At 41.3% G+C, this 144,179-nt stretch overlaps 3 protein-coding genes across 6 annotated transcripts; 1 reads left to right on the forward strand and 2 right to left on the reverse strand.

Annotated features, from left to right (window-relative positions):
* Positions 1–5,726: 5,726 nt before the first annotated feature.
* NBN (nibrin) lies at positions 5,727–44,125 on the reverse strand. Of its 3 annotated transcripts, none has more exons than XM_061602777.1 (17): positions 44,095–44,125; positions 43,233–43,484; positions 39,617–39,750; positions 35,892–36,040; positions 35,500–35,659; positions 34,716–34,819; positions 28,573–28,690; positions 26,647–26,834; positions 24,935–25,032; positions 24,204–24,351; positions 17,640–17,924; positions 16,523–16,958; positions 13,847–13,933; positions 12,827–12,982; positions 11,377–11,490; positions 10,193–10,242; positions 5,727–8,925 (listed from the first exon to the last, which is right to left on the reverse strand). In XM_061602777.1, the coding sequence occupies exons 1-17, from the start codon at positions 44,108–44,110 to the stop codon at positions 8,898–8,900; spliced, it is 2,523 nt and encodes an 840-aa protein (XP_061458761.1). In that variant the 5' UTR covers positions 44,111–44,125; the 3' UTR covers positions 5,727–8,897. The 3 variants fall into 3 exon arrangements, with proteins under 3 accessions (XP_061458761.1, XP_061458753.1, XP_061458770.1); XM_061602769.1 differs by having other exon boundaries at positions 43,672–44,104; XM_061602786.1 differs by lacking the exon at positions 44,095–44,125 and adding an exon at positions 41,991–42,103 and having other exon boundaries at positions 43,233–43,320.
* Positions 44,126–44,207: 82 nt separating this feature from the next.
* DECR1 (2,4-dienoyl-CoA reductase 1) lies at positions 44,208–64,362 on the forward strand. The gene is made up of 10 exons (XM_061602797.1): positions 44,208–44,396; positions 51,727–51,926; positions 52,538–52,595; positions 52,772–52,858; positions 54,740–54,887; positions 58,291–58,390; positions 58,917–58,989; positions 62,688–62,834; positions 63,349–63,411; positions 64,193–64,362. The coding sequence occupies exons 1-10, from the start codon at positions 44,322–44,324 to the stop codon at positions 64,250–64,252; spliced, it is 1,011 nt and encodes a 336-aa protein (XP_061458781.1). The 5' UTR covers positions 44,208–44,321; the 3' UTR covers positions 64,253–64,362.
* Positions 64,363–70,163: 5,801 nt separating this feature from the next.
* On the reverse strand, positions 70,164–106,618 carry CALB1 (calbindin 1). 2 transcript variants are annotated; one of them, XM_061607123.1, is made up of 12 exons: positions 106,566–106,618; positions 104,972–105,089; positions 104,341–104,417; positions 97,179–97,253; positions 82,818–82,901; positions 82,658–82,714; positions 77,340–77,417; positions 76,075–76,130; positions 74,589–74,628; positions 74,429–74,482; positions 74,227–74,298; positions 70,164–72,711 (listed from the first exon to the last, which is right to left on the reverse strand). In XM_061607123.1, exons 1-12 carry the CDS (start codon positions 106,590–106,592, stop codon positions 72,598–72,600), a joined length of 852 nt encoding a protein of 283 aa, XP_061463107.1. In that variant the 5' UTR covers positions 106,593–106,618; the 3' UTR covers positions 70,164–72,597. The 2 variants fall into 2 exon arrangements, with proteins under 2 accessions (XP_061463107.1, XP_061463116.1); XM_061607132.1 differs by lacking the exon at positions 106,566–106,618 and having other exon boundaries at positions 104,972–105,157.
* Between the last annotated feature and the right edge of the window lie 37,561 nt (positions 106,619–144,179).

A 144,179-nucleotide genomic window follows, 5' to 3' on the forward strand; every position in this document is an offset into this window, starting at 1 on the left:
CCAATGATCTGTAGTAACAGTTCATAGTCCTCCCCCCAAAAAATATTTCTGCAGACACTCTGGCAAATTTGCCTTGCCTTCATTTGTTTCTTTAGTCAACTTCCTCATGCATACCTCTTGAATGTTGGGAATTGGTTCATTAAGGAGAACTTTCAAATTTATAAACGATTGCTAACAATTGAGCAAACATGAAAAAAAGTAACCAAAATATAATTCAATGGTAATGTGTTGAATTTATGGGACTAGGATTGTTGTACCATTACAAAGGATATAAATGACTTCTAGTAAGGAGGAAAGACATTTACTCTAATTCAGATTATTCTCTTATGTGCTCTACAGTATATCTAAGAAAGTAGCTCTGGGTTCAAGTTACATGTGAAGTTAGAAGGCTGTACAATACAAATACCTTTATTTAATTTTTCTTTTGAAAATCTGCCAGCTTTCCATTTCAAGGATTGGACAGTAAACTAAAATACAAGTTCATACAGAGACCCAACATGATTTGCCAAGTTTTTTTAAAAAACATAGCATTCCTAAGAACTGCCTTTCCTCTCTCAGACGCTGTGCCAAAGCCTTCTTTGTGCCTATCGCTTAGAGTTAGAGGTGTACACAAGTCAAATTCATTGTAAACCAAAGAGGCAACTCACTCTGCTTGACAGAGCTTGTGCTTATAGTGGGGTTAACTGGACCATTTTGTTTTCTGTAGACATCCCTTTCCAAGCAGCAAACCACTTTTTAAACCTGAGCAGTTTAAAAAGCAATTTGGAGGTTTGTGTATACGTTCAAGGAAAAAGAGAACAATAAGCCAAAACACATTTATGTGTCTGGATCATAGCTGCTGTATATTTTGTCATAAACGGCATTTGAAAAGAAGTGTGAAGTTAATTAATAAATGCAAAAGCATAAGGACTACCCAAAGCTAAATCATTGCAGCACTGCTATATGCTTGCTGTTCTACCAGAATACAGCACAGTAATTAATGCTCCCTCTTTCAAGCACTTTGATTGTGCAGAAAGTTTTGGGATCTAAGCAGATGTTTCTAAAATATAGCAGGCATGTATATTATTTAACTTGGCCAGAAGCACCAGCAGAATTTGAATGTAGTTGTGCTGCTGTTTCATTAGCCTTTAAAGTAAACAAACTATTTTTTGTATTTGGACAATGAAAGATCCCCCCAAGTTACTCACTTCGGTGGTTTTACTAAAATATAACAAGTGGTAAAACAAACATGGAACAGCCCCAAGACTGCCTTTTCACTTAAGGAGCATAGTGTATGTAACTTTCATGAGGTAGTTGTGAATGTTCATCCAAAGCACAACTAGGTTAGAGATGTTGGCAACAAACCAGAGTGCCACTAAATGCCCAAAGGTGCTTGTGTGCATGTGATGTTGAATATCAAAAGCAATTTGGCATTCAGAATAGAGGGCTTCTCTTTGAAAGGAATACAAGTCCAGTATTAATGAGGTATGTGAGTTACATTCATGGTTCCCTATATTCTGCTATTTGCATTCTGTTTTTATGTTCAGACTAATATTTGCAGGCATAGCCATATCATTGTTCCCAGGAGGTAGAGACATGAGCTATATAGAATTAGTGGGTAAGGACTTCAGAGCAGAGAAATTTATTTCTTGGTGTTTTTTAAGGGAAAGCTGAGATTCCTGGAATTCTGCACCAAATGTCAAATTCTGTACTTTCATGGTACAGTCACAGAAGCAAAAATACAAAGCAGAAGGCACTTGTGGCTACTTTTCCCATAGAGTTTAGCATCTTTAGAATAGAAGGGATGATTTAGAGGCTGAGTGTTAAAAAGCATGTATGTAACTTCTGACATATTACACTTCTCCCAGTGATTTAGAACATTTGCATAGTATTATCCACACAATGCCCCTGTAATGTTGGCATGTTGCCTATAGTGTTGCACTCACACACAAGCTGGTATGCCTAATTTATTGTCAGGCAGAACAGGGCTTTGTGACAAACTGCAGGTGGAATGAAAAGGCTCAGATTCACTAATGAAAATACTGGGAAGATCTAACCAAGAACTTCTTTTCACTCGCAGTGTTTTGCAATACATTAAGCAGCTGAAGGAGTTACATAAGCCTCATTAGCCTCTTATGGTGGTAGTTCTAAACCATGAACTTTGAACACTTGCCAGATACTAATACTAAGCTGCTTTGCTATAAATTTACTATAAAATTAAAATACTGATTGAAGGCTGTTAAGCTAGAGGTAATTTTCAAAATGAGCCTCTACTTATTATTTTATTATTTGATTTATATGCAAATCCCAGCAGGAGCCCAGGGCAGAAAACAAAAGGACTAAAAACATTCAAACATAAAAACAAACTTTAAAACACATTAAAACAAAACATCTTCAAAAATGTTACTTAAAAAAGCTTTCAAAACATCCAAGATTAAAAACATTTTTAAAAAGGTTTAAGAACATATTAAAAAGCAATTCCAACAGAGATGCAGACTGGGATAGGTCTCAACTTAAAAGGCTTGTTGAAAGTCTTCAATAGGCACCAAAAAGAACAGAGATGGCACCTGTCTAATATTTAAGGGGAGGGAATTCACAGGGTAGGTGCTGCCACAGTAAAGGTCTGTTTCCTATGTTGTGCGGAACAGACCTCCTGATAAGCTGGTATCTACAGGAGGCCTTCAGCTGCAGAGTGCAGTGATCAACTGAGTATGTAAGGGATAAGACTGTCTTTCAGGTATCCTGGTCCCAAGCTGTATAGGGCTTTGTACACCAAAACTAGAACCTTGAACTTGGCCCGGTAGCAAATGGGCAGCCAGTGCAATTCTTTCAGCAGCAGGGTGACATGTTGGCGATACCCTGCCCCAGTGAACAGTCTCACCACCACATTTTGCACCAGCTGCAACTTCCAGACCAACCTCAAGGGCAGTCCCACATAGAGCACATGACAGTAATCCAGCCTGGAGATTACCAGTGTGTGGACAACAGTGGTCAGGCTATCCCGGTCCAGAAACAGCCCCAGCTGTCTTACCAGCCAAAGCTGGTAAAAGGCACTCCTAGCCACTGAAGTCACCTGAGTCTCTAGTGACAGAGATGGATCCATGAGCACCCCCAGACTACAGACCTGCTCTTTCAGAGGGAGTACTACCCCATCCAAAGCAGACAACTGACCAGTTATCTGAACTTGGGAACCACCAACCCACAGTGCCGCCGTCTTGCTAGGATTCAGACTCAAGTTTATTGGCCGTCATCCAGCCCACCACCAAGTCCAGGTAGCAGTCAAGGGCTTGCACGGCCTCTCCTGATTCAGATGTTAAATAAATGTTAAGACTTTTTATTGACTGAAGGTGATATCAATAAATTATGGAAGTGGAAATTAACTTGGTAGGAAAAGCTGTCCATTGCAATTGTCCATTGATATTTTTAGAAGGATTTGGTATTATAAATTGACATTCCTTATTTTAATATGAGCTAAATCCTTGGCCAGATCCTCCGTGACGCAGAATGGTAAGCGGCGGTAACGCAGCTGAAGCTCTGCTCACGGCCGGAGCTTGATTCCAACGAAAGGAGGAAGTTGAATCTCCGGTAAAAGGGGTCGAGGTCCACTCAGCCTTCCATCCATCCGTGGTCGGTAAAATGAGTACCCAGTCTATGCTGGGGGGTAAAGAAAGGCCGGGGAAGGAACTGGCAAGCCCACCCCATATATATGGTCTGCCTAGTAAATGTCGCAAGACGTCACCCTAAGAGTCGGAAACGACTCGCACTACAAGTGCGGGGACACCTTTACCTTTAAATCCTTGGACTCTACTGTAGCATTAAGTTAAAGTTGTGTAATGATGAAAGTTACATGTGTGTCTTGAAATCCAATTAACCCTGAAGGACAAAGTGATGTCTTTAAATTTCCTAGGTCAGAGAATTGTGAGTGGCAGAACTTACCTCTAGCAATGACATTTATGTAACTTATTTCTTTTAAGATAACCTTTAAAGGTTAAGGTGTTCAACTCAAAATTGACTTGATTATGTTATTTGCTTGGTTTTTTTACAAGACTAAGCATTTCCCATACAGGAGTGGACTGGTTCCAGAATTCTCTCTCCCCTGTCCCCTCACCAAAAAAACCTGTATAATGAAGAAGCAGTTTATCAGATTGGGCACACAGGTCCCAGAACTGATTAAAGGATCAGCACTTTTACTTTTGCCCATAGTATTCCACCAAAAAGCCAATTTCAGCCCAGGAAAGAGAGATTTTTTGACACCTACTTACATATCATTTTTAATTCGTCTCAAAGCCAGGAACAACCACCAAATCCTTCTCTAGTTTTTTTTATAGTAGTTACAGGGTTTTTAAAGACAAGTGGGACAGAGCAGGAAAACACTGTGCCCCAGTTCCCAGATATTTGCGCAGAGGCAGCTAAAGCAGTTTCACTACACTGGATTGGGCTGATAATTACAATGGAATGCTCTTCTATTACTTGTGGTTCCAGTTCAATCAGATATGATAACTGAATCAACTTTAAATCAAAGAAAGACTTGTGGATAAAAGGCAGAAAACCACATTCAAGTGCAGTAAGTTACAGTGCCTTGCAAAAGTAATCAGGCCCTTGACCAATACTCTCATGTTACTGAATTACAAATGTGTTTCCTACGAACATTTCCCAATTAAAACCAATGTCACCTTACAGTAATTAATTTTGAATTTCAGTGTTTCAAAATAAAATATCATACAGAATGAAATTACAATGTACCATGTGTAATTCAGTAATATGAGAGCACTGGTCAGGGGTCTCATTACTTTTGGAAGGCACTGTATATTATTATTTATTACATTTGTATGTATATACAAGAGAAAATATTTGTTACTAATAGATTTAGATGTCTTATAAAACCAGTCATCTAGACATAATGCTGCCCTGGGCTCCTGCTGGAAGGGTGGGATATAAATCAAATAATAAAGAAAAATTCCAATGTGTCAAGTGGACACTAAATAGGACCTTGTTTCCACAAATCTATTGTAGGAACTCAAGTAATCTGAAGGGATTGTTAGGTTTAAGATTATCAGAAGTGTTCAAAGCATATAAAAATTAAAATTGAGGAGGTAAATGTGTTGGCATTGGAGTTAGCAAGGATCACTTCAAATGTACTGGAAGGATAGAGTTGCACAGAGGACTGTAACCACATATACTTCCTGATCAAACAGACTCTGACAAATCCCAGTAGGTGGCTAAGAGGTTTCTGTTGCTGACTACAATCTGCTTTTCATTTTTATTTTCCAAATATTTAAAATGTGATACTTGCCACAATACTCCTGAAATGGCCTAGTCATTTAAACTGCCAAATGTAGCCTTTCCACACTTGAATACCGAGACGAGTCTCTTACGGACTGTGTCAAGGCCACACATGCCGCACTGTGCTTGCCACAATTCAAGATGCTGACCAATTGGAAGTGGTTTAGCCATTTCTACAAGGAATGCTGTGCTAATAAATTATGTAACTCAATTAAGGTTATCTGACATGTTTCGTACAATGGAGGTGCTGAATGTATTTTTATTTTGAAATGGACATTGTTGGACAAGCAAGGCAATGACTGGCAAGGGGTGTGGGTAGAAATATGGGTGGTGTAACATTCCTAAAGGCAACAGAGTGAGGATAGCCAGCATCATGCTGCAGTGTTCAGCAACTGGAATTGTGATTGCCAGTGCCTAACACTGCTTGTGTATTTCAAGTTATCTCCAAAACAAGGGCTAGAAACTGAAGTTTATGTATTTATTTTGAATGGAAAAGTTATACCACAAATAAAAGAATTTACATGCATGGGGTTTGGGAAATTAGTCATTATCACTTTAAGTCTAGAGAAATAAAGATTAGATTACCCCTAGGGAGTTCTTTTCAAAAATGTGTGGACCTCATCAGCTTGTACAAAAACTGACAACCACTTTCTAGGGCGTTGCTAATAGCTACCCAAGAACAGGAAACAAAAGGAAAGAAAATAATTTTAGTAGTGACAGATAGTATTTACAGACAACATGCTTTACTGGAGGAAAAAGAGACACTCTCATTTCCTTCCTCACTATTTTTAAAGAGATGTTTCTAGATTGCTTAACAGCAAAAGATGGTTAGTATTACCTGCGACGTAAAATGTATAGCAAACCGAGCAGTTTGTAGGGAATTAACCAAAGTTTCTCAAGTTGAAACTAGTACGAAGAATCGTTTGACCTCAAAGGCTCTCATGCTTTACAAGACAGTCAGAAGAAACCTTGCTGCGAATATTGTGCTCCACAGGAGCCCATCACACACACACAAAAACCAGGATACACAATGCCCACTTTTAAACTAACACCTTAAAGGGATACAGCAGGGCTCCCTTTTAAATTCTAGGAAAATGAGTTTTGCCCTCTCTATATGGCATATGCCATAATATGGAAGAAATTGAGCCATGTCTCTGTCATTCATGGCTCCTGGGTTCATATTTTTAGCTATTCTAGCACTTCTTGCATTATGGTGGTCATGAGGCCTGGGAGAAATGCAGTGGATAAACATGAACTAGTATTTCCTCTAATGTGAAGTGATCCCAATGGGGAAAAAAGTTACATGGGAAATGAAGACTACAACTGTTATGTAAGTTCATGATTCTAACAGGAATGGACTGAGAAGTGTTTTACATCACTTGCAACTATTGTCCTCTTTCCCATGCTGGTGCATATTCTGCAAGCCAAGCATTTATGTGGGAGCAGTAATTTCTTAGCCTATTCTCTAGCATTCACTAGTCATCCTACCTGTGTCTGGGAGGATTTTAAGGGAGAAGTCAGCAAACAGCTGGAACCCAAATACATTTTTCCTTTTCTATCCAAGGAAAAGTGTCCTGCAAGGCCATTTTTGGAAAACAAAGCTTTTTTTTTTATTTCTCCCTAACCCCCAAAAAGGGTTATTTAAGACTACTTTCCACAGCATCGGGAGCCAGAACTGAATGGAAGAATGAAACAAATTCTGTTTATTTTGTATCATCTTGATTATTTAGGCCAGCCTCCTCCAACCTGGTGCCTGTGAGATATGTTGGACTACAACTCCAGTCATTCCTGACCATTGATCATGATTGCTGAGGATGACGGGAACAGAAGTCCAAAAACGTCTGGATGGAGGAGGCTGCTTTAGACTCTTAAAATGCACCATCAGTTGCAAGTAGTTTGGCTAAGCCATGTTCTCAGACAAACATGTAGTGGAGCAGACATGGAGTCTGCACCAAATTCTCACACTGACACTAAACATTCCTAAATCCAAAGTCTGTTTTACTTTCCTTGGGTTTAACAGAAGTATGATAGATTTCAGGCTGAAGCTTGCCACTTCATATGGAAATTTATTTATTTACTTATTTATCACGTTTATATACTGCTCTCTGGGCAGTTTACAGCAATTAATGGAAATGGACTGCCTTCAAGTCGATCCCGACTTATGCTACACTATGAATAGGGTTTTCATGGTAAGTGGTATTCAGAGGGAGTTTACCATTGCCTCCTTCTGAGGCTAGTCCTCCCCAGCTGGCTAGGGCCTGCTCAGCTTGCCATAGCTGCACAAGCCAGCCCCTTCCTTGTCCGCAACTGCCAGCTGGGGGGCAACTGGGCTCCTTCGGACTCTGCAGCTTGCCCACGGCTGCACAGGTGGAAGGGCACATAACCCCTGAGCCACTCCCTGTGATCTTTAGCTGGACCTTGACACCCAGGAGACACAAGCAGCGATTTGAACTCACAGACTCTGGACTCCCAGCCAGGCTCTTCTCCCCACTGTGCTATACCAGCTGCTTGCTGCCTCATATAAAAGACCCCAAATAGCTGTAAGGCTGCTTAGACAAAATAGGCAATTTTGAAGATATCCTGCCTCAATAGCTGCTCTACATTGTAAACATTGAAATTATGAGAACGAAATACTCCAAGAAAAGATTTCTTCATTAACACAGAGATGAATAGTTTAATGTACTAAAAGGATCAAAGCCAATTTGAGAAGTGCAAAATGGTACAGAAGTCACCAATACTTAAATCCATGCTACAAATTCCACACTGTCCTTTTGTAAAATTCTGATAAGATATAAAAAAAATATGCTAAAATGAGTTTTTTAAAAAAGAAATTGTGTCACCTTCCACTAATTTGCTCTAATAAAAACAAAGGGCTGGGTAAAGAATAATGCCCCAAAATGCATTTTGAAAATGAATTTTAAAGGCTTTATGTGCTGTAAGTAGTGATAGGCAAACTCTCTCTAGTAAGTTTGAGAACTGGACTCTGAACTTCTTCTTTTCAAACCCAATTTGCCCTTGATATCATTGGGTGTGCAACAGGGTCCAATTCCTCCTGCCTCCATGTCATGGACATCCAACACTCTCACCCATCTTCCTATGTCCTCCCAAGTCCCCTACATTTATCTTTGTTGAGGCTTCAACAGGGGCAGTGAAGGGAGGCTCCCCCCCATGGCTGCATGCCAGAAGTAATGCTAGATGTCGTTTCCAGAATGTTGCTGACATGGATCAGTAGCCATTGAAGCATGCATCTACAACAGAGTCACTAGAAAGGGGATGTCAGAGAGATTCTTTTTCTCTGCTGCCAGAGCAGCAAAAAGGTAGGAGGGTATGAACAGCATTAGATTTTACTCTAGTTTGGATTCTAATGCTAGCTTTGTATTGAGATAAGCATTACAAAATCTGCCTGGATTAGTCATTCGAGTTGTGGTCAGATAATGACTGGATCCATTATGAGCTGTAACGTGTTTGAAGTACTGTTAAGTATTGTAACCAGAAACATAATTTCTTCAATATGAAAAGCAGGTTTTCAGGAGGTATGATCAATGTGAAATTAACTCTATCATGCTGCAATTTACTGCCATCAAGCACACCAGGAAAGTTTTTCTTTCTGCTGTAGGTTTAATTCAAGGCACATCTTATCTTCTTTTCACATGGGGATCATACCTATAAAGCCAGAAATGAGGAAAATGTGCATTTTGAAATCCAAACTTAAGTGGGAAACACAGTCACATGGACTATAAACTGCCAAGCTTATTAAAAATTATCCTTATCTTTAAGTGGCTAAAAAGAAATAATGCAATGATAAAGCATCACATAAAATGTAGCAGTGAACATATCAGACTAGGATTAGGGAGATGCAGGTTCAAATCCCTATCCTGCCATGAATAGCTGACTGGGAAACCTTAGACCAGTCATTGTCTCTTGGCCCAACCTACCTCATAGGGTTGTTGTGAGGTCACAAGGGAGGAGGAAACTATGCATGCCTGAGCTTGGAAGGAAGATGGGCTATAAATGTTATTAATAAAACCATGAAGGAGCACTTGAATCTCAAACCAATTAGCACACAGTACAATTCACTGCTGAAACAGTCTTCATTGTTTGCTGAACAGAAAGCAGTGTTGAGGTTACATGGTGTCCTTGTGGGAGGACATTCTACAGTTTAAGCATCACAATGACCGAAAAGGCCTTGCCTCTAATGCCTACAAACCACAGAGGAACACAGAACAGGGCTTCTGATGCAGATCTGACCACATATGCAAACTGTATAGAAGGATGCAGTTTTCCATTGTTAAGTGCCAAATGCCCAAAAAGGTGCTGAAAGCAAAATAGCTGGTGAAGATTTGGGGCTGCCTGAACCACTGGTCTCTAAATTCTTATCTGGATATATCTTGTCCAAGTCTTTGCCGAGGAACACGTAAGGAGAACATGTGGAATAACAATTTATTTTATATGGTCACTACTTTAACATTCTCTGGGCAGGACGGAAGAACAAAGATAACTAGTCTACTGCCACACAGAGAGTCATGCATCACCACCACTAGTTCTTCAGACTTCTGAGTGGCTGAGTGTAGAAGTATCCACCAGGTGATCAGAAGCTGCTCTACAGCAAGAACAGTTTGCAATTGTTGGCAAAAATTTAAATAAGTAGCAGTCAATAGAAGGAACAGTCTAAGGACAGAAAATATTTTGCCCTACTGCTTAAAGCTGATATTGTTCTGCTCTGAATAACTTGGGTATTAATTTGGGGCATTTAGTTATACATTTAGAAGTTACCTATCTCCATCCCGTAATGTTTTTTGTTTGGAGGGAAGAAGAGGCAGTCACATGGAGTTAGACCAAAACGCTCAGAAGAGCAATACAGATGCATTATCTCACACACTATAAATAGTCCTTGAACCTGTTACAGGTGGGCCCGGAGGAGAACCCTTACCTAAAGAGGTCATCTGCAAGCGATTCTTCTTTTGCATGGCGGCTCTGTTCCTAGAAAAATAAACATTTATTTAAGAATCTCTATCAAGGATGAAATTCTCTAAACTACCATTAAATGGATGCGGTCAAGCATTTACTCATAACTACAACATGTGGTGTCCAATGCTCCATGAGCACTCTCCTTCTTCCCAATGCCAAAAAATCTTTTCTTCACCCAGAAGCCCTACACAAAGGCCTGGGATGGGGAGGGGGCTGCAGTGAAAGTGAGGAAATAGAGGTAGCTTGCAAGCGGTTTCTAGCCAATTTTCCACAAACCCCCACTCCCAATGCAGTCCCTCACCCATCCAGTGAATGAAATACTGACCTACAGTTCATGATTATGATTGTGATTTAGTCTCAGGTGCGCCAATGGTCTGCTATATACAGAAAACAACAATACATGCCAATTAAGGAGGCAGCATATATGCGCACCTGGAGGGCCACAGTCCAGTGGTTCCCAAACTTTTTTCCCCATGGACCTCTTGAAAATTGCTGGTGGTCTTGGCAGACTGCTTAATGATTTTGTCTGTCTGTTGCAGCAATTGTAATGCACTGTGTTAGGTGCTGTATGGTTTTTAATTGCCTCTTTTATTTATTCTACTGTATTTGATCGTATTACAACCTGCATTCCACAGAATGCAAACTTTAATACAATGAAATACAATGTAAGACACAGAAGAAGCAATAAAGACACAATTAAAAGATCAATATGCATATTTAATATGGATATGCCACAGACCACCTGAATGAAGCTTGCAGACCATGGGTGGTCCACAGACCACAGTATGGGAACCTCTGCCCTAGTCCATAGTAGATATCCACAGGAGAACCTTCAAATACGTGAAACTTGCTTTCCCATGAAATCATGACATCAAAAAAAATATTACAAGTGCTTTGAAACACTATGCTCCTCTGCTAGCTTAAGCTGGAGCAACAAGCCACGTTCTCTGGCTTAGTGTTATGTCTGAACTGAGGACCCTGATTTGTTTCACTCCAAACAAATGACAATGTGAAGACACGTTTCTTCTTGGCTTCCAGATCAGGCTTTGTTGCTGCACATCCACAGATTAACATTGCAAAAAACTATTCTATGTTTTCGAAAAGAAAATAAAGCAATATTTGTTTAACTGCTTATATGCTCCTTACCTCCATTTCTTGCTTCAACCATTCTTCCATCTCGGAATTCTTTCTAGTATGATGAGCTATCAGATCTGATCCCCCAATAATGTGTGGAAGTTGTCCTGCTCCGGGATAAGCTACCTGCCAAACAGAAATGTTTTTCTTTTTTTTGTACAAAAACTTAGCAGAAAGAAGTATGAATTTTCACATTCAACAAAAAACTTCAGAAGTTTCAGGTTGCGGCTTCAAAGAAGTTATAAGTCTAACTATGCAAAGACAGAATCTTAATTTTGTTACTTTCTCACTTCAGCTACAAATAAGCAGACGTGGGTACCCTTTGTCATCACTTTTATAGTCCATTTGAATAAAACTTTGCAATTCTTAAAATATAGTTGTTGAGCACTGTTTAATTCAAAACCAAAAAGATTTGGGCTGTACAGTAGGGGGCACTACAGGTTATGCAGGTTTTAGATACGTTATGATATTACAGATTTATAAATACAATTGTTCACTTAAAAATACTGATTACATTTAAATGTTTATTTTCATGCATATCATGAGTTAAAACCCCCATCAACATTAAAAATGAGATTTCAGTGATCTAGGCATGTCCTTTTGCAAGAACAACAGAGCTTCAATGGAAACAGTTGTTGCTATTTACCAAATAGTACAATATTGTTTAAATGTAGAAGGTATTAATACCTCATTTTAAAGCAAGCTTCTTTTGAAACAGAATGCAAAAGTGCATCAAAATGCTGTATCACATTGCCTATAGCAATTGTGTTTAAGTGAAATGGGCCCTTAGTCTGAGCAGGCAACAGTGTTGATGCTGTGGGAGAGGGAGGAGGGCATTACTTCAACTTTCTATTCCCAAATCAGGTGTTGATGCAGGTAAAGCTGATTGCCTTGGCCTTCTGTTCCTTGCTGGTTCCAAAGGGGATATGCCAAATCAGAGTGCTGGAGTATGCATCCAGTATAAGTGTGTCCAGCACACGTCTGCGCACACAGCACCAGATCCAGAACGGTATTTGCATATGGAAGTCAGTTTCAACATGCAAGCTGCCACTATTGGAGCCAGACACTGGAGCCTTTAGGAACAGATTAAGCATGTACAAATGATCCTATCTCTGAATTCCCCCCTCCCACATGGAAAGAATTAGCCCCACTGACATAAGTCGGTAACAGAAATTTAGTTAAGTGGCTGGCACACTGGTCTATCACTTGCATTGCCGAGGTTCTACTAAAGACTTATATTTATTGTGGCATTATAAATCCATTCATTACCTGCATGAAGTATTGTCCTCTGTTAGATTAGGGCACAATAAATATTATTTTTTAAAGTGCTAAAGTCTGTATTGTTTTTGTTGTGACAGATTATCATAATCCTCCTCTGGAATCTGAGGCTACACACCCACACACCCAACCAAACTTGGAGAAAACAGTGTCCTCTAGTGACAGTTTATAAGCATATACTAACCTTTTTAAACTGTTTAAAGTTGTTCAGATGTCCATAATCTGTTTTTGCAGTGCAATGACCGTCCTTCCTTGGCTGACTAACAACCAATGATCTAAATTCAGTCAGCAACAGCCTGCTGGGTAGATTGCTGGAATCACCTGCACATTTATCAGGATTCTTATTCGGGGAGAAAAGACATGAAAGAGCAATTGCTGAGGCCATTCTAATCAAACTTCCCTGTTGTAACTGAGTTACACTTAATCTTCAACAGTAAGGTGGTATAACTTCATTATCTATTTTCTGAGACTACAGTGCCTTGCAAAAGTAGACCCCTGACCAATGTTCTCATATTACTGAATTACAAATAACACATTGTAATTTTGTTCAGTATGATATTTTATTTTGAAAACTAAAACTCAAAATCAATTATTGTAAGGTGACATTGGTTTTATGTTGGGAAATGTTTGTAAGAAACATGAAATTACAACGTACCATTCAGTAATGAGAGCATTGGTCAGGGGTCTATTACTTTTGCAAGGCATTGTATATTCTAAGAAATTTCAAAAAATTTCTAACTAAATCCGTTTCATCAGGAAAAACTGAAATAATGTGTATCTCCCTATAGCCATTTAATGAACTACAAAATATTTGCAGTAATTTATTAACCCAGTATCTTCAGATCTTTCACTTTTTTCCTGTATGACAACATCATTTCCTGTTTCAATCTTCCTATAAAATGGAACAGGAACATCGGTCTATTTCCAGTGTTGGTTCTATAACAAAATAATTAAAGCTTTATGGTTTCCATGAATAATTGTGAGAGATATCAAAGAAACAAACAGAAAGCTAAGGGAGTAAGCATCTTAAAAGGAATATTGCAAGTTAACTGAAGCTATATTTTCAGATTTTTTTTTTAAAAAAACTGAAAGTTACTATCCTCGATATCTGAGTATCCCTTTAATCTAAAAGAGCAAGTTCCCACCCACATTACCTTTTGCAAAAGTTAAATATGCTAAATGTCAACATGAAGACATTCCTTACATTTGCGTCATTCTTTACAGAGCCTGGTGATTCTTCTTTTATCTCTTGTTTCTGGTTTAAATTTGGAAGTGACTGCTTATTTTCTTGCTGTTTGACCAAAAAGATGTGCATATGTGTAAGTATGTAACATATACTCTACACCACTACAGTAGGATTATATTTCTGAAAACTGAGTACATCAATTCTATGAAATGCTTGATTCTTTTTTTTTTTTTTTACATCAGATCTGTTCTGATTTCCTCTGTATTTAAGGAGTAATCAAAGTGTGTGGTAGTTCCCACACTAGAGAGCTGAAATAAATTACTCTGAATACAAGAGTTCTTCAGCTTATTTATTTATTTATTTATTTAATTACGCTTTTAAACCGCCCTATAGCAACGAGCTCTCAGGGCGGTGTACAGCAAAATAAAACCACATTTAAAAAACGAACAAGTGTGGATTAAAACATACAATATAAAACATATTTAAAAACAAAATTAAAATATGAATAAAATAAAAATACAATTACAGTTAAGTTTAAAATAAAATTAAATTTAAGTTTAAAAGTTTAAAATGCCTGGGCGAAGAGGTAGGTTTTTACCTGGCGCCGAAAAGATAACAAAGAAGGCGCCAGGCGTATCTCATCTGGGAGGGCATTCCATAATTCGGGGGCCACCACTGAAAAGGCCCTAGATCTAATTGTTGTTCTCCGGGCCTCCCTATGAGTTGGGACCCAGAGAAGGGCCTTAGATGTCGAGCGCAGTGAACGGGTAGGTACATAGCGAGAGGCGTTCCATCAGATATTGCGGTCCGATGCCGTTAAGGGCTTTATAGGTAAGAACCAACACTTTGAATCTGGCCCGGAAACATATAGGTAGCCAGTGCAGTTGGGCCAGGTGTTATATGGTCGAATTTCTTCGTCCCAGTAAGAACTCTGGCCACAGCATTCTGCACTAGCTGAAGTTTCCGAATTGTCTTCAAAGGTAACCCTACGTAGAGTGCATTACAGTAATCCAATCTAGAGGTTACCAGAGCGTGAATAACTGAGGCGAGGTTCTCCCTGTCCAGATAGGGTCGTAGTTGGGCTACCAGCCGAAGCTGGTAGAACGCATTCCGTGCCACCGAGGCTACCTGAGCCTCAAGTGACAGGAGCGGATCTAATAAGACTCCCAAACTACGGACCTGCTCCTTTAGGGGGAGTGTAACCCCATCCAGAGCAGGTCTGACATCAACCATCTGGGCAGAGTACCCCCCCACCAACAGCATCTCAGTCTTGTCAGGATTGAGTTTCAGTTTATTAGCTCTCATCCAGTCCATTATCGCGGCCAGGCAGCGGTTCAGTACATTGACAGCCTCACCTGAGGAAGATGAAAAGGAGAAGTAGAGTTGCGTATCATCAGCATATTGCTGAAAACGCACTCCAAAACTCCTGATGACCTCACCCAGCGGCTTCATATAGATATTAAAGAGCATGGGGGACAGCTTTGTTTCTCCCAAGCTAAAGAACTGTTGTAGTCAGTGAAATGTATTTATGGTCATAGCCTGCTAAAACAGAACTTGTCTTGTTACCTAGTTCTTAGCTTTCCAAGTGAAATACTTTCACAGATCTAAAATATAAGACGAAATAATAGCATTCATTAATGAGCAACTTTAAAATTGCTGCTGTGCATAGCAGTGTGGCTGACTGACCGTGGCAGCACAATAAAAGATGGATTTAAAAGAGTCAGTATGCACATAGACAAAAAGTCTGAGACAATAATGGGAAATTATTCAAGAAAATAATTGCCTATGGGAGGCCCACAAGCAGGACTTGACCGCAAGTACATTCTCCCCATTTGCAATTCCCAACATAATCCAACACAGGATTAGGTACATGTATAAAATCATGATTTCAATAAGACTTAAATGCTTTGAACTAGGCACTGGATTGTGACTAATTTTGTTTCGTTTTGGATCCTTAGGTGCACCAGACAACTACTGCACTTCCATATAATCAGTGGCCCCCGGCCCTGTTTAAAATGGCTTCTATACAACTCAATTAACTGTTTGGGCATAAGACACATTTGGAGAAAAACATTTATTTTTGTATCTAGATGACAAGGGCACATGTCATAACGAGGACCTTCTCAGGCTCCTCTCCATGAGAGAGAAGAAGGAATGCATCTTCTAAAACAGCATATGCCATGTTTGGATTTTACATTTTTATTATGTTTTAAGAATAAAATAATGTTCCACCTATTTTTCAGGAGAAATTCAAGGTGGCTAACAACCAAACAGTAATGCAATAGAAATCAATCCACAGCTCAACCAAGTTTTGGATTTAAAACTTTTAAAAAAGAAAAGCTACTGCCTGATTTATCAGGGGCACATTTTAAACAGTTCAAAATAATTCAAATTAATCTATTTGATTTAAATTGACAAAATGCTGCACCCCCTCCCTTTGGCAGATCAAAAGAATAGTACTATAAAGCCCACCCTCTAAAATGTCAGAAGTCTGAATATGATATAGCCACCATGTTATGTCCCCTCCTGTAAAAAGATAAGGTATTAAATGCTTCCTTTCGTTTTTGATATCAATTCAAATAATAATTTTATCTTTATGCTAATAGCCTAATATTGTGGTGTATGGCACACATATGTTACTGTTGCAACTGAAAGATCCCAGCATCTACATGAGATAGTAAAAAAATGTCTTACCAAAAGTCTCTGTGCCTCGTCTGTTGAATTCTCTTCTTTAGTTTCCAATTTCCTTTTCTTCTTTGCACCCTCAGCACTTCCTTCACCATCATGTCCTACATCCTCTTCCCAATCCAGCTCTTGGCTCGCAAAGACCACTTCTAATGATGCTTCGTCTTCTACTGAGTCATTCAATTCTTTTCTCTTTTTTGATGCATAAATATTTTCATTATTATTATTTTCTAATTGGCTCTTCTCTAAGATAGACTTCCTACTTCCACCTGTGTAGGACTCATTTGTTTTCTGGTCCAAGGTACGTGGCCCCTTTTGAGATCCTCCTGCACTGCTTTCCCTCAGCAAGGAAGTTACAGGCTGTGTATGACTAGAAGCCTGCGATGACTTCTCCTCTATCTTTGCATATTTAGTCACTGATGTTTCTCCAACCTCATCCCTTTCCCTTAAATAGAAAAAAGGCATTTCAAACATTTTTTCTTCAGATAGAGGGCAAGATCCAACATCACACCAGTAAATGTGATGGGTCTCCCAACCCCCTAGAGCAAGCATGCAGGAGGAGGGCAAGACCCATTTGCACAAACAGAATATCACAACTGGATATCATCCAGACAGATCACAAACACGCATATGTTTATTATGTTTACTACTAATGTTGATGATGATTAAATAGGAACCCAGACATCCAATCAATATAAGTTAGATGGTTCTAAAAATATCATAACAAGCATCGCGCTATGCACTTTAGTTTCACTAATTTCAGAGGGGCTTTGTTTTAATGTCTTCATTAGGTGCAATCAGCACAAGCTAATTTATTATTAAGCTAAATTGCAGGGAGCTGCATGTGATAAATATTTAATTAAAATGTAGCATTGATGAACATGCAGAGTTCATTATTCAGGCAAAGGTTTTGGAAACTAATGTGTTATCAATAGGGATTTTAGGTGATGATTTGTCATATTTTCAGTTATGATGGAGCTGAAACTTCTGAGGAACCTTTGACCTTTGAAGACTAAGTTTAACTTTAAATAAATACATAAAATAAAAGTGCCTACTGTTTCTGCTCCTAAGAATGAAAATTAGGGAACAAATATCAGAACTAGTTTGACTAATAACCAGATCATACCTTTTTTTAATAGCTGTCTGAAAGTAATTTTTGATTGAGTTCAACTGTTGGTGAAATTCTCCCCCTTTATTTCTGTTATTCCCTGACATTTTAGAGGGAGAGAATGACAGGCTACTCTCGCCGGTCCCAGGCCTTGTATTCAGCCTGGATAACGTAGTGCCCACATTTACAGTGCCAGTTCCTGCTGGTGTCTCCTTAACAGTAGTTATATTCTGTGGATGAGTTTTTCTTCTTGGGTCCCTTATAGGAGTTCCTTTATTTCTCTTCTCTCCTTCTATTTCCACACTGCATAAACAAGAAAAAAAAAGTACTAGTACAGCATGACCACAATCAGTAGCAACAGAAAGCATACCAATGACACAGTGGTCTATAATCTATATCTCAAATTTCTGGTTATCCTGGCATCTGAAAAAAAATGTTGCTGACACACAAAAATGTGACATATTTCTAAGGTCCATGAATGTTGCACCTAAATATGAGATTCTCTTGATTGATTTTAATCAAAAAAAGGTTTGCCAACACTCAAGAATTTGAAATTTCTCTATCATTATCTGCTACGGGACAGCGACAGGCCTGGTGGCAGTGGTCAGTCAGGCACTGACCAAGAGCCCAGGAACTCAGAGGGGGCCTTCACTGGCCTGATCCTGACCCTCACTCACCTGGCCACTTACTCACCTGGCCGCCTTCCTCCCTTGCTAGGCCCCTGGAATAGAAACATAATAGTAAACTGGGCTTTAGAATGGAAGCCGTTGAGCTCCCATACGTGGGCACATGTGTGTGCCTATTGTTGCCTCTTTATTCTTTCTTTGAAGGAATAGGTGCAAAGCAGCAGCGCATACACTTGCAAAAGTAATGCAAAGTCGCTGTTGCTGAACTTCTCAGTTTGCTCCACTGGTCCTAGGTGGGTCTCACACACACTCTGAAATAAAAGTGTGTGTGTGGGGGGGATGGACAACCTCTTTCCTTCCTGTCAATTGCTTGCTTTCCTCCACCTATCCATTTGCTCTAATCCTCACTTGCCGATTTGAACTGCAGTGGGAAGGCAAGATTGCAGGTAAAGAAAAAAAGAAAAGGGCAGGGGGAGGACAGGAAAGCTATCTCCTCTGTTGCAAAGTTGCGACACACCAGGATCAATTGGTGTTGTTGGAACAAACTCAGAAGTGCAACAGCAATTTGGCATTTTTTATTTTTATTTTTGCATGCACAGCTGTGGCAAAAAATAACCAAATAAAGGCAGCAAGAGGCATACATGAGCATGTGCGCACTCTCCAGTGATGTGCTGCTCGTTTCACCATCCATCTGGTGCATGATGACTAGCTCATTTTCCTTCCCGTCATTTGCCTGCTTTCTTCCTCTGCCCATCTAGCCATTTGAATTTTCTTCCTTTTCCCTGACCATCCATTTATCCCTCTTTCCTCCCCACTTGAGCCTCTTCTGGACCCCAAGCTGCAAATCCCTACTCTCCGGGAGCAGCTTCAAAAATGACTCTCTGGAAAACAGATGGCTGTGTCTATCAGAAGTTGCTAATAATAAGCACAGCTCTGTAAATCCAATGTGGTATAATGAAGTGCAAATATCACTGTGGCTAAGGCTGCAATCCTAAACCATGTCTATTCTGAAACATGCCTGACTGAATTCAATGGAGCTTACTCCCAGGTAAGTGGGGTTAGGACTGCAGCTTGAGTGACTGAGAACCTCAAAGGTAATGCTCTGTATAAAGCACTCAATTTTTTTTGGGGGGGGGCAAAGATATTAAGGAACAAGTGCAGCAGCAAATTTCATCTTCTGATCGACATTCAGTCTCCCAGTCCCTGAAAGGCGGGGAGGCAAAGCTTCCAGTACTTCAGTTGCCTCTGCAGAAAGATCAACATTGCCTCTGCATGACTGATTCCTCTCAAGATGCTTCCTGTAAGTTAGTTCCTACTTTGGCCAACTATGTTGTTTTTCTGAAGAGCAGAAATAACATCTAATATGCCACGCTTTGGTCATCAGAAATGTTCATTTCCTCATTGTTTCAAAGATGCAAACTATACTGCTCCTAAAGCAGCTTCCATATCACTTGCAAATCTTCCTGGCCTCAGAATTGATTTTAATGTAGTTTACTCCTAGGTAAAAGTGTGTGTTCATAGGGTTTTCATGGTAAGAGGTATTCAGAGGTGGTTTACCATTGCCTTCCTCTGCGCTTGGATGCATCTTAATCTGGTGTCTCAGCTTTGACCATTCCACCTTGAGTGACCCTGGTAGGAGTCTAGCCTCTTGGTCTAGATTCCTGACGGCATTGCTCTCAGCTTCTTTGATGCTCTCAAACCCCCTCACCACATTAAGGTGTGCATCCTAGAGGAGATTCTTACATATATGGAGTGAGAAATGCAGATGTCCAAGCTGGGTTTAGAAAAGGAAGAGGTACCAGAGATCATATGGCAAACATATGTTGGATAATGGAACAGACCAAGGAATCTCAGAAGAAAATCACCCTGTGCTTTATAGATTGCAGCAAAGTCTTTGATTGTGTAGATCATGGAAAACTATGGAATGCTTTAAAAGAAATGGGGGTGCCACAGCATCTGATTGTCCTGATGTGTAACGTATACTCTGGACAAGAGGCTACTGTAAGGACAGAATATAGAGAAACCAGCTGGTTTCCAATCGGAAAGGGTGTGAGACAGGGATGTATTTTATCACCCTGTTTATTTAATCTGTACACAGAACATATCATACAGAAAGCAGGATTGGACCAAGATGAAGGAGGTGTGAAAACTGGAGGGAGAAATATCAATAATTTAAGATATGCAGACGATACCATACTACTAGCAGAAACCAGTAATGATTTGAAAAGAATGCTGATGAAAGTTAAAGAGGAAAGCACAAAAGCAGGACTACAGCTGAACGTCAAAAGGACTAAGTAATGACAACAGAAGATTTATGCAACTTTACAGTTGACAATGAGGCCATTGAACTTGTCAAGGATTATCAATACCTTGGCACAATCATTAACCAAAATGGAGACAATAGTCAAGACATCAGAAGAAGGCTAGGATCGGGGAGGGCAGCTGTGAGAAAACTAGAAAAGGTCCTCAAATGCAAAGATGTATCACTGAACACTAAAGTCAGGATCATTCAGACCATGGTATTTCCAATCTCTATGTATGGATGTGAAAGTTGGACAGTGAAAAAAGCTGGTAAGAGAAAAATCAACTCATTTGAAATGTGGTGTTGGAGAACAGCTTTGCGTATAACATGGACTGCAAAAAAGACAAATAATTGGGTGTTAGAACAAATTAAACCAGAACTGTCACTAGAAGCTAAAATTATGAAACTGAGGTTATCATACTTTGGACACATAATGAGAAGACATGATTAATTAGAAAAGATAATAATGCTGGGAAAAACAGAAGGAAGTAGAAAAAGAGGAAGGCCAAACAAGAGATGGATTGATTCCATCAAGGAAGCCACAGACCTGAACTTACAAGATCTGAACAGGGTGGTTCATGACAGATGCTCTTGGAGGTCACTGATTCATAGGGCCGCCATAAGTCGTAGTCGACTTGGAGGCACATAACAACAACAACAACAACAACCTGGTTCCCCATTGGAAAGAGTGTGAGACAGGGGTGAATTTTATCACCCTATTTGTTTAATCTCTATGTAGAACACATCATACAGAAAGTGGGATTGGACCAAGATGAAGGAGGTGTGAAAACTGGAGGGGAAAATATCAATAATTTAAGATATGCAGACGATACCATACTACTAGCAGAAACCAGTAATGATCTGAAGCTAATGCTGTTGAAGGTTAAAGAGGAAAGCACAAAAGCAGGACTACAGTTGAATGTCAAGAAGACTAAAGTAATGACAACAGAAGATTTATGTAACTTTAAAGTTGACAGTGAGGACACTCAACTTGTCAAGGATTATCAATACCTCGGCACAGTCATTAACCAAAATGGAGACAATAAGAAATTAGAAGGCGAGGACTGGGGAGGGCAGCTATGAGAGAACTAGAAAAGGCCCTCAAATGCAAAGATGTGTCACTGAACATTAAAGTCAGGATCATTCAGACCATAGTGTTCCCAATCTCTATGTATGGATGTGAAAGTTGGACAGTGAAAAAAGTGGGTAAGAGAAAAATCAGCTCATTTGAAATGTGGTGTTGGAGGAGAGCTTTGCACATACCATGGACCGCGGAATAGACAAATAATTGGGTGTTAGAACAAATTAAACCAGAACTATCACTAGAAGCTAAAATTATGAAACTGTGGTTATCATACTTTGGACACAGAATGAGAAGACATGACTCACTAGAAAAGACAATAATACTGGGAAAAACAGAAGGCAGTAGAAAAAGAGGAAGGCCAAACAAGAGATGGATTGATTCCATAAAGGAAGCCACAGACTTGAACGTCCAAGATCTGAACAGGGTGGTTTATAAGAGATGCTATTGGAGGTCGCAGATTCATAGGGTTGCCATAACTTGTAATCGACTTGAAGGTCACACATAACAAAAGCGTGTGTAGGATTGCAGCCTAAATATTTCAAATTTAAGATGCAGTCCTAACTGTTTTACAGTGGTTCCGATCCTATCTCCAAGGTTAGTTTCAGAGAACAGCAGTGGGTGATTGTCTCTTGGCCCTCTGGCCGTTGCACTGTGGGGTGCCGCAGGGTACCATTCTGTCTCCAGTGTTGTTTAACATCTATATGAAAGCCACTGGGAGCGGTCATTAGGAGATTTGGGATGAAGTGTCAGCAGTAAAATGATGATACCCAGCTTTATTTCTCAGTAGCATCATGCAAGTCCTGGACCATGCTTGGACTCAGCAGTGGGCTGGATGAGGGCCAAAAAACTGACTCTAAATCCCAGCAAGATGGAGATGCTGTGGGCAGGTTCTTCTCAAGTCTGAATAATTGGTCAATTGCCTGCTCTGGATGGGGCTGTACACCCCCTAAAAGAGCAGGTTCATCAGTCAGTCAGTTTTATTGACCAATCAGACATATAGAAACATATTAATTTAAACATTGTGGGACATTAATAAAAACATCAAACAGAATACAAATACATTTTAATTGAAGGCATAATAGGATTCATTTTAAAAATAACTCTGAGACTTCACTTTGCAGCCTGCAAAAGACCAAAACCTTTCTAGTGAATTTTCTTTTGTGTGTTAAAATTCTGTATAGCCTGCCATATTTTTATACACTAGCTAGCCTTTATTCAATGGTAAACTGTAAACTTCCCAATTATTTGAATGTGTACTCAAAAGGAACTCCGGGTTTAGTTGACAGAGACTGACTCCCAAATTAGTGAACACAGGATTACAGCTTAAATTTTAAAATAGTTTGAAGGCATTGGGTGATTCCTCATAACACTGCAGTTATGGGTCACTTTAAATTATTGTTTTTATGTGGTTAGTAGGTATGTTTTATTTATATAGGCAGGATATAATGCTTTAAAATAAAAACTAGTTTACATGTTTATCAAAAGAAGCCTTAATTAACAGGTGCAAATCAAAGTATTATAAATGTATCAAATATATACAAGGCTGTGTATATTCTGTGATTCCACAAAACTGCAGATGGCAACCACTACAGCCTCCTGAGAATCTCAGTTGCTAGTTTAGAAGCAACAATTACATGGGTACAACCTGATAATAACTGTGCCAGGGTTCAACCCTGTCCAAGCAAAGAGCAAAGGGAGTAGGACTCTACCAGCAGATATCCACATTACCAGTGTATTGGATCCCTGCTCCAGGACTAGGGGACCTGCACCAGTTGCCTGGAGTTCGTCGCCAGCTCTCAACCCTCTCTCCCCTCATCTTTCTCAGGGCCACGGGAGCAGGAGAGACAGAGGAGGAAGGCAGAAACTTCAGGGCCGCCACCAAAGCACCTGGATAGCTGCACAGGAGGCTACTCAGGAAGCCCACTTAAGGACCTGCCTGGATCAGGGTCTGGCTAAGAATAGGAAGGGATAGTGCCTTCTGCTCCTATGTTAAGTTCCCAGCAGCTTTCTTACAGCTCAAACCTCTCTGATCCGGGGAAATAGATGATTTTTTTGCTGGTCTGAAGATGCATCTTCCGTATCCATTCCCAGGGCTAACAAAAGCAGAATAAATTATCCAAAGAAGAAAACACATATGCAAATGTATAGAGATCGTGAAATTCAGTTGTCTCAGTGTGCATAAAAAAGGGTTACTTTTGCCCCAAAAACTGTCCCCCCTGCCAAAAAATATAATAAAATACACAGAGCCCTACTTATACTAAAAAGCTACACTAGTACAGCCTATGCTGAATAGTGATACAGATCAGCCCAGATGTTGCAAATGTTTTACTACTCAAAAAATTCCAATAGATTTTACAAAAGACTTTCACAATAGTGGAAGTATAAACAAGGAGTCTCTGACTTTAGTAGCTTCAGAAGGTAGGAAACTCACTAATTTACCCATCCAGTTTCTGGTGCCTGATTAAAATTTCCATGTGAAAATAAAGGCATCATAGTCAGACTAAGCGTGGCTTGATCATGAAACCACATTTACAAATATCAAATGAAAAGAGATGTCTCCAGTACATTACCATGTGTCCATCGGTTGGTCCATCTCTGTGTCAGCTACGTATGCAGCGATGTCATCTGCAATGGTGGCCATTACAGTTTCATCTACAACTACGTTATGAGAAAGGCTTGGTCCTGGAACAACTCGTGCTGAAATAGCAGGTTTTACACCTGCAGTTAAAAGCACCAAGAATGAATGAATGTCAGCATTTCAAAACCATGGGAGATAGGTAATGCTGGGTCAGCGGACACAATAAGACTTCTTTTCCCTCTCCCTCCACCATGCAGCCAATTGTGCCCCCTTTCAATCTGCTCTAGCTAATCCCTCAACCTTAATTGTTACTAGATTTTACAAGCATATGGTCATTAACATCATGATAAACCCATTCTGGCTCCAGTTACATCAAGTCATTCAAATCCGATGCCGGAAATCCAATAAATTATATGTTCAAATTGAAGACATACAAACACAGAAAGGTACTGCAGAAAATGTTGGAAGGCAATGAAACTGAGATTCAGCATATCTATCAAAATTGGATACTAAAACCCAGATGGTTTTCATTTTTCTAGTGGAAAGTGAAGAATTTAAAATCTGTAAACTCTACAAGCTAAAAAGGCTCATAAGTAGTATCAGCCTGTATTACCCTAAAAGAAAGCGCTCTTAACATGTTCCCTCTTTAGAGATGTCTGCTGAATTCAGTTCATTAAAAACAAACAAACAAAGACTGAACAAATAAAAGGGTTAGAATATTACCTGTATCAAGTGGAGTTTGAGGATTACAATATCTTTCTGTGGATGCAAAGATAACTGCTAGACCAATTTCTGCCTCAGAAATTGTCCTGCATTTCTTCCTATTAGAAATAAAACACTGTCAGAAATAAACCCTGAAAGTCAGTCACTGAATAATATACTCAGAAAAAAATGCTAAAAAATATATTCCAGAAAAGAGCCAGACTTACATGCAGGATACAATTTTTTTTGGCCAGAATCCAAAGGGCTACACACAGCATTCAAGAAGCACATGCGAGGTGGTATCCAACTCAACAGTTCTGCCAGCTCAAGCACTCTTGGCTGTGTAATGTAACTTTCCCTCTCATTCCTCTCCCCGTGCACCCCCTAAATCTGCTCTGAAAAGTCAGAGGGAAAACCAGAACATATTTAGGGGGTGTGCCGGGAGAGGACAGGAAGAGGAATTTCCCCTGTGCAGCCAAAAGTACCTGCGCTAGCAGAACTATTTAGCTGGATACCGCCCAAGATCTTTTCAGATCACCTCTTCTTGCTTGTTCAAATCCTTTCTTAAAGCACTAAATCTTGGAATCAGGGCTGCAGCTTGAAGTGAAAATTTCACACTACATGCACAATCCCACCTAGCCTTTATAAATAAATAATAAATAAAATTTTATTTATTAGTCGCCCATCTGTCCAAGTAAACGGACACTCTGGGCGACGTACAACAATACAATACAACAATTCAGTACAGTATAAAATAATACAAAACACAACATGACAGCCAGCACAGACTAGTGTTCACTGTAGTGGCACCATGTTTATTGAATGCACTCCCCTTTGAGGGATGGAAGGTGCAGACTCTTATTTCGTATTGCCTCTATCTTAAAATGTATTTCTGCAGGCATTTGTAGGTATATAAATCCAGCCTTATGGGGAAGGAGGGAGCTGCTCTGCAGTTTAATAGAATGTTTTAATTATTGTGGTTTTATAATAGTAATATAATGTTTGCTTTATTCTAACATTATTATATTATTATTCCACACTATTTTTGGTTCTGTGAACAGTTGTGATGGATATCATTGTTTTGTTTTGTAAAATACATATGTTACCTTAACAGACCCTGGGGTAGATTACAACAAAGGGCCGGGTAAAAATATATTAAATAAATAAAATGGTCCAAGGGAAACTGCCAGTGGAACATTTAATTCTACTAACTTGTACCTGCTTTCTGCCTACATTCATTCAAAATCAAACTCCTCACGTAAAACATGTTCCACTTAATTTGATGAGAGGTGTCCATAACCCTCCAGATGGCTTACTTATGGAAAATATTGATATACTGACTTTTGTGAAAAGATCTCATGGTGGATGAACTCCATGACCCATCAACCCCAGCCACTAATGGTTAGGGATGATGGGAGCTGTAGTTCAGCAATATCTGGAGGACCACAGGATACCCTATTTACAGAAAAATACTATTCTACAGCTTTACCAATGCACATGATTTGATGCAATAAATAAACTTTATTCTAATTCAGCTACAATCAGTTCTTGCACATGACAGAAATCTGTGTACTTCTTTAATATTATATATGCCGCATATTTTGCAGCCCCATTGGTAAATATTTGCATTTATGATTTTACAGCTCCTTCTTCAACAACAAAAACAACAGTCTCAGTACTTGATTACTAAGATCTCAGCAATCCTACTTTAGTCATAGACCATACCACCTCACCTTTGCAAGACAGCTGTGATTGTATCCATCCATTTCTTCTCTAAGTCAGAAATTGATGCTTGAGAGTTTGTCAGTCCTACTTCAATGACACAAACATCAGATGCTGGAAAAAAAGTAACTTCCGCTTCCTCAGTCATCAGCTTTGCTTCTCCTCCTCCAAGTTTAATTGCTAGACTCAGTTTTGCAAACTAAAATTAAATACAAAACCCATTTTTTAAAAAACAGAGCTCACATTAATATGGAATCTTTCTATGACATTTCAGAAGTAAAACAAGCAATATGAGAACTCTTCAAGCATCAATAATGGTCCAATTCTGAAATAATATAAAGAGAATGTTAAAAGAGAGTTCATTTATTATTTCAAAGGTTTCTTCTTTACCACCATTTTATTGTATTGCCTTGTCTACAAAGAAATATTACCAGCAATATGGAAACTCCTAACATTGCTAGAGTACAAAACCCAGCATCCCTAACAACTGGCTATACTAGCTGGGTATGATGGGAACTATAGTTCAGCAACATCTGGAGGGCCACAGGTTCCACATATCTGATATAAACCCTGCAATTTGGATTTCTTTATCGAGACAGGTAAGAAAGTCAGGGAGCTTCTATAGTCTAATTAATGCCAGAGCACCCAGTGTGGACACTACATTGTATATGCCGCAATGTGAGTGTGTGTGCACAATGCAACCTACTGGCCTAACTTCAATGTGCTGGTTCTAGTGTACAAGGCCAAAATTCCTAAAAGATCATCTCACTCCTTTTATAGTCAGTCGATCACAGTGCTTTGCAGGCGATGACTTCATTCAGATACCATCTTATCCAGAGGCCCGTTCCGTCCAATATAGGAACCGTGCCTTTAGTCATAGCACCTACTCTTTGGAATTCCCTCCTGCTGGACACTTTCCAGCACCTACTGAACACCTTCCTTTTTCCAACAAGCCTTTTAAGTAGAAATCTTTCCTAGTCTGCATCTGTATGGTAATTGTTTTCAGATGTGTTTAGATTTTTTAATCGTTTTATCGCTTGTGTGTTTGTCGCCCTGGGCTCCTTTGGGAGGGAAGGGGGCCTATAAATTATGGGGAGACATGGGAGGAAGTGGGCAAGCCCAAGACCTACTTCAGTTCAGAAAACAAGCCTGTTGGGCCAGTGGTATTTCAGTCAGTTGTCTGTTCACTTCAAAGCTCTATGTCCGTTTGCCTTTGTTTATATGAGTGTAGCTCAATAGAGGACTCTAAATAAAATAAGAACAAGCAGAAAATTGACTGAAAAGTCAAATGTAGAGTTCTGATGAGTACAAAAACCCTTAACTTGGATTGTGGATGCCGTATATGTATGCAGTACTCTGCCAAGAAATTAAATTATCCATCTTCAGAAGGGGTGCAGATTGATACATGTTTTCTCATCCATTTTAATATATATCAATAAAGGCTACTGATGTAGAGCCCCTAACATGGGCATGTGTATACCTTATAAAGAAGGCTGTATGTTATACAACTGGAGGGGCTCTATTTTCATAACAGGAAACATGGCCACAACACTGCCCCTCGTATCATCCACACTGGCCCCAGCTCCTCAATTTCCACACACTGGGTCTTTTATTACGTATGTACCTGAATAAAGCTTTTCTGTTGCTTTTAGCAACCCCCGCTAACCTCAGCTCGTTCTCAGCTTTGGCTTTCCTGACACCATCCCTCTAATTCTGTGCTATCTGCCTGTACTCCTTTGTGGCCAGGCCTTCCTTCCACTTCCTGTATGTGTCCTGGACATCCATCGATATCGCATGGGCAGGGCAAGCAGTGATGCCCCACTTCTCATTACTACATGTGTACAACACCTTACGGAGAGCTCATAAATAAACATAACCTCATGTGAAAGTATCTTAAATTACTTTTGTCAAATTTCTTTTTGAACAATGCCAGTTACCTGCTTAGCAGTTAGAAACACAAAAGTTTTCCCTTTGAAGATAGTTTTTCTTACAGGACCAGTGGCCAGATCTAATTTTTCACATTTAATACTTGGCTCATCAATCGGAGGATAAAAACTGCAAATGGAGGAAACAATTGTAAAAATACAACTTACATTTTATAGTAGTATCAACTAGCATCTATTTCTATGTTGCTTAAAATAACAATCTTGGAAGACAAGACATTTAATGATTGCTTAAGTAGGCAAGATTAGAAGTTATATTTAAAACTGGAAGGCAAAGAGAAGGGATTTTTCCCCCCAGACTTCACTGCTTATCTAGTCTGAGTATCTTTTATTTTGTACCCAATAACTAGTTAAATATGTTACATATATATAGTGTTATACATAGTAATCTTGGAGCATGATCGCGCTGCACGTGGACTCAGTAATAAGGCCCCACTAATCCTCCCCTACAACCAATGTAGCATGGTCAGGCATTACTGACCATAAGGCCTACAAGTAATAATTTTTCCCCCATCCAGACCTCCCTTTTGCTCAGTGCAATACTAAACTCAGCTTTTGACAAATACAAAGACCACAACAATGCTTCCTAATATAATCTATTCCAAGGGTCACCAATCTTTTTAGACCAGAGGACACATTTAAATTTTGAGACTGCCATGGGGGAGTGACATAACACAAACTGGCTGCCATGGGTGGATTGGCATAATACAAAATTAGAGAGTAGTCATGGTGAAGCTTTTCATCAATGCCAACCCTAAACCAAAGCCCAGGCTGCCATCCAGCACCCACTTACCTGGAAGTAAGCCCCATTAAACATAAAGTGACTTACTTCTGAATAAACAGGTATACCATTGTACTGTAAGTTAACTATACTGTGAATTCTTAATAAGTCCCTGGTCCTTAGTTCCTACAAAGCAGGAAACACACCTAAATCTCTTTGCAAACTTTTCACATTAACCTTTTGTGGGCAGGGGGATTCTTTAACATTCACCCTCACTTATTCTATAGCAGTATTTGCAGAAAATAACTTCTAGACACTTCCTTATCTCAGGTGAACCCAACATAAAAAAGATGCATTCTAGTTGCTAAGGAAAAAGGGCAAACCATGGTGATTCCAAGGACCAGAAAAAAGACAGAAGCAGGAGAAGTGCACTAAAAGGGAGGGCAAAACAGCAGCTCTTTAGGACTCCAGGGATTCCTATTGACTGGTATCCAAACAACTCACTTATCCATCACAGCTCTGACTTCACTCATTGGCTAATAACACTGGCAAGGAGTCAGTGTGGTGGCACCTACCCTGTGGAATTCCCTCCCCTTAAATATTAGGCATCGCTGTTATCTTTTTGGCACCTACTGAAGACTTTCCTCTTTCAACAAGCCTTTTAAGTTGAGTCCTATCCCAGTCTGCATCTGTGTTGGAATTGCTTTTTAATATGTTTTTTTTAAAAAAAACCACCCATTTTTTTCTAAACAAAATGTTTTTTAACCCTTTTTAAAGATGTCTTTAAAGATTTTTTAAAATGTTTTTAAAGTTGTTTTGTTTTAATATATTTTAAGGTCTGTTTTTATGATGTTTTAAAGTGTTTTTAGTGCTTTTGTTTGCTGCCCTGGGCTCCTGCTGGGAGGAAGGGTGGGATATAAATCAAATAATAAATAAATAAAATAAGCAGGATCAGCCAGGATGGCTCATTTCACTGAAATTGCTTAGAAGGGTACCTTCACATTTTGCTTCACCACTTTCTTTCTAGGAGGGCTAGAGACTTACTTTAAAAAAAAATGAAATTCAGATTCTGGGCTACCTGCTGGGAGCACTGCTATGGCACCTTCAGGTGTGAGGATGGCAACCCCTGATCTATTCTACTAACAAAAATCTGAAAAGTCTAAAGGCACGCTTTCATATGACATGCCCACTGTGCATAACCTGTCTGCAGAAATCAGTTAACAGGTTTAAACAACCGTTGTGATATAAAAACTACATTGAAATTTAAAAGCTGTTCAGTACAGTTCATCTAACAGTTGGCAGGTCCTCTCTAGAGGCAGTATACATTTTAGTTTTAATTAAAGATCAAAATGTCACAAAACTGTGCTATGTTTTAGAAATTTTAACAGAGTTGAATGATTTCTGCTGATGAATAAATCTAACATGAACCTCATCTCAAAGTGGGAACTGAGATATATTACTGAAGCAATCATCAATTACAAAACATTTTTGTTAATGTTCATCTTCCCAAGAGTATTTCCACCAGTTCGAAAATAATTACCATAGAGATCTCTATAGCAACCTATGAAAATTAAGGAAGTACAGATCTCATAACAACTGAAAATATCTCATCGTTTCCCCAAGAGCTCAGAGCCAGAACTCAGCAGCACAATACTCTGCCTGATGAAACTTGATTAGTCTTCATTTTCTTCACTGTGGGAAGGCTTTGTTCCACCTAATCTAAAAGAGGCAACAGTTAAGAATGTTGTTCAGGAAGCCTTTCCTGGATCCCTATGAATTCGGAAATTAGAAATCAGTACAGAATCTTTCTTTTCTAGTCAAATAAACAGACTTTGACCAAGCAGCTCCAGATACTCCAGGTGGTATTTATTTCATTTATTTAAAATACTTGTATTCAGTGTGAGACTCCCGTACTCACACCTTTATAAAAGTGTTGTGAGTGCCAGCACAAAACAGTTACCACAGACAGTCAAAAGAGAAAAAAAGCTGTTGGTACTCTGTACCATTAAGTTCTACAAAAAAAGGCACTCCTTGTATTTGGCAAAAAGGCTCTTGAAGTAGCATACTAGAGATTTGCACAATACAATCACTTTCAAAAAGATTTGCACATATAATCAGAAATAAAGTGCCAGGTTTATTCAGTCAGCATTTTATGCCCTCATTGAGACCCAGAGAATCTCTAAGGGAAGGACAGCTGGGCCTTGTTCAGTCCATGAGAGAGACTTGCTGGTAGCTTGGAAATTTGAGAAAGTGCTGTGGGCCCCAATCACAAAATGGCTGCCACATCAAAAAGAGCACAGAACCACAAAAGGTGAGTGTAAGCAAGTCCTACCATTAGCTACCCCATCAATAGGAAAAGGTACCTACATCATCATCCAGCACACTAGTTACCCTTGATCAGGCCTATTTCAATTCGGGGGCAGGGGTGGGGAAGGAATATGAACATGTTCATTGTCTTGGACCCTTCAGAGGCTTTCAGTACCATCAATCACGGTATCCTTCCAAACCAGTTGAATGGGTTAAAAGGTTGCCCTGTTTTGCAGTGGTTGCATTTCTATCTCATTAGAAGATTGCAGAAAGTGGTGCTGGGAGACTGTTGTCTTCTTTATGGGGGTTTTCTTATGGAGTTCCACATGGATTTATCCTATCTATATGAAACTACTGGCAGAGTTGGCCTAGGGTTTTAGAGAGGATTGCCACCAATAAGTTGGTATCTATCTATTTCTCCCTTCCAGGCGAATCAGGCACAATGGATAAATGACTGCCTAAGGTCAGTAACAGGTTAGATAAGAGTGAATAAGTCAAAATCCAGACAACATGGAATTACTTGTGGTGGTTAACTCTAGAATTGAAAAAGTTGTGGAAATGCCTCTTCTGAATGGTTAAAGCAGCAACAAAGAATCCTGTGGCACAGTCCAAGGATGAATGACATAAGCTTTCATCGAGTAGAATCCCCACCAGCAGCATGAAATGCTTGTAACACAGCCCTGCCCCGCGCCAGCTTCTTTAAAATTAGTTCTCTAGTCCTCCATCATGTCAAAGCGGAGAGGTCACATCTGCCCTTCAATACACAAGGAAAGATTTACATCTAGGAGGAAATATCTCCAGCACTAGTTAACACTGCGATAACTCAGTTTCCAAACTTCCCAAAAGTGTCAAGCTCTTTTCCATGATGCATACAGCCATCTGGTGAGAGGCTACTTCAGAGCCACCTGGGTCATCCTTATAAGCTTTCCCTTGTTGGCCCTCACCATCTGAACATCCATGATGCTGTGTTACTCATGCAGAGACCAGAATCCTGCTTGTAAGTAGCTATGTAGATAGTAAGTAGCTAGAGAGAACTGAAATATTTATTTTCTTTCATGTAGCTTTGCTTTCTTGTCTGCTTAAACTTTCTTTAATAAACCTCTTAAAATTGGCTGTTAAGATTCTTGTGTGCATTTGTGCCAGACTCAAAGGGATATTTCCCTCTCGCATTTTGAGTCCAATTGGCTTAATACCATATGTGTGGGTGTCAACGGAATTTGATAGAGGAAAACTGAGGTCCCTCAGGGAGTGGCAGTTGCAGGCTTGCTGCTCCCTCATCCTCAGAATGAAAATTGAACACCTGGAGCCTTGGGAATGGTCCTCGTCCCAAGGTTAGAGGCAGAAGGAAAATTGGTGGCAGCAAACATCCAGGAAACCAGAGCTGCTCCTGGTCCCTGCACAGAGAGAAAAAGTGCTTGCAGCTCTCTGTTACAATGCTACTCCCAAAGGAGCAAGTAAATACACTTCTGGAAGTTCTTCTGCATAGTGTCACACTACCACATTTGCTACTGGACAGTTCTCATGAATTAGGGTCATCTTCTAGATCTTTTATCACTTTTGGCGGATAAGCCAGCTATCTCTCTTCTGGGAAAATAGCAACTTCACCACTGTTGTGCATGCCAATGTAAACTTTCAACTGGACTACTGCAATGTGCTTACATCGAGCTGATTGCAAAGACAGTTTGGAAACTTCAGAAGGGCCAGAATGTGGCAGTCAGGCTGACTTCAGACATTAGCTGCCAACAGCACATAGCTCTAGTTCTTCAAGAGCTCCACTGGGTACCACGTTGTTTCTGGCCCCAATTTAACAAGCTGCTGGTTCTTTATATCTTTAAAGCCAGTATGATTTACATTCATAATACCTGGGGGACAGCCTTTTCCCACAGATACCATCCTGCTCCCTGAAGTCCTGTGTAAGGGACTGGGAGTGGCACGCTGCAAAGTCAGCATGAGCAACACCCATGCATCCTCACTGCTGCTTACAGTCTGATAAAAGAGGGGAGGTGGGCATGGGAGTCTGATAGCAGCAGTAGCAGCAAAAAGAACACAAGAGGATGATGAGGAGAAAGGGTTGCTGTTGATAAGCACACAGTAACAAAGAGGAAATACGGAGCAAGGAGGGGGGAAATTTCTGCCCTACCAAAGCCACAAGAACAGGATATTAATTGAGAGTGGGTAAAGCAAGAAGAAAATTTTTGTAGTTATAGAGACAAAACCATAGACAGAGGGAGAAAGCTATAAGAGGAACAGCAGAGAAAGAGAAAGATAGCAGAGGAAGTCTGAGGCTATAAACTTCAGTGGTAAGCCAAGAAAAGCAGAGAGAAGTGATAAGGATTGCTGGTCACAAAAGGGATCCTGTGATGAGAACCTCCCAGGCAGAACCTGGAATAAGGATCTATTCTGGGTCTCTCAGGCCTCCCTGGATACAGAACAGGAATCCTGACATCCAGTAACAACAATCTGTTGCAGGTGCCATTTCCATTAGAGAAAACACTGCCTTTTTTAATAGCCTTGCGTTTGTGGAACTTCCTGCTGTCACAGATTTATCAAATCCAAAAAAAGATTTATCAAATCCAAACGCTTGATTCATTGAGGTATATAGTTAAATTTTTCTTTTTAGGCTTTCAGTCCTTAAACATACATTATTACAACTGTATCATTGTTTCAAACTGCATTTTATGTTTTGCGGTTCTCTATTCTGAATAGATAGCACAGGGCCAGAAATACCAGTATAAAGGTAACTCCTTATGGACTTTCCGAAGAAAAAAACAGCAACAGCATGGTACAATAATGCAGAATGTATTTCTACTACAATTCAAAAACATAAATGCTCCCTATATTTTTCAAATGTATATAAACATACATTAAAACTTGATTTAATCTGACATATAAAATTTCAGTGCAGCACAGATCTCTATAGCACATGTTTTATGCATCATATTCAAGCCGTGAGTATACATGAGTTGAATATGGTTGTATCTAAGCAGGGCATACTTCAGTTTTTAAAGCCTTATGTAGTTTCAACAATTGCTACATAGCAGAACATAACAGCCCAAATTATAATTATTAAATCCTTCGAAAATCTAGGGTGTATATTATAACTCATTACCTTTCAGGTGCTGGTAACTGTTCCTTTGCCTGAATTGCTTTGATTAACTCAGCAAAATATTCTGGCTTCACAATTGGTCGACCACAAATCAAGGCACATATTGTCTAAAAATAAAGCAGAAAATCACTACCATAATTTACACAGCACATAAACATTGTGCGCGCGCTCTCATCTTACTTCACTCACATCCTTCACCTCACATCTCCCCCCCCCCAACTGGTTGGTGGCAGCCTCCTAAACAGAGGCTACCCAGCTGCAGACACTGCGGCATAAGAACAGTGCAACCCTTTTACCACCACTGTCTGTGAACACTGTTTTCACAGCCTCCCATCAGCAGCACATCTTAACTCTCCCAACAGCAGCAAACTCTGCCAGGATGGATACTATCCCAAAATTTTCAAACACATCATTACTAATCTGATCCTCACAAATCCCTCTCAATGTCTTGCCAACTCTGAATCACTCATCTCCTTTACTCCTACACTATAGAGAAGCTTCTTTGCTGACTTGATACAATCTGACTTTTCTCTCACTCCTGCACTTGAAACTGCCCTTATTAAAATCATTAATGGAGTTCTTAAAATTCAAAGATTTCTCTCCTTAAAATCCAAAGATTTATGACAAATCTACATCTTCCCACATCCTAACCTTATCTCAAACATCTTTCTATCAAATTGTTCATTAAATACTCAAGCTGACCACATATCATTTTATTATAATACACAGTTCAGAAAGTTCTATATTATGCTTGCTTATCAGAAGCACTTGCAAACACACCACTTACCTTAACAGTAACTTTGACCAAGACCATGGCAAGATGACTACATTCTTCTTTCCACTCATTCACTACGTGGCCTCCCAGCTGAAGAATATTTTTGTTTAAAACACTTTTCCGTGAAACATCTAAGCATGAAGAGCACACAACCAAAGGCTCATATTCTACTCTGCAAAGTACAGTCCAAAACAACACAAACATTATTTATTTATTTATACAGCATCATCTGTGTACATAGTACTTCACAGAGAACAGGTCCCTTTCTCGAGGAGCTTACAAATCTAAACTGGACATAAGGAAAACAGTTGTTTCAGTTGCATGAACTTAGGTTTAGTTACAGTAAGGCGTGGAGGTATAACTATAACCCTAAATATTTTAAGATGAGCACAAACTGATCTTACCTATACTTGCTTTCAAAGACTCCAAACGTGACTCTGTCACCAGATTTCAATGTTCTAGTAATACCATTTGGTAGTTTTTCCTCATTAACAAAGGTACCATATTTAGAGGTGTCTTTTAATGTTAACACAGGAAATGCAGAAGACTGACTCTGAAAAAGATAATTAAAATATAATTATGTTATCTACTTTATTTTAAGCTGGCTATGCCACCTTCTTTTTACTGCAACGGTAATAAGAAAATTACCTTCCCAGTGACATACTGAATGTGATGCAGCTTTAATTGGTCGACATCTATCCCATCATTCAAAAGCCCATATTTGGTTTTCAGAATTCTCCCTATATCCACACACATCATCTCAACTGCTTTACCATTTCAAGAGGATGCAACAGACTGCTATTCGGCAGTATTCATCAAGATGAAACATTTTAATTTTACAACATTTACAATTAATAGTTTTTCTTGCAACTGGTCCAGAGGTTTAGATGCTTTAATGGGAACATACAGTTCCTCTAAAATCTTATATTGTATTTCTACCCTTCTCTTTTGTGATTTTTTTTACAACCAGATACAAGTAAAATGATTATACAGTGGTTGTGTTCACATGCCATGGTAAGCCATAAACCATGGCTTCTGGAACACAATCCCAATCACACCCATTTCACTCCTCCCTGCTAGCGTTGGGGCTCTGGGCTCCTGCTGGGAGGAAGGGCGGGATATAAATAAATTAAATTAATTAATTAACAAACCACAATCCCTGAGTTAACAGGGATATGTATCTAAACCAGGGATTGTTGATTATGGTTTGTTGAGAGTAAAACAATCTATATCCAAGGTTTTATTCTTGGCTTACTTATAAGTTTGCTGAAGCAAAACAAACCATGATCTTTAGATTATTATGCAAGGGATCATGGTTTGATTCCTCCATCTGCTAGTGGGAATCAATAAAACAACACAGATAGGTGAGTTCATAGGGGGCATTGACATTTGGTGGTCTGATGCGACAGTTGAAGCATTTAAGTTTAATTTTATTTAATACACAAATCATTAATTTTTAAACTGTTTTGTCCCCAGTTAGAATGTATTTAATAGTCTCAATTCATGGAAATAACACTATAAATAGTGTGTGCTCTTTAGTAAAGAAATTCTGAATAGCGGCCAGTGTCATATCAAGGAATGGGGATATTAGCCACGCCCCAGCACTAGGTAATGTTTCAATGCTGTCTTGAGGGATGTTGGAACCAATCACAAGTCTTTGATAAGCTGGGTGTATTGGTGGAGGGCAAATTCTTCCAATGGATGAGTGCCGTGTGCAAACGGGTGACACAGTCAGTTATTCGCTGGTTTTCTTCAGGAATGTGACACACTCGCTGCCCATTGTTTCTGAGATGTTTACTTTTCTATAACTATGTATGTATATTAATAAATCATACTAAGAATTCAATGTGTAATCTAAGTGCAATAAAAAGGCATGATAAAAACGATCAGTAATAATCATTGAAAATACCTTTTATGTGTTACTCATATTTTAAGGGAAGAACAGGAAGCATTGGCATATACTTAATCTGAGGGGGGCATTGGGCACAAAAAGATTTTGCAAAGGGGCGTTGGGTCGAAAAAGGTTGGGTAACGCTGGAATAGAGAATTTGGGGAGATGGAGTAGATCTAAACAAGGAGGAGACCACTGAAGCTCTTAACAACAGTAGCCTCTTCTGCAGGTGTAGTGATTTTTTTCTTCCCTGGACTAAATCATTCTAAATTGAGAAATAAGTTGGGAACTGAAAAAACAGGAAACCTTGCATTTCTTTTTCACACAATGGAAAAGGAGGAGGAAGAGGAGGAAGAAGATGGTGATTGAGTTAACTGTACCACCCAGCCTTTTAAGTTTCTCATGCTGACTTGGTTGAAATTGGCTAAATTTTTATTTTTTAAATAAGTTTACAGTGTGGTGTAGTGGTTAAGGTGTTGGACTATGACCTAGGAGACCAGGGTTTGAATCCCCACATAGCCATGAAGGTCACTGGGTGACCTTGGGCCAGTCACTGCCTCTCAGCCTCATGAAAACCCTATACATAGGGTCGCCATAAGTTGGAATCGACTTGAAGGCAGTACATTTACATTTTTTACATTTATCTAAAACCTAAAACCATTAACCATTCAAAATCCATGTGCATATTTTGTTATTGTTGTTGTTTGTTGAAGAAGAAAACAAACCAGAAGAATAAACAATCTGATTAGTACAATTTAAAAAGCCTGTTTGATGGTGGCGATTCTGGTACATCATGACAAAAATATCATGATTAATTGAAGAGTTGCAGTTGGCTCATCTCCTGAATGACTTCACAAGTTCATTCTGCTTTAATATAGTAATACCTCAGTTACTAAATTCTTCAAGAACAAAGCTTTTCACAAAAGCTTTTTTAAAAGGTGAAACTGACCAGCCTATATCTTTGCTTTGCTATGGATAAACTTTCAAGCCTGTGCCTTTGCTTTAAGTTGAAATTGACTAGCTTGTGCCTTTGCTTTGTTAGGATGACACCTATGTGTTGGCTTTGCATTAGAGATCTCTTGCTTTTCCCAAGGCTGAGGAGGGAAGGATCCAGTATGATTCGGGGGGGGAGGGGTGCCATGTAGGCACCTTTTAAAGCCTCTGTTGAAGCTGCCCCCGCCATCTACGAGTAGGTGTAGAAGCCTATCCCTGTTCTTTCCATGTTATTCCTACCTGTGGTATCAAAGATTCTGTTAAAGAAGTAATGTCCAGGAATGCATCTACTTGGTTAACTGAAGTATTACTGTACTAAAACGACCAAATTATCGTCCCATTTTTTATTAACTTTAATCTGAAAACAATTCAGAATAATTGCTTAATGTGTATCTATCATCTAATGAAACCTACATCTCTCAATATGTATAAAGGTCATATTGAACAATTATGTACCTTTTACTAAAAATGATGATTAAATAGAATCTTCCTCATTAGTGATTTAAACTGTGATTTAAATCATTACACTGAATCCTTTGGAGAAGTGATATAAATCATGATTTAAATCAATTTGATTTAAATCAAATCAACCTTGCTTGGTGCACAAATTATTTAGTGAAACACGTTTTAAACCTAATCTCGTTAAACTAGTTTTAATGCAACTCCAAACCATCTTTTAATTTAGTGTTGCGTGCACAACTCTGTTTCCCCCTCCCCTCTCCTCCTCTGGTACCACTGCAAGGAGGAGATCAGAAGCATTCGTTTCCATTTTCAACTAACAAACTGGTCTGCTGTCTTGTCACAACCAGAAACTATGGATCGTTTCAGTTATAGTTTACCTGAACATGCCAGAACTGTAAACCACAGCTTGGAATTAGCCTGCTTAGACAAACCACAGTAAACTAACCAGTTTCTCCCTGTTCAGACAAAATGACAATCTATAGCTAATTGCAAACAAAAACAGATACTTCTGATCTCACAGCTATGCTGGATGTTTAGCTATAAGAACAAACACTGCCATTGTGTTAGTCTGGTAAATTGCTATAAAGATTCATATAAAAATAGTCAAAAAATGGGAAGTAGTGGAAAAAATTGATTTCTGCACTTTACCAGGTATTGCAACTTGACTAAGGTAGCATTGTATGTTCTATAACTACATAAAGTACAGTTAAAATTGTATCATGGGTGTGGTTGACCCCAAATTATTCCCCTATTCATTCATAATGTTATACATTTGGTACTTACAAGGTTCATTTGAGGGTGACTAACTGAAAGAACTGCATGGCTTCGGCTGATTGACTGATCCTCTTGAATTAAAATTGCACAATTCTTACGCCCGACAACATACTCAACACCAACTAAAAGGTGATATGGCTGTCCTGAAATTTAAAAACAACTGAATTTTAATTAACTGCTGTTAATATAATACCTGAAACAACCAAAAGACAGAGATGGGCATCATCAGCACATTGATAGCAGTCTGCTCCAGACATCCCCTAACGGCTTCATACAGATGTTAAACACCATGGGTGACAAATCGAAACTCTGCAGGACCCCACAAGATAATTCCCATGGGGCCAAGCAGTAGTCACTCAAATGCTCTTCTCTGGAACCAGCCCTCAAGATAGAAGTGGAATGGCTCCCAACTCCCAGCTCTTTGAGGTAGTCCAGAAGGATACCACGGTCAATGGTATCAATAGCCGCTGAGACATCAAGGAGAGCCACAGAGTCGTACTCCCCCAGCCCTCTCCCAACACAGGGCAACCAAAGCAGTTTAGATCCCCAAACTAGGCCTGAAGCTGGATTGAAACGGGTCTAGAAAATCAGTTTCATCCAAGCATGCCTGAAGCTGCCCCACCACCACCTTCTCAAGCACCTTGCTCAAAAAAGAGACATGAGCAACTGGATGGCAGTTGTTTAATCCAATGTTGGCTGCATTCTCCCACATTCTGCCTTATACAGACTCATGGCATTGCCATCAGCCAAGTTTTTTCTCTGCCTGCTCCTGTCTTTGCTCTGTTTACCATTTAACAGGACAAAGAGTTCTGGACAATATTTTTTAATATGGTTAATCTAATGTAGTTATTGAGTGCTAGCCTCCAAAAGTGCTGGCCTCCACAGCTAGGGAATGTAGTGGGAAAACTGCTAGAGGGCCAGGGCTAAACAAATAAGCCTAAATATTTGCATTTCAGAGTACTGTTAAATAAGGGTATCCATGAACTATAGTTTTAACTAGAGTCATTTGGTATGTTTGATTGTTTAAAATCTACATTGTTTTTTGTATTTTAGGCAAAATGCCATAAATAAATTAGAACCTGAATTAGCCTGAAAATTGCTTCTAATCTTGTTTTTCCCTAACAGCATGCTTCTGAATATCAGTTGCTGGAATTCACAAGTGGGGAGAATACAGCTTTGCTCACGTCCTGCTTCCCATATTCATCTGACTGGCCACTGTGAGGACAGAATGCAGGCCTAGATATACATTTGGTCTGATTCCGCAGGGGTTTTCTTATAGAAAATTAAGAAAAACTAATGAACACATCTTAAGTCAGCTTTGCATGTTACAGATTTCTTATACAAAACCCACTTCCGTGTAGAAAATTGTGTGAAACTCACACAAAGGCTGCCATATCTGATGACTGCCCAACACTGCATGCATAATGTTGGAAAGCCACAACACTCTGCAGCTCCCGAGTTGTGCACACACGCCAGCTCTACATGCAGCAAACAGAAAAATGGAAATGGACTGCCTTCAAGTCGATCCCGACGTATGGCTACCCTATGAATAGGGTTTTCATGGTAAGCGGTATTCAGAGGGGGTTTACCATTGGCTCTATCTCATGCTAGTCTTCCCCAGCTGGCTAGGGCTGCTCAACTTGCCACAGCTGCACGAGCCAGCCCCTTCCTTGTCTGCAACTGCCAACTGGGGGGCAACTATGCAGCTTGCCCACGGCTGCACAGGTGGCAGGGCACATAACCCCTGAGCCACTCCCTGTGGGGGTGGTCTTTAGCTGGCCCTTTACACCCAGGAGACACAAGCGGGGATTTGAACTCACAGACTCTGAACTCCCAGCCAGGCTCTCCTCCCCACTGTGCTGTGACAATCAATGTATAGGGTCATGCAGCTTCCTACACAGCTAAGACTTAAAGGAAAAAGTCCTTATGAAGTCTACTACTTCATTATCACATCATTAGTCTTTAAAGTGCCACAAAACATTCTGATGGCTACCCTCTGTATAGAAGTATACTAGTTAAAAACAAGCAGCCTCAAAAACACTCATAAACCAAGCCACTTTTTGCAGGGAGAGGTCCAGAATGCTGGAATATTTAACACAAGAAGAGTGTGGTGTCAGACACTTCTCAAGCTACCTTTCCTCTTCTCACACCAATCCCTGACCTCTCCCATTAGGGATGTTTCCATTGCTTTACTGCAGACTAGTGGCAATTCTCATTCTTGCTGTACTGTTACATAGCCTATTACTTGGGTGTTAAGCCCCAGAGAATTCAGCAGCACCTCATTATTCCCAACAAGCATACACAGGATTGCAGATTTAAGGATTCCTTTAGGCTGGACCGCCAACAACTGCCTATGAAGATTTTCCCTCAGAATCAAACATACCTCCTCCCTCAAACTTCTTTTTGCCGTTCTAGGAGAAAGTTCACCGATATTGTTGGATTTACCCGAGTTGTACCACTTCAGATTACAGGTAGAGACTCACATGACTTGATGTTCTCCCATACAAATAAAAAACAAAAACCCACATCACTGCGCATCTGAGGGTGAAGATTAGACTAGATCTTTGCCTCTGACATGTAGCTTTCTACATACAGGAAAAGGTTCTCTATGGGGGAGCATTCAACTATATCAGGAAAAGGAAACCTCTGGCCCATGGGTCAAATTTGGTCCATCAGGCATTCCCATTTCGCGTGTGAGGCCATTTTGGGCAATCCATACCCACCTGCCCTACAGCCGACATCGTAAGAAGCCAGGTGTGGGGCAAGTAAGGGCAGGGCTTGGCTGAAAAGGGCTTTGCAAACACTGCTGATTCCCAAGCACCACACAGCCACCCAATTGTTGGGCACTTCAGGACTGTGGAAAGCGCTTCACAAGTCCTGTGCTTGGCCTGTGGGAATCACTGAGCACCAGGCTTGCAAAGTGCTTTGTGCATCATCTCCCAAATACCCAACAAGCAGCTGATCAAGTGCAGGGCCAAATCAAGTGCAGGACCAAGTACAGATGTTCTTAACAACCTTTTCAGCAACTTCCTTAATGGACCACAGTTGGAGAATCTCTGACTCTGAAAAACTGCTGCAAAGGTGGGGAAAAGGTGGCCTTCCAGATATGGTTGGACTTCAACTCCCATTAGGCCCCAGCCAGCACTCTACAATGGTCAGGGATGATGGAAATTGAGTCCAAGATCCACACCATACATTTAAAGCACTCTTTAACAATCAGGGCTTCCCCGAAAAACCCTGGGAACTGTAGTTTACCCCTCACAGAGCCACAATTCCAAGTACAGTACCCATAACAAACTACAGTTCCCTTTTGGGGGGCGGGGAGAAGCCGTAACTGTTGAAATAGTATTGTTGTTGTTATGTGCCTCCAAATCGACTACAGCGTTTTAAATAGATGATACAGTTGTGATCTAGAGCGTCAGAAGTCAGCCACTCGTACAGTGTGAATCCCACCTTTCCAATGTAATGTCAGTTAATTGGCTACTATCATTTCTTCAACCCGCCCAGCATGATGAGTGAGTCCAGGCTGAACCAACCCTAACCAACGCCAAAGCTAAAAGGCGGTAGACCAAACAGGCATCAACCCGGGGTAACACCGGACTCAAAAAAACGCGCCCCCGCTCACCTGGCGCGGTATCAGTTGCTGGGCTCAGTTTCCACATCCTGAGCTGGAAGAAAATGCCTGGAAGTGGACGTTCCTCCGCCTTCTTGTCCTCACGCGAGGCGGCTTCCCGAGGAGCTCTTTCCCCTTCAGATGGGTAACCAAAGCAGTCCACCCCTCCGCCATACACCACGCATGCGCTTTTCGAGAATATCAACACCAGGTTCAGAAACGCTGACGATGTTGCGGGAGCCCAAACAGAGAGAACAGCGACACCTATAGAAAGGGAAGGGGGATGGACTTAACGCCCCGAAAATTGAGCGCATGCGTAGCTTTAAAAAAGGTTTAGCTGTTTGTGAGCTCTCATTTAACAGAATAGGAAAACAGCACTTTTTCCGTTCTCTTTCCCTCCCCCAGCCCGACAGAGGGAGACAAATGTTGGGAAAAGTCCTAGATTACAAGCCTGTTCCTAGTTTCAAGTGGCCGAGTAACGACAGCACTCTGCACATGCTCAAAGACACGCCTGTTGTCCAGGTGTTCCACTATTTGCTCACTCTTGCTTGAAAAAAAGCCAGTTCCGTGACGAGTGGCAGTTTTGGCTCAATTTAATTAAGTTCATTTATAAATCTGCAATTAACAGCAGTGGGGGCTGGTGCCTGGGGCGGAAGGCGGGGAGCCAATGACAGGCAGGTGGAGCCGGAGCCAATGACAGGCAGGGCCGACCAGTTCTTGTTTTGCCCCCTCCTCCTCCTCCCTGAGGGCGCAACGCTGAGACTAAGCAGACAGGCAGGGCACCCTCTGGAATGGTTGTGAGTAAAAAGGCAGGCTGGCTGAGGGCAGAACGGAGGTTGGCGGGGCAGCGCCCTGACTGCCCTCATGGACCAACCTCCACTGATTAACATGGCTATCAGCGCTGCCTTTTACTGTCACAACTCAGCGCGGACTGCGCGACACCATTCGTTCGCGGTATGGGTGTGGCCGACACATCCCGCCCCTCAGCTGTTCCTTTCCTCCAACGGAACTCTGAAGAACTGAGCGGAAAAGGAGCGGGGCCTAGCTGAACGCCCGCTCTGGCCACGCCTTCTTTTGACTTCAGACCGTACAGAGGGAACGATGGCGGCGGTGCTGGGTGTTCGGTGCGGCGGACGAGCCAGACCTGTCTTGAGGGTGGTTTCTACGACTACGCGGGTAAGTTACTCCTACCCGCGCCTGGATGCTTTCGATATCCTGACACAGTATATGGAGGAACTTGCCCCACTTCCCACCGGGGATGTTGTATAAGTTCGGAAACATTCCCTCAAAGGCGAACGAGGCACCGTTATTAGCATTTTTCCTGCAAGGAGCGAAGGTGGTTCTTCACATCCGATTTTATCCCAATAAGCATTATGGCTAAATGGGGGTTTAAACCCAGGTCTCCCAGTCCAGGAGTTCCCAAACTGTGGTCGGTCCACTACCAGCTTCATTCGGATGGTCCGTCTTGAATTCTATGGAATGCAAATTGTAATACGGTATTGTAAAATGCAATATATAAGAAAAGCGGTAAAAATACAATTAAAAATCATACAGCATCTAGCGCAGCACGCTGCAATAGCTACAACAGGCAGAAAAAAATCATGAAGTCGCCCACCAAGACCCTGAGCAATGGTCCATAGGAAAAAAGAGTTTGGGAATTACTGCCCTAGTCCAGTACTCTAGCCACTGCACAACACTGGCTTTTGAGATGGGATCTGTGCATGCTACACAATCAAACTGGTAGAATGGATTGTACACTTAGGGCTACAGATGATTTTTTTGGGGGGAGGGTACAATATTTTCTCTGCTGGAGGAGTAAATCTTCCTTGCATGTAGAAAATCCACCCCTCTCTTCTACTTACAAGATTATGTATTTTTTAAACTAAAGGTAAACAGCCAAAACCTGATCCTGATTCTCCCACTGGCATTCCTGAAGCAGGACAATCAATCCCACCTCCTCAGCATGCCATCCTCTCGTTTGCTATGTGTGTAGATCCAGACTAGCTTACATTGAAAAGAGTTGTGCCTTGTTATATTGTGCCACAATATAAATCTAATAAATAATTCACCCCAGCTAATCACTTGCTGGTTAACACATCTGTACCATATTTGATGTTCTGTAGGGCTGTTTACACAGCAACAAATCCAGGTTTTGTCACTGAATGTAATCTAATAGAGCTGCATTCAATCGCAGCTCTGTGATAAGTGTTACCTGTCTTATCCATGTATTTCTGCATCTGGTCCAAACATGCTTTTGCTGTATTCACACATTTACATTGTTAGGTGTACATTTAAACAAGCTCAGTAGATGTAAAAACCCATTACATCTAAAAGCAAAGCTTCCTTATAGCTTCTCTTCACAATGCAACTCAACTGAATTTCTTTCAGGCAGAAAGACATGCTTCCTTTTAGCAATTGGTGGTTTCCAAAAACATGGGGTGCAATCTGATGCGGGGGGGCAGGGCAACACCAAACCAATGGGGGGTGGAGACAGAAGTGAACCTTTTAGGTGTTGAAAAATGTATTCATACACAGGATCATGCCAGGATCAATCTGTTTATCAGCAGATGTGTGGGATCAGTGGCAAACAGTAACCTCACTCCTGCCAAACTGCAAGGTACATTGAAGGGGCGTTCAGACACATTTTAGAATAAGCTGGGGGGGAGGGGATCAGCTGTTCAAATGTTCATTCCAAAATTCCACAGTAGCACAAGCTCCTTATATGGGCCTAAGCAGCTCTTTGGACCCCAGACATTGTAGATAAATAATATGCTACACATCTAGCATTTGCATTGTACTTCTCCAGAGTCCAGAGTTCATTGTAATGACCTTCATTAGTTTCAGTGAGAATTGTTGAAGTCCACAATATTTGAACAGTTTACTTAGCACCAGGCTGCTATGCTTAGTTAGAGACTCATTAACCCAGTGGGTCTCAAACTTTTTTGGTTCGCAGCGCACTGTAAAACATATAAAAATTTTCTGGCACATTTCGTGTACAAAATTAAAAATATATTAATATATTTTAAACTATGAATAAAAATAACAAACTATAGAAAACTATTACCCTATACAATTGGGTTTCTTCTCATTTTTAAAATATACTTTCATAGTATTTGAGGCACACCTAGCCACCTCTTAGGGCACACCAGTGTGCCTGGGCGCAATGTTTGAGAATCACTGCATTAACCAAACCAGAGCAATTTGTTTGAAGCCTGTGCCCTAAATGGAGATATGCTTAAGATCAAGCTGCATGAATGTGAACATTAAACCAAGTGGTTTTCCAAAGCTGCATTATGAAATATGAGTTGGCATGTCTGTCCTGCACTCACACAAAATGGTCTGGGTATGAATTTTGGTATTTGTTCAATACTTGGTGTAATGGTGAAGAGAGTGAACTACAATAAGAAAATCTGTTCAAATCTTGCCACTGCCTTGAACTCACTAGATGGCCTTAGGCAAGTAACTCTTTCTCAGGCAGTCCTCCATCTGCAGTATGGTGTTGTGCTCAGGTTCTGCTTGTAGGCTTCCCATAGGCATCTTATTGGCCATTGTGAGAACAGAATTCTGGACTAGGGCCACATTCACACCATACATTTATTCCACTATTATTGCACTCTCAACAATCATGGCTTCTCCCAAAGAATCCTGGGAAGTATAGTTTGTGAAGGGGTGCTGAGAGTTGTTAGGAGACCTCTGTTCCCCTCACACAGCTACAATTCCCAGAGTTCTCTGGGAAGAGGGACTGATTTGTTAAACACTCTGGCAATTGTAACTCTGAGATGAGAATAGGACTCTCCTAACTACTCCCAGCACACTTCACAAACTCCTTACCAAGATTCTTTGCAGGAAGCCACACAGGGCCGGTCCCAGGCATGCCGGGGCCCTTGGGCACTAGCCTGCACTGGGCCCTAGCACCCGCACGCATGCCCCACCTATCATTCCCTTGAAGTGAATGCTGGCTGCGCTGTGCATGCATGCCTACCATCAACCAAGTTGGCGACCAAGGCATCAGCCCCTTAGGGAAGCCTCAGCTGCCATCTTGGTTGATGGCAGGCATGTGCGCACAGCCTGGCCAGCATTCACTTCAAGGGAAAGGTAGATGGGGCATGCAGGCAGGTGTTGCGGTAGTAGAGGGGTGCCTGGGAGCTCCCTCTCTGCGATCCCCGGCAGGGTTGGGAGCCGACACTGCTGCAGATCATGGAAGGGAGTGCTATCCATCCACCCTAAGGAGGGGCCCTCAGCCAGGGCCACCCTCTGGCACCGGCCCTGAAGCCATGACTGTTTAAAATGGAATAATAGTGGAATGAATGTATGGTGTGAATGTGGCTTGAATGGGCCTTTGCCCTGATGCAGCAGGGCTGTGCCTATGAGTAAGACTGATTTACTTTCCAGGGTTGTTGTAAGGTAGCAATTGGGAATATTTGGGGTACTGGTCTAATTATGCCCACCAGGCCTCTTTATTTGGCCTGCCAGGACATTTTGACCAAACCATATCCACCTCTCCTACACTTGACATCATATATGATGTCAGGTGCAGGGCAGGGAAAGATGTGGGTGGGGCAGAAGGGGGTTTGCGGACACCTAGTCAGCTGATTGGGGGCAGAGGCACCTACAAAGCCCCGTGCATGGCACTTTACAAGCACCAATAATCAGCTGTTTCTTGGGGCTCACAAGGCACCATGCTCAATGCTTTGCCAGCACTGGGTTGTGGGAAAGAGTTTCAAACTGTGCAAGGACAAAAATGGGTCATTGTGACATCCAGTGGCTGATAGGTGGATGGCCCTGCCTGCCCGTCAAACCTTGCCCATGGGGGTGGATAGAAGAGATAAGGATCTGGCCTGCCAACATAAATCCAGTTCCCTATGCATGTTGAAAAGATTACAGTTAGATATTGTATGTGAAACACTTCGAATACTTGAAAATGCTATATAAATGTTAGCGTTACTGTTATTATTATTATTATTTATTAAATTTTTATACCGCCCCATAGCCGAAGCTCTCTGGGCGGTTCACAACATCAAAATATCAACATACAATTTAAAAACCACACATTAATCAATTTAATACATAACTCATTAAATTCCAAAAAACCTATACTAAACTAAAATACTAAAAATACAAAATGCTAAATACTACAATACTAAAATGCTAGAATGCCTGGGAGAAGAGGTAGGTCTTAACCTGGCGCCGAAAAGACAACAATATTGGCACCAGGCGTACCTCATCAGGGAGATTATTCCACAATTCGGGGGCCACCACTGAGAAGGCCCTTTTTCTTGTTACCATCCTCCGGGCTTCCCTCTGAGTGGGCACCCGGAGAAGGGCCTTCGATGTTGAGCGCAGTGTACGGGTAGGTTCATATCGGGAGAGGCGTTCCATCAAGTATCGTGGTCCCAGGCCGTGTAAGGCTTTATAGGTTAAATCCAGCACCTTGAATCGAGCCCGGAAACATATAGGCAGCCTATGCAAGCGGGCAAGAACCAGTGTTATATGTTCGGACCGCCTGGTCCGTGTTAACAATCTGGCCGCTGCATTTTGCACAAGCTGCAGTTTCTGAACCGTCTTCAAAGGCAGCCCCACGTAGAGCGCATTGCAGTAATCTAGTCTAGAGGTTACCAGAGCGTGGACAACTGAAGCAAGGTCGTCCCTGTCCAGATAGGGGCGTAGCTGGGCCACCAACCAAAGTTGGTAGAAAGCACTCTGTGCCACCGAGGCTACTTGAGCCTCAAGTGACAGGGATGGTTCTAAAAGTACTCCCAAGCTACGAACCTGTTCCTTCAGGGGGAATGCAACCCCATCCAGGACAGGTTGAGTGTCCACCATCTGGTCAGAAGAACCACCCACTAACAGCATCTCAGTCTTGTCTGGATTGAGCCTCAGTTTGTTAGCTCTCATCCAGTCCATTGTCGCAGCCAGGCATCGGTTCAGCACATTGACAGCCTCACCTGAAAAAGATGAAAAGGAGAAGTAGAGCTGCGTGTCATCAGCATACTGGTGGCAACGCACTCCAAAACTCCTGATGACCGCACCCAGCGGCTTCATGTAGATGTTAAAGAGCATGGGGGACAGAACTGACCCCTGCGGAACTCCATACTGGAGGGTCCAGGGTGTCGAGCAATGCTCTCCAAGCACTACCTTCTGGAGACGACCCGTCAAGTAGGAGGAAAACCGCTGCCACGCAGTACCTCCAACTCCCAGCTCAGCGAGCCTCCCCAGGAGGATACCATGGTCGATGGTATCAAGAGCCGCTGAGAGATCAAGGAGAATCAACAGAGTTACACTCCCCCTGTCTCTCTCCCGACAAAGGTCATCATACAGGGCGACCAAGGCTGTCTCCATGCCAAAACCAGGCCTGAAACCCGATTGAAATGGATCCAGATAATCAGTTTCATCGAAGAGTGTCTGGAGCTGGTCTGCAACCACTCGTTCTAGGACCTTGCCCAGAAATGGAACATTTGCTACCGGCCTATAGTTATTAACAATTTCTGGGTCCAGGGAAGATTTCTTCAGAAGCGGTCTCACTACCGCCTCTTTCAGGCAGTTAGGGACCACTCCCTCTCGCAATGAGGCGTTAATCACTTCCCTAGCCCAGCCGTCAGTTCCATCCCTGCTAGCTTTCATTAGCCAAGAGGGGCAAGGATCCAACACAGAAGTGGTTGCACGCACCTGTCCAAGCACCTTGTCAACGTCCTCGAGCTGCACCAACTGAAACTCATCCAAAAAATCAGGACAAGGCTGTGTTCTGGAGACCTCATATGATTCAACTGCTGTAACATTGGAGTCCAAGTCCTGGCAGATGCAAAAGATTTTATCTTGGAAGTGCCTAGCAAATTCATTACAGCGAGCCTTAGTTGGTTCTACCATGTCCCTAGGGCCAGAATGTAATAGCCCTTGGACAATTTTAAAGAGCTCCGCTGGGCGGCAGATAGATGCTTTAATAGAGGTAGCAAAGTAACACTTTTTTGCCGCCCTCACTGCCCCTATATACAACTTGGTATAGGCACTTACCAATGTATAATTGCATCCATCAGGAGTCCGTCTCCATCTGCACTCAAGCCGTCTCCTATATTGTTTCATCGCTCTCAGCTCTGGAGTGTACCATGGAGCCGTATGAGCTCTACACAGGAGAGGGCGCGCAGGAGCGATCATGTCAACTGCCCAGGTCGTTTCTGTATTCCACAGTTCAACCAGGGTTTCGACAGGAGCGCCAGCCCTATCAGCCGGAAAACTCCTCGGAGCCCTTTGAAAACCATCCGGATTCATTAGTATCCGAGGGCGGACCATCTTAATGGGTCCCCCACCCTTGCAGAGGGGAGAAGCCGTTGTAAGTCTAAACTTCAACAAGCGGTGATCCATGACAAAGGGACTGATGTAAGATTCCCCACATTCAGATCACCATCTCCATGTCCAGTTGTGAAAACCAAGTCTAGAGTATGCCCTGCTACATGTGTTGGGCCAATAGCATGTTGGGACAGCCCCATGGTTGTCATGGCGACCATGAAGTCCTGAGCCGCCCCAGACAAGGTGGCCTCAGCATGAACGTTGACATCCCCTAGCACCAACAGTCTAGGGGATCCCAACAATATATCCGAGACCACCTCCGTCAGCTCAGTTAGGGAGTCTGTTTGGCAGCGGGGTGGGCGGTACACCAACAGAATCCCCAATCTGTCCCCTTGACCCAACATGAGGTGCAAACACTCTAGACCAGTAGTCACATGGACAGGGTGCTTGGAGAGGGAGATAGAACTCCTATAGACTACAGCGACTCCCCCTCCCCGGCCCTCAGGTCTACCCTGATGCTGAACCAAGTATCCAGGCGGGCACAGTTGGGAGAGACTAATTCCTCCCTGCTCACCCACCCAGGTCTCAGTTATACATGCCAGATCGGCTGCCTCATCCACAATTAAATCGTGGATGAGGGAGATCTTATTATGTACCGATCTGGCATTTAAAAGCAGCATCCGGAGATCTGAGAGCTGGCTGATAGGACAACCAGCATACTTGTGGATTCGGGGAGAACCGGAACAAGACACAGTCGTTAGCTGCCTGGGTTGAGTTCCCCTCACCTGGAAAGTCCTCCGCACAACGTCGTATCTCCCTCTACCCATCACTACACCAATTGGGCCCCCCTCAGATCTTCCCACACAAACCTGAATCCTCTCTCCCAGGCACGTAATGCAAACCCACACCCACTGTTGTTAGCAGCAGTGTTTTTTAAATTATTGTATCCACAATACAATAGGGCCCCGCTTCCCGGCGCTTCGCTTCCCGGCGTTCCGCTAATGCAGTGGCTTTCATTCCCCGTTTTAAAGCTGCTTTTGCGGCATTTTCATGCGACGTGCCCCATTATATTCAATGGGGCTCTGCTTTACGGCGATTTCTGCTTTACGGTGGGGGTCCGTAACGGAACCTGCTGTATAAGTGGGCCCGCATGTAGTTTTATAGATAATATAAATTATCTTTAGGTCATAAAAATATAATAAATAATTTCCTTTTCCTTTTTCAGCTTTTAAGCCATGGAACAAAAGTAATGTATCAAGCTGACAATCCTCAAGCTGCTGCTTTTTCACCTCTTCAGAAAGTGATGTTGCGACCAGATGCTTTTCATGGGAAAGTGGCCTTTATCACGGGTGGTGGTACTGGCCTTGGAAAAGGAATGGCAGCTGCTCTTTCTGCTTTGGGAGCAGAGTGTGTTATAGCAAGCCGGTAAATTCATGTTTTACATTTTACAGAATGTCATATTTTCAAGCTAACAGTGCAACTCTCAGGGTGCAGTCCTTTGCACGCTTACTGGAAAGGAAGATCTGTTGAACTCACTTCTAAGCAAACATATCTAGGGTAACAATAATAATAATAAATTTATTTTTGTTGTCTGCCTCTCACCCAGAATGTGGGTCCTGATTTAAAAATACAAAGGATATATAAAACCATACAGAAGTTTAAAAATACAAAAATCTACAAAGAACCGTATATAGGGTAGACATACTTCCCCCATCCATTGAAATTAAGGGATCTATTCTGAGTGTAAGTTAGTTGACCCCAACCCTAGGATTGCGCTGTGGATCCTTCTGTTTTTGGCAATTAAACTACATTTGAGAAACTGAGTTCATGATCACTTTGCTGGTGAATTGACATTGAAATGACAATTCAAACTGAATTATACCAAGATTCGCATAACCATTTCGTAGCGATATTGTATGATGATGTATACTGGAACCTTTGTGCTTGCTTGCATACAAAAATCTTCTAATATTTTATATTGAAGTCTGATGTATATGCATGTAATGGAATTACTTAGCTGTAATGTGTAATTATAGGAAACTTGATGTGTTGAAACAAACTGCAGAAGAAATTTCTTCTAAAACTGGAAATAAGGTATCGTTTAAAACAATTTGTTATTAATGTTTATACGTGATCTTTGAATCTCAGGATTTTATGCATGCAAGAACATTTTGAGCTCCTGTTTAGAAGTTGTATTTAATTCCTTTTTTTTTCTTTTTTTTTGCTGCTGCTGCTGGTAGTGGAGATAATGATGATAGTTTATTACACAGGTTCATGCAGTTCAGTGTGATGTGAGAGATCCAGCATCGGTTAGCAATGCAATTTCTCAGTCAATTGATGCAGCTGGACATCCCAATGTAAGTAAAAAATTCTAAAGTTTGATTCATCATTGCTGGAAATATCCAACACATTGTGCAAAATAAAAAAGCTTCTAATGTAAGCAAACTAATGAATTGAAAAGAATGCTATAGTAGATTAACATTTTCAAAATTAATATTCTCTTTCCTACATGAGAGATTATCTCACTCCTTATGCACCAAGTCATTCCCTATGCTCTGCAGACGAGAGCCTCCTGCAGATACCATCTTATCAGTAGGTCCATTCTGCACAATATTGTAATCAAACCTTTAGTGTTGTGGCACCATCCCTTTTGAATTCGCTCCCCTTAAATGTAAGCCAGATGCTATCTCCTTGTCTTTTCAACACCTACTGAAGGCCTTCCTCTTCCATCAAGCCGTATAAGTAGTGATCTTTCCTAGTCTGCATCTGTTTTGGAATTGTAGATGTTTTAAAGATATTTTTATTGTTCTATCCGTTATTGTTTGCTGCTTTGGGCTCCTTGGAAGGGTGAGATGTAAATTTAATGAACAATAATGAGTGGTATTCAATGTAATTTCAGTGGGTCTGTTCTGAGTAGGAATTTGTTGAATACAACCCAATATTGTAGCAGGCAACCATATTATGGCACAGTATGTCATTTTCTAGTTGACACTGGGAAGTTATATTTAAACGTCCCTGCAGCGATGGAAGTGAAAGCAGCCCATAGAACTGAATGGAGTCCAAACCTTATATTTAAAGCACGTGGCTTCACCCAGAGAATCCTGGGAACTGTAGTTAAAGATGCTGGGAATTGTAGCTCTGTGAGGGGTAAACTACATTTCCCACGATTCCTTGGGGGAAGCTATGTGCTTTAAGTGTGCCTAAAATGTAATAGGGATGTGCATGAGTGTGTCCCCCATCCCAATGAGGACTTAGCATGCTCAGTGGGCACACAATACTAACTGACAGTTGGGAAGGGGAATAGAAAGGAGTATTCTGGAAGAGCGCATGGCTGGTTGGCTGGAGTTCTGCGCAGGAGCTTTCCGCACGGCAACATTTTATTTCAGGTCTGACTTGTAGCTTACAATTGTCTGAATTAGATTGTTAAACATTTGTAAGTAGTAGATAGGAGTTCTGTATTCTTCTTTCTTTAATGGAGGGCTTTACATGTCACCAGTTACTGGCAAAAGGGGGTAAAGTTAAAGTCAAAATCTATATGTTCATGCTTTGTAATTTCATGAGATAAACTTACAGGAGGATTGTGCAGAAGTATAGTGTGGTTGACTAGCAGTGCTTAGTTTGTTTAAACATGGTTTTACTTCCAATGTAGAAAATCACATATTGAAATCGGTGCATGTTATGCAACAGCTTTTAAAACCAAAATTGTTACTTGTTGTTTCTCTACACTGCTAATCCTGTGTTTTTGTAGAAGGTGCTAGTAGCTAATACTGTCCCGGATCACGCATACCATTAAGCCAAACCATGGCTTAGCGTCAGTGAGCAAACTTGTGGGTTTTCAGACTGAAGATCTGCCCCTAGTCCTGCTGCTGCTGCTGCCCTAACCAGAGTTAAGTCATGGTTTGGCTTAGTGCTACATATGAACCCAGGCTTGTAGTTTGTCTTGCACCAGACTATGATCCTGGGTTCAGACCTAACGCTAAGCCAAATTATGGCTTAACTCTGCTTAGAAGGTCAGCAGCAGGACCAAGGTACGACCACTTTGGCTGTGATTTCTGGTCCAGGAAACCACACTCTTGCTTGTTTGCACTATGCCTTGGCTTGGCTTAGTGTTATGTGTGAACTAGACCACTGTATTTTTATCTAAAATTCTGTTGGAATCTCTGAAACGACTAACAAGTATCTTAAATGTGCTGAGAACTAATTTCAATATGTATTTAAGTATTCTTTCTCTATTTCAGGTTATAATAAATAATGCAGCTGGAAATTTTGTATCTCCTTCTGAACGTCTTTCTGCAAATGCATGGAAGACGATCACTGATATTGTTCTTAATGGTACTGCTTATGTAACTCTGGGAATTGGGAAAGAACTGATTAAAGCGCAGAAAGGTGAGTTCAGATTGACAGAGCTTGACCCCCCTCTCTCTCTCTCTCTCTCTCTCTCTCTCTCTCTCTCTCTCTCTCTCTCTCTCTCTCTCTCTCTCTCTCTCTCACAGACAGACAGACAGACAGACAGACAGACAGACAGACAGACAGACAGACAGACAGACAGACAGACAGACAGACAGACAGACAGACAGACAGACAGACAGACAGACAGACAGACAGACAGACAGACAGACAGACAGACAGACAGACAGACAGACAGACAGACAGACAGACAGACAGACAGACAGACAGACAGACAGACAGACAGACAGACAGACAGACAGACAGACAGACAGACAGACAGACAGACAGACAGACAGACAGACAGACAGACAGACAGACAGACAGACAGACAGACAGACAGACAGACAGACAGACAGACAGACAGACAGACAGACAGACAGACAGACAGACAGACAGACAGACAGACAGACAGACAGACAGACAGACAGACAGACAGACAGACAGACAGACAGACAGACAGACAGACAGACAGACAGACAGACAGACAGACAGACAGACAGACAGACAGACAGACAGACAGACAGACAGACAGACAGACAGACAGACAGACAGACAGACAGACAGACAGACAGACAGACAGACAGACAGACAGACAGACAGACAGACAGACAGACAGACAGACAGACAGACAGACAGACAGACAGACAGACAGACAGACAGACAGACAGACAGACAGACAGACAGACAGACAGACAGACAGACAGACAGACAGACAGACAGACAGACAGACAGACAGACAGACAGACAGACAGACAGACAGACAGACAGACAGACAGACAGACAGACAGACAGACAGACAGACAGACAGACAGACAGACAGACAGACAGACAGACAGACAGACAGACAGACAGACAGACAGACAGACAGACAGACAGACAGACAGACAGACAGACAGACAGACAGACAGACAGACAGACAGACAGGGAGGGAGGGAGGGAGGGAGGGAGGGAGGGAGGGAGGGAGGGAGGGAGGGAGGGCCTTTGCAAAAGTCTTCAAACCCCTGACCAATGCTCTCATATTACTGAATTACAAATGGTACATTGTAATTTTGTTCTGTAAATTATTTTATTTTAGAACACTAAAACTCAAAATCAATTATTGTAAGGTGACATTGGTTTTATGTTGGAAAATGTAAGAAATATAAAAAACTGAAACATGTTGCTTGCGTAAGTATTCAACCCCCACACTTTAATATTTGGTAGAGCCACCTTTCGCTGCAATAACAGCTTTAAGTCTTTTGCGGTAGGTATGTACCAGTTTTACACAAAGTGTCGCAGGGATTTTGGCCCATTCTTCTTGGCAGATTTGCTCTGGGTCGTTCAAGTTGGTTGGACGTCACTTGTGGGCTGCAATTTGCAAAGAGCACCACAGATTCTAAGTGGGATTGAGATCAGGACTTTGACTGGGCCACTGTAGGACATTCACCTTTTTGTTCTTGAGCCACTCCAATGTTGCTTTGGCCTTGTGCATGGGATCATTGCCTTGCTGAAAAGTGAATTTCCTGCCAAGCTTCAGTTTTTTAGTGGACTGAAGCAAGTTCTCTTGCAGTATTTCCCTGTATTTTGCTCCATCCATTCTTCCATCAGTTTTAACAAGATGCCCAGTCGCTGCTGATGAGAAGCATCCCCACAGCATGATGCTGCCACCATCATACTTCAGTGTAGGCGTGGTATGTCTTGAGACATGGGCAGTGTTAGGTTTGTGCCACACATAGTGCTGTGTTTTGCCCCAAAAGCTCTATCTTGGTCTCATCTGAGTAGGCCTTAGCCAGCTGAGGAGGACTAGCCTCAGAGGAAGGCAATGGTAAACCTCCTCTGAATACCGCTTATCATGAAATCCTTATTCATAGGGTCGCCATAAGTCGGGATCGACTTGAAGGCATGACCACAAAACCTTTTCCCACATTGCAGCTGGGGCACTCTCATGCTTTCTGGCAAACTTCAGACATGCTTTCAGATGATTCTTTCTTGCCACCCTCCCATACAGGACAGTGTTATGTAGAGTTCTTTATATGGTTGACTGGCACACCATTACTCCACTCCCATCCACTGAACTCTGTAGCTCCTTCAAAGTGATTGTTGGCCTCTCTGTGGCTTCTCTCACAAGTTGTCTCCTTGTCTGAGCGCTGAGTTTTGAGGGACGGCCTTTTCTTGGCAGTGCTTGGGTGGTGTGATACAGCTTCCACTTCCTGGTTATTGATCCAACTGTGCTCACTTGGATATCCAAACACTTGGATATTATTTCCTAATCTATGCATTTGTATTACATTATCTCTCATTTCTGTAGAATGCTCTTTGGTCTTCATTTTCCTTCAGATCCACAGCCTGACCACTGATCCTTCAACAGTGGGGTTTTTATCCTGACAGTGTGACAGCAACTTGAATGGTTCACAGGTGGAGGCCATTGGCAAGGTAATTGTGTCCTTAATAGAGCAATTTCTTTCATCTGTGTAAACTGGGAGCTTCCACAGCACAAGGGTTGAATACTTATGCAAGCAACATGTTTCAGTTTTTTATGTTTCTTACAAATATTTCCCAACATAAAACCAATGTCACCTTACAATAATTGATTTTGAGTTTCAGTGTTTCAAAATAAAATATCACACAGAACGAAATTACAATGTATCATTTGTAATTCAGTAATATGAGAGCATTGGTCAGTCGTCTGAATACTTTCTCAAGGCACTGTGTGTGTGTGTAAATATCCCATACAATCCTATTGTATCTGATACAATCCTATTTAAATAAATTTTGAGATTTCCAGGGTTCTAAGAAGGCTCTCTCTCTCTCTCTCTCTCTCTCTCTCTCTCTCTCTCTCTCTCTCTCTCTCTCTGTCTCTGTCTCTGTCTCTGTCTCTGTCTCTGTCTCTGTCTCTGTCTCTGTCTCTGTCTCTGTCTCTGTCTCTCTCTCTGTCTCTCTCTCTCTCTGTCTCTCTCTCTCTCTCTCTCACTCACTCACTCACTCACTCTCTATATGGAGCCTTCCTAGAACCCTGGAAATCTCAAGATTTATTTAAATAGGATTGTTTCATCATTGCAAAAATGAGCATAATAACACACTGGCAAAAGGCAAAGGAAATTAGGAAGGCCTCGCCAAAGTCCTACCGCTTTGAGGGGGGGAATAGGGAAAAAAAAGATAACAGCCCCTTTCTACCAGATCCCAACTTACAAAGCAGCAGGGAAGTGATCTCCCTCCTCTACCTTCTCCTTCCATTTCTCTTCCCTTGTGTGTCTGTCCTCCATCCCCCCATTTTTAATCCTCATGGCAGTGCACCCTCCCTTTTGATTGAAGTGAGCTGTAAAAAAGATAATTTAAAACAAAATGTTCTTGCATCTTCCAGGAGCAGCGTTTCTGTCCATTACCACAATCTATGCAGAAAGTGGGTCTGGGTTTGTGTCACCAAGTGCTGCTGCCAAAGCCGGCGTCGAAGCCTTGTGCAAGTGAGTCATCAGTCAGGACTCTTTTTTTTTTTTAAGTGTGCCATTTAGGGATGAAATGTGCTTTACTGATGTTCTGATCCAACCCAGTAGAGACAGGTTTTTTGATAGGCCCAGAAGAATTTTTTGCTGCTGTTCTTTGTTTTCATGTGACAGCTTCAGAATTGGGGTGAAAGGGGAAGTTCAAGAAACTCAAATGAACAGGGGATGTAGCCCAGAAACACAGTAAGGTTATAGCATAGGAAGGCAACCTTTGCCCCGGGTGACCTCATTTTATGTTACTCCCAACACCTCCTGAAGCTTCCCTCTTCTTCCATCCCATCAGAGTTCCTTCCTTCCTGTTCACTTGCTCTTTATTTTTCCTTATTTTAAAAAAAGTGTTTTCCTTTTCTCTATATATAATTGCAGAACAATAAACAGCAAATAGAAAACCTAGTGTGCGTAAACCCAAATACATTTTTGTTTTATTTTTTACTTTTAATCCTCCTTATATGCCGAATACTTTTAAAGTCTCTTAATGAATTTCTAGGTCTCTTGCAGCAGAATGGGGTAGATACGGCATGAGATTCAATGTGATTCAACCTGGTCCAATCAAGACTAAGGTACTTTTTTTAATCCAGTAAGGAATTAGCTTTGAGATCAGATTGACTTTATTGACTGGGCCTCTGAGCCTAATTACAAACACACATGAGGCATATCTCATAGCTGCCTTGAACACCATTTTGTGGAAGGGAGGGATAGAAAAAGAAATACTGATTTAAACTGGACTCGGAAGCAAAATCCGTTTAGCTAAATTTATTATCTAACTTTGGTATGTAGCTTTTGTGGCCTGCACAAGTATAGCTACATTTGGATTACACTCCTATTAACAGAAATCAGAATTCTGAAGGCTACCTGGGTATACCTTCCAAGGTAGTTTTATGATGTTCCATGTACTGGTAAAATGGAAATGCAGTGTGTGGGTTTTCTTGTTCCCTATATTGGTGTGGGGAATAGAATAAGAGAGGGTCTCTACTGATGCTAGAGGCCCCTATCCTTACAAAAACACCAGAGAATTGGAATGATCCTCCCCCTGCCTAGCCCACCAAACTTCGAAACTGTCAGAGGTGTTGTTGCACACTGCCCGTATACTACCCATGGGTGTATCTGCAAAGAGAGCTGTACACAGATGCTCAGCCTGGGGATTTGGGTGGCCAAAATAAAGCTGCTACTGCTTGCTTTATTAATCTACCAGAGACCAGCACAGTGGCTTAGGGGCCAAAGTGGGACATGAACAAGATTGCCTCTCCTCTGAACAGAAACCACACGGGGCCACAAGCCCAATTCCTCTCCCCCAATCCTTGATTCATTTGGATCCTGTTGGGAACTCTTTACCACAGCTTATCCCTGCCCAAAGCAAGGCTTGCTGCAAGTGCAAATATTCCTTTGCATTGCATTCAAGCTGGCAGTGCAAAGCATGTTCCCCTTCATGCGCAGTTCAAGTCGCATCCATAAAGGTAATTTATTACTTTAGGTCAGGTGATTGACAGGTGGGTGACCCTGCTTTTAGTGGTAAGGGAAAAGTCACTTTCCTGCTCAAAAAATGGCAGGGGAGGCAACTTGAGCTCAGAGGAACATGCTTTTTAAGCCTAATTGTCCCCCTTTATTACCTGCGAATTTTCATGGATCTTAGTTCTACTTAGTTAAAGTTGTGATTCACATTGCATTTCTATCTCTACCTGCGCTACTGAATCTTCACCGTTTGATTTTGGCTCATTAATCCGTGTTCCTGAATAAGAACATAAGAACATAAGAAGAGCCTGCTGGATCAGGCCAGTGGCCCATCTAGTCCAGCATCCTGTTCTCACAGTGGCCAACCAGGTGCCTGGGGGAAGCCCGCAAGCAGGACCCAAGTGCAAGAACACTCTCCCCTCCTGAGGCTTCCGGCAACTGGTTTTCAGAAGCATGCTGCCTCTGACTAGGGTGGCAGAGCACAGCCATCATGGCTAGTAGCCACTGATAGCCCTGTCCTCCATGAATTTGTCTAATCTTCTTTTAAAGACGTCCAAGCTGGTGGCCATTACTGCATCTTGTGGGAGCAAATTCCATAGTTTAACTATGCGCTGAGTAAAGAAGTACTTCCTTTTGTCTGTCCTGAATCTTCCAACATTCAGCTTCTTTGAATGTCCACGAGTTCTAGTATTATGAGAGAGGGAGAAGAACTTTTCTCTATCCACTTTCTCAATGCCATGCATAATTTTATACACTTCTATCATGTCTCCTCTGACCCGCCTTTTCTCTAAACTAAAAAGCCCCAAATGCTGCAACCTTTCCTCGTAAGGGAGTCGCTCCATCCCCTTGATCATTCTGGTTGCCCTCTTCTGAACCTTTTCCAACTCTATAATATCCTTTTTGAGATGAGGCGACCAGAACTGTACACAGTATTCCAAATGCGGCCGCACCATAGATTTATACAATGGCATTATGATATCGGCTGTTTTATTTTCAATACCTTTCCTAATTATCGCTAGCATGGAATTTGCCTTTTTCACAGCTGCCGCACACTGGGTCGACATTTTCATCGTGCTGTCCACTACAACCCCGAGGTCTCTCTCCTGGTCGGTCACCGCCAGTTCAGACCCCATGAGCGTATATGTGAAATTCAGATTTTTTGCTCCAATATGCATAATTTTACACTTGTTTATATTGAATTGCATTTGCCATTTTTCAGCCCATTCACTCAGTTTGGAGAGGTCTTTTTGGAGCTCTTCGCAATCCCTTTTTGTTGTAACAACCCTGAACAATTAAGTGTCATCAGCAAACTTGGCCACTTCACTGCTCACTCCTAATTCTAGGTCATTAATGAACAAGTTGAAAAGTACAGGTCCCAATACCGATCCTTGAGGGACTCCACTTTCTACAGCCCTCCATTGGGAGAACTGTCCGTTTATTCCTACTCTCTGCTTTCTGCTTCTTAACCAATTCCTTATCCACAAGAGGACCTCTCCTCTTACTCCATGACTGCTAAGCTTCCTCAGAAGCCTTTGGTGAGGTACCTTGTCAAACGCTTTTTGAAAGTCTAAGTACACTATGTCCACTGGATCACCTCTATCTATATGCTTGTTGACACTCTCAAAGAATTCTAATAGGTTACTGAGACAGGACTTTCCCTTGCAGAAGGCATGCTGGCTCTGCTTCAGCAAGGCTTGTTCTTCTATGTGCTTAGTTAATCTAGCTTTAATCATACTTTCTACCAGTTTTCCAGGGACAGAAGTTAAGCTAACTGGCCTGTAATTTCCGGGATCCCCTCTGGATCCCTTTTTGAAGATTGGCGTTACATTTGCCACTTTCCAGTCCTCAGGCACGGAGGAGGACCCGAGGGACAAGTTACATATTTTAGTTAGCAGATCAGCAATTTCACCTTTGAGTTCTTTGAGAACTCTCGGGTGGATGCCATCCGGGCCCGGTGATTTGTCAGTTTTTATATTGTCCATTAAGCTTAGAACTTCCTCTCTCGTTACCACTATTTGTCTCAGTTCCTCAGAATCCCTTCCTGCAAATGTTAGTTCAGGTTCAGGGATCTGCCCTATGTCTTCCACTGTGAAGACAGATGCAAAGAATTCATTTAGCTTCTCTGCAATCTCCTTATCGTTCTTTAGTACACCTTTGACTCCCTTATCATCCAAGGGTCCAATTGTCTCCCTAGATGGTCTCCTGCTTTGAATGTATTTATAGAATTTTTTGTTGTTGGTTTTTATGTTCTTAGCAATGTGCTCCTCAAATTCTTTTTTAGCATCCCTTATTGTCTTCTTGCATTTCTTTTGCCAGAGTTTGTGTTCTTTTTTATTTTCTTCATTTGGACAAGACTTCCATTTTTTGAAGGAAGACTTTTTGCCTCTAAGAGCTTCCTTGACTTTGCTCGTTAACCATGCCGGCATCTTCTTGGTCCTGGCGGTACCTTTTCTGATCTGCGGTATGCACTCCAGTTGAGCTTCTAATATAGTGTTTTTAAACAACTTCCAAGCATTTTCGAGTGATGTGACCCTCTGGACTTGGTTTTTCAGCTTTCTTTTTACCAATCCCCTCATTTTTGTGAAGTTTCCTCTTTTGAAGTCAAATATACTGGGCTTGCTCAAGTTTTTGAATATACTGGGTTGCTCAAGTTCTCCCCCCACTTGAGATTCTCTGGCTCTGCAATACACAGTCCTTTTGTCTGTCTTTACCCTGCATCTTTAACCTTTGATTGTTAAGTTTAACATTTTTATGGGGGTCCTCTACTGGAGTTCTAAAAGCAACAATTTTTCTCAATAATTTTCTTTAGGGAGCTTTTAGCCGTCTTGACCCAACAGGTGCATTTGAGAAAAAAATGATCGACAGAATTCCTTGTGGACGCCTGGGGACAGTAGAAGAAATTGCAAATCTTGCTACCTACCTCTGTAGTGATTATGCAAATTGGATTAACGGAGCAGTAAGTTATTATTATTATTATTGTTTATTACATTTGTATACCGCCCCATAGCCGAAGCTCTCTGGGCTGTTTACAACAATTAAAAACATTAAAAACAAATATACAAATTTAAAAACACTTTTAAAAAAATTTGTTTAAAAAAATTATTGTAGTTGATAAAGGTGCATGAAGCTCGCTGCTACTGATGCTAGAATAACAAGATACACAGTATTCTAGCTTACACAGCCATTTCAAGCAGGTCCCCTTAAGGCAGCTTAGTGCTTTCTATGGGGCTATACAGGCTTAGTGCAATTTCATGGCTTTCTGTGGGACTAGTGCAGTTTCATTGGGCCTTTATTTGATGAGAAGTTTGGTTTTACTAAATAAAGAACTTTAGTGCCCTAAAGATACTCTTTGGTATTTGGCCATACTGCATTTCCTTTGCATATTGATTAAAGCTGATGTTGAACTAAACCAGTTCAGCTGATTGTCATCTGAGTAGCTTAATGGGGAAAAATGTGCATTAACTTTGCAGGTCATTAGAATGGATGGTGGTGAATACGTATCTATGGCTGGAGAGTTCAATGAACTACTCAAGGTAATAACTTACAAGTGAGACCTGCACCAAAATGTTGCAATGTGCAGTGCTCCTTTTTCATATTCCAGTCAATCAGCCGTGCCCTCCTTCAGGATACTCCATTCCATTACCCCTCCCACCTGGTTCTCAGCTCCTCTCCCCAACAGTCACTCAGACTTTCTTGGTCACTGAACGCACAAAGTTATCACTGGACAGTTTGTCTGTATTGTGGGGGGGGGGAGTCTCCACTTTAAGGTTTTTCTCCCCTAAAGTTTTTTTTTGTACTTCTGCAAACAGGGATTCTTGCAAGCCTTCTGATGCCTGCCTCTTGTATATTATTTTTTTTGGCTATGTTTTAAGTTGGATTCCTGCATTGAGCAGGGGGTTGGACTCGGTGGCCTTATAGGTCCCTTCCAACTCTACTATTCTATGATTCTGAGCATTGACAATCATGCCTGAACATCAGAAATAAAGAGAATGATATGCTTAGGATTTAATCCATCCAAAGCTAAGCCTTTAAGTCTCATTCACTTCAGAGGGGAATGATTTTAGATTGTGCCCATTATATCTGCATAAAACTCTTAAGGGTTGTATTCAACATAGCACTATGTCAGGATCTTGTCAGTGTAAGCATTACTGCTAGTGCAACAGGGCTTTCCTCTCTCCCCTAAATCTATTCTAGGGGTTTCCCCTTGTCTTTCGGTAATCCTTGTGTTGACAGGATAAGTTAGTTGAATGCTGCCCCAATACAGAAAAACTCGAAGTTAGTACCTCAACTAAAATGTTTTCTTTTCTATGCTAGGTTACTGAGGAACAATGGAATATGATGGAAGAAATGATAAGGAAAACAAAAGGCTCATAACTTTCTTTTAAACTATATTTTATATCAAAATTCTTTCAAAAAGCACTGATTTATAAATTACACTGATGCTGATAATGATCTTAATAAATAACTTTTAATATGCTTGTAAAGATGAATTATTTTAATGTCCATAAACTACAATGTTAAATACTTTGTAGCAGACATTCACCAATGACTGAATATTAATATATTTGTGGATTTATTTTTTGGGTTCGTCTGGTATGTAATTTTTTAAAAATGTGTTTAGCATTCCAATTTAGAGTGAGGCTTCCTATATTGCCTGAGATTTTGTTTTAGAATTTGAAGTAGCTCCAAAGAGAATTTTTATTGTGTCGGGCAATTCTATGTCTCAGCAGAAGCATCTGTTATTCTCAGGCGAGTATGTGTGTGAGAAGAGGAAAGAGCCACTGCATCCCTCAACCACCAGTAGGTGAAAATATGGCCGCCCTCCTTCATAGCTGAGTTCCTATAGTTACACCCCTCCCCACAACCTCCCCCCCCGCCAGCCATTTATTCTCTTAGCAGTTTATTTGCCCTCAGATCTAACATGTCTCCCTACTCCAGTGCTTTTGGAATCATTTTTTTAACAGACCTAAAGTCGTTCGAGTAGAGGACACATCACACAGTATTTAAAAAGTGCTATGCCATTGTGCACTAAAAGAGTATGCGTGGAATTATGAAATAAGCTAGTTTGTGGTGAAATTGTGTGTATCTCTTCAGATGATTTCAGTACCCTGACCTGTCATTTTTCACGAGGAAAAAGTCACGAACAGATGCACTGTATATAGTGTTCTATAACATACTGGCGGTGTATATATAAGGGCAGCTATTCACTTTGATATGCATTCTGACTTATTTTCTGAACTTAATGTATTCTCATATTGTGGGACAGGTGCCCCCATGGAGTGCGGGGGGGTTGGAGGGGGGGGTCATGAGATAAATTAAGCCTACCTCACAGCAGCTATAGCTTAGGGTTGCAGCCACCACCTTCCAGGAAGAGACAAGGCAAGTCTAGAGCAGGAGTGGGGAATCTTAGGCCTGGGGTCTGAATGCGGCTCTCCAGGCCTCTTTGTCTGGCCCTTGGGGTTCTCTCCAGGTCACACCCTTCACCAACTCTGCTTCACATACTCCTTGAGTGTTGCTGCCTGGCTGGAATGTGTCCCTGAACTGGGATAATGCCTCTTGCTTTCCTGGATGGAGGGCAGAAATGGATGTTTGAATGTGTGTAAGAACTAGTCTGTTGTCCGAAGGTAAATTTTGCATTCATTGCTGTATCAACGTTTTCCTCTGGCCCTGCCCTCCACTGGGCAGTTGCTCCCAGAAGGTGGTCCTGAAGGGAATGTGGCACTTGAGATGAAAAGGGTTCCCTGCCTCTGCCCTAGAGCGAGGTAAATGGTTGGTAGGGAAAAAACCTCCACAGAGGGAAAAGAGACCTGAGTAGATTGAACTACCCCTGCCACGGCCTCTCATTAAACAACATTTTTCTTACTTGGGGCTGATTGTAGGAATATGAAACTGGTTTTAATACAAAGTAGTCTGTCAACCCAGGATTGTCTGCCCTAACTCTCAGTAGCTTCCCAAGCTCTAAGACAGAAAGGGGCATTTCCCAGCTCCGCTCCCTAAGATAGTCTTTTAACTGGAGATGTCAAGAGCTGAAGCTGAGTCCTTCAAAGGTGTGCAAAGCCTGTGCTCTGCTAGTAAGCTAGGGTATTTGCACTAGCCTACTTGGTCCTGAGGATAAAGGATGCAAAGGATAGGTTTTAAGTGTTTCTTTGCTTCTGCTGTTAAGGAGGGTATCCTTTTTCTTTTTCAATCCTCTTCTGTTCCCATCACTGTAGTAATTTCCACAGATCCATGTGTGCAGCAGTGAACTAACAACTGTGTTCTTATGGTAGAAACTGAGTTAGGGAGTGGATCCCAGAAATGAAAATGAGTTTAGAAGTGTGGCTAAAGTTCAAAATGTGTTCTCTATAAAAAGAGGGTAGCAATACTTGTTTTTGTCAATCTTTGGTCCTATGCTTCTGATGGCCAGTAGATGGAACCATAACACAGAAAAAACTTCAGAAGCAACATTCTGGTTATAAAACCTCATAAAGGAGTTACACAGCTTGTGTGACTTCTTCAGTCTCCCTGACTTAAAAACAACTTGCAGACCTAATTGCTGGAGCAAAATGAGCACAGTTAAATATAGGTGGTATCCAGAGCTGGCACCAGCATAATTCCATGGTACTGAAAAATACCTGAAATACATCTTGGCATTGGAAGGAGGCTTTTGAATTCTGGCAGAAACAAAAAATACACTTTAATGGGTTGGTCAGCAACTAGACTTATGGGAGTCACACTGAGATGCTAAACCTCCCACTTAGAAAAGCAAACAGCCAGCAAGTCCCATTGCTGCCACACTGTCCATATGTTCCTCTTGATTGACAGTTGAGAGGTGGAGGAAGCAATTTGCATTCAAGGAAATGGATTGGCCCTCGCAGTGGCTGATGTCTGCTTTAATGGTCCCCCTCCTGGGTTCTGACATTGTCAGATTATAATGTGACCAAGGAGAGGGTGGAACTATGCAGGTAGGGGCAGCCTCACAATACAGTAGATGAGAGCCACTGAGAGCGAAGGGACAAGATGCCAATGGAATGAGATTAGCAGGAGGCAAAATCTTGCCCCTACTCCACACACTGGGTTCACATGAGGCATGTTTAGCTACCCACCACATCAGTGTGGTAGATGGGTAAGTGAAAGATTCCCAGGGTGTCAGGGATCTTCTTTTCTAGTCCCTCTCCTGTTTCTAGCATTGGACAAAAGAAAAGCACTGTAATTTGAGGTTACCAATGGGGAGGGGATGTTATCAGTTTGCATTCTGAGTTGCCTGTGGGAATTTCTACTTTTTCACGTTAATAAGTTGGACCCCCTACTAAGCATAGTGTGACTTGCATCCTTACAATTTAACTTGTAACCATAAATACAGTAAGAGAAAAATTGTAGTTGATCTGTCTTGGGATTTCCAGAGATTCACAGCACTGGCTGCTCTATTTGGTACCAGTGGGATTTGCAGCCATACAGCAGCTGTGAAAATTGGGACGCTTATATTTAGGTGCTTAATTATGATTTGCTGAACTATCTGTTAGTCATCCAGGACTGATAGTTCTGATCAGCATGAATATTGATGTCAATCTGCAATTGCTAAATGTTTATTATGATAAAAATAATTTTTAATAGTGCAAGTGATGATAATTCAGGTAAGGGTTCGCTTCACCTAATGACATCAACATATGCAGCATTTCAAGTCTTCTTGCTGATGCCTTATGTAATTTCACAGCCAGCTGAAAACTTGCACCATGGACATATGATGAGCTCTCCTTTGCTCGAGGTATTTAAGCAGAGGCTGAGTGCCGACCTGTCAGGAAGGCTTTAGTTCAGGGATGGAAAACCTGTGGCTCTCCAGATATTGTTGGACTACAACACTCATCATCCCTGACCATTGGCCATGCTGGCTGGGGCTGATGGAAGAGTTGGAGTGTAAATACCCCTGCTGTAGTTGCATCCTGCATTGCAGATCCTATATTGGGTAGAGGGTTGAATTAGAGGACCTCTAGGGTCATTCCAATTCTTTGTATACCTACAATATTAAACAATAGTAAATGAAGCAGTTCTAATGGCCACGTGAACAGCCAGACTAATATCTTGTTAAGCCCAGTACTATCTACTCTTGACTGTCAGCAGCTCCCCCAGGCCCTGAGAGAGCCCAGTGCTTGAATTACAGGGGAGAACAAAAGAAACACGAAGCCCTTCCCTTCAGGGATTCTTGGATGAAACAGAGTATCTAGATCCATTTCAGTCTGGTTTCAGGCCTAGTTATGGGACGGAGACTGCTTTGGTCGCCTTGGTGGATGACCTACACAGAGAGCTGGACAGGGGGAGTGTGTCCCTGTTGGTTCTGCTGGACCTCTTAGTGGCTTTCGATACCATCAACCGTGGTATCCTTCTGGGTCGCCTTGCGGGGATGGGACTCAGGGGCACTGTTCTGCAGTGGCTCTGTTCCTTCCTGGAGGGACGAGCCCAGAAGGTGGTGCTGGGGGATTCCTGTTCGACCCCTTGGCCGCTCACCTGCAGGGTCCCTCAGGGTTCAGTTCTGTCCCCTATGCTATTTAACATCTACATGAAACCACGGGGAGTGGTTGTCCAGGGGTTTGAGGTTCGGTGCCATCAATAGGCTGATGACACCTAACTCTATTTCTCCTTCCCACCTACTTCCAAGGAAGCTGTCTCGGTTTTAAACCAGTGCCTGGCATCCATGGTGGACTGGATGGGGGTGAACAAATTGAAGCTTAATCCAGATAAGACAGAGGTGCTCCTGGTCAGTCGTAGGGCGAATCAGGGAATAGGGATACAGTCGGTGCTGGATGGGGTTACACTCCCCTTGAAGACACAGGTTTGCAGTTTGGGTGTGCTCCTGGACTCAGCTTTAAACCTGAACTTCCAGGTTTCTGCAGTGGCCAGGAGCGCTTTTGCACAGTTGAGACTAGTGCGCCAACTGCGCCCGTTCGTTGAACCATCAGACTTGGCCATGGTGACACATGCCTCAGTTACATCCCACTTAGATTACTGTAACGCGCTCTACGTGGGGCTGCCTCTGAAGACTGTTCGGAAACTCCAGCTGGTTCAATGTGCTGCTGCCAGATTGTTAACTAGGGCGCGTTATAGGGACCATACTACCCCCCTGTTAAAAAAGCTCCACTGGCTGCCAGTCTGTTTCCAAACACGATTCAAAGTGCTGGTGATGACCTATAAAGCCCTATACTGCTTGGGTCCAGGCTATTTATCCGACCGTATCTCCCTGTATGGACCTGACCGGGCCCTGAGATCTTCAGGAGAGGCCCTTCTCTCAGTACCCACCTCCTCTCAAGTACGATTGGTGGGGATGCGGGATAGGGCCTTCTCGGTGGTGGCCCCTAGGCTGTGGAATGCACTTCCTAGGGATATAAGAATGACCCCCTCCCTGCAGTCCTTCTGGCGTCAAGCAAAGACTTTCCTATTCCAACAAGCTTTTGGTACCGACGGTTGCTAAAGTTGGGACTGCTGGGAACTGCACTACTAATGCTGAATTTTACTATTTTTAAATTGGTTTTGATTCCTTTTTATCTAGCAGTATGATTGGTTTTAATATTGGATGTAGTTTAATTTCATTTTAATGTAGATTCTGTATGTTTTAATTATATGTGCTTTTATCTGGAAGCCGCCGCGAGTTCCAGTATTGGAAGGATGGCGGGATATAAATAAAGAATAACTAACTAACTAACTAACTTGTGACATTATGGGTGGGACTATAGTTTTAATTAAGATCACCCCTTTCTGCCTTAATACGAGCATGGTAGGAGTCAGCCTCAGGAAGCATGGGCTAACTAAGGAAAGAAAGAAAAATGTGTTTGTCTAAAGGAGCCAGAGTTGTCAGTGAAAATAAGATTGCTTTCTTACGTGTTTAGTGACATAGCTAGCCATATCATACATACTGCATGTCCAAAACTGTTTCTTACACTTTCAGGCTTTTCATGTTTTCTTAGATGACATGGGTATTAAATGTTTAGCTTTCTGAGTTGATAATGGAAGCATCCTAATAATTTTGATATCCCTGAGAGACAGTGAGGCCCAAGACATCATTTTTGCAGGAGAATAAAATCAAATTTCCAATGGTTTTCATGTGGAAAAAAATTCAGCCTTATACTGCTGTAATCAATCTAGCAAGCAGGCATCTTGCATCACTACAGTATAAAGGTTCTTTTCCTTTTCTAGTAAGTATGAAGAGACAAATTGATGGTTTCATTGTCAATCTAAGTTTAATCATTTTGCAATTCATAATTATGCCTCTAGGCAGATATTCAAATTATTGCTTCTTTTTTAGAATATACAGTCATATCTTACATTGCATAGAGAAATTAGAGGTGAATGAGAAGGTGAAGAATTAGATCACTCTGCTTATAGTGGAAATGTCACAATAAACCATCAGACTTGACTTGTCTCATAATGTAATAAGCCTTTTTTTCACCCAGAGACACTCCTAATTTAGTACATATTTTCAGAAATGAAACAAGGCACTTGCTTGTTGGAGGCCATTTTGTATCTTTGTGAAATGCATTTTAGCTTTCAAGTGGTAGGAAAAATCAGCACCCTTATTTATATAAAATGACTGTCTTTGTAAGCATTTTTAAAGGAATAAATGTAGCCTGGTTCGTAAGAAGCATACTGTAAGCAGAGACAATCCCATTTAATCAATACAAATATGCACAACTTGGTTCCCCTTTCACAGTAGCGTGAACTGGAAACATGTCCACATCTCTGGAGAAATTACACAAATTTAATGGGGATGTAGTAAAAAAGAAACTGTATGACCCCCCTCTAAAAGAACCCCCTACTTTGTAAAATTAGGTTCACTTTTTAAATCAAATAACAATGCAACGCAGACTTGAGAATTCTAGAGGTAACATAATTTTAAATTATTAGAATTGTTCATTTGACCCAGAAATCTTACAGGAGAAACTTTATCAAAACATTTAGGCTGATATACTTGAATACCAGTCACTGTAGCTCCCTTAGCAGTCAATCCAGCAAAAATTAATGGTGACTAAATTCTGTTGCAAATAATTGAATGGGATGTACATATAACCTGACCATAAACATGTTTACTCAGAACTAGCTGTGTTGATTGGGGCTTACTCCCAAGTAAGGGTACATAGGGTTATCATGACTAATATGCCCCATTAGTTTCAATGGAATGGTGGCATGCATTGCTGAAATTTTATCTCTTATGGAAACACGAGCTTTTGCTGGATTGTGGTTACCAAAATTAATCTGGGCAAAATGCAAGTTTAACTGCATTGTGGATCCATCTGTATAAAGATAACTTATTTCTTATCTGCTGAGTAACAGAATATAGGAAGTAGACAAACTAGACACCAGCAGTCTTAGCATATGAAATTTAATTATAGATTACACAGAATGATGTAAAAACAGCAGTTTGCTAGAATTATACTATTCTGCAACGTGTGGAAATAGTTTTAGAAAATGGATTGTCATATTCTCTGACACAGCAGCATTCATTAATGTTACAGTTATAAAGTATAGTAAGAGGCTGGCTTGTGTGTTTATTCTTCTACCTGCCTTTCATTGACTGTATGCTTTGTTTACCAACTTGCGGTTTGTACAGTAAGACACTGTTATGCCTGCTGGGCTACCAAGGTAGTTAAAGGTTTCTCAAGAAGTTCGGTTCCTCAGTGTCCTGACGTACCTGTGACCTTGGTATTGAATTCAGGGAAAACGGAAAGCTGTGAAATTTATAACTCGGTGGTAATTAACACTATGAAAGTCACCTACAGCACTGCTAAGTTCCCTGCTATCAATGCTTGTTTGCCATGAACCCCAAACCTCTCCCCTTGAATTGCAACACTGTACCTAGAGTAGTTTGCAAGCAACAGACTTGCTTTATTGATAATTTCTTAATAGCGTTCAATAACCTCTAAGTCAGGGCCAGGCTCTTTGGCAAGTGTGCCACAAGTCAAATCTACAGTGTGAATGAGTGCCACTCCAGTACAGCTTATAATATATGTGTAGCCCTTCCATTTCTTAGAGTGATTTTACCTGTAGTCTACTGACTGAGGCAGCATAACAGCTCTGGAGAAGCAGGCAAGAGTGTAGGCCATGGGTGGGGAACCTGAAGCCCTCCAGATGGTGGCTGGGGCTGATGGGAATTGTAGTCCAACATCATCTAGAGAACCGCAGATTTACCACCCATCGTGCAGGCCATAGCCAAAAGTTCATAATCCTGTCAGGTCTTGTTCATAGGTGCCACAAAGGACTGCCACAGGCCAGCAACCCTTGTCCCAAATTCTCTTACACTGAGAGAAATGTCATTGATCCTGAATCCTGTGTTTCTCTCCAGTGTTATCAAGAAGAACCATTTCATTAATGGAGATCATTACTGCTGCAGCTGCAGCTGCAGCAGTAAATGTCAAAGGAAATAGCAGGCCAAAACCAGACTCGGACTCTTCCACCTTTTTCCATGGAAATGTGACCTTTCTGGGGAGTTTTTTGTTTTTAAATGAATCAACAGACTGGCCCAAACAGACATCCTTTTTATCAATCTTATAGTTACAAAAACTGTACATTACAAACAGTATAGAAACAAGCTGAAAAGAATATGCCACATATCCTGGCTAATAATCTATATGCAGTGTGAAATATACAAGATATAAAAGAAAATAAAGCCTACTCCCTTATAGTGCACAATTATTGTTGGAGTGTATTTTTTTAAAGATATATATCGCTAGTTAAGTGGAAGTGTTCAGAGGGCTCTAATTCTCCCCAGCAGAGAGAATACGAGCAAGTTCTGTTCGGTAAAGCTTTCCTCCTTCAGACAAGGCCATGATGTTTTTCTTGTATGTTGCAAGGTTGTTAATATCTAGTTCCTGTTTTTTAACAAGAGAGAGAAAACACTGTGTAACCCAGTTCAGTTACCAACATGACTACACCAAGTGTTAGTACTACATGTAGAGAGGTGGTACAGCTCTAGCACATTCAGGTTTAATATGTATGAAAACAAAGCGTTGGATGTAGACTTCACCTCCCACAGGTGGAAAGGCTCATTTTGTCCACAGAAAAATACTGACTCAGTAGTGGGATCCTAGTGACTGGGGAGGGAAACAACTTTTGCTGATTTTCCCCCTGTAGCCCCCAGCACCACCTCCCATGCTATTCTAGAGGGTTGCCCGGCCCTCTGGAACAGTGCAGGAAGTGGGGGTGAAGGCTATTGGGGGAGGGCATCCTGAAGATTTGCCTCACTGTTTTGCTAGCTGACATGTCCTCTGAAAGGAAGCCTGCTGAGGGGGTACTCCTGCCAGCAGAAGCAATCCAGTGTACCTGTTTCTTGTAGACTATAAAACACTATGCATGTTGCTGAATAATGCACAGTACTATAATAAAGCATGCTTTTAATGCAAGGGTACATGCAGAGCTTGGAAAAGTTACTTTTTTGAACTACAACTCCCATCAGCCCAATACAGTGGCCATGCTGGCTGGGGCTGATGGGAGTTGTAGTTCAAAAAAGTAACTTTTCCAAGCTCTGGACATGAATATATTTTAGAAAACTATATTCCACCAACTTTGATTTACACATACCCCAGCTCCTCCACCTTGAAAATTCTTTCATAGCTATTGAAATTGCTGAGTGAAAATAGTTTTGTGAGTGTTTGTTAGTTCCCTGGTTAGACATTTCTACTGAAGGGTAGCAGGTCTGTGTGTATGAGTAAATAAATACTGCAACCACTTGTACAGGCCCAATCGCATGTGCCTTTCCCAGCTGACAGGTCTCCTCCTTTTCGGCGAAGTCCCAACTCAGTGGGAAAGTCCCATACAATGCTCCCAGCCCACGTGGTTGAGGTGTTTATGAGTACCACAACAGGTAGGCGTGGGTCCTATTCAAAAGCAATACCACCAGTACCCGCTTAATGCAAAGGAAGAGCATAGGATTACTACTACGTTTCTTTTCAGTCTGGGAACAAAGATCAGAGGGATGGTAACAATTCACTCCCGCTTAAGTGGTAGCATGAACGGTACAGACGGGGAAGTGCTAAAGCTAACCTAGGAATAAAACTACTGCTCAGGGGAAGGGCCATGGCTCAGTGGCAAAGCATCTGCTTTGTGTGGAGAAGGTCCCAGTCAGTGCCCAGTATCTCCAGGCAGGGTTGGGAGAGCCCCGAGCCTGAGATCCTGGAGAGCCACTGCCAGTCAGTATAGACAAGGCTGAGCTGGATATAAGGCAGATTGCTAAGATATTGCAGTTTTTACAAGCGCACCCTCTTGCGGTACCCAGAAACCTAAATATATTGAATTTAGAGCAACTACTTCAACTGGCTAGATGTCTGTGTGGGGATCCTTTCAAAGAGTTTAAATGCATTTCTAACAGAAATAAAATTGAAATTTACCGTTTTGTTCTTTTCACAGAGATCTTTCAGCAAAGCATCTAATTCATTTTCATCTATGTAGCCATTCCCATCCTGTGAACAAAAGAAGACATGAACATTTATCATATTACTTTCAGTTGCACTGTTTTGGCTTGCAGAACACATAATAAGGTGATAGGTTTTTTTTAAAAAAAAAGTAGTCATAAACAAGTAGTCTACTTACTGAATCAAATGTATCAAAGACTTTATTAAACTCTTTCCCACACATTTTGACACCCTAATATTCAAAAGAAAGACAGGTGTTAGAACAGTAGTGGTTGGGATCACTATACACATGCACGCATTACATATGTTCAAACATTTAGGACTATAATGTTGCATACCTGAAATTTAAGGAGAAAGTTTTCCTTTACTGGGAGTAACCTTTGGAGAAAAAACACAAGGGGAGTTCAGAACAATTTCTGAGCAGTTATAACAGGAACTTGAATAGTATCTTTAGAAACGGTATACCTTTTCAAGAAACAAGAGAGGAGATGACCTAAAGAGCTGGCTGAGAAAGTTTACTACAGAGAGCTGCAGAACCCCAATACATTTTTTGAATGTAAAATCCATCTTTGCTGGCAGCTGTTCCTGTTCAAACCTTTCCTGACATATTTAATTGACTTATGGGTAGCTTTTCAAGCAAAATATGCTTCTCAAATCAGTTTATAAGCTATATATCAACACACAATAAAAATATAATGGTGTAAAGTGGTTGGGCTAGATGTCCTCTTCAGGTTCCTTCCCCCTGTGATTTTTTGGCTGTAAGATTTTAGTATGCAGGAGAGAAGGATTGCAAGAAATGGTCAAACCAGTTTTTTATGTTAAATACAGACTTGGGGGGTATTTAAGATGATATTTAACACTAGTCCTACTCAGAGTAGACCACTGAAGTTAATGGACGTGAGTAATATGTCCTGTCTGTCTATATACATACACACACATATATAGGCCAATGCTGGGACTGAACCAGAGACCTTTTGTATTCAAAGCAGATGCTCTAGCACTGAACTATGGCTTTTCCCCTGAAGAAAGGACCCCCCTTTTAGTGCCTATGGCAAAAAATCACCTGTATTTGATCAACTCTTGAGTTGTGTAAAGGCCTAGGCCACTCAAATTAAATTCATTAGGTCTATTCTGGGTAGGACTTAGCTGAGTGGCCTAGGCCTTTACACAACTCAAGAGTTGATCAAATACAGGTGATTTTTTGCCATAGGCACTAAAAGGGGGGTCATTTCTTCAGGGGAAAAGCCATAGTTCAGTGCTAGAGCATCTGCTTTGAATACAAAAGGTCTCTGGTTCAGTCCCAGCATTGGCCTATATATGTGTGTGTATGTATATAGACAGACAGGACATAGTATGTGTATATTTCTGTATTTATTTAAGAACAGAATTTGGTCCATGGTAAGTCTTATCAGTGCCTTGATGGGTGAACACCTGGGAAACAAATGTATGCCACCTTGACTAGGTGGGGTGTAAATGTAAGAAAATAAATAAACCTCATATCACAGAAAGGCCGTAAGCATCCAATGAGCTTAATGCCAAGAAAACCATACCAAATGACATGCGAAGGACCCATGAAGTGCATGAAAAAAATATTAAAGCCACTTAAAATATAAATTTCCTTCAAAACAATATTCAAAAGGACTCATCGAGTGCATTTTCTTTCTACACGACAATCTTTTTTAAAATGAAAGGTTTCAACAAGGAGAAGATGATGGGTTTTATATCTCAAAATTTTGCAGTTCATACAACCTGTTTCTCAGTGTTTTGCAGTCATTTCCCCCTCTTGTATGCCATCTGCTAACTACATACCCTAAGACTACATACCTGGCCATTTCAGTCAGTTCCAGTTTTCCATCATGGTTTTCATCGAACATCTTGAGCTGAAAGATTTTATTGGGCAGGGTGTCAATATTTTTTGCATGATCACCACAAAGCAAAGCAAAACAAAAAACAAAAACACTTCACTTAACACCATCCTCTGTCTCCTAAGAATATGCCAGTTCAGTCAATTGAACTGGCCTCCTAAGAGATAAGTGGGTATTGACAATGGCCTTATTTCAGTGGGCATTTTAAAGCTCAAATGTCCTTTCACCCTATGGCTATTTTTTGTAACTGTTTTTATTGGCTAGGATCTAGAGTTCAGTGAATAAAGTTCTGGTCATGGAATAGGGTGCACTTGGATTTCATTTCTCATTGTACCCCTGGAAAGTCTGCTCTGAAAGGTTGGGGGATCCTCCAGAAAAAATGTGAGAGGTGATGCAGGAAGCAGTAGAAGGAATTGACACATATTTGTCATCTGTTGCCAGTCAGTATAGTGCTGAGATGGAAGGAGCAATGGTCCAACTCGGTATAAGGCACCTTCTTATTTTCACTCACTTCCATTAATGAAACCCTCTAGTGCATCCAAGCACATTCTGTTCACAGAAGGGGACTTTTGGATCCAATCCATTGTTTTCATTTGTAGCAGATTGTCTTAATTGTCTTAGCAGTTTTTAAGAATTGTGAGCCACCTTAAGCACATGTTATTATAGCCAATATGCAATAAAAGGAGGGATAAAGAAAATAAATAATATTGGAACCAAATTATAATTTGCTATTTCATTTTGCCCTTATAGCCAAACCATCCAGACATTCACCAACAATGATTTTCCATAACTAGACAGACATTTTATTCTGCAAAAGCAATCTCTCTTAATACTGTTTCCCCATTCCTACCAAATAACCTTCAGTGCATGAGAATTTGTTCAAGCTCTGTTGAAATGAATGAAGGCTGCACTACAGCCGTACTTTCTAGATTTCTCCCAATCATAATCTGAAAGCTTTATTCATTGGAGCATCAGAGCAACTCTTTTGCTACCCAGTGTTTATGAAGCCTATGTGAACAACTAGTTCATAATTCAAGAGAAGGAATGGGGAAATACAGTAATGAGAGAAGATTCTAGAAAAGATGGCCTCCACAGTCACTTATGGACCCACCATTAAAGATCATATCTAGGAAGACAATCTTACTCGGCCACGAGTGATCACCAATGAAAAATGATCTTCATATGTAGATAGGGGGAGCTAAATTCCTAGAATGAAACTCTTACCATGATGTCTGTGTATTCTGACAGCTTTGAATCGTCAATCTGCTTGTTTGCTTTCTGTAATAAGTCTTTCAAAAAATTCTGAAACAAAATGAACACAAGTGATCGATACATGTCAAAATGCAATTGTTTTCCTGATGTACTCTTAGGGCTCATCCAAACGGAGAGGGATAATCTATGTTTTCCATATCCGGTTTGTCATCTGACAGTCCTTACTTTGCCTGTTCGTTCGCTCTTTCCCGATTAAAAAAAATGCTTTTTTTGCGCCCGCACACGCAGCGGGAAGACCCGTACATTCTTTTCGCTCTTTCCCAGCCCCGCCTGTAAAACAACCCCCTATCAGCCAATTGGTCCGCAAAATATGACGTTTGCTCCTCTCCCCCTTTGCAACGAAGCACAATAACGCACATGCGCTTGAACGTAAGAGCATGAAAGTTTGAATTTCCTGTGGCTGTAATGGAGTTCCTTGCCGCTGGCCGCTCTGGAGCAGGGCCGGCGGGGTGTGTGTGTCTCCAGGTGCTTATATGCCAGTAATTCCTGTATTTTCATTTGCTTGTATTTGCAATATTACGCAAAAACATATGTATGCATTTTTGACTTTACGGCTGGTAATTCTACTGTATTTCCGATATTACGCAAAAACGTATGTATGTGTTTTTGCCTTTATGCATAGTAAACATTCTGGAGATACACAGCTGGCAATTCTGCTTATTTCTCCAGAACTGCGTGTCATGTCTAGGAAGGAAGCAGGCAGCGCTGTGGGTGGATCCCCATGCAGTACCCCATCACTTCTGATTGTAAATGCTCCTTCTATGGACGGGGGAAGAGAGGGGTGCGAGGGAGCCACTCGCAGCGATTCAGCCCCCTCATGCAGCAAATGGCAAAAACAGCAGAAGAGCCTCTCCCCCCTCTCCTCTCTGAGTGGAAAAAACAACCCCTGAGCGTTGTTTGGAGGCAGCTACAGCAGCAGCAGCAGCTGGCCAGCAAAGCCAGCTGGTCGGTGGTGTAATTGACAAGATCACAGAGAAGCCTATGAAGGAAGGGGAGGCCTCCATGGGGCAGTGTTTGAGGGGCGTGGGGGTGCTGAGGATGATGGGGGAAGCCACCCAAGGCAAGGGGGTGCCAAAGGGGAGCCGCTCGTGAAAGCAGGGTGCTCCGAAGGGCAACAAAGGCTGCCGAACCCCATTTGCGACTGCTATCCGCACTGAGTCGGTCCAGAGAGAGATGGAGAAGGGGGAGGCCCCCTTCCCGAGCCTCCCCGAAGTGACCTGCTGGGGGGGAGCCCTTGGAGAGGTGGCAGGAGGGAAAGGGGAGCCCTGCGGGGGCACGAGGGGCAACCTGTCGCCCCGTCTCCTCCTCAAGCTGCTGGCAGCATGTCAGTTTCAGAAAGGCTGAGAGGGCGGGAGCCCCTTTGCAATGAAGCGCAATTACACCCCTGGGTCATGCTGTATTTGTGATATTTCGCAAAACCGACTGTATGCTTTTCTACTTTATGAATATTAATGTTTCTGGAGATACACATGGCTGGCAATTCCACTTATTTCTCCAGAAACGCAGGTAACGCAGCTCCCAGCTCCTCCACATTCTCTCTCTCGCTCTGCCTACCTCTCTCTCTCAGCTTAGGTGGCAGAGGCTTCCCAGCAGCTTCCCAACCACTTTGGGCAAAACTTGATGCTCCGTTGCCTTCACCCACCCCTCCTTCTCCCTTTCCTTCCCGTGGCCCTTTGCAAAGCACCAGGTTCTCCTTTTCTCCCCTGTGTATGTGCCTGTGCGTGTCTTTCTATCTCCGAGTGAGGTGGAAAGTGCAAAGCGAGCTCCCTGCACCAACCAGCCACACTTGAGTTATAGCAGCCAGGAAAAGGGGGGCTTTACACACAACCACAGTTGCAGATCTCACCCAGAGCGGCCACTCAGTTCGTAGGCTGGCTAAAAATAAACTGCTCTTGCTGCTTCTGCGCAACTGCAGATTTTTGCATCTGCGCAGTAGAAGTTGCTACACCACACCATTGCTCTGATTGGTTCTGTTTTCCCGGGCTTTCCCCAGACATTCGCGCACATGCGCAAAAGTGGAAATACGTGATTGGCTGAGAATGAGGGAAGGGGTATGGGGAACCGCCGAAGAACCACCCATCACACACCCACAGCTGTTAAGTCCACGGTATTCCATCCGAGCGCCTGAAGGCACAGCAGATGATTCCTGATTTAAAAAAGCAAATAACATTTTTTGCGGTAATGCAAGAGCGGATCTAACCGCGCGGAAATGCGCAAAAGCGCATGACATCATATGGATGACCGAAAAATAATGAATACACAAAGCGATCATGTCACACATTATACGGTCGTCTGGATGAGCCCACAGAGTGAAAACCTTTTCTTCATATTCAATATCAAGCTGAATTATATTTTGTCTATTAATATGTTAACACCACAATCCTACACACATGTACCTGCACATAAGTCCCATTGAACTTAAGAGGATTTAATTCTGAGCAAGCATGCTAACATGCTGGTGCGTATTGCAGAGCACAAGCCATCCTCCCAGTTAACCTCTGCATTTTATTAACAGATCTGGCCTGCTAGGATTATTGTCCTATTAAATAATGAAATTATATGTCTATTTAAAGTTAAAAAGCATAGAAATCAATATCAATATTTCTACATGTTGGATATCATCCCACTTGCGCAATGGGACTTTCCCATCGCATCTGCTGGTTTGGCACTGGATATTGCTCATTGACTGCAATCTCTTTTTACATGTGTACAATCCTGCATATAAGTAGCGGAGTGGTCATTTCACTTTTGGACTACAATTTAAAGTTGGCAGATATTATTATTATTATTTTAATTTTTTACCCGCCCTTCACCCTGAGGTCCCAGGATGGGTAAAAACAATTTTAAATGCATCCTTAAAAATAATTTAAAACAACTTACATTCATAAACATCACAAATATACACACACCCAGAAACTTTAAAATGCAGCCAGGTCACCCAATCCAGTTGTGTACAACAGCCATCGCTGCACATTTAGTAAGCAGCAATCATGCCAATCAACCTATTTGGGGACTAAATCTAGCCTTCCACTTGCCCTTGTAAGCAGGTGATTGGTGCTATTGCCAATTATTGGCAAGGCTAAGTACCTCGATTAGCCCACAGGATTATGTAAGCATCACTGTATTCTGTGCACAATTCCCCATCAAGCTGGGAATACACAAGAGGAGAAAGGGGTGTAGGAGAAGGAAGAGTTGTTTGTACTCCAGTTGGCATTCAGTGCCCCACTTGACCCTTGAGTCTAACTGGCTTTCAACTCTATAACACAATTTTAATTCCTAGATAAACTAGTTTTCTGTTAGGTCTGGCACAAACAGGCGGCCAGGTTGAGCACTGGCAGAGGGCCCATGTGGCTTTGTGGGTGTAGCTCCTGCTCTGCAATCTGCACTAGCATGCCGGTGAAGATCGCAGAGCAGGAACCATTCTCCCACCAGCGCAGGCTGGCTGTGCCACTTCCCGCATCACTGCATCAGCGTGCTGCATGCACATGCTTACCATCACCCACAATAGTGGTGGGGGTGTCAATATGCCCCTAACAGCATCTTGGGTAATGGCTGGCATGTGTGTGCTAACATGCTGACATGCAAAGGCTTATTTAAGTCCCTGGTGGCAATAGTGCAGCAGCATCACTGCTGACACCTTCAAGGGCCCACTGCAGTCTCATGCCAGCCCTGTCTGCAATCCTGCACGGAGCTTAATGTCGTACTCACACATTTTAAGTGTAGCCTGATCCTTCAAAGACAGATTGCTGACCTTTTAAAAAAACAGTTTCTGATCTACGAGATGACACGTGTTTTCCCAGGAGATGAATTAATTGTCCTAGTTCACAGTGACATTTAAAATCCTTTATGAAGCAATACACCTGGAGAGCTGGGAAATTGCGAGTGCTTATTCCCAGGAAGCAAAACACATACCCCTGTTCTAACCACCTTAATATTATTCTTTGGAGTATTGTTACATTTTGATAGTTTAGATCAGATTTTTAGGTTGTACTTATAACTGGGGGGAGGAATTTTGCACTAAAAGGACCAGAGAAGGATTGTGTAGAAGGTACAAGGTCTGCATTGTAATACGAAGCTGGTGGAATAAGTAAGCAATGATTCCCAAGATGCCATTCCTCAAGTAAGGATTGTCAACATGGATTTGCCTCACTGCCATGTCATTTTCCTCTTCGCAGGGGAAAAAACAGCAGCCACACTAATAACGGTTTTGAAACAAGGCCAAACAGTAGAGGTGGGGCAGATAGATTTAAATCAAGGACATTCAGTGCAGGCGTTATATAACAGGTGATTTGTGGGGTTCTGTGGGATTGGCTGTTCTGGCAATGGCCCACTAGAAATTTCACATCCATCTTCCCCAACCTGGGACCCTGCAGAAGGTTTGGACTACAATTCCCAGTAGTGTGGCAAATTGTGACGGGAGCTGTAGTTGAAAACATCTGGAGAGCACTAGGTTGGGGAAAAGCCATCAGAATAATTTTCAAAATATCAGGCAGCCAGTGTGTTATGGGAAGGCTCTCTAGATGAACCATTTGTCACATGATAAAACTGTTCCTGGACTGCACTTCTTCCTGGTCTGTACCCCCAAACAGGAGGGAGCATGCATGATTAAATATTTGTCCTACACACAAACTAGCATGCTGGGGAGAATTAACTGTCTTGGCACTCCCCAGCAGTAACCAGTAGTAGTAGTATCATAACAAAAACTCCAGTGATAAAAAAATGTGGTAAAGAAGTATGTATGTTTTTGTTTTGCTTCCTTCAAGATTATGGTTACCTTCAAATATTCCTGGGTTTGTATCATTGGAAGGGGAACAGCACAGTATCAATGCTGCATCTGATTGTATAGCCTTCCATCTAATTTAAGTGGCTTAGGCCCCAAATGCCTTAGAGACAGCTTCTTCCCATATATCTCTCAGATTCACTGAAAGGGCCTCCTAATGACAGCATCTATACACTGGGTTCCAGTAGCAGACACAAAAAGAAGCATTCTAGGTGGGTCGCCCCACAACCCACACCAAAATAAGGGAACACATGCTTCCTGAAACCTGCCAAGGTGAACCCTGAGCACCCTAAGAAACATTGCAAGACAACTGGGGCAGTTTGGGGCCCTCAAAGTTAAATCAGGAAAAGGGGGGGGGAGAATTTGTTTTCTTTTTTATAATGTTTTGCTATGCCTTTTTGTTACTTCTGTCCCACACTCCCAAAAAACCCCTCTTCGGAGTGGGGCTGGGTTATACATCTCAATAAACAAACCAGAGAGAATTTCTTACCTTAAGCTCTTCAGCATCAATAAAGCCACTATGGTCACTATCATACTTTCGCCATGTCTGCAATTGATAAATTAGCCATTTAAAACAAAACTGACACACACTAAAAAAAAATTCAGCCAGGCAATTTAATTTTGCAAAATGCAAAGTGTATATAGATTACCTGCATAAAGTCTTCACTTGATTTCAGCTGCTGGCACCTGAAGAATAAGAGGAAGTTCTCTTCTGTTGGTAAAATCTGAGCAAGCTGTAAAAGATTTAAGCTTGGTGTAAATCCATAGCTCCTTGAATAGAAATGATACATACTATAATAAGGCTTTAGGAGAAATAAAAAAAAAATCCAAATAACTTCGATATTTGTCAGTAGCCTGTAAATACCAAGTGCAACCCATCAGGATCTTCTGTGCTCGCCATGTTGACATAAACTGTAGATGAATAGATGCAAAAGCAACAAAAAAGCTTTCTTCGGGTACATCCATAGTAAAAGACAGAAAAGAAATGGTGGTACAGCTACTCAATGAGGATGGCAAAATGATAACAGATGACAAAGTGCTCAATTCCCTCCAGAGAAACCTGAAGTTGAAGGGGCAGGATTGCAGCTTGAAATGGACAGACAAATGACAGACAAATGGTCAAGGAATACCTAATCACTTGAACAAGTTGAAATCTGCAGGGCCCAATGAACTGCATCCTAGAGTATTGAAGGAACTGGCTGAAGACCTGTTATCTTTGCAAAATTGTGGAAAATGGGTGAAGTGCCGGATGACAGGAGGAGGGCTAAAGTTGTCCCTATCTTCAAAAAGGGCAAAAAGGAGGAACCGGGGAGCTACAGACCAGTCAGGCTGACATTGATCCCTGGGAAAATTATGGAGCAGATTATAAAGCAGTCAATCTGTAAGCACCTTGAAAACAATGCAGTGATTACTAGAAGCTAACATGGATTTATCAAGAAGAAATCCTGCCAGACTAATCTTATCTTATTTTTTGATTGGGTAACCTCCCTGGTACACTGTGGGAATGCTGTGGACATAATATATCTCAACTTCAGCAAAACATTTAACAAAGTGCCCCATGATATTCTGATTAGCAAGCTAGCTAAATGTGGGCTGGATGGAACAACTATCAGGTGGATTCACAGTAGGCTACAGAATCATACTGAAAGAGTGCTTATCAATGGTTTCTTCTCAAACTTGGGGGAACTAACAAGTGGAGTACCACAGGGCTTGGTCCTGGGCCCAGTGCTCTTCAACATTTTTATTAATGATGGGGATGAGGAGGTGCAGGGATTGCTTATCAAATTTGCAGATGATGCAGAATTGGGAGGAATAGCTAATACCTTGGAAGACAGAAACAAAATTCAAAGGCACCTTGATAGGCTGGAGCATTGGGTTGAAAACAACTGAATTAAATTTAACAGGGATAAGTGTAAAGTTCTACACCTAGGTAAAAGAAATGAAATGCACAGTTATAAGATGGGGGATACTTGGCTCGGCAATACTACATGCGAGAAAGATCTTGGGATTGTTGTTAATCACAAGTTGAACATGAGCCAACAGTGCAATGTGGCTGCAAAAAAGGAAATGCTATTTTAGGCTGCATTAACAGAAGTATAATTTCCAAATCATGTGAAGTATTGGTTCCACTCTATTCCGCACTGGTTAGGCCTCATCATGAGTACTGTGTCCAATTCTGGACACCACACTTTAAGAAGAATGCAGACAAACTGGAATGGGTTCAGAAGAGGGCAACGAAGATGATCAGGGGACTGGAAACAATGTCCTATAAGGAGAGACTGAAAAAACTGGGCATGTTTAGCCTTGAGAAGAGAAGACTGAGGGGAGATATGATAGTACTCTTCAAGTACTTGAAGGCTTGTCACACTGAGGAAGGTCAGGATCTCCTCTCGATCGTCCCAGAGTGCAGGACTTGGAATAATAGGCTCAAGTTACAGGAAGCCAGATTTCAACTGAACATCAGGAAAAACTTCCTAACTGTTAGAGCGGTACGACAATTGAACCAAATACCTAGGGAGGTGGTGGACTCTCTAACACTGGAAGCATTGAAGAGGCAGCTAGACAGCCATCTGTCAGGTATGCTTTAATTTGGAGTCCTGCATTGAGCAGGGCGTTGGGCTCAATGGCCTAATAGGCCCCTTCCAACCCAATGATTCTATAATTCCATAGTTCTATGAATTATTAAATGTTATATACAATTGCACCTCCAAAGAAAAGAAGCATGAGTTGTATCCAAATGTTCCCTGCCTCTGTCAGAAGGAGCTTCCCTCAAATGAAAAGAGTCTTCTTTGGAAGATATTCTTCCATTAGAGACTTTTGGATTCAACTCACTGTACTACTGGAGAACTTTGAAGCTGGTGATCGTTACCTTCCTTTTAATTATTGGAATTTTATTTGAATCACATTTTTAATAATCGTTTTGTATGGACATTTTCAATGAGCATAAGAATATATGAGCAGCTCTGCCTATCATAGTGACCAACCAGATGTCTATGGGAAACTAACAAGCAGGACATCAATGCAATAACCTTCTCCTGTTGTTCCCTTGTAACTTGTACTCTGAGGCATATTGTTTCTGATCTTGGAAGTAGTATACAGTTTTAATAATTGAAAAGGCAACTGACATTCACAAAGATATTTAGCACTGGACTGGGCCAGGGAAGATACACAAAGGCGTTTGAATAGGCTTAATGGTTTCAACCAGCTTCAGATATCAGTAATGAGGAGACATTTTGGAGGATCTTCACTATATTCTAAGAATCCGTTGAAATTATAGCTTTGGACAGGTCACCGATGTGGAGGAAAAGGAAGTGGCTGTACTTCTTCCTGTTCACCTTTGTCTCCTAAACAGAACATTCACATTGCACACCCACCAAAACACATGCAAGTTGTCCCTGAATTGAGAGCTCTTGCATCACTAGGATGGTAGGGTGGGGACAATCTATTTCAGGCAGGATGGACATGAAAGGGAACAGGAAGTACAAAGCTGTTGCATTTCCTGTTCCTCCTTCCCATCAGTGCCATAGCCAAAGCTGCCCTTCAGTGATTTCTGTCTGAGATTTGGACTTCAAATTCTGTCACTTCTTTTGACCTTACTCCTTTCCCCACCCTCAAGTTCTGTTCCTTGCTTATTGCCTTTACTTGAGCTTTGTGGCCGTAGTACATTGGGATCTTAGTTGTACCCAGCTCCTAATCCATAGGCTGTTGCTTTAACACATTTGGATGAGCTCGAAAGAGAATGTCTGTGTCTGCAGGTCTGTCATTGCAAAGGGTTTCCTTTAAGCATGATTTTAAATGCATAAACTGCAATATGCTTGAGCTTTTCTAAATATTTAAAAAGGAATTGTTCAAATCCAACTCAATGGGAAACACTGAAAGCTAGGTACTGAATTATATTTGGTATTTAAACAGAATAGTACTCTGAATATTTTATGTCATTGCTTTATCCTAAAAGAACACTTGAGATGGATGCCAGTTTTTCACATGAGGTTTCAGGCAAATTACCATTCTAGCAACTTGAAGTTACATTCTCCTGGTGCACTGGAATTTGAAATATTTTATTCAGATTAGACTGGGAAACCAATATTTTAGTAAAATCAATGGGCTCTTATTCATAAGCTGACTCAGAATCCTTCCACTCAATACATCACTTTGTCTAACGACTTTCTGAGGACATTTTCAATCAAGGCCAAACTTTCTGTATTTCAAAGGATGCTGCTAGCAAACAGGGATGGGGAGTAGGTGGCATTTTTTCATTTTTTCACCCCCCCATAAAATAGACAAAACCCAATAAAAACCTACAAATGCTGAAAGTGTTTATCTACCACCACCACAAAAGAAAAATATCCTTCCCTGCCCCATTAAATTATGAATACCAAAACCAGGCCATAAATCACCTCACATAAAGCCAAAAGCCTGGAAGGACAGGAAATGTCTCTGCCTGATATCTAAACAATAACAATCTTTATGCCAGGCGAGCTTCCTTACGGACAGCATTTCACAGTTGGGGAGTCACCACTGAAAATATCTGTTTTCTGTATCATTTTAGCAAGAACAGAACAGTGGAAGCCCCCCCCCCCAGCTATCAGAGCTTGACATCACTGGCCACCTCCTAAGCCCTATACCCAGTAGGGATGGGGAACCTGTGACCCTCCAGATGTTGCCGCTCCAATTCTCAATCAGTACCACCAAGTATGGCCAATGACCAGGGATGATGGGAGTTGGAGTCCAACCACACTGGGCAGGTCACAGGTTCCCCATCCTGCAGTAGGGACTCTGGCTGCCAATCCCTGGAGTCTCCTGGCCCTGATGCTGCTCCACCTTGTTGTTTCTTCCTGTTCTCCTGCCCTCGCTGAAAGAGCAAATAGTGAAAGGGGAGAGGAGAAGGAGCAGCAACCTCTGCACACATTGTTCTGTCTCTGGGAGGTGGCACCTATTGGCCCAGATGGACAGGTAACCTAGTGGCCAGCCATAGCAGTGAAAAGGAGAGGGGGGATCACTGGAAGCATCTTACCCAAGGGTCCCCAAAATCTGGAACTGGCACAGAAGCTTCAGAAGACATCTAAAACATGCCTGCCTTTTACAGTGCATTCTTAACCTTGTACATAAACATGATTTTAAGTAGCCTTTGCAGCCCAAATTCTTTCTGCATAGGACAGATGAGCTATGCATATTTAAAAAAAAGAATGTTCCTGTGTTTACTTATATTTTATTTGTGAGGCACCCATAGGATATAGTTCATTGGATTAGATCAGGTGTGGGGAGCCTTTGGCCCACCAGATATTTGCTGAACTACAACTCCCATCAGCCCTAACAAGCATGGCAAATGGCCAGAAATTATGGGAGTTGTAGTTCATCAACTTCTGGAGTGCCGAAGGTTCCCCACTCTGGGATTAGATAGATGGATAGATGGATGATGTAGATAGACAGACAGACAGACAGACAGACAGACAGACAGACAGACAGATAGATAGATAGATAGATAGATAGATAGATAGATAGATAGATAGATAGATAGATAGATAGATAGATAGATAGATAGATAGATAGATAGATAGATAGATAGATGTTCTGCCGAGTTTAACGGGGCTTATGCTCAAGTGTAGTGTTATGCATGTATTCTCATGTAGAAACTGCACAGTGTTCAACGACACATGAATATAGATGACAAACCCTTTAAATGAAGTCATCTATCGTTATGTCTCTCACAACCTGTGTAATTATATACTAAAATGTAGCAATTGGAACTTGATGCATTATGCACAATTTTGCCTTCATGAAGGAAGCAGCTTTAGAAATAGCTATTTAAAAAAACTAGGTAATTTTATAAAGGACAAACTTCAGTTTCCAGCATTTTCTGGAGAGACTTTTAATACGTGTTCTGTCATTTACTTGAGAGGACAGATATTCCCCTCCTTACCAAGCTGTGGCTCAAAATTGCAGCCGAAATATAATAGCCATAGTTCTTGGAATCAGTTTCACAAGGCCTTAGCATAACCCAAAATAAATATTGCCTTTATAGCCCTGCATATCATTCAACATGTTATTTTGTCTCAGTGAATTTTAACTTTCTAAAAAAAAACTCTGTATGTTTCATAGATAACTGATTGGGTTGAATTACTGTGGAAAGTTTTGGCACAGCCAAAATTTGAGTGGATTGTGGAATCAGTATGGCTCAAGTCTTAGCGTGACAAGAGATGATGCTTTGTATGGCTTGAATCTTCTGATCTGGTAAATGGGGGAAGTGACAACAACATCCTGTCGCAGTTCTGGATACAAGTCTGGCCAGGTCCAGCTCAATGCATTTTGCTGCCTGAAGCAAGTTACATCCCGCTCCCACTCCACTGCATTTACAAAACTGACCAGACTGACATTTGAATCTTACTTGGATATTGGCAATGGGACAGCATCCTATACTGCACACACAGCTCTGTCCACTCCCCACCCTTTAACATCTGCTGCCTTCCTCTAAGAAATTGTAGGGCTAGCCCTGAAAATTAATCGGAATCACAATATGCCTTCAGAACTTCCACTATATCACCAATCTTTGGCTGTTTGGTATGCCTCCGAGTATTCAAGACATATATGGCATACCCAGCTACTGTGCTATTGGAGGTCCAAAAGCTTTCAGGTCCTGGGTCTGCTCCATGTTGGAAGTGGGGCAAGAGCAACTCCTGTTTTGTTCTTTTGTTTATGTTCCAGAAGGGAGATAGAGTTAGGGTCCTCCAGATGGATAGGCTTGATTACCTTTACCTGTGATGCTCTGACTGACTTCCTTCCGTCAGACTGATATGTCTTAGGGAAGCTTATCTGCCCCTCCTCCTTCCGCCCTTTCCTTCTCTTCTCTTCTCTGACTGTCCGAGAGGGAGAAGCCACCTTGCCTCTGCTCTCTCTCTCCTGAGCCATGAGGGCAACTCCCAAGCCTGGGCGTTGCACCTCCTAGTTAGTTAGTTAGAACTAGGTATGCCTTTCTATCTACTATGTATTTTTATAAATAAAGTAGCTTTTCTTATTCTACTAAGTCTTGAGTCTCAGTGATCTCAATGCAGGGTAAAAGCCTGCTTTCTTAGGTAAATGCACACAGTGGCACACACACATTTCAGACCATTGCTGTTCTCTGCTAACAAATATACAAATTTAGACAACACTCCAGAGCAGTGTCTGTCCCAGCATAGATTCAAAATGGTGAGTGGACTATACTGGTGAATGAACAGAACAATTCTGACCCTTATTAATTGACTATTGTGAACTGCACTTGCTTATGTTTCTGACACACACAAAAGTTAATCAATATTACCCAAAGAAGACTGCTAAAAGAGCAGAATTCAGGTTCTAATGCAAACATCCAGATCAGCAAATTATTGGATGTGGATCTAGCACAGAGGTACAGCACAAGCTTTGAATGCAGATGGTTGCTGGTTCAATCCTCAGTACATAGCAATATAGTAAGCTGCCTTATACCACGTTCGATCCTTCGTCCATCTAGCTCAGTATTGTCCACACTGACTAGCAGCCGCTCTCCAGGGTTTCAGGCAGCATCTTCCCCAGCCCTATCTGGAGACACCTGAAATTGAACCTGGGGCCTTTTGAATGCAAAGCAGTTGCTCTACTACTGAGGTACAGCCCTTCCTTAAAAGTATATCCAGTTTTAAAGGATTGTGTTAAAGGGGTCCAACTATGGAACCAATTGTCTAGAGAGGTGGTGGGCTTTCCATCAGTGGAAGCATTCAAGAGGCAGCTGGATGACCACCTGTCGGGGATGCTTTAATTTGGATTCCTGCATAGAGCGAGGGCTTGGACTCGATGGCCTTGTAGGCCCCTCCCACCTCTACAATTGTATGATTCTAAGTGGTTGGTGATTGAAAAAGACCTCTGCCTGAGCTGCTGCCAGTCAGGGTAGGCAGTATTTGACTAGATGGATAAGTAGTCACATGGTAGAAAGCAGCTTCCTATATTATGTATAGATAGTTCCATAAAGGAAGCCACAGACCTGAATGTACAAGATCTGAACAGGGTGGTTCATGACAGATACTCTTGGAGGTCACTGATTCATAGGGTCGCCATAAGTCGTAGTCGACTTGGAAGCACATAACAACAAACCCCAGATAGAATAAATCTACACATGTATCTTAGGGGTTGGGTTGTTCTTTCATCTTAATAATAATAATAATAATTTAATTTATGTGTCGCCTATCTGGCCAATGGCCACTCTAGGCGACGTACAAATCAGTTGCAGTAAATGCAGCACAATAAAATACACATAAATACAATATAACAAGGAAACTATAAATAGAAATGATAACAGTTCAGAGTAATAGGCAATTAGTCCTGAAAATTAACCCTCCCCGGAAGTCCCGAAGGCCTGTCTGAAAAGCCAGGTCTTCAAGGCTTTGCGGAATACATTCAGGGAAGGGGCATGCCGAAGATCGTATGGGAGGGAGTTCCAGAGAGTGGGGGCCGCCACTGAAAATGCCCTCTCTCTAGTCCCCACCAACCTAGCTGTTTTAGTTGGTGGGACTGAGAGAAGGCCCTGAGTGGCTGATCTTGTCGGGCGGCATAATTGGTGACGCTGGAGGCGCTCCATCAGGTAAACTGGTCCGAAACCGTGTACGGATTTAAAGGTTAGTACCAACACCTTGAATTGAGCCCGGAAAATAACTGGAAGCCAGTGTAGATCGAATAACACTGGAGTGATGTGTTCCCGGCGGCGACAATTTGTAAGTAGTCGAGCCGCAGCATTTTGTATAAGTTGTAATTTCCGGACCGTTTTCAAGGGTAACCCTATGTAGAGTGCATTGCAGTAGTCTAAACGAGAGGTGACCAGGGCATGTACTATCCATGTATTGTTTTTTTTTACTTTTTAGTTGTGTTAGTTTTAATTTGGTTTTAATCTTTTTATTGTACTTTGCTCTCGGTTTGTTTTTATGAAGAAAAGCAACTAATAATAATAATAACAATAATATAAAAATTTAATAATAATAATAAACAACTTGTCACCCATTTTTGCAGTCCCAGGAGGCAGCAAAAATCAGGATACATATTCTCATCCCTTATGACAGTCTAGTAGGACCTCAATAAACCTCATGGTTTTGCTGTCTAGGGCCACATTCACACTATACATTTTTCCATTATTATTTGACGTTAAACAGTCGTCGCTTGCCCCAAAGAATCCTGGGAAGGGTAGTTTGTGAAGGATACTGAGAGCTGTTATTCCCCTCACAGAGCTACAATTCTCAGAGTGGTTTAACAGTTAGTCCCTCTTATTATAGCTCTATGAGGGGAATAGAGTGTCTCCTTCAGAAACTACCCTTCCCAGGATTCTTTGAGGGAAGCAATGACCGTTTAAAGAGGACAAATAGGGGAATAAATGTATGGTGTGAATGTGGCCTACCTGCAACTGAAAAGCAGCAGGGCTGCTGAGCACCAGATAGGCTGCATGGATTACTGATGGATTATTCATGGTTTCCTTTAGGAGTGATAGGAGAGAGTTTGTCATTTCTAGAGAGGAATTCATTCTCTTCTTTAATGAAACTGGTTTTTCTTTCACTTTCTTATATTGATTTTACTAAGTGAATTCCTAGTTTGCATATAGATAGACAGCCAGATAGAAAGATCGATAGATGAGCTAGATCACACACACACACTTTTAAAACAAAAAAACATGGGGGGGGAAGACTTGAAATTTCCAACATAATAACCCTTCCCCTATTACCCATCCACCTTTCCCTAGTAGAAACTGCTCTTAAATCATTCAAACATGGAATGACTGCAGTCTGGAAACCAGTGACTGAACAAATAAGCTGGAGTGTTGGGAGGGGGACCTTTCAGAAGAACAAGTGACTTGTCAAATTCTACACATTAGCCCTAGGGCAGTGGATAAAAGCTCAGGAATATACCACACTAATGCACGCTCCTGAAGATGCCTGGAGAATCTCCCTTCAGCAGCACTTTTCAGGTTGCCTTTTAATTATTTCAAAAGATCTTCCCACAAGACTACTTATATTTTGAAAACAGAAGATCTTGTGGGCTACCTTTGAGGGGGAGAATAATAAGAGAAAGTGAGAGGTGAACTAGCCTGCCTTCTTAAATGCTCCTTTAAATTAGAAGAAAGCTGCACACACACAAAAACCCTTCTACTACAGCATTCAAAGCTACAGTACTTTCAAGGCTCTACGTGATTTGAACTATGTCTGTAAAATTTGAAGTATGAATCATGCCAGTCTCATTTTCTATTGATCACTGAAGGATTAGCTGATGGTTTAACTAATGATCAGACAATCCTACATCCCAGTCCTTTCTTGGAGGTAAGACCCACTGAGTTCAGTAGGATTTACTCCTAAAGAAGTGGTTTTTAAGTGCTGCTTCCTGATTTTATGCTGTTGCATGGTCTATGTTGTTTTTTAAAATTAATGTTGTGCTGGTGCTGCTGTTATATATTGATTGTTTTTAGTAGTGTTTGTATTTTGAGGGTTTTAAACTGTGAAGAGCTCAGTTGATTGAGTGGCACAGAAATAAGTAAATAAATAAATAAATTCAAGCCTAGACATGTCTGCTCAGAAGCAAACCCTACTTATTTCAATGGAACTTGCTCCCAGGTAAGTATGTATAGGATTGTATAGTTACAAGATTGAATCTTCCATTACAGTGATTACAAATCAGGGATTAGTCATGTTTAGCAATTCCTAACATGATGATGATGATAATGATGATGGTGGTGGTGGTGGTGCTATGTTATTTATTTTATTTATTTATTTATTTATTTATTTAGTTTAATTTATATACCGCCCTAAGCCCGAAGGCTCTCTGGGCGGTGTACAAAAAGATAAAAACAAGCACAATATATAAATACAATAAATACAATAAATAATAATAATAATAAAAAACAATAACGAACCAAACAACATCCAAAATACGGAAATGCTGTTTAAAATACACTTTAAAATGCCTGGGAGTATAAAAAGGTTTTCACCTGGCGCCGAAAAGATAGTAGCGTCGGTGCCAGGCGCACCTCATCAAGGAGACTGTTCTACAGTTCGGGGGCCACTACTGAAAAGGCCCTGGTTCTAGTCATCACCCTCCGAGCCTCTCGATGGGATGGTACTCGGAGGAGGGCCTTAGATGTTGAGCGTAGTGTACGGGTAGGTTCATATTGGGAGAGGCGTTCCACCAGGTATTGCGGTCCCATGCCGTGTAGGGCTTTATAGGTCAAAACCAGCACTTTGAATCTAGCCCGGAAACAAATAGGAAGCCAGTGCAGACGGGCCAGAACAGGTGTTATATGAGCGGACCTTCTGGTCCGCGTCAACAATCTGGCCGCTGCATTCTGGACTAGCTGTAGTTTCCGAACAGTCTTCAAGGGCAGCCCCACGTAGAGCGCGTTGCAGTAGTCCAATCTAGAAGTTACCAGAGCATGAACAACTGAAGCGAGGTCGTCACTGTCCAGATAGGGACGTAGCTGGGCTACCAATCGAAGATGGTAAAAAGCATTCCGTGCCACCGAGACCACCTGGGCCTCAAGAGACAGGGAAGGATCGAAAAGAACTCCCAAGCTACGAACCTGTTCCTTCAAGGGGAGTGTAACCCCATCAAGAACAGGATGAACATCCACCATCTGAGCAGAGAAGGCACTCACCAACAGCGTCTCAGTCTTGTCTGGATTGAGCTTCAGTCTGTTAGCTCCCATCCAGTCCATTATCGCGGTCAGGCAAAGGTTTAGCACGTTAACAGCCTCACCTGAGGAGGATGAAAAGGAGAAATAGAGCTGCGTGTCATCAGCGTACTGATGACAACACAGCCCAAAACTCCTGATGACCGCACCCAGCGGCTTCATGTAGATGTTGAAAAGCATGGGGGACAGTACCGATCCCTGCGGGACTCCACAATAGAGAGTCCAGGGTATCGAGCAATGTTCCCCAAGCACAACCTTCTGGTGGCGACCCACCAAGTAGGAGCGGAGCCACTGCCAAGCAGTACCCCCAACTCCCAACTCCGTGAGTCTTCCCAGAAGGATACCATGGTCGATGGTATCAAAAGCAGCTGAGAGATCAAGGAGAATCAACAGAGTCACACTCCCCCTGTCCCTCTCCCGACAAAGGTCATCGTACAGGGCGACCAAGGCTGTTTCGGTGCCAAAACCGGGCCTAAAACCGGATTGAAATGGATCAAGATAATCAGTGTCATCCAAGAGCCCCTGGAGCTGGCCGGCAACCACCCGTTCCAGTACCTTGCCCAAGAACGGAACATTCGCCACAGGTCTATAGTTGTTCAGGTTATCTGGGTCCAAGGAGGATTTCTTCAGGAGTGGTCTCACTACCGCCTCTTTTAGGCAGTCAGGGACCACTCCCTCTCTCAAAGAGGCGTTTATTATCTCCTTGGCCCAGCCGGCGGTTCCGGTCCTGCCAGCTTTCACCAGCCAAGAGGGGCAAGGGTCCAGAACAGATGTGGTCGCCCGCACCAGTCCAAGGATCTTGTCAACATCCTCAAGCTGTACAGACTGAAACTCATCCAATAAATAAGGACAAGACCGCGTTCTGGATGCTTCGTTGGAATTCACTGTCATAACATTGGAGTCTAAGTCCCGGCGAATGCATGCGATCTTATCCTGGAAGTGCCTCGCGAACTCATCACAGCGGGCTACAGATGAATCCATAATATCCCGAGGGCCAGAATGTAAAAGCCCTCGTACAATTTTAAAGAGCTCCGCCGGGCGGGAGAGAGATGCCTTAATTGTGGCAGCAAAATATCTCTTTTTTGCTGCCCTCACCGCTACTATATGCCGCTTAGAAGAAGCACTTACCAAAGCATAATTGCATTCGTCAGGAGTTCGCCTCCATCTGCACTCAAGCCTCCTCCTCTCTTGATTCATCACTCTCAGCTCCACGGTATACCATGGAGCTGTATGAGCTCTACATAGGAGGGGGCGCATGGGAGTGATCGTGTCAACCGCCCAGGTCAGCTCCGTATTCCACAATCCAACCAGGGCTTCGACAGGAGCGCCAGTCTTCTCAGTCGGAAAATCCCCCAGAGCCCTTTGGAAACCCTCAGGATCCATTAGTCTCCGGGGGCGGACCAATTTAATAGTTCCCCCACCCTTGCAGAGGGAAAGGGTCGCTGTGAGCCTAAACTTCAGCAAGCGGTGATCTGTCCATGACAATGGGGTAGATGACAAATCCCCAACCACCAGATCACCATCTCCATGCCCAGTGGCGAAGATCAAATCAAGAGTATGTCCCGACACATGCGTTGGGCCGGTAACAACCTGAGACAGCCCCATGGTTGTCATGGAGGCCATGAAGTCCTGAGCCACCCCAGATAAAGCAGTCTCGGCATGGACCACTGTACCAATTGGGAGGAGGGGAGAAGCAAAGGAGCTGGAATAAGGGGGTGTTTTCTGTTGCCTGAGGATTCACTTCTTCTGTCTTTCATATAATCCTCTCCTCTTTCCTTTCTAGTTCCCGTGATATTTTTTTAATGGATGGGGCTTAGCTATCTCCTTTTGTATCTGTATAAATATATGACTCTGCCTTGAACGTTTGGATTCACAATTCACAGTTGAATCAATAAAAATAAATACATAGTTCTGTGAATTTGATAATTGTATTGTACATGCACAACTCTTGTGAAGCCTGATTCTATGCATGTTTACTCAGACAAAAGTTCACATTTATTGATAACTTTCTATCCCACATTTTTGTGCATTATAGCTTAGATCATAGTTCTCATTGAAAGGCTATTCTAATATTCAGATTAATGTCAGCAACCAGCTTCTTGGTATCTATCACCCTTACTTATTGACAGCAATGACTGTTGAAAGCATTCAGTGCTTTTAATAGGGCAATCACAATGTTCAAGATTAGATCTTATATGTTTTGATCAGTCTCAAGTGATGAGCTATTGGAGAAAAATTAGAGCGCAGAACTCTCATTTCTTGCTTACTATTGTGATGACTAGCATATTTCTGAAGTGATGATTGTTTTATCACAGATACTTTAAATAACAGTAGCAAATTTCTAGATCAAGATAAACTAGTTTGTAAAACAACATCTGTTTTCTATCATTCAGCTTCAAAAGCTTTTAAAAAGAATATTATATCACCAATCAATGGCTGAAGCTGATGTACAAAGCCATATCCAACACATTGGCCATGATCCAGCCGATCCTTAGCATATTTAGGTCCTACTGAGCAGTATGCAGCAAACTCCGAAAATAGACAAGACCATCTTTTTTATCACTGTTTGAGTCAAGCAAGTCTACTCAAAAAAGTCTAGCATCTTTGCTATGGAGGATTCCATTGAAAAATCAGTTTTAGGAAATCTCAAGCTAAAGTATTATTTAAGTATTTCAACATTTTCAGCCATTTAGATTTCTTAAAAAGAGATGCTCTCTGATCTTCATAGAGCAATGCATATGGGGAAGCAGGCAGCCATGTTGGACTGGCAATCATGCATATAAAACTGGTGCTAAAGACCAGTTTCATCCAAGCTTCTGGAACTCTGTGTGCCTGGTTGCCATCACTGATGAGGAATGGTAAGCACTGATCCAATACAGAAAGCTTGTGCTGCCAGCTCGGCTCACACCAACACTTAGTTGCTAGAGAAAAAGTAATACATCCCAGTGCTCTTAGTGTGAGATTTCCAACTTTCCTGAATGGCAAGTAGGTCCATGCAGCTAAGGTGCTCATACAGATAGATCAGAGCCATGGATTTTATCTGTATTAGGGGATATTTTAACAACAACAACAACAACAGTCCCAGGTTCACATGCCATTGAGAACTGCCTTGTTTTTTCATGGATAACTTCAGAATGGAAACAGCCAAATGTTTTCCTAGTAAAATGAAGATAATTTCATACATTTCATAATAAAAAATAATAAAATGAAGAAAGCAGCTTTCCGAGAAACATCAAGGTAAAATAATACAGATATTTACAGACAGGTTCGTATCATTGCAGAGCTTTGACCAACAGGCATAAACAAATTCATTAAATGCCATTAAATAAACCAGCTAGCTTACCTCTACTATTCCTATTTTTCCATCAGAACTCTGCGAAAACTGGTCCACAAATGTTTTCATTTCTGGGGTTAGGTCCTGCAAAAGTACAGTACAGTGATTATTACCTAAAGTCCAAATAGGAGCCAAGGGCACAATCTATTCCAACACAAATTCCACATACTGTAAATGAATGGTTTTATTGGAGAACTTCCCAGTAGGTTGTGCTCTAAATCATTTTTTTAAAAATAGTGAGTCACATAATTCATTAAGAAGCTATCCTGCTAGTTCTGTCACATCTAATGATTTCCTGAGCCTAAAGGCATGTGTTTTCAAGGCATGAACTGCTCAGAAACTAACCAGTGAACTGCAACATTTCTTCTTTCACATTTTCCAAACTTCTCTTTGAATGTAAAATTATGAACATACAAATATAAAAACAGACCTAGTCTTCTTTTATTTATGATGCAATGAATGCAAAAACATTGATTCTTGTGTTTTCCTACCATTTACACAATTTAAAGGTGCCTCCTTTTAGGTGATTTTTGTATCTCTTTGCAAAAGGGTGTGAAGAGGGGGGCACATTCATGTTGCTGAGGCAACCAGGTCAGCTCTCCTTCAGTCCTGCCTAATTGACTAGTTGGGACAGAATATGGATATGGATATGGATGTGCATTTGGATTCATATCGGAATACACATCCTCATCTGAATGTTCGTCTCCATCTGCATTCTGCCCTAAATGGTTTATGGAGGTGGATTCCCTTTTTCCTCTCCATTCAGAGTGAGGGCAGCAGGAAGGGTACATTGTCACGGAACTGAAACAGCCTTGGTCGCTCTGGTAGATGATATGAGGAGGGCATTAGATAGGGGAGAATTCATCTTTCTTGTCCTCCTTGACCTTTCAGCGGCTTTTGATACTGTTGACCACAGTATCCTTTTAGATCGCTTGGAGGGATTGGGAATTGGAGGCACTGTATTACGGTGGTTCCGTTCCTTTCTCTCTGACAGGTACCAACAGGTGGCATTGGGGGAGGAGGTTTCAGACCCTTGGCCTCTAAATTGTGGTGTGCCACAGGGTTCTATCCTCTCTCCCATGCTATTTAACATCTATATGAAGCCGCTGGGGGCAATCATCAGGAGATTTGGGTTGCAGTGTCACCAATATGCGGATGACACTCAGCTCTATCTCTCGTTTAAATCTTCACCAGAGTTGGCTGTGGAGACCTTGTCCAAGTGCCTGGAGTCCGTGAGTGGATGGATGGGAAGGAATAGGCTGAAGCTGAACCCCGACAAGACCGAGGTACTACTCGTGGGGGACAAGAGAAGGTTGGGAACTGTTGACCTGAAGTTCAATGGGGTGAGTTTACCCCTGAAGGACCAGGTCCGCAGCCTCGGGGTTGTACTTGATTCCAAGCTGTCCATGGAGGCTCAGATTTCAGCAGTGAGCCGGGCAGCTTGGTATCAACTACACCTTATACGTAGGCTGCAACCCTACCTTCCTGTTCATCAGCTCCCACTGGTAGTACATGCCCTGGTCACCTCACGATTAGATTACTGTAATACGCTCTACGTGGGGTTACCCTTGAAAATGGTCCGGAAACTACAACTTATACAAAATGCGGCGGCTCGACTACTTACAAACAGTCGTCGCCGGGACCACATCACGCCAGTGTTGTTCGATCTACACTGGCTTCCAGTTGTTTTCCGGGCCCAATTCAAGGTGTTGGTATTAACCTTTAAATCCCTATACGGTCTCGGCCCAGTTTATCTAAAGGAGCGCCTACAACGCCACCAATTATGCCGCCTGACAAGATCGGCCACACAAGGCCTTCTCTCAATCCCGCCAACCAAATTAGCTAGGTTGGCGGGAACTAGAGAGAAGGCCTTTTCAGTGGCGGCCCCCACCCTCTGGAACTCCCTCCCACAAGATCTTCGGCACGCCTCTTCCCTGAATATGTTCCGCAAGGCCTTAAAGACCTGGCTTTTTCAACAGGCTTTTGGGACTTCTGGGGAAGCTTAATGTTCTTATGATTGAAATGCCTCCTACCCTGTATTGTTGTTATCTTAATTTATATTGTTATATTGTATTTTATTTTATTGTATTTTGCTGCATTGTACTATATGTACGTCGCCTAGAGTGGCCATCGGCCAGATAGGCGACACATAAATTAAATTTTATTATTATTATTATGTCTTCAGCGAAATTTTCACATGGTAAAATGTAATTAACTACATGGCCCATGAGGTCATCATGGTCTGGACATGATCCCTGATTAATTAGAGTCAACAATGAAGAAGGCATTTCTTGTAAAAATAAAAACAAAAAGCACCAGGAGATTGGGAAAACAATGGTTGCAAACAGACTTGATAAAATGTGCAAAACAGCCAAAGGTAGAGGTTTTTCACTGACTGTTTCACCTGCCTCAGAATGGCTGCTCTTCCTTACAAAAATTAAAACTCGCTAGTTTAAACACACAATATCTCTTTCTCTCTGACACACAGATGATTAATACTTTGTTTCCAAATAAGTATGTATGTATAAAGAAGATATGAAGTTTCTAAAATATATTTTTCATAACTCATAAAACACCATCATTTTAATTGTTAGTGTACATGTTACAGTAAATGTTCAAAATTTGTTCTAGCTTTACATTTGCATATGACTGCTGATCATCTCAGACATATTTAATAAATAAATAAGTGTGTGTGTGTTATCATCCACACTACAAATTTAATTTAAAATGTGGTGTGTTTTTTCTAGTTTACTAAACAAAACCTTTCAGTTCTCATTTTCACCCTAGCTATGAGAAGCTTTTCCTTTAGTTGTACAAAAAAAGAGAGAAATCATGTATCAAAGGCTGCATAGGCACCATAGCTTTTAAAGCACCCCCTCCCCAAGAATCCCAGGAACCGTAGTTTGTTAAGGATGCTGGAAACTGCAACTCTATGAGGGGTAAACGATAGTTCCCTGGATTCGGGTGTGCTTTTAATATGCTTTAAAGGTATGGTGTATATGCATGCAAAGACAGTACAGGAGGGCCCCACTTATACAGTGGGTTACGTTCTGGACCCCCGCTATAAAGCGAAAACTGCTGTAAAGTGGAACTCATTGAATAGAATGGCGCGCGATGCTTGAAAACCGCCATAAAAGCGGAACAAGCACCGTATGAGTGGGTCTTCAGTCTAATTGTGTCTAAATGAGACCTGTATTAGCGAATCGCTGTAAAGTGAAGCACCGTAAAGCGGGGCCCTACTGTACTTCTTTGTCAATTGGGTGTCATTGCTTGTTCAGCCTGAATCTATGCATGTTGATTCAGAAGTAGGTCCCATTGAGTTCACAGAGACCTTCCTTCTGAGAAAGCTTGCATAGGATTAAGCTGCTGGATCTTCTTCATCATTGACTTCAGTGCCATTTTTCAATCAAAAATCCACACTAGCGATTCGAATGAATAGCTGGGGGTTAAATGTGCAGTGAAAACAAAAAATGCTGTATTCTCAAAGATAATGAAGTGAAAAAGCTTGTTACTGGGAGGCATAATATTAGCACAATTGTGGAAGGCATCTACAGATGCTGCTGCAATATGTTCTTAGATCTTATTCACGATGAATAATGAATCCCTGACCAATACACACTTCACTATGATCTATTTCCCAGTTCCATAGTGAGTACTTTGAGTCTTTAATGTGTCTCCCTCCCCCCAACAAATGCGCACTTGTAACCTTAGATGCCTTGTACTGGAAAGTCAAGCAAATACAGCAAAATGGGGAAAATGGGACCTCTACAACTCTTACCATTTCGAAGGACCCAAAATGGAGTGCAAGCATCCATATCTCAGAGGAAGTAAATCCCTGTGCAGGGGTTCAAAGAGTGTGAGGGGGAACAAAAATTTGGAGGGGCTGCTGGATCATGTGCACCAACTCTGCCCCCAAGTTCTCTGCGGCCTCCACCCTGATCATCACGTACTGAGCTCAAAGGCCTGACAGGAGGATTCTTCATTTGTTTGGCTAAACATGCCAAGAATCCTTCCCAAGACCAGGAACCCTAAGCAGCCAGGATCTATCTATCTATCTATCTATCTATCTATCTATCTATCTATCTATCTATCTATCTATCTATCTATCTATCTATCTATCTATCTATCTATCTATCTATCTATCTATCTATTATTTGATTTATATCCCGCCCTTCCTTCCAGCAGGAGCCCAGGGCAGCAAATTTCAGGAAGGATTCTAAGTGTGTTCAACCGAATGCATGAAGAATCCCCTTTAAGGCTTTTTGCCCAACATGGGAAGGTCAGGGCTGGAGTTGGCAGGGCTGGAGTCAGCAGGGCTGGTGTTTACACTCCCACACCTGCTCTACACTTAATTTCCCCAAACATTCTTTGAATGCATGAGTAAGGCTGGAGTGAAGCATAATGAAAATTGTATCTTGAGGTACAACTAGTTAATGATAAAGCAGCAACTCTTGTTACTTAGCTGCTGTGTTCATTCTTCATTTACTGGGCATTTGTTAGGTTTAAACCACAACTGAAAGCAAGTCTTTAGACAGATTGTCCCCACAAGTCACTGCAGATTGTTCCTGGGAATATTCAGCAAGATTATGCCCAAAGCAATGCATTTCCAGAATTTATCTGTCAGGTAAACTTGGGACATAGAAGATTAACTATATAGATTTTTTAGACCTGCTTAAACATTTTCCTGTAGTATACATACAGTTCAATCCTATGACTGTTGGTTCAGAAATAAAGTCCACTAAAATCAATGAGACTTACTCCCAGGGAAACATACATAGAACAGTAACAGCCTAGGGGTCAGGAGTTGGGAAGGAAAATAATTTTTCCAGGGGGAAACTTTTGGAGGGCCCAAAGATCATAAATTGCATATCCTACAGAGGAGTATCCATTTTCACCCTTTAATCCTACACACCAAGTCTATGCCAAAGCATAATTTAGGTTAAGCCAAATCTCTTACAAAGGTGTGAATATTGAGGGGGGGGGGAGAGAATTAAGATGTCTTTTTAGAAACTGGAAATATAGAAAAATATGCAGGGCTGATAAGATTAACAATTAAGTTGTAAAAGACGCATTGAGTATTCTCATCAGAGGAAAGATAAACTTTCTGAAATGCAAAGTAAATAGAAGATTTGGTGCACGTGTGAAAAAATAATGGCACAACCACAAAAACTGCTTAGAACATTGGTTAATTTCACCACACCTCTCTTCTGGAAAAGGACATGAAATTCAAAGGTACAGAAACTGTATCCCGTGAGAGAAGATATGGGAACTAGGGAGGTGCCTGTTTGGGACATAAGACTTAAAATCCATGAATCGGCTTAGATTTGAAACTGCTAATGGGCTGGCATGCAACAAAAGACTTCAGGGATGATGACCCAATGAGAGACCTTAAGTTTGGTGCTATTCTTTTCAGAAGATTCCAGAAATACTCTTGTCCACAAGCAATGTCAATGGGAAACTGAACAAGAACACCTGAGTATTGAAATCAATCCTCAGCAGGAGACACACAGGCAGATTCTATAAAAAGGCATAAATGACACTGTGGGTGGAACACTAGAATGTGCCTACAGGGATTTTGTATATCACTTTGAGAGTGCTCTTATTTTTTAAGTAGGAGTCTGCCACCAATTTCAAACAGAGAAAAAATGGAAAGATTTTTTTTTTAAAAAAATGCAATATTTTCAATTGAACTTACAATTTATTAAACAGGGAGTAGATTTAACAGAGGTTACTTTGAAAAAAAAAAATTAAGTATTAATCTGTTTCCCCCCCCCCCTTATGGATAGCCTTACAGTGACTGATATTGCAAAGCCAAGAGTGAATACAGTATGGAAGACACAACAGCAAAAAAGTATATGACAGGGACCACCCACTACTTAATTTGCAAAATAATGACAGTTATAATAAATCCATTATTGCCTCACTTTTCAGGTCTTTGATAGGAATCATAAACACATTTTATGATGCTAAAGTACCATTTTTGTATTATTATCTAGAAACTGCATGACCTGTATACATATAAACTATATACACATAAATTGTAAACTTGTATATAGACTCAAACTTTCAGTTATGCAGTTAACAATTATTGAAGAACAGCTGAAATGTATTTATAAAATTGGAATAATCATAGGAACTGTGTAAATATGTTACAAATGCATATACTGGTAATATACAACATCAGTCAAACTCAGACTGGTTGAAATCAATGAAGAAGTTAGTTATAATTAACTTAAGTTCATTGATTTCAACCAGACTGAGTATGAATTAGTCAGATACCACTCAATAACTACAGCCTTGTGTCAAGGGACAATGAATATCTTTCAAAGCTGAGCTATCTTAATTGGATTTTCATTGTATTTGGAACATATGTTTTAGTCCAATTCTCAATTATTTATTTAGTTATTTTTCTTTTGATGATATATTCATTAATTAACAAGTCTTTCTTCATTTTGAACTGATATTTTTCTAAAAGATTTTTCTTTTTTTAAATAAGAACATCAACTGAGATGTTTTACATCATTTAAAAACTCTGCTTAAAATTCCTGAACATCTCCCACCTTTAACTCCAAATAATACACCTACACATTACCATTTTAACCCTCCTCCCATTCTTTTCAAGGAAATATTTTTGTCACCTGCACCAGTCTGAAAGTCCTGGTCTGTGCTTAGATTCTGATACCCTAAAGCCAAACTAATATATAATATCTAGTTACAGATAGTTAGCACTAATCTGCAGATCTGTTTATTGGCCACCAAGGGGCAGAAATGTATGTCAGCCAACATATTAACGATGCATCCAGCTAATTTTGAATATTTTCTTAACCATTGGGGTGGGAAATCCATTGAAGCAAACAAACAATTGTTCCTTTGCCAATTTTTGCACATCCAGTTTTGAGAACTCTTATAATAAATCACCTCAAAGGTAGTTTGCTCCATTACAGAAGAGGAATAACACAAGAAACTTTGTTTGTTATCTAGCTTCCATCACCCAGATTTTCCAAAATCTCTATTCCCTGGAGATTCGCTAGGTCACATTCACCTGCAGTTTACATTATAGGGATGGGACCAGATTGAGACAGAAGTCACCCATTTACTGGAGTTCACCTGGAGAGATGTCTTCGTTAAATCGAGATTAAGCAGCGAGGAGGGAAAAGAAAACTGAACCTACCAAGCCTGCTTTTTTTCGTGCCTGCTGCAACTCCTGGATAAAATCCTGCAGCTCCTTTCCATCCATGTACCCATTGCCTGTAACACAAAGAGCGGGAGAGCATCGCTGTTACAGCGGTCGACGTGCAGCGCACTCTCTCTTACCAGCTTTGGGGTGGGTGGGTAGGTGGGGGGCATTTGGGCATTGAAAAACAGCGGTGCTTTTCAAGGAGTTTCCTTAAGTTTCATCCCTCTCCCCGAGAAAGGCACATCGCGTTTATTCTAGGCTATTTATAATTTATTTATTGGAGACGCTTGAATTTTGGATGTTGGAGGCCCGAGCAGGGACAGTCCCAGGCACCCAGAGAGAAGGGGGGCGCTGGGCTGAGGATGGTCCATAGCCCCATTCCAAGGGCCGGGTTCGTAAATGTTTGTGTTTTTTTCCCGCGTCAGTCCAGTTTACAGGCAAAAGTTCTGGCTTGCGCGGGGCAAAGTTTCCTGCTGGCGGAAGAGAGGTGGAGGAAGGAATCTTTCCCCCTCGCTTTGGCCCGCTCCCTGCCTCGCTTTGGGTCGCTCGGCCCACAGATCCCCTCCCTCCCCCGGGTTGGTTCCAAGGTAGGGCACGTTAGAAGAAGGGCGGGGAGAGGAGTCACCATCGGAGTCGTAATGACGCCAGATCTCGAAAAACTGGCTTGCTGAGATCGCCACTTCTTGCAGGTAAGTCTCCGCGGCCATGGCGCGTCCCTTCGGGAGGTGCGTCGGGAGAGAGCGCTGGAGAATAAAAAGCGGCGGCTGTTGCGGCTGGGGGTGTCGCTGTCCTTAGTGCTGACTCTCCGCCCCGGCTAGTCCTCCTCGCGCTCTCAGCCGAGCGCTCTCTTTTTATCGGGTTCTCTCCCCGCCGAGCCACGCCCCCAGGGCTCTCCCTCCCTTCTGCTCCCTCTTTGCATATCGTGCCACCTCGTTTGCTCTATTCCGTCCATAAAAGGCTTTTATAAAGGTAGGCTTTCCCTCCTGAGCTTTCCCCCAAGGGACTGGCCAGGAGTTTGCCCCCGCCACTAGGGATCCAAAAAGTGTTTACAAAAGTGATGGGATTGTGGGATGGAAAAGGATAAGCATCGCCCAATTCATTTTTTCCCTTTCCCTTTTACCTGCTCGTGTAGACCAAAGGTCCAGCTAGACTAGGGGTGGCCAAGATGGCACTCCCCAGATGTTGTTGAACTCTGACTCGCATCTGCCTCAGCCAGCATGGCCACTGGTCAAGGATGATGGGGGTTGTAGTTGGACAACATCTGTAAGGCACCATTTTGGCTACCGCTGACCCTGACTAACATCCTGCTTGGCACAGAATATCAAGACAGTATCTCTTGCTGAGGTTGTACCCCCACAAGTTGAATTAATGGTATACTGCCACTGAACCTGGAGGTTCCATATAGCCATCATGGGTTCCTCTGGAGGAAGGTGCGGGATATAAATTTTAAAAAGAAATAATCAATTTATTATTATTATTATTTATTAGCCATGATATACTTCTCCATGGTTTATATAATACTTTTGTCTATGCTTGAAGACTCTGTGAGTTCTTAGGCAGATCAACTCTTTATTTGTAAAACTGGAGTAACAGTGGCCCACAATGCAGAGCTATTATTTTTAGGACCCACCCAATTTTTTGTGATGTTGTTTAGCTTGCTTTTAACCTTTTAATTATGTGTTTTAAAACTGTTGTAACCTGCCCTGGGTTCTTTGGGTGAAGGGCAGGAAACAAATTCTAATTTTAATTTTAATTTTAATTCCAATTCCAATTCTAATAATAATAATAATAATAATAATAATAATAATAATAATAATAATAATAATAATAATAATAATAATAACAATAATAATAGAGATTTACCCACACTAAGCCTTCATGTCTAGGTGAACTATATATCTAATTTAAAAAATTGTGCTGTCGGCCACCATTTTCATTGGTAGGTATGTTCTACTTTCACTGGCGCACACTTTTTTCACTTCTTAATAATATTTCACGACCCACACAGTGATGTAGTATAAACTGTTAGGATGGTATTCAGCTAAATAGCTGTGTACATGCAAGGATTACTGATAGCGAAATGGGACTTTCCTGCATCCCCTCCCTCCCCCCACAGACCCTGCACCATTCAAAACAGATTTAGGGGGTGCATGGGGAAAGGAGAGAGGGCAAACATTCCACTGCAGAAGGATATATCCTTGCTTTGCCGGAACATTCACCTTAGTGCTACATTGAACACCATTCATCTTTGTCCTTTCAAAGGTTACCCTGTTAGACAACTTCCAATAGCACATGAAGCAGAATCCTCCCTTTCCCCAACTCTCTGGTAGATTTAGCCGACTGTTCAAACTGTGGCAAGAAATTAGTTGGCCACACTCTTCCTTGAAATAGTTGATATTGCAAGTAATACGTTGATGTGGATGATTAGATGTGGACAAGGACTGTTAACATTTCATAAGATGAAAGCAGAAGCAGGTATGCATTGGCTAACAAAAAGGTCTGTGGAGAATATGAGAAGATTGCATTAATTAAAAGGGGTAGTTTGTTTTAGAGAACATCTTGATGAATTTTGTGCTATCAACACATCAAGGAAAACCGTGTGCACAATTGCTAAGTAATTATTAAATCTTATCTTGGTGCTTTCTACATCTCATCTTTATATTCCCAATTATATTTGACAGCTCTGACTAACACCTGTACAAAATTAAAGTGCATATTTGAAGCAACTAAATGCATATTAGCTATTTTTAAACACATTTTAACCACTTTTTAGTGCTCGTAACTAAGGCAGTGAAAGGCGGTTTTGATTTCCTCCCACTCTTCTATGGATATTAATAGCAGATAAGGAATTCTAATATCTGTTACTGGTCATAAGTGTAGAAAAGGGGTTGCCAGTCTTTATAGGCTTGTGGTCATATCTGGATTTTAGACTGAGTGCTGTGGACACCACTCATTCTCTCCCTGAGATCAGCTCTGCCCCTAATAGAGAGAGAGAAGTTTTTACAAGCGATCTCAGTAAAAGACAGATCCAGTAGAACTAATATGAGTCTTGAAAAGCAAATAGAGCTGTAAGAGGAAGAAGGAAAGTGTCATTTTTTCCAACTTCCTCCTTCAGCTCTGTGTACTTTTCAAGGGACAAAAAGGTAATATCATCCTTGCCATCTCCAAACAAAGGGACAGTGATGGGAGGGGGTTCAAAGGCTTCACGAGCAACAGGGAAATACCTCAAGGATTCCCTTGTGCTCATGGTTGCTGCGCTGGAAATGTAGAACCTGGAAGGAGCAGTTATATTGAATTCATTAATACAGAAAACTCATGAACTTGTGTACACATTCTCAGACTGATTTCTGAAGTAGGGGAACTCAAGACTGATACCTATGTGTACCATAAAATGAACAACACATGATAAAAGGAAGCAATGGGACTGAATAGTGCTTGGTCGCCCTGATGGATGACCTTTTTTGAGAGAAGGGCAGGGGAGTGTGACCCTGTTATTATTACTTGATCTCTCAGTGGCTTTTGATAACATTGACTGTGGTATCCTTCTAGGCTGGTGAGAAGGCTATTGAAGACACTTTTACAGTGGTTCCGATCCTATCTCCAGGGTCGCTCTCAGAGAATAGCATTGGGTGATTGTCTTTCAGTCCCCTGACAGTTGTGCTGTGGGGTGCCGCAGGGTACCATCTTGTCCCCCATGCTGTTTAACATGTATATGAGGCCTTTGGGAGTGGTTATCAGGAGATATAGGGCGAGGTGTCAGCAGTACACTGATTATACCCAGCTCTATTTCTCTGTAACATCTGAATCGGGAGAGGCTGTGCTAGCCCTGCCTGGGCTCAGTGGTGGATTGGATGAGGGCCAATAAACTGACTCTGAATCCTAGCAAGACGGAGGTGTGTTGGTGGTTCTCGAGTTTGGATAATTGGTCAGTTATCTGATTTGGATGGGGTCATACTCCCTCTGAAAGAGCAGGTTCATAGTCTAGGGGTGCTCCTGGATCCATCTTTGTTGCTAGAGGCCCAGGTGACCTCAGTGACTAGGAGTGCCTTTTACCAGCTTCAACTGGTAAAACAGCTGCAGCCATTTCTAGACTGGCATAGCCTGACCACTGTTGTCCATGCACTGGTAACCTCCAGACTGGATTACTATAATGAGCTCTATGTGGGGCTGCCCCTTAGGTTGGTCCAGAAGCTGCAGCTGGTGCAAAATGCAATGGTGTGACTGCTCACTGAGGCAGGGTATCGCCAACATATCATTCCGCTGGTGAAAGAATTGCACAGGCTGCCCATTAGCTACCGGGCCAAGTTCAAGTTTCTGGTTTTTGTGTACAAAGCCCTATACAGCTTGGGACCAGGATACCTGAAAAGCCGTCTTAGCCCTTATATACCCAGGCTATCACTGCACTCTGCAGGTGTGGGCCTCCTGCAGATGTCATCTTCTCAGGAGATCCATTCTGCACAACAAAGGAAACAGACCTTTAGTGTAGTTGCACCTACCCTTAGGAATTCCCTCCCCTTAAATATTAGATAGGCAATATCTCTGTTATCTTTTTGGCACCTACTGAAGACCTTCCTCTTTCAAAAAGCCTTATAAGTAGAGACCTTATCCTAGTCTGCATCTGTAATGCAACTGCTTTTTAAGATATTTTTGAAGGTGTTTTTTTTAAAAAAAATGTTTTTAAAGGTGTTTTGTTTTAATATGTTTTAAAGTCTGTTTTTATTATGTTTTGGAGTGTTTTTAGTATTTTTGTTTGTCACCCTGGGCTCCCATTGGGAGGAAGGGAGGGATATAAATAAATAAATAAATAAATGGAGGGTAATGTAACAGTCAGCTGCTCCAACAGTGCCTAAGCAAAAGACATTGGCAATGCAAGAATGTAATCAACTTTGGCAGAAGGCTTTCTGGGACCAATCAGTGTGTCTAATAGATAGTGAAAAGTTAGAGGGGTGAAAGAAGGTACTGGGAGGTGAGTAAGAATGACAGAGTTGGTATTTCCATCATTTTTATATGAAACAGGCCCCTTCCAATGAGGTGACCTTTTATGTCTGCCAAGTATATCGAATGTCTCCATACAGTGCAGAATTTCATCTTCTAGCAGCATGCCCTAGTGGAAATTCAGCAGTGAACCAGTTTCCACTGTCATCTTACTTGTTGACCTTGGTACAGCTAGTGACAGCACGCTATTCTGAAATGACGCAGCCAATGCATTGCCTTGTCTTGATCCCTAATTGTAACTCAGGAAAAGCTGGGTCAGTTCAAATCTATTACTCTTAATCATAGTTATACTGAACCAAACAGTGAAAAGTTCCCATAATACATTGTCTATCATAAGTAGTAAGTAACTGCTATCATTCTCGCTTATTAATGAGGAACTCAGGTTTGTTTGGCTTTTGTTTGGTTTTGTTTAAGGTTGATGGAAAGAAGGAAAACATCATATTTTATGTATGTTTTCGTCAATTTGGAATGCAGCTATAAATATTACGTAAGCGCCATCTCTGCTATCTTTTCGGTGCCTTTTGAAGACTTTCCTCTTCCAACAAGCTTAAGTTGAGACGTATCCCAGTCTGCGTCTATGTCAGAACTGCTTTTAATATGTCTTATAATATGTCTTTAACCCTTTTTTAAAGGTGTTTTAAAAGTTTTTAAAAATGTTTTTAACGTTTTGTTTTAACGTATTTTAAGGTCTTTTTATGATGTTTTAAAGTGTTTTTAGTGTTTCTGCTTGCCGCCCTGGGCTCCTGCTGGAAGGAAGAGTGGGGTATAAATAAAATAACAAAATAAATAAATAAACTAGAACTATACTCTTTTGTTGGCTTAATAGACAGATTCAACACCTAAAGTTTCACTTGATTCATTTGCTGGGGCCAAACCTAAGCAGTGAGAGCAAATTTAAACTCATTTGGCTGCAAGCTGATGGGGCTGGGTACTTTTTTTAAAAAAAAAATAAGGATTTTTGGTTTACAGTGCATAAGTAGAGTAAGGCAGGGATAGGAGAGAAGGTAGATCAGGATATACTAGCAGATCTCTGTGTGATATGCAGCAGATTAGCAATGATTTCTGATTCTGAATAAACAACAGTAAGAACAAAATGACACACACACCCTTATATTAATGAAATGAAGAAAGCTAGTGGGTGGGTGTGTAATGCGTAATTCTGTCCTGGTACCACACAAAGAATCTTCCAGCGATGAACCAGACATACCACAGGCCGAGGACCTTAAGGAGCAAGTAGGGTACCCTGAAACCAGTGCAAAGGATCTTCTTGAGGTGCCCTCCAGGTTGGGACATGCTGAAGGACCCCTAGAGTTGTCAGTGAAGGAAGTGGAACCACTCCTCAAGAACACCGGCACCAAAAAGTTCAGGTCCACACTAAAGAGTGATGTCCTATTATGCATCTATGGACTCAGAGTCATCATGCTACTCACAAGTAAGCAATCCCTGAAACTCCTGTACTACCAGCAGCTATGGTCAGGGTGTAGCTCAGGAGGCCCAAGAATATAAGATCTCCCTCTTGAGCATTCCAGTTGTTGGGAGCAACACAAGTCTCTGGCTCCTTGTTCCTGATTCTAGGTCCTTGTGATATTGCTTATCTATTGAAATCAGGCTCTGGTTGGTGGATCTTGGGGTTACAATAAAAAACAAAGAGGATCTTGCAAGCTTGAAGTCTGCCATCCTTTGCAGTGAGGAATGAAAAAAAAAGTCACATTAAAATGTTCTTGCTGGCAATGAGTAGTAGCTGTTTCTTTATTAAATTGTATATTAACTTCAATATATCCAAAAAGAAACATTTCTTAAAAAGACAAGGTGATTGTTCAACAACAGCAACAAAAACCTTAATAACTGACACATTGCCTACACACAAACCATGTTACCAAAAAACAGTTGTGGCAGTGCGAGAATAAAGGTGAATATAATGAGCAAAAGTTGAATCACTGCCTTGTTAAATGTAAAGGGAAATCAGGACCATCCTATCCCTGCTTTCATACTGTCTTTTGCTGTCCTCTTCTAACCCACCAATACCTTTGTTTCTCTTATCTTTCTTGATCTCATCATTAAATCTACCCTAGAATGGTTAATAATGGAAACTACAACTCTTACAGTGTCATTCTGTCTTTTTACAAGGTAATCAAATCATGTTCATGTTCCTTGTATAACCATACTAAGAGGTGAACAAGTTCATTACTGCTGGATTTATGCCAGTTTTTTTCTCACAGACATAAAAAATAAGCATTTACATGGAAAAATAATCACTTCTATACCTAAGCTGCAATTCACATCTTCATGCCTAATGAATTGTGAAGTACATTTCATGTATAACTGCAGTTAACCCTACTTGCAGAGATCAAAATGTGAAAGATGGCTAAACAGATTTAAAAGAGAAAGTACATGGTAAGTCCTCTGTATTCCTCACACCTAGCTTGGGTCATTCTAAGGCAGAGGTTGTCAAAGTGAGCTTGTGGGTGCACATGTGCCCACAGAGGCCTTCCCCAGCACCCACAGGGTCCCCTCTGAAATGAGGCTTGAAAGAAGCATCCTCTTGTAGCCAACAGAATTTGTTGTGGTTAATGCTTGGTTATGAGGGTTGTGTGTGGTGCCTGCAACTAGTTTGTAAATGTGCCATGGCCCAAATCTAAGATCCCAGCTCTAAGGAGACAAGTGTAGTATTCATACGGATCAAACAGTATGTGACATCAAATATGTGTGAATGCATCTCCCAACACTTTCCCCCCTAAAAGTAACCACAGGAAGGATCCAATTTAGACTGGAACCATGACATGGGGGGAAAGGGATGCTGATTCCTCAGTGCAAATTGCATGCCCCAGCAGAGTTTCTATAAGCCATGGAAGGTAAACATATAACCCATGTATGGGTTATTCTTAGGAAGTGTTCATGTTATATCATAAAATTAGCCAAAATTAATCATATCTAATCACATGACTAAATGAGATTAGTTTGTTGTTTGATAGACACTGGAAGACATTGTGGTGGTATGTGTATGATCACAAGGAAACTCATGGGCCAATTTTATATCTTAGAAATATTTAACATGAAAAAGGTCACACCTACACCATACATTTAAAAGCACATGATTTCCCCCAGTTCTGTGGACTGTAGTTTGTAAAAGGTGCTTGGAGCTCTATGAGGGATAAACTACGCTCCCAGGATTGTTTGGAGAAAGCCATATGCCTTAGAATTAAATGTATGGTGTGGATGCCACTGAAGACGCAAAGACATATTCCACAGGTATTACTTCTGAAAATAGTAGAACTTGGGGGTCACCCAACAACAATTGGAAGTAGGATCAGCAGTAACAGATGTAAGTACTACTTTGCTTAACACATAATAAAGTTTGGAACTTCATTGTTAATGTTGCTTACCAGGCCCAATTCAAGGTGTTGGTTCTGACCTTTAAATCCCTATACGGTTCAGCCCAGTCTATCTAAAGGAGCGCCTCCAGCATCACCAGCTATGCCGCCCAGCAAGATCAGCCTCAAAAGCCCTTCTCTCCATCCCATCAGTCAAAACAGCCAAACTGGTGAGGACTAGAGAGGGCTTTTTCAATTGTGGCCCCCACCCTGTGGAACTCCCTCCCAAATGATCTCCACATTGCCCCTTCTATGAGCTTCCGCCGGGCCTTGAAGACCTGGCTCTTCAGGCAGGCTTTTGGGGTGGGTTAGATTTTATCTTAATTGTTTTTAGATATTTAATGCCTACATATTGCATGCCTATGTTGTACGTCGCCCAGAGTGGCTGGACAGCCAGCCAGATGGGCGACTAATAAATTCAATAAATAATAATAATAATAAATAATAATGGATGCTGGCAACTATTTCTCACTTAATAGGGCAGCCCTGTTCCAAAATATTAGAGAAATGAAAGGGAAATTTAAACCAAGAGTAGGGATGTTGAATAATCAACAGGGGAACACACTGACTGACGGAGATGAAATAAAAGGAAGATGCAAGCAATACACTGAAGAACTCTATAAAAGAGATGCCAGGATGACAGATTCATTCATGGAGGAACCGTATGAGGAAGAACCAGAAATTATAGAATGTGAGGTGAAAGCTTCTCTTAAAATACTTGGAAGAAACAAATCACCAGGAATAGATGGCATACCAATAGAGTTGCTACAAGCTACTGAGACTGAATCTGTCCAAATATTGACAAAAATCTGTCAAGAAATATGGAAAACTAAACAATGGCCCACAGACTGGAAGCATTCAATATACATCCCAATTCTAAAGAAAGGGGATCCCAGGGCATGCAGTAATTATCGAACGATTGCCTTAATATCCCATGCAAGTAAAGTAATGCTCAAGATTCTACAACAAAGGCTCTTAGCATTTATGGAGCAAGAAATGCCAGACGTCCAAGCTGGATTTAGAAAGGGAAGAGGCACCAGAGATCATATTGCAAACATATGTTGGATAATGGAACAGACCAAGGAATTTCAGAAGGAAATCACCCTGTGCTTTATAGATTACAGCAAAGCCTTTGACTGTGTAAATCATGAAAACCTATGGAATGCTATGGGGGTGCCACAGCATCTGATTGTCCTGATGTGCAACCTATACTCTGGACAAGAGGCTACTGTAAGGACAGAATATGGAGAAGCCGATTGGTTCCCCATCAGAAAGGGTGTGAGATGGGTGTATTTTATCACCCTATTTATTTAATCTGTACGCAGAACATATCATACGGAAAGCAGGATTGGACCAAGATGAAGGAGGTGTGAAAATTGGAGGGAGAAATATCAATAATTTAAGATATGCAGACGATACCATACTACTATCAGAAACCAGTAATGATTTGAAACAAATGCTGATGAAAGTTAAAGAGGAAAGCACAAAAGCAGGACTACAGCTAAACGTCAAAAATACTAAAGTAATGACAACAGAAGATTTATGTAACTTTACAGTTGACAATGAGGACATTGAACTTGTCAAGGATTATTAATACCTCGGCACAGTCATTAACCAAAATGGAGAAAATAGTCAAGAAATCAGAAGAAGGCTAGGACTGGGGAGGGCAGCTATGAGAGAACTAGAAAAGGTCCTCAAATGCAAAGATGTATCACTGAACACTAAATTCAGGATCATTCAGACCATGGTATTCCTGATCTCTATGTATGAATGTGAAAGTTGGACAGTGAAAAAAGCAGATAAGAGGAAATTCAACTCATTTGAAATGTTGTGTTGGAGGAGAGCTTTGCGGATACCATGGACTGTGAAAAAGACCAATAATTGGGTGTTAGAACAAATTAAACCAGAACTATCACTAGAAGCTAAAATGATGAAACTGAGGTTATCATACTTTGGACACATCATGAGAAGACATGATTCACTAGAAAAGATAATAATGCTGGGAATAACAGAAGGGAGTAGAAAAAGAGGAAGGCCAAACAAGAGATGGATTGATTCCATCAAGGAAGCCACAGACATGAACTTACAAGATCTGAACAGGGTGGTTCATGCAGAGCCTGGAAAAGTTACTTTTTTGAACTACAACTCCCATCAGCCTAATCCAGTGGCCATGCTGGCTGGGGCTGATGGGAGTTGTAGTTCAAAAAAGTAACTTTTCCAAGCTCTGACTTGGAGGTCGCTGATTCATAGGGTCGCCATAAGTCGTCGTCAACTTGAAGGCACATAACAACAACAAATTACTCAGAAATGTATATGTTCAGTGGAACTAATCCCCAAGTAACTTTATATAAGACTGCAGTAGAGCATTTATAAAACTGATATATAACATTATCTTTTCTGCAAAAGGACATTTTGAACCCTGAATGTCATAACTTAAGGTATGTGGGGTTTGTTGTTAGCAAACTGAATTTTAACCTTGTTTCAAGATACTTGGCATCCTGCCTGCTTTAGCAAACAGTACTAATTACATCTCTTTAAAATATATATATATTCCAGAGGTTTATATTTGCCTTTTACAATGGAAAAGGCAATTAGAACACTTCCATAAAATATACCTTTTGGCATCTAAAAGCATAGGCTCTTTGCAAAAGGTCTCTGAGCAGTGTGGATTATCATAAAGCAGCCATAATGAAATAACTACCAACCTATTTTTAGAAGACAATTAACTTTAATACCAAATCTTAAAATAAGTATTGATGGCTCAATCATGGGTAACTCTTTTAACTAACTCAATTGAAAAGGTAGGCAAAACATTAACTAAATTATAAAGCTTAAATATCCCATCATCCATTATAATAGATGCAAACTTCCTCTGTGTGCAGGAAATCATATATGCACATGGCAACAACACAATCTTAAATACAACGAAGTCAATATTGCCATTCAGGCATTCTATTAAGAAAAATGAAAAGGTAGACCTTGATTCAACATATCTATAGCTCAGTGATGGGGAACCTGTGTGACCCTCCAGATGTTCAACTCTCATCAGCCTCAGCCAGAATTGTCAATGGTTGGGGCAATGGGAGTTGAAGTCCATAAACATCTAGAGAAGCCACAGGTTCCCACCCCAGCTATAGATATAGGGTAATAGCCACCCAAGTAATATTCAGAGTAGACCCATTGAAATAAATGGACTTAAGTTAGTCAGGACTAACTTAAACCAACTTAAGTCCATTGATTTCAATGGGTCTACTCTGAATATGACTTGGATGGATACCATAGTATACAAGTGACTATTGGGAATTTTTCAAAAGTAATTTAGGCAGTAGTCCTAAAACTGCTTACAAGGGAGTAAGTCTCATTGAGCACAGTGAGACTTGTGTCTGATAGACAATACATACAGTTGTACTATGTGACATCTTTTATACCTCTGAAAATTGGATTGTAAAATTCAGGGAACAGGGTAATAGCTCTGCATCTTAATCAAAGGCCTATCTTTTCTTATAGCTTATTGATTTCAGTGTGGGCTTCGTGGCATTGGAGTTGAATATATACATAAAACTTCTGTAGAACTGGAGCTGAATTTGAAAACTGGCTTCTGCAATAAATCTCTTTACTTTATAGGTACAAGTAGAAGTTCAGAAACACAATGAATGATATGATAACCTGACTTGGCAAAAGGTTGGCCTCTTCTGAAATGTTCTTGAACTATAATTGTCTATATACTGTCATATAGCATAGTCACTATGGGGGCAATCCTAACTATGGGGATCTAGCATAATTTACACCATCTTAAATTAAACTGGCCTAAACTATACCATATCCAAACTCCATTTAGGAGTGAGGCTACTGCCGACTGAGTTGGTCCAAGCCTGGCAAAGGGGAAAAAAATCTTTAAAAGTTTGACTTACACAAGGTGTAAGTTCAGCTGGGTTTCCAGGTCACATGACTGAGCTGAACAGAGTTAGGATCCAGTGTAAGTGTCCCCTGCCTGGTCTCACGCCCTGCAACACCTCTGGAATGGCCTTTTGGGGGGACTTAAGCTGACCTCTGCTGGGCCCCAGCTGAGCCAGAATGAAGGATCTATGCTGGCCTAGCCCCTGCTGAGCCAGGGTTCGTCTGGTTGAGCCAGAGATCCACCAGATCTAACTTGCTCATCCCAGCAGATCTTGGATTTGGATTGCTCCCTAATTCAAGAGTGAATGCTTAAGAAATTTGTGCTACATTAACCCTATCTACTTAAATTTATTCTCTGTCATCAGTTCTTTGGCTAACAATTCCTTACAGAATAATCCAAAAAACCAAGGAAAGAACTGAAGGTGATAAACCGCCTTTTCCTTTTTTTTTTTTTTTTCAATAATTTTTATTCAGATTTTCATAAAACATACAAGACGAAATCATAAAACATTCAAAGACAAAAAACAAAATCAAAAATAGTTAAACAAAAAAAAAAAAGAAAAAAAAAACAAAAGTAAAAAATAAAGAGTAAAATATTGACTTCCCATTTGTCAAAGATCAAATCAGTTATAAGTCTATAATATATAACAATCCTGTCTCTTAAGTCATATTATAAAATCACTTTCCTCCAGTAGTTATCTTACTTAATCATCAAATCTCATAAACATTACTTTATTCTTTCCACAAAAAGTCAAAGAGAGGTTTCAATTCTTTAAGAAATATATCTATCAATTTTTTTTTCCAGATAAGCATATCGATTAATCCATCTCATTACTAATTATGATAATCTTATTGTCATAACCATAGTCAAAATAAACATTTCAATTAATCCATCACATCAGAATCTGTTAAGTTCAGTAATTTCAGTAGCCATTGTTCTATTATCCCTATTAGTTCCATTTTCCATCTTCCATCTTCAGTAGTCTTGTTAAGTCCAGTAATTTCAGTATCCAATCTTCCATTATCAGTATTCCATAATAATCTTGCTGTCAAAGCCATAGTCATATAGTAAGAGTCTGATGGGAATTACCTCTATCCCAAATATTTTCTTGCCATCCATTCTGAATAGGTTGCTGAAATACTGCTGTAAAATCATATCTCTGTTCTTTTTTTCAAAATACACTGGGTCATCTCTTGAAAGTTTTTCCATTGTCACATGGCCTTTTCCAATGCCCTGCCAGGCTCACACTAGCAAGACAAAATGTTGGGGGATGCATTCCCCCCCAACAGTTGATTCCAGCAATTCTGATTGGAGGGAAATAAACTGTGCCAACTTCAGCATCCTCACTGTTGTAGATCCACAGCCTCTCATTGTGTACCCAGAATGCCTCCTTTTTGCTCTCTCCAACATCAGAACCCCAATGTTGGAGGGCACCAACTGTGCTTCACGGGAGAGATGTATGTGGTCATAACTCCCTCTTCTAGAGTGGACCATTCTCTTTCTTGCAGATGGAAACCCAAAGAATCCTGTGGCCCTGCCCCCAGAACACCACAGCATTGCAGCCTTAATTGCAATACTTGTCTCTGCCTAGACTTCCCTTGACCCATAAGATTGGACCCTATTATTACTAGATTTCTATTTGTATTTCTAGTCTTGTGATATTGTTTTAATTTTTGTATTTTCATACACCACTTAGAGTTTAAGTATTAAGCTGATTAGAAATGCTTCTAATACCCATAATAAAACACAGGGGTTTTTTTCCACATCACAGCTTTGACTGTCCAATGGAATTTTGCACTGACATTTCTACAAGGGAGAGAATGCTTTTTCTTTTTTTCCTTGCTTTTTTGCAGTTCTTCATACCTAAGAATAATAATGGTTAAAGGGTTTTTGTACAGACTTCCAATAAAGTTTCTGAGGAGTGGATAAGGACCATGTCTTGTGGTTGCTAGGCAACTATAGCATGGATTTTTCCTCTCCTGGTGATAAGGGAGTCGGGCAAACTGGACTCAAAATATAGCAGTAACAAGCCTTCCTGACAAAAGGGATACATTTTCTATCTTACAAAATGTACATACCACCTTTCTCTATAAAGTGGATACCACATTAAAAATACTGCATAATCACAAAATGTATAAGGGCACCTCTGGACTGTTCATATTTTGTGAGAGGGATTCAAGCACATGCCAGAACTTTAGGTTTATGTGATTAAAGCACTCTGCTGCCCTAACAGAGCAAATCCACTCAAAAGAAAATATAGACTTCTTGCAGTTTGGAAAGGGATGAGGGAATGCATTGAGAAGTATGGGATGAACAAATGATTAATGGGAAGATATGAAAATGCCCTGCAAATAATTCAGGAAGAATGCTCATTGTGCATAACTGCCCTGTAAAAAAATTGGAACCAAAGCCCAGTAAGCACTGAATATAATAGGAAGCCATGACCAACAGGAAGAGCCAGGAAGAAGTTGTGAATGCTGCATAACCAGCAGTGGCCAATAGAAAGCAGCCTGTCTTAACACGGAATTGCAAGTACAGTCTTCTAGGTGATTGAATAACCAGATTATCTTCCAGGGATTCAGAGAACTGAATCCTTTATTATGAAATGGCAAGGAAGTATTTCTAGAGCATAGTTATGACTGTCATGGCACCATTTCTCTAGAGCAGGGAGCTTGAATGGAGCACAGTTAATTGCACTCTGTAGCTGCATTAATGGAATATGGTCAGTGTCAAAAGGAAAGCTGACGGTGTACATGTGCCAATCAGTTGTATGTTCACATTGCTGCCTGTATTCTGTACCTTTTTCCAAGCCTGTCCTTAATGCATCTGACTACACAAGATTCCCTCCCCCCTTATTCCATTTAGAAACAACTCAGTGAGCTGAAGCTGTAAAGATAGGATGCCCAATGCTGACTGCCCCTTCCTCCCCATTACATGGACCACTTTTGCTGCATGCCAAAATGTGCATTTATCTGTGCTATTGATTTCTCATAACACTAATCTGTGGAACAAACTCAGTAGCCTTGTGTAGGGCTATGCACTGTATTTCTATAAATCACAAACCAAATTGGGACAATTTGGGCTGATTTGTATCCTGTCCAGATCAGGCTGAAGCAGCTGCAAATCTCTACAGAGTTGACTGCCTTGTCCCAAATAGATTTGTAGAGATTTATACAGAACTGTAGCTCAAAACTAGCAATGGGCTCCATTTTGGATTTGCCATCGGATTAATGATTATTTCTGATATTCTCTATCTTTGCGAAGAGAATTTTGAAGTAGCAACTCTCTGTGCCTGGTTTCCAGCTCATTCTTCTTCTTTTTTGATCCATTTTTTTTAAATCATTTTGAAATCATTTATAGTGTGGGTGATACTTTTATCAATCTACTTTCTGTGTGAGCTCTTCTAATGTGTATTCCCTTTCACTGATGCCAGTGAAGTGTTGATTGTAACTGAAAGACAGAAAGCAGCAGGGGGAAATGAGGTTTTGAATGTAAGCAGCAGGGGGGAAGACACTGTCTTGAATACCTGCCTTAATCTGCTTTGCAGTGCACTTGAAAAGGAATGTAAACAGGCAATCATTACAGAGTTCAGAATAAAGACTTATACCAGTGGAGACTTGTGAATAAATAGGGATTATAATATTGATAATTATCTGCAAAGCAAAAAAAAAATAAATCAGAAGAGATAGGAAAAATGAAACGATATTGGAGGAAAAAGGAATTGAATCATTAATGACCACCAGAGGGCCAAACTTAAAAATGAAACATAAAAAAGGAGAGGATTCAATCCTTACTCCAAACAGTCTGTAATGAACCCAGACAAGGTGTCTCTGAAATGAAGCAATTACAACACCAAAGAGAACACCAGGATGGGGAGAGAGGGATGAAAGCTAGAATACCATTACCCCACCCAACATTCTCCAGTCACAGTGTGCTTGGAAGGGATGAAGTCTTAAAATGCAGAAATCTTTTGTAAGTTCTCTGTCTTAGACATGTTTGTTGCGGATTAAGTGGCATTTATTCAACTTGTGTATGTTTTCTGTTCTTTCCCAATCAATCCAAGTCCCATCCTTATTTACATTTTTTTAACGTTTGTTGTCTGTTTTTTATTTTATTCTATTCTCATTGCTAAGTATGATTCTTAAATCTTGTGGGCATATTTACCCACAGCTTTCTTTAATAATAATAATTTTCCAGATGTTACCCACAGACAATAAGAAGCAGCCAGCTTGCATGGCTGCACATTTTAAAATTATTACTACTATTATTATTAGCCAGCCAGCCAGCCAGCCAGCCAGCCAGCCAGCCAGCAGGGGTTTGTGGGTATATTAGCTAGCATTCTGAGGTTGTGCTACCCACCTGAAATTTGGAAGAGTTAATCCCCTCTATAGGAACTACCATGTCCCCAAATTTCATGTCCCTATGTGCATATTATCTGCATTGTGCTGCCAGCCCATGCCTTCCTAATGCTACCTATATGTGTCTAGTATTGCAAACCTAATTTTAAAAAAAAACCAAATTTTTGAAAATCTTTAAGGGAGAAACAGTGGAAATACAGGAGCATGAGAATTGGCATGAATGAGCACTCAGTTTTTTAAAAAATATATATTTTTTAAAAAGCCAAGGTAGGTAGCATAAAAAACCCCAGGAGCTACCCACTAAAAGTTTGGCGTGGTTAATTCCTTCTATAAGGGCTACCATGTCACCAAATTTCATGTCCCTGCATTAACACCCCCAGTTATATCCATTTTAATTTTAAAATATTTTTTAATTTAAAGGTGGCTAGCATGAAACCCCTGGAGCTATCCACCTGCAACCTGGTAGGTTTAACTCCCTATATAGCAGCTACCATATCTGCCAAGTTTCATGTCCCTAGGTCAAAAAACAAGAAAGGTATGACCATTTTGGTTTTGCAATGTAAGTCAATGGAATTTCTGGGGATTTGTCATATCTGGACTCTGGTGTGGGTTCAGATCAGGTTGGATCAGGTCAAAATCTGTCCAAACTGGATTGGGCCTGATCTGCATGTATACATCAGAGCCAGAAATCAGATAGGGGGTCCATACACAGCCCTAGTCTTGAGCAAGCCTGACCTTCTTTGCGGTGTTGTTGTGAGGATAAAATGGGGGGTGAATCCATGTATACTGCCATGAGCTCCTTAGAGGTAAATATATACATATTGATATGTGCTTTGCTATGAGATCTATGAATTGAGTTCTCACTGTGGGTTTGTCCTAAGATAATACCTAGTCAGAGTCTTGGACTTGGCAAAGTTATGCTAATAGTTCAGGTTAGTCAGGTGATGTCTCTCAATGAAGTTAATTGTTAGAAGATTGACACTTGGTATACTCTGGGGCGGGGGCATACATCTCCCCTCCCATTAATGATAATTTAAGCAACATCTGTGTCTGAGATAAACTTGAGAACAGGGATGTTGTTGGACTACAACTTCCATCACACCAGACCATTGGCCATGCTGGCTGAGCTGATGGGAGTTTAAGCTCAGTAACATCTGGAGAGCCACAGGTTCCCCACCCCTGCTTTAGAAGCTGCAGTTTGGGACTAAAAAGGGGCATGGAGACAGACAGCTGAGTCCTTGAGCTCTGTAAGTTAACAGATCTAGGGATCCTCTCTTTGAAGATCTGATGTGGGAGCCAAGAATTTGGCAGTCTGTTGGAGTGTTCAGCTGTGTCTCCACTTATGCTCAATTTGTGTATTTGTAAATCAGTTCAAATATTATAGAATACTTTAAGTCTCCAGTGATCCCTCCTTCCAAAGGAAACCAAATTCGAGTAAGCGCTGCATCCCTGAAACTTCTCACTGCTTATAGAAGTGGGGCACATCATGATAGATTTGAACTGCTGTCCTAAACTGATTTCTGAATATCCAGCCAAATACAGGATTGCATTATTTGTGTTAAATACTAAGCTTCCCAAGGAAATCAGAATTAAAAATAAAATAAGACTGTTACCTGTGAAATAATTGATTCAAGAGATCTATTGTCTTAGAAACATGGCGTGATTCCGAACTAAGTCATACTTGGAGTAACCTATTGAAATCAATGGACTTAGGTCCATTGATTTCAGTGAACCTACTTTGAGTATGACTAACATTGTTTTTCACCTATACAGTTTTTTCATTCTTAAAAAGAAACAAACCAGAACCTTCTGAGCCTTTCCCTTTTTGTACTCTCACTAGTACAGTACAGTCCTAGACAATCCCTGCACTGTATGAATTTGGTTGGACATAATTGTTGGTTGGGAAAGTGTTCAGTCAAACAGAGGTACACAGTAAGACTGTGCTTTAATAGATATCCTCAGCCCTCAGAGAATAATGGGGTGGGGGTGGTTTATTTCATTGCAAATTCCTTTATTGCTGGTCAAACCTGTGTGACTTAAAAGCAGTGAAATTACCTGACTAAAGTTTCAGTAAAGCATAATATGGAAAAACCAATAACTAAGGCAAACAGTCTGCATGGGTGAATAGGTTCATCTCATAACACTGCTGAACTTACAACTTACTCAGCACAATATCTTATGTGCTGCGAGCTATCATAAAAGTCTCTTTAGACTCAAAGTGCTACTTCCCAGCAAACTGGACTGCTTGTAGAGATGGAAATTTGTGTGACAGCTTCAAGGTGCACCTAATAAAGTCAGTGGCTTTGACTGAACCTCATGGCCTCTGTGTCCTTGCATTTTAATATATTAAGGAACCCAACTTGCACATTCTGTAAGCAGAGATACATTCCTGCCACTGAACCCCCCCACCACCACCCACAATACAAGGACTGCTAAAGTCTGTCGCAGGCTTATGTGGCTTGACTTGCTATCTGCTGCCACGCTAAGTAAACTTATTGCAAAATAGACTTTATGTCACAGATTTGAGGCAAGAAATGTCTTCCTGTATATATGGGACCCTGGGTGATGGGAAGGGGAGGGCTCTAGCAACCCCCACAGCAGGAGGACTCTGATGATCCCTGTGGGGTGAGAGGGCAGCTTTGGTGACATAGGTGGGGTTGGCAAGCAAAGCAAGCAGGAGTGGCAACCCCTAGTAAAATACAATTTTCATTATTTTCTTTTAACTATTTAACATATTCTCAGACTTTTCTAGTAACTCAGTAATAATAATAATAATAATTTTATTTATTGGTCACCTATCTGTCCAGGTTAGTGGACACTCTAGGCGACTTACAATAGCAAAAGCTATACATAATATACAATATACAAAACAACCACAGTCCTAAACAATTTAAAACCAATTTCCAATTAAAACATCATAAAATTAACCCTCCTCAATTCCATAGGCCTGCCTGAATAGCCATGTTTTTAAGGCTCAACGAAAACCTATCAGGGAGGGAGCATGTCGGAGATCATACAGAAGAGAATTCCAAAGGGTGGGGGCAACAACCGAGAATGCCCTCTCTCTGGTCCGTACCAGCCTAGCTGTTTTAGCCGGTGGGACCGAGAGAAGGTCTTGAGAGGCTGATCTTGTCAGGCGGCATAATTGGTGATTCTGGAGGCGTTCCTTCAGATAAACTGGGCCGAAACCATATAGGGTTTTAAAGGTCAACACCAACACCTTGAATTGGGCCCAGTAGACAACTGGTAGCCAGTGAAGATCTATTAATACTGGGGTGATGTGATCACGGCGACGGCTGCGCTTAATCAAGCGCGCTGCCGCATTTTGTACCAGCTGTAATTTCCGGACCGTTTTCAAGGGTAACCCCACGTAGAGCGCATTACAGTAGTCTAAGCGAGAGGAGACCAGGGCATGTATCACCTGTGGGAGCAGATGAACAGGGAGGTAGGGTCGCAGCCTCAGGTGTTTTTGGGGCTGCATCCATATCAAATTTCACCTTTGTATTTGTTGTTCTTAATTGGAAAACTTGCCCTAAAGCAGCCTTCTTCAACTTTGAGTCCCCAGATGTTGTTGGACTACAACTCCCATCATCCTGGCTGGAAATGATGGGGAAGGGCCATATCTCAGTGGTAGAGCACTTGCTTTGCATGCCAAAGGTCCTCGCTTCAATCGCCGGCATCTCCAGGTAATGCTGGGAAGGACTTCTGCCGGAAATCCCGGAGAACTGCTGCCAGTCAGTACTGGCAATACTAGTCTACATGAACCTATGTTTCCATGAAGAAGGTTTCAGGTCCAGTCCTTGGCACCTCCAGGTATGGCGGGGAAAGACCCATCAGAAACCCAGACCAGGGCTTTCCAAACTGTTGTCTGCAGATGACCAAGGGTCCATGAGCTTCATTCAGGTGGTCCATGGCATGCATGTGGATTTGTGGCTGAAGACAGGAGAGGGCACATCTATTGCATTAAATATTCTTATTGATTTTTAATTGCATTTGTATTGCTTCTTTTATTTCTGTTATTGTATTACAACTTGAATTCCATAGAATACAATATAAGAATACAATTCTGTAGAATTCCATTGAATACAATATAAGAAATTAAAAGAGGCAATAAAATGCAATTGAAAAGTGCACAGCATCTAGCGCAGCACATTACAATGGCTACAACAGGCCGAAAAACCATTAAGTGGTTTGGTAAGAGCCTCAGGAATTTTCAAGAGGTCCATGGGGGAAAAATTTGGGAACCACTGGTGTAGACCAAGGGTCAGAGGATTGTGGTCATCATCCCTGACCACTGGCCATGCTGGTTGGGGCTGATGGACATTGGAATTCAACAAATTCTGGTGGAATAGGTGTAGATGATGCTGAGCTATATGGAAATGCTGGGGATTGAATCTGGGATGCATGTTCTGCATGCAGAGCATGTGCTCACCCATGGACATACAGCCCTGTTCCTTTTGGTGCCACATGAAGAATTTTTTATTCCCCCAGGCCATTTAAACATCCACCAAATTGGTTTTATTTATCTGGTATTCATGTATCTTTAACACTAAAGTCAGGATCATTCAGACCATGGTATTTCCGATCTCTATGTATGGATGCAAAAGCTGGAGAGTGAAAAAGGCTGATTAGAGAAAAATCAACTCATTTGACATGTGGTGTTGGAGGAGAGCTTTGCGCATACCATGGACCGCAAAAAAGACAATAATTGGGTGTTAGAACAAATTAAACCAGAACTATCACTAGAAGCTAAAATGATGAAACTGAGGTTATACTTTGGACACATAATGAGAAGACATAATTCAATGAAAAAGACATAATTCTGGGGAAAAGAGGAGGGAGTAGAAAAAGAGGAAGACCAAACAAAAGATGCATTGATTCCATAAAGGAAAGCACAGACCTGAACTTACAAGCTCTGAACAAGGTGGTTTATAACAGATGCTATTGGAGGTTACTGATTCATAGGGTCGCCGTAAGTCAAAATCGACTTGAAGGCACATAGCAAGTATCTTTATTCCTCTGTTACACAGTATGCTATTTGGGGAGAAGGGGGTATTACTTTGATTGTGAGTATACCACTGAAGGATCTAAGCAAACAAATATACATGGATACAAATAACAATGTTCATGCCCAGCCCTGCATACGTGAGTTACTAAAGCCCATTCACGTTATGTACATGGTTTCCTACTCTTGCATTTTAGTGCTAGTGTCTGTTATTCTTTAGATGCTCTGAATATTGCTTGCCTCATAAGCCAGATGTCACCAACCTTTTTGGGCCAGGGGCACATTTGGAATTTTGAGAAAGTGCCGTGGCTATCAGTCACAATATGCTGCTCTGGGGGTGTGGCATTACCAAAATAGCTGCTCTAGGGGCATGACATAACACAACAACTGCCACATCTAAAAGAACAGAAGGAGACAGGGCCAAAAAATGGCACAGATGTGGCCCTTGATCAGTTTCCTCACCAGTGGGGGAAAGACACCTGCATCAGCCCACTACCATGTCTGCTGACAGAAAATGTTCTTTCTTTGCACCTCTCCTCTGTTCAGAACAGAAGAGATGCGGATGTCCAGTCCTGGCATCAATGAAAATTGGACATGTTTAAGGGGGGGGGGGGTTCAATGCAGGAGAGGCCAAGCTAGGGCAAACAGGAGCTGAGCAGAAAAAGCAGTCTCTCATGCATGGTCGATTTTTAAGGGACTGTTTACTGAGACCTTTTGTGGGCATCACAGGAGGTACCGACAGGCCCACTGATGCCTGTGAGCTCTGGGTTGGTAATCCCTGATATAAACACTTCAGTAACTGGAAGATCTTTATATTGATGTGGCTTTCCTATATCTTTTCATTGATTGTCATTTATCAATCAAATGTCAATTATATAAGGTGTATATCAGCTGCCCCACAGAAGCTGTTTCAGTTGGTCTCAATATGACTGGAGGAATGAGCAGATTGCAGGACTTGCAACCCGGTATTCGTAAGGTAAACTCATTTTGACCAGGGATGGTAAATCTGTGACTCTCCAGATCCTGGCCACCCTGGCTGCAGCTGATGGAAATTGTAGTTGGACAACATCAGAAGTTGGAGCCCGACAACATGTGTCCCACCCCTGATGTAAACTAAAGTTGCAACTTACCTGGGAAATACCTCTGATTTAAAATTGGCATGATTGGGCTGCAAACAGTTAATTAGCTGTTTTTAAAAATGTTTGCCTCTGCTCCTCTGTATTTGATCACATGGGAGCTTATTTTTGCTACCAGCCAACTGTCACAGCTACCTAACAGGACAATTTTCTACACATGACCTCCGAAGTAAGGCCCACTGAGTTAAATGGGATGTACTCCTAGGAAAGTGAGCAAAGAATTACTGCCTAAAAGGGCATTGCTGCTCGCAATAGCCAGGGCAGAAAGGGGGATGTTTTTAATTTCCCCACCATGCTAGCTCCAGGTGTGTGCAGTTGAAGGACCCAAGAATCAGGCCCCTCAGGATCTATGGGGTTTCTCAGGATCCATAGGGCATTTCAGAGTTTTCCACTGTCTACCAGCAACAGTAGCTTCCCATCTGACTGGGTGAAGTTGGGGTCTTGACCTTGGTGAAGCCATCTAACCCCAAATCAGCAACACACCCCTCCATCAATGGATGTTAGCCATCCTAACCCCTTTGTAGCCTTCAACGTGGAGGTATTAGGAATTGCACCCTTAAGAGTTGCAAATGCTCCATTCATTTCATTTCCCAATTTGAAATGTTTGAATGTTTAATCTGATTTCATTTCCTTAACTATGCTGGAGTTCAGGGTTTGGAGTCTTTCCTGCAGTAGATAAATGTTTCTGAAATATACAGAAACTTGTATTTAAAAACCAAAAGGAAAGAAGGGAATGGAGAGGTGCACATCTAATGGCAGTATCAGACCCTTTGGGAGCAAAGATCAAGACACAAGCCTCTGTGTTAATGGAAAAGAGTGACATTTACAACATTCTTGGAATGGAAAATGTAACAAGTTAAAACAAATAGAAGGTAATGGGAAGGTTTTCTCAAAGCTCCAGCACAGTGGCAAAGTGTTATCAGGTTACTGGTATAGTCTCATAGGCTTAGATTCATGCTTATAGGAATCTTATCTTTATTGCCTATTATATCTGGATAGTTAGATTATTCCTGCAATGCAGCCACTAATGGCCCTACCATCCGTCACAGCACAAAATTAATTGCCCTGCGCTGTTTTATTGCTACAGTATTTATAACTGCCAACGGGAATATGTCATGCATGGCACCAGACCGTATCCTCGCACATACATACATACACGCACATGCAAACACTCTTGCCCTAATCAAGGCAGGAGCCGCTGCAAGGTGTGGGGAAATCTTTCACATTCAACCTGGGATATATGTACATACTTGTGCATACTAACTCTAAGGCCAAACTTGCTACCAGGTCAAATTCAAGGTGTTACATTTGGTATACAAAGCTCTCAAAAGCTTTAGGCCGGTTTATTTGAAGGATTGCCTTACCCCATATTTACTTATTTAACAAAATGTATGTGCTGCTTATACTGCTTGAATGTAGAAACCTGTAAGCAGTTTACAAAAACAAAATGTGTCCGCCCGACTGCTTCAATCTGTGGAACTGGCACTTTTACAAATACTGCATAATGTTCATTCTGCACTTGCAAGAAATAGATCTTTTAATGTGGCAGCATCTATCCTCTGGAAGTCCTTGCCTATTGATATTAGGCAGGCACCTTCATTGTTCTCTTTTCAGCACCAGCTAAATGTTGTTGTTGTTCTTGTGGAGGCAAGTCTACCCAGACATGTAATTTGATTAAGTATACTTCTTGTTTAAATCTGTTGGCTCTATCAATCTTTTGATTTTACTATGTTTATAGTTTTTAAAGTCTGTTTTGCTATTTTAATGAATATTTGATATAATTTTATGTAAGCCACACTAAGGTGAACCTACTTAACTTGCACTTTCTGAAACAATTTGCGCAGCAAAACACAGCCAGCCTTCAAAATGTGCACTTCTGTTTTTGCAAGGCAGTTCTCCAGCAAAATAATGTGTACAAAATGCATATATTAGGGAAAGTACCCATAAAAATGCATAAATTAGTGAAAAATAACATACAGAATGCTTCTGATTTTTTAAAATTATTATTACATTTATACCCCATTTTTCCTCCAAGGAGCTCAAGGTGGGATACAAACATGGGCTCTCAGACACTGGAGGTATTCAAGAGGCAGCTGGACAGCCATCTATTGGGAATGCTTTGATTTGGATTCCTGCATTGAGGAATGCAAGAATGCACTTGATGGCCTTATAGACTCCTTCCAACTCTACTATTCTATAATTCTTTGGTTCTATGGTTCTCCCCCTCCAGATTTTATCTGCACAACAACTCTGTGAAGTAGGTTAGGCTGAGGGACAGTTTATAGTTTGGTTTTAGTTTATAGTTTATTTATATACCACTTTGGGGGCCAAAAGGCCCCCAAAGTGGTGAACAACATATTAAAACATATTACACACAAAAAATGTAAGAAATAACCAGTAAAAAATATACAGTAAAAGTACAATGCAACAAGAACAAAGTAAAAAAATGGCAACAAAACCAATATTTTGTTTGTTTTCAAATGATGCACACAATTACCACAGCAGACATGGTTTTAGGAGAGACATTTCTTCTTTTCTCAGAAACTTATAATGACTGTTCCAAGGTCACCCAGTGAGCTTCATGGCTAAGTGGGGATTTGAACCCTGGTTTCCCAGGTCCCAGTGTGACACTCTAACCACCACACCATGCTGGCTTCATGAGGGCTTTAAAAAAACAATTGCAAACTGGTGTGGAAATGTGGAGAATAGAACTTAAGACAGGAAAAATGAGAAACAGAAAGATATACCCTTACCTAGTTACAAACCATCCTGTTGGGTAAAGGTTGGATAGGAAATCTTAGAAATAAGTAACCAGAACCGAACACAACATTTAAAACTCTGAAGAAAATAAGAAGAGCCCTGCTGGGTCTGACTGCTCTGTTTCCAATAGTAGCAGGCTAAATACTCCAGGGTTGTCCACAAGCAGTCCTCCCCTTTCCTGTGTGTAATCCATTACCCCTAGAGTTCAAGCTTCCATTTTACTGCCGTGCCTAATGGCCATTGGGTTGGATCCAGACTGCTCATGGGCAGACTTCTACTCATCAGGATGGGGAGGTGATTTTTGCCAAATTGTTCGATTTATTTGTGACACTTCTGTACTACCCAGTAACCAAAGTTCTCTGAGTGGTTTATGATTTATAGGAAACACAAAAGCTTCCTCGTGTGTCTGCTTTCCCCACTTCAAGAAGGGTGAGTTTGGAGCTCTAAGGCAGATGTTGCTTCAGCGGTGAAAGAGCTCAGACTGAGAGCTTAGGTAGGAGCTGGAGGCTCCACCCCTTCCTGGCTCTCAGCAGGGCTTTGATCCAGACAGGTGCTTGCATGTGCTTTGCCTACCCCTCTGCCCACGTAGCGTCATGTTCAGCTAGCCATGCACTTTCCTGGCATACCTGAAGCTCCTGTGCCCAGTTTGCTGTCACCTCTGCTCATGTAGACCCAGAGGTGATGGGGAGGGCTGCTTATAAGAACCAGCTGAGAACCCAGACAACTGGTATTGAGACCTCTGGTTCTGGGGCAAAGGTTTCCATTCACTCCCATGGTTGTCCTCCTCCATGCAAATTGCAAGCATGGGGGCCTGGTCCAGATTGGGACCACAGTAGGGGACAAGGGGGTAAAGCCCCTTACCCCCCTGCAGAGTCTGAATCTAGAACAGCTTCCCACCCTCCCATGATGGCTGTTTCTGCAGGAGAAACTTTGCACTCAAGAACAAGCTATGTATTAACATCACATGCACTTTGGTCCTAAGACTACATTTCTGCAAGTGAGAATAGGCTGTCATCCAGGGGTATTCATAATGTAGGTTATAAGTGTAGGCTGGCAACCTTCATTGGTAGACTAGACTATAAAAAGCTACTGAACATTTTTAGGGCAGGCAGTGTGGTATAATATGTTCCGGCATAAAATACAGGTAGCACAACATCCAGCTTGGTAGGTCAGAAATTGTGCAAGCCTGCATTAAACTGAAGAAACACCATGATATCTTAGACAGCTACTTCTTGCAATGTGCTGAGCTGCATTAGCTGCACAGTTTTGCAGGCAGCAACTTCTTCCATATGTAAACCTGTGCAGTTAGTTAACTCAGCTCAGCAGATTTCAAGAAGGAGCTGTCTAAAATAAAATGGCATGTCTGTCATTTAATGCAGATGTTCACCACTTTTGACCAATCATGCTGAACATATCCCACCAGCTGTGTATAGAAGAAGCCGTGTATAGAAGAGTCAAATAAATTCTTTTTTGGTGTCTACCTGTGATTGCAGAAGCGGAGGAATTGTCAAATAATTGATGGGCTACAGAGCACAACTGGTGCTTTCAGCATAGTGTGATCACATGTTATGCAGGCTGGTTTACAGGGCCAGCTCAACTTTTGGGCAGAGTGAAGCACGTGGCAGATGCTGAGGAAGGCAAGGAGTAACAGTGAGAAGTTGGAGGACAGATTGCCCTGTGCCCCCTAAGTTATCTTATTGCCCTCACTAAGAATGCTACCCCACCATCAGTGTCAAAATAAGATTCAGCTGCCAGTTCTATTGGCTTCTGTATATGAAATGGAGAGTTCTTTCGCAGGATGGGGGAGAAATTAAGCTCAGTTTTCATTTAAAGGTGAACTTTACTCAGTTCACACTTTCCAAAACAATAGGCAAATCGAAACACAGCTATCCTTCAAAATCTGCACTCCAAATTTCACAATGCAGTTCTCCAGCCAAGTAATGTGTACAAAAATGCATTATATTGGGCAAAACTGCAGACAAAACTGTGTACATTAGGATAAATTAGTGCTAAAATGCTGATGAGTTTTCAGGAGGACTTTTAAAAAGAAAATTCGGTAACTGATGTAGAAAACTCAATTTAAGATTGGAAAAATGAGAAACTCTGAAATTGGACAGATTTTCCCATCCTTAATGCCATCTTATCCTCAGGCACAACATGTCTTGGCACGGCCCACCAATTTAGTGACAGTCACGCTCTTACCAGCCACTTTATGAAATTCCCTGTGATAAAACTCATTAGTCTGTGGCAATGTGATTCATTGTATCATATTTCTTTCTATATCGTGTGTGAAATCATTCCTTGGGCACTTTATTAGACTGTAGCCATTTGCAGCATTCTGTCCTGTCCTGTATTAAAAACAGAGATTAGAGAAAACTAGCCAGGGCAGATATAGTTAACTTCACTTAGTGTGCAAGATCTATTTTTAAATTCAGATAAATGAGTTAGCAGCTCTACAGGCAATACACCTTTAGTATGGCGGCACCTATTTCCTCCCCTTAAATATTAGACAGGCACCATCTCTGTTATCTTTTTGGCGCCTACAAAAGATCTTCCTCTTTCAACAAGCCTTTTAAACTGAGACCTTATCCCAGTCTTCGTCTGTGTTGGAATTGCTTTTTAATATGTTTTTAAATCTTTTTTTTAAAAAAAGATGTCTTGAAAGCTTTTTAAAAAATGTTTTTAGTTTTGTTTTAATGTATTTTAAAGTCTGTTTTTATGATGTTTTAAAGTGTTTTTAGTGGTTTTGTTTGCCGCCCTGGGCTCCTGCTGGGTGGCGGGATATAAATCAAATAAATCAAATAAGTAAATAAATACACCAGCAGGTTGGTTAACACCAGTTCCTCTCCCAGGCACTGCCCACAGATTAACTAAGCATGCATTAATGGAGTCTAAACACAGAGTCCTATTTTGGTGAGCAAGGGTTGTCCCTACCATGTAAAATATCAGCCAGTCTTCTCCAGAATAACACTTACTATACATGCAGAAAATTTTTGTTCTAAGACAATATTAAGCAATTAACTTGTTTGATATTATATTTATGTCGCACTTTTGCACATAAAACTTTCATGATATTGCATGCATCGGCTGTGAACTCTGGGCAAAAATTTTAAAATTGTCAGACGTAGCTGTGATGACTGTTCACTTCATCATTCTCTTGCACGAGACATAAAGAATCCTCTCTAATATATATGGCATAACAAAGAGAGCTGGCTATATAGAAATTGGACAGAGGGAAGTGTTTCTCCTTGTCCCAGGATACTAGAACCTGGGGTTATCTAATAAAGTTGAATCATGGGAGGATCAAGGCAGATAACGTTAAGAAATAGTCTTTCACATGGTGCATAGCTAAACTATGGAATTCTCAACTACAAGAAGTAATGATAGCTCTCAATTTAGACAGCATTAAAAGGGGATTAGACAAATCCAAGGACAATAAGGTTATCAATGGCTTCATCAATGGCTTTATATTACCTCCAGGATAAGAGGCATGTCTCTGAATATCAGTTGCTGGGAAGCATAAGCATGGAGAGTGCTATTGTTCATTACCACCTACATTAAGTGTGGGGAGCCTGCGGCCATCCAGATGTTACTGGACTCCAACACCCAACAGCCCCTGTCAGCAGGCCCATTGGTTGGGGATGAATGAAATTGAAGTCCAGCCACACCTAGAGGGCCACCAATTCCCAACCTCTATTGTGTTTAGATTAAAATTCTCCATATCAGGCCCAACACAGTCCAAGAAGTTTTTTCCCTTTACCCATGGGATTTTTTTTGTCCATTATTTAATTGTCGCTCATTTCATGTCATAGTTCAAACTGTATGCTTCCTCAGCTCCAACTCCTGGCAACCTGGAGATCTCCTGACCATGCTTTTGTATTCTGCAAGCAGGGTTCAAAGCCATTGATTATAAATCAATTGTTCAGGAGTACAATTGATATTGTAATGCATTGTATCATGCTTGGAATTGAGAGACTGATTATGACATAGATCTTTTTAAAGAAATGCTTGAAATAAATGTAGTAAAAAGCTCAATGAATAACCCAAGCTAAGCTACATTAAGTTTAATTTAGTCCTTCCATAAGCATGTACTTTGTTTTAAGTAAGGTGTGAATTGGCCTCGCAGTCACATTTATTGTGTGCACACACATTTACACACTGAAAATCCTTCCTTATAATTAGAGAGGGAAAGGCTGCCTTTTTACAGCTTTTTTTGAACTAATAAATGCAATCAGCTTTATAATTAGGACAGCAATTCCATCTGTAGCATACAGTAAGGAAAAACAAAAGGCTCACGGCAGAATCTCAAAAATGACTGTAATATGGCTTCAATCCCCACACTTTAGCAGGGATACTGATTAATCAAAACAATGGAAGCCAGGAGCTATCCTCCCTAAAGTACTAAAATAAAGGGTATAAGTCCTGTACTCACTTACATTGAGTAGAAACAGGGGAGAAATTTGATTCAGTTCGCATTTCAAGCTGAATCTATCAAAAATCACACTTATCAGAACTGCAGCTCTCCAACCAACAAATGTTTACAAAAATGTTATGTTTTATTTCTAGGCCGCCTTTTGGCCCAAAAGGCCCAAAAGGCGGCTTACACGCAAATAAAAAACACAAATACAAAATACAAATAAAAACAAGACAATTTACAAAAAATCAAACTAACAATAGCGTTTCTAAAAAGCATCGATAGCTATCCAAAAGCATTCATCTTCCTGGTAAAAGACAGTCCTCAGAAAAATGTCACTGAGAGCAGGGGTGAGGGGGCAAGGCAGGTGGAAAAGCAGGTGCCCCTTGATGGTCCCAGCAGTCTCACCCCTACAGCATATACTAGGGGAAGATGTGCATAAAAATGAATATATTAGTGAAAATAACATACTAAGGTGCATTATATCAGGGTACATTGCTTTAGAAAAATGTGTACATACATCAAAACTGCATATTATAATTTTCATGAGGATTTTTTTTAAAAATTGCAATTTGCTACAGAAATGTGGAGAACTTTGAATTTAAAATTGGAAAAATGAGAAACTGATAGAACCGAAATTAACAGATCCTTCCATCCCAACACGGAAATAAACATGACTAAGCTCAGTGGTGTTTACTTCTGAATAGACATGCATATGATTGTGTTGTAAGTTACATATCTACCTTTCTGAGTGGACCTAAATATCCAGGCAAGATGAGGTGCTAAGGAATTGACACAAAAAATAATTCAGTACTAGCATGGCAAATGAACCAGCAATCAAGAATTCCATGAGCTGTATTCACTAATAGGCAAAAAAACCTTGTGGTTTAAGAATACTTATAACCAAAATATATTTCTATCAAGCTTTTAAAAAGCAGGGAAATTGAGCAGCTATAGTAAATGCACCAGGGGAGCAGGAGACCTGACCTCCTCTCTGAGGTATTATACCAAATTCTTCCAAGTTACACAGGAAGTGAATTGGATTGTGTCTCCTGCTCCCCTGGTGCATTTACTGTAGCTGCCCAATTTTCCTTGTGGTTGTATAATTCTTGTTGGGCTTCATGAGATGTACCTCATAAGATGAAGGTTCTGGGAATTGTCATCCAACATCTGCAGGCCACAGGATCCCCATTCCTGCTCTAGCATTTCATTCCTTTGTCAGGATAAGGCTGTTCAAAGTAAGTGGGGTTTCCAGAAGGAAATGGTTAGTGGATAGACAATATAGACAATACTTTTGGTTGTATCTAAGGTCTACCAGGAGTGATCACTGCACTGAGAGGGATAGCAGGATGTGACGGGACTCCTGCCTTCTTTCTGAATACACCAGAGGATGTAAAAACAGCCACATTTGCAGTTATAATTACGGAGTTTTTCTTGTCATAGCATGGAATGATTGCCATTCTTCTTCTCCCAGAGGAATTTTAAAGGGCAAGATAAATTAGTCCAATTATTCAATGTTTCCTGTTTCTGCAAAGCTAAAATTTGCAGCAGCCAGTACAAGGTCATTAGCATGTCAGGGCGGGGTTGGGGGAATTCAGTTCAGTTTGCATTTAAAGGTGAACTTGCTTTTCCAAAACAATATGTGAACCAAAACACAGACATTCTTTGAAATGTGCACTTCTCCAAATTTTGCACTGCAGTTCTCCAGCCAAATAATGTATACAATACATATTCTAGGGTAAAGTGTGCGTAAAATGCATCTATGAATGAAAGCGACATATAAAAATGCATTATATAAAGGGAAATTGCTTCCCAACTCTCTGAATATGTATCTGGAGAAATTTGCACTAAATCCTGATAACTTTTCATAAGGATTTTTTAAAAAAATCACAAACTGATATGGAAATGTGGAGAACTGCACCAAAGACTGGAAAAATGAGAAATGGAGAAAAACTGAAATTGATAGATTTGCCCATTCCTAATATGTTTTGGGGCACCCTTGACCATCCAAAGCTATTCCATTCATTTATGATTGTCATGTTGTGCTCTCAAGTGGGAACACGTGATTTTGTTTAAATTGGTAACAATAGTGGACAGTAGACTACTAAGTCCCCCGAATACTGAATTCATAGTAATATCCAAGGCTGCCCAGCAGCATTTATTTATGTATTTATTAGATTTATATCCCGACCTTCCTCCCAGTAGGAGACCAGGGTGGCATATGACGATCACCTAATAAAGATGCATTTTAAGAGATTCAAATGTATTGACAATACTATTTAGGTATGTTCTGTCACTTCTAAATCCTGATCTGAATATCTTGCAGCCATTTGAAATCTGCCATGTTTTTGACAGATCCACTACAATCAGTAGCGTAGTGGTAAATTCAGAAGTGCAGGATCCCTTCATGATAGTCACTGCCACACTCCTCCTTTTTTTGCTGCTGGGTTGAGAATGAAATCCTTGTTAATGCCTTCTCCCACAACAACAGACATCCCTAGGAGCTAATAAGCATGAAAGAGTAGAGTATTAGCTACTGAAAAGAGTCTTCTCTGTGGCTGACTTACCTCCTTTCACTCCTTTTCCTCCAGTCAGCAGGAAAGGACAATGAAGCATGTTAAAAGACTCTTCTCAGTGGCTAGCACACTCTCCTTCCATGCTGATTGACTTATAGGATGCTGGAGACATAGGGACCCTCCTCCCAAAAAAGTAAAGGGTCCCTGGACAAATACATCACTGCTTACAATTCCTGCACACATGAATTCTCCTTTTTGTATTTCAGTCTTTTTGCACTAAACTATCTGGATGCTTGTGGTAATTTAAACTTCTGAGCCATATCCTATTGCTTTATGTGAGTGAAACATGAGAACGACTGCTTTTGGAGCCTTACAACTATAAAACCCATGTTGCAGTACAAATGCATATGAAATATGGAGCATGACAAAGACATCTGGAGCCTTCAGTTAAAGCAAAACATTGCCAGCATTGAAAGGATTGTTATGCAGCCAAAATGACTAACATTCAAATTAGCAGACAGATTTTTCTATAGAAATCCACTGCTTAAGATCACCAAACAACTGCAATTCCCCATAAAGTTTCTGAAATGTTAGAGTTCCATGAAGTTTGTACCATGTGCACTTCCTGAACATTTGAATCAGCTGTCACATGTGTAGCAGAATTTGAGTTTCCTTGAAGAATAATATGTTGTTAGTATAGAATTTAGGGGGACTGGACAGTAAGCAGTGTATCTGTACTGAAACAGCTAAAAGATACATTAGGTAGACTTTAAAGCCTCTAACCATGTTCATGTAAAAGTGTTTTGCTACGTATGTTGCAGGAGCATAAGTCCTGTTGACTTTTTATGGCTAATAAAGCATATTCCCAGCTTTATTGGTTTTACGCCATTGTCAGTAGCTAACTTGAGACTTTAGACCGATTATATCCTTGTGACGTTCAATGGAACAAATATCCCATCGTTTGCAGATAAGGATCGTTGAAGGATCAGTTTCCATTTGACACAGTTGTTTCAGAATTCACCTTGGGTACAATTTTCCCTTTAGACTGGATCTTAAAAAAGTCAGCCCTTTATACAAAACAGGACTCTGGACTATCTTTTTAATGCATATCTATTGATTTTTATTCACCAAAGAAACAGAGGACATGGCTACTTCTATATTAGATACATAATGTGTGATGTATTTAATAAAGAATATGCAGCAGCCTGAATAAGCTAGGGTCATACTGTGGCCTTGAACAGCTGTACAGCAAACAAAAAAGCAATGAATAATGTCTTTTCCCATTAAAGTGATGCAGACAATGTTGAAGAAATGTGGACTGTCAAGCTGGGGAATAGGTGGTGGTGGGGGGTCTGGCTTTCTAAACCTCTGTATGCAGCCCCCGGGACTCTCCCCAGGCTATGCCCCACACCTCAGGCTGCATACCCTTTTCTCCAGGCCAGCCTCCTGGACCTGACCTACTCCATGGCCTTGAGGGCTTTTGCCTAGCTGGAAATGTATCCCTGAATTGTGACAATGTTTCTTGCTTGCCTGAATGGAGTGTAGAGAGTTGTGGGGCGGGGTTGTAGATGCCGCTGACTTTTGCTCTGCTGGACTGTAGCCTTCTGTACAAAGGTAAGAGTCGCATCTGCTGCTGTACCCACTTTTGCCTCTGTCTCTGCCCACCACCAGCACGCGGCCCTTGGAAAGTTACCTACAATGGGATGTGGCTCCTGGGCTGCTAATGGAACAAGCAGCTAATTGCAAAAGGGTGGCAACCACAGCATTTGCACATTTGTAGAAATGTAGAGCTGCAGAAACATTTCCATGTTAATGGACCAAATTTAGGCATGTGTATGCTCGAAGGAACAACAAAGTAGAAAAAAAGTGTTTGTTATAAAGTGGGGGAGGGGAGAGAGAAATCACTACTTACTTTTTAGTTTATTTACTTCAGTATTTAACAGTTTGCTTCCTTGGTACTTTGGGATGCAGTGCTACAGTATTTCATTATACTGTTCCCAGAATCACTGCTGCAATTGATGGGAAGCTCAGCCTAACACCCTTGCATAAGTAATTTAAGGTGTTGGACTACAACCTGGAAGACCAGGGTTCGAATCCCCACACAGCCGTGAAGCTCACTGGGTGACCTTGGGCCAGTCACTGCCTCTCAGCCTCAGAGGAAGGCAATGATAAACACCCTCTGAATACTGATTACCATGAAAACCCTATTCATAGGGTTGCCATAAGTCGGAATCGACTTGAAGGCAGTCTATTTCCATTTTTTTCAGCATTCATTTTACTGTTGTGTTACTGGTGGTGTGGCTGCCTACAATAAGAGTCTCTTATCTATGCCATCACCATGGCAAGGTTAAAGACTGGGCTGTTAATTATTCATCATATACCCAGGATTAGCCAATCACCTATCTATACCATTTTTAAAAAAAATAGCTAACTAAGCAAAGTTCATTCATTTTCATGCAGTTGGATTTCTAAACTCCCAAGGACTTGGGTGAAGTAACAATATTAAAGCTTGTTCCTGGTGACTTCATATTAATTTTCCTACAATTTATGACACGGCCTCAATGGCATCACATGTCAAAACATGATCTCAACCATTTTCAAGCCCTGATTCTACAGCATTCAGCTTCCTAGTAATGAAAAAGGGGAAGCAAGTGGAACTTAGTGCAAATATCTACAGGGCATTGCTATGGAAACACTTCCTTTGTGCATTCTTCTGTGCTAAGCCAGATGAGAAAAAATAGATAGGAAGACCTGTTTGCATGTCAGCCTGCTGAAATTGTGCTTTGTGTAAAAAGTAGAAGGATGTAAGTTTGATCAAATGCTTCTGCCACTCAGCAGTGTTGGTCTCTTAAGTCTCTCTTAAATTGTCATCCCATAAAGACTAATGCCATGCTCTCTTAAGGAGCTGCCCACACACTCTGGTTTCACAGCAACTAAAAGAGTAGACAAAAGGAAGAGTGTGTGAATGTGTGCACACACATAACTCTGGTTTGACTCTCATGAGAACATGCAGAACAAAAATTAGGAACACAAATAAGCCTGTAGTGGAGCATTGTTAAGCCCTACTGATTGCTGTGGGAAAATCAAGCATGTGCTTTTGCAATCAATGGACTAAAAAGCCCTTGACTTTAGCTGGAGTTTGTGATCCATATATGCTTATTCATCACATGTAAAATCAATAAATATAGATCAAGTCTGAAAGGAGGCACAGGATATGGACTTTCAGTGATCAAACATAGCTCATGCAATTATCATGGTTTACAGTGGATTGCACTCAGTTGCATAGTAAGTAATTTATCTCAGAGACTGGGATGTATTTTGTAGGTCTGCAAAGTACAAAGAATCTAGAGAGATCATGTTCCACTTGATGAGGGCATGATAGCCTGATGTTTAGTGACTAGTGGTAACACAGAGGCAGGCTTTTTCACTGATGGCACCAGTGTTGTGAAACGCCCTCCATGCTGAAATATGAGAGGCCCCATCAGTACGGGCATTCTGGTCACTCTTGAAGACATATCTGTTTAGGCAAGCATTCTCCTGATCTTGAACTTTCAGATCTAATTTTTTTATTTGTTTTTAACTGTTTTCATTGTTATGCTTTTTAATGGGCTGCTTTTATTATATATTTTAATTGTAGATGTTTTAACTGATGGAATTGTTTTATTGTTAACACATGGGGTCTGATAGACATGTGTATTTGGGGACTCTTGCGTGGACCTGCCACCCTCGTGACCCCTAAACACTCTACCACAATAGGATCTTTAGCTGGAGTCAAAATGGAGCACTGCCTGGTGTGTGTATCTGAACCCTCCCAAGCTAGAAAAGATGAGTGCACACAAAAGTATAGAAAAAGGAGTTGATTAGAAAAAGATAACGGTAAGTTTAACAATAAAGCACAACAGCATACATTTACAGTGTTTGGCATCCATAATTTTCTAATACAACCACACTTCTAGGCTTACAGAAATAAGGATTCCTACACCAAAAGGGGGAATAGCAGTGAGAAGATAGAGACAGTTGCAAAGTTTGCTTTCCTTGTGCTGGCTGAAGCCCTCCTGAAGCTACATGCATGGAGGGGATGGAGGCACTGGAGACCCAGGCGTTGACTCCAGAGGTCTATGCCTGCAGTGATTTCAGATCTTTATTAAGAGGGAATGGTGTCAGGCAAAGACCTTTTGCCAAGCCTTAGGTCTGAAGTCCAGCAGTGAGGTTAAAAATGTTTCTTGAGAGTGATATGAAGAGGAAGAACCAGAGTGCATGTCAGAGAGAGAGAGAGAGACTAAGTTAAAACCTGGTCTTAAATAGACTTGTACGGGATCCAAAAGTGTGTCCAGGGAAATTGAAAAAATGACCAATAAGAATAAGAATAAGAACGATAACAGCTAGAAGACATTTGTCATGAAAGAAAAATAACATGGATTATTAATTATGTTCAAGTATTCTTGCCTTTTTGATGTCTTTTTGGTGTATATGTAAAAAGTCTAGTTGTCTATTGTGCAATAAACTGAACTTAACATAAGTTTTAGGGAAGATTAGTTCCAAACAGGCTGAAACCACCAATCATTGCCATGTACGTTTGTTGATTAGTATTCCCTTGGCTGCAGATCACGTGCCTGTTCCCCAGCCCTTATTCAGATCTTTAAGTGCTGGGTACACTGGCTATATCATTAATACCCTTTATATTTTAATTCCTTTTTGTTAGGGATGAGTAAGAGAGGGGATGGATGGGGCAAATTTGCTCCCACTGTAAATGGTAGCAGAATAATTTCCAGCCTCAGAGATAATTAAAAACATATTGGTTAATAATTAAAACAACTCATTTTTGACCACTCATAGTTATTATAACAAACGTTTCCTGCGTTTTTTTCTCTTTGTGAAAGAAATCAAAGGGACAATTTAGCATTAAAAATATACACGTAAAAATGCTCAGTGCATGTTCGTGTGAATTATTCAGTGTGTGTAGCCAGACTCAAGTGTTTAATGATGTTTCACCTATCTTCAGTTTCACTATGGAAGTTCTCCATTGGTTCTGGAAGATGGAGCTATTCCTGACATTTTAAATCACCACTTGTAGATATCCCAAAAAGGTTTCCATCCTTATCCACTGTGAAGTTGCTTAAACCTTTAGCAACCACCCAATGAATATTACTCTTGACCTTAGCTTGACATGTTCTTTTCTTCAAATTGCCTATTTCCAAGGGCTGTGTACGTCTACAGCAATTATCATGTTTAGCCGAGAGTAGACTCAATGTAAACAAATAAGGAGCATTTGTCAGTGGATAATTAAATGTTGTCAGAACTCTCAATTCTAGAAAACACAGCTGGGTCTAGCACTGCTGATTTCCATACAAGTTAATGAAGAGCAGATTAGTCAAACACTCTTGTGCTAGTGCATTTGTTTTAAAGTTATATAAGCATTCCTTGCAGCAGTGAGTTTTGCTAACGAGTGAAAACGTACCGAAGAGATGAATAAGACAGAAATGTTAAAATAAAATACAAAACTCCCTGCCTTTGAATGCACCATGTGCAGTTAATCAGAATTCTTAAAAATATAGTTCTACTCTGAAGAGTTAAGTGTGTTACTGTGCCACTTTATTAAATGACACATAAATGATATGGATGGATTGGTCTGCCAGGTAATTTGGTAAGAATCCTGTTGATGGAGAGGGGGCATGGATTAGCTAAAGCTACAAAATTTCCTTGCCTTGGCTAAAAACTCAAGCAGTAGAAGAAAAGAAAACCACTCACATAGGTCTGCATGGAGATGTCAAGTCTTTGTACAAGTGGTGTGCACAATTAGCTATCTGAAGCATGTTTTCTCATGTGGAAAAGATTATTTGGATGCACCTTGATTTTTCTTGCACAAGGTTCTTACAAAGGAATATATAAGTACCCTACATGCAAAAGCCCAGTTGTACACCTGGTAGAGATTCTTTGGGTTGCCAGCATGGTGACCATGAACATAATGGCACCCGTCGGATATTTCCCTGCTGGCCATGAAGCTTCAGAGCCCCCCCCCACTTCAACATAAGGTGGTGAAGGTAGCTACATTTTTCTCCCTTGTAAACTACATAGACCTGAAGGAGGAAGTTGGAAGAGTCACACCTTTTCTACTTCCTCTTTCAGCTTCATGTGCTTTTCAAGGCTCTGATCAATTCTGTTGAATCTGACTTTTACCCAGATCCCTTGGGGAAAATGGAGCATGTGTGTGTGTGCTCTTTCAGTCTGTGGGGGGAGGGGCTGATGGGGGGAGGAGAAGTGAATAGAGAGGGTGGTGCCAACAGCACCCACTCAAAACTCCAGATGTGACCATGAGCCGAAAAAGACTGGTGTCTCCCTCCTTAATCTGACTACTGTATAAGGCTCCTTCACATGTAAACACATTGAGCTGCATGGAAGCTGCTTCCCAGTGGTACTTTCCATGTGAGTGTGGTATGTGTGTGAATAGCACAAATAGATTGGCACGGCCAGTCATATGTGTCTTTCCCATCTGCTTAATATCCCTCTGGCATGAAGGGCAGGTAGCAATCAGGTGGAAAAGATCCACATGTTCAGTACCACTTACATCAGGGGTGGAGAATCTGTGACCCTCCAGAATGTGATTGGACCCCAATTCCCATCAGCCCCAGAGAGCATGGCCAATGGTCAAAGATGATGGGAGCTACAGTCCAGCAACATCCAGAGGGCCGCATGTTCCTGACCTCCGTTGAATGTCATTGTGGCATTCACACATATACCACAGCCACATGGAATAGCACTGCAGAGAAGTGGCACCTGTGCGTGGGTAGGGAAATATATATAATTCAAGTAGCTTTGTATTAGGTAGTAGTGAAAGAGCCATAACTCTGTGGTCGATCACATGGTTTGACTATAGGCTCCCATCATTTAATTAACTGAGATAGTGAATAGTTTATTGTGATTAGTCTAAAAGCATTGGCATTGGAATCCAAAGACATCTTCCCCAAGTTTACTATAGAGATGCTCTTGGAGGTCACTGATTCATAGGGTCACCATAAGTCATAATTGACTTGAAGGCACATAACAACAACAACAAATATTGTGTCCAGCAAGCAGGCAGGCTAATTTGAAATGTATATTAACAGAGCTTGGAAAAATTACTTTTTTGAACTACAACTCCCATCAGCCCCAGCCAGCATGGCCACTGGATTGGGCTGATGGGAGTTGTAGTTCAAAAAAGTAACTTTTCCAAGCTCTGATTCTGCATTTCCAAATATGCCAAAGCATCAGAGGTAGAAATCTTTGCCTTGGGGACAAATTTAAAAGGCACTCTAGAATGCAGTGAAGTTAATTCAGGGAGTGCCTAAACTCTTATAGCCCAGCTTGATCATCTGCAGGAGAGGCATTGGTCATCCCCTGAGT

Source organism: Rhineura floridana, chromosome 1 (genome assembly GCF_030035675.1).
Source record: "Rhineura floridana isolate rRhiFlo1 chromosome 1, rRhiFlo1.hap2, whole genome shotgun sequence".
In the NCBI taxonomy this organism is placed as follows: domain Eukaryota; kingdom Metazoa; phylum Chordata; class Lepidosauria; order Squamata; family Rhineuridae; genus Rhineura; species Rhineura floridana.

Excerpts from the sequence above, each read along its gene's own strand:
- DECR1 (XM_061602797.1), top strand. The coding sequence starts at position 44,322 with ATGGCGGCGGTGCTGGGTGTTCGGTGCGGCGGACGAGCCAGACCTGTC. Across the intron at positions 51,927-52,537 it reads GAGTGTGTTATAGCAAGCCG|GAAACTTGATGTGTTGAAAC; the intron begins GTAAATTCATGT and ends GTGTAATTATAG. Across the intron at positions 54,888-58,290 it reads ACTGATTAAAGCGCAGAAAG|GAGCAGCGTTTCTGTCCATT; the intron begins GTGAGTTCAGAT and ends TGCATCTTCCAG.
- NBN (XM_061602769.1), bottom strand. The coding sequence starts at position 43,717 with ATGTGCAGAGTGCTGTCGTTACTCGGCCACTTGAAACTAGGAACAG. Across the intron at positions 34,820-35,499 it reads TGGTCAAAGTTACTGTTAAG|ACAATATGTGCCTTGATTTG; the intron begins GTAAGTGGTGTG and ends CTTTATTTTTAG. Across the intron at positions 16,959-17,639 it reads CAGACAGCTATTAAAAAAAG|GGAAAGGGATGAGGTTGGAG; the intron begins GTATGATCTGGT and ends TTTCTATTTAAG.
- CALB1 (XM_061607123.1), bottom strand. The coding sequence starts at position 106,592 with ATGAATGGTGTTCAATGTAGCACTAAG. Across the intron at positions 82,902-97,178 it reads GAAAAATAGGAATAGTAGAG|CTTGCTCAGATTTTACCAAC; the intron begins GTAAGCTAGCTG and ends AATCTTTTACAG. Across the intron at positions 76,131-77,339 it reads CAGAATACACAGACATCATG|CTCAAGATGTTCGATGAAAA; the intron begins GTAAGAGTTTCA and ends AAAATCTTTCAG.